Source organism: Leishmania martiniquensis, chromosome 10 (genome assembly GCF_017916325.1).
Source record: "Leishmania martiniquensis isolate LSCM1 chromosome 10, whole genome shotgun sequence".
Lineage (NCBI taxonomy): Eukaryota > Euglenozoa > Kinetoplastea > Trypanosomatida > Trypanosomatidae > Leishmania > Leishmania martiniquensis.
Window position 1 is genome coordinate 23,816 of NC_090145.1, and position 135,051 is coordinate 158,866.

Genomic DNA, 135,051 nt, shown 5'->3' on the forward strand with positions numbered 1-135,051 from the left:
GTGAGGGTAATGCTGGCCATTAATTGCATTTGCAATACGTGGCTGTTCTCTATAATGGGCAAGGATACTGAGAGAGGGAGCACCCTAGTGTGCATGTGCAAAGTGAAAAGCCACCGGCACACACATCGGAAATCAAAGAGTCTGAGATGGTAATATAATGCATGCTTAACATTGAAGCATTCGAGGTTATTCTGCAGAAAACTGAGGCGGTGACAGGTAGTCCTCACGTCACTGTGGCAAACCACTGCAAAACCGAGGTAGCGGAAAAAGGTGCAAATCTTTTTAGTAAAGGGCCTCTGTTCTAAAGGGAGGTGGCGAACCGGGGGGGCTACGCGCTGGGAGGCTCGCTTTGCAAGTGGACAAGCTACGTAGTCTTCAGCTGCACAAGAGATGGAGTGAGTGTGACGGATTTCGCGACGAATTGCATCCTGAACCTTTGCGGCGCTCGAGTGAGGGCGTGTTGCGCGCCAAGATCGCAGGCTGACCTCCCTAACGGGGGCTGTGAGGAAGGGCATTTGTACAGCGCGTGCCTGTTTCGTGCCAACGTGAAGTAGAAAGGTAAAATTAGCTCGTTGAGTGTACCGGCGCTGGCATTTTTCAATAACGTGGCTTTTATATTTCATGTGGAAAAAATGTACATTGCTTTACACCCCCCTGTGTGTGAAGATACGGGGTCTGTTGCGCAAGTGAAGTCAAGCGCTGCTGAATGTCTCAAGGAAGATGTCATTTTTTTTCCCCACAAAATAGTGTGTTCAATGCTATCTTGAGAGGTCCTCCTTATCGGGCTTCGCGTTGCGTGCACGTACCTGGGAAAATGCGCCCATAAGGGCTATGATTGAGAGCCGAGTGCAAAGGAAAGAGCCCTCTTAGAAATACTACTAGGAGGATCGCTTCGCAACTACCGTGCTTCTCGAAGGGCTGTTATTGCTGTAACTCTATCTGAGCTGCTTGAGTGAATTCTTAGTGGTGTGTGTGTGTGAGTCTGTGTAGCACGTGGTCTTGCCGCAACGGCCTGTTTACCGATACTATTTTAGCTCTCATCGTTACACTGGTCGGTAGCGTTGTACTTATAGTAACTGGCGAGAATGCGAGCCTAAGCGACAAAGGCTACGCAAATGACTGGAAACCTTCTATCTCGCTTGTGCAACCCTCGTCTCGCTGAAGGCCGGGTGCGCTGAGGAAGAGGTAATGTTGGCCCAGGAGCATCCTAGTGCTCATTACTATCGCAAGAGTACAGTTTATTCCTGCTTAGAAGTACGCTCCGCGTCACCTCTACGGATGTCTTTTTCCTTTGCTTCAATGTAATACAGAGTTTAACGATAACATTGCTTTGGGAATAGAATGTCTTTGTACTCGTTGCTGCCACAAAACGCATTGTACTTCGATAAAACGGAGGGTGTGCGTTCTAATGAGTCGCTCGTAGCTTTGCTGCAATTTTTCTCAGTCACCACGCTCAGGCTATCATCGATAGGCCACATCTACAGTAATTTGCTCTCACTCCAACCTAAAGCGATGTGGATACTATGTGAGAAACTGTGGCATCGTCTATATGACGGATATCTGCGCAGGCATGTTGCAGCACTGTGGGACGACGGAAAAAGTCTAGTTATAGGTGTCGTTTGGCAGAGAAAGGCTTCCGCGACAGATAATAACGCCTTTTTTTAGCTTGTCGTTAGAGAGAACAAAGAGCCCCTACAGTGCTTGTTACGTCAATGGTCCAGAGAACTCTTTATTTTCGCAATGGAACAGGCTATCATCGCTGCGCAGAAAGGTGCTGTCTAGTGCTTTCAGAGACACTCCACTAATTCTCTGATATTGTTTCCTCTCACGCTTTCTGCCTGCTGCGTATTACGGTTCTGAATGTGGTTGTTTCATTCATCTTGGTTGATAGCAGCTGTCCTGGTGAGTATTAGACTTCTTTCGCTGTCTATGTATTATGAGGAAGTGTATCTGTGTTTAAAGCTCGACTGAAAGCATACACAGGTGTCCTCAAGGGACCTCTGGTAGAACCTCTCAGATGTAGGCGCTCGAGAAAAGAGCTGATATGCCGCTGCTTCTGCATAGTTGGGTGTCTCTTGATGAATGAGTGGAGGGCTTGTAGTGTTCATATTTTCTCTTCTCTAAAGACGGTAGCTCTACATTGTAGCAGTAGCACTGCAAAATGGTCAACCTTGTGGTATGTGGCCTAGTAAGAAAAGGTCGCTGTTGATGGGTTTAGTATACCTTTAAAAGACGGGTTACATGAAGCACCGCTTAGTTTTAGAATGTATACATTTTGCTGAGGGGTGATTTTCTTTGAGGGAAAAAGAAGTTGAAAAGGATGTGTGTGCTTGTGTGTGGTAGTGTGGTCGGACGAAAGGGGCAGCCTTCGTGTACTGGAACCCACAGGTGGGTAGAAATCTCCGAGTATGTGCTGTTGGGTAGTACTGGCGAAAGTTCTGATAATAATCGACGCTGTTTAAGAGAGCTGGGATTTCGAGTACTCCTTGTGTTCAGATCATGTTTCTACCTCATTACAGCTTTCAAAGATGCGTGGCTGAGAACGAGAACAATTATCAGGGAGTCGTGTCGCGTTGATTTCGAGATCTCTCATTGATAGGAAGGTTAATGTTAAAAGCAAAGGGTAGAATATTTAATAGTGAGAGCTTTCTCAGTGATATAGGGAGCAGTTGGTCCCCCTCTAGTTTATCATCTTTCTTTTTCGTGACGATCTTAGCTGAAAATGGCGCTTACGACATCGTGTGTGTATGCACGCGCGATGGGAGGCTGACCATGTTTCAGGGCAGCTCCGTTCGGCCGCGGTGGCTGTGGTGCCTGTGCGACTGGAAGCCGCGGCTCAGGTCTTTTTCCAAATCCCTTGCGAGTTTTTTCTTTCTGTGGATGGCAACGTAGACAATGCGAAACGATTTTCCCGCTCTCTTTAGTGCAGCTTTTTACTGGGTGTGAAGTTCTAGTGTTGTTGATATATTTATGCGTATGTGCCGCGGAAGGGGATGAGGCCTGCGTATACATGCTGATCTTGTCATATGGTGAGGCGTTAGATGCTGTCAGTAGCATTCTTTTTTTGTTGTTGCTATGATAGCCGTTTTAGTCGCTTGTCGTTAGCTCCTCTTTTATAGCAGCAGCATTTTCACGCAGGCAAGTATGCGTGCCACCCCCTGATGAGGCTGAAATCTTGTAGCTACATCGTTTGGGAGCACTCCCACATCTTTCTTTTCAGCAGGCAAGTATCGTCTCAGTACCCGTATTTTTTTTTGCCAAGCAAGGAAAGGGGAAGGTGCAGAGTACTTAGTGATCATTTTCATTACCATTTCCTGCGAAGGAGGTGGCAGTTACTTTTGAAGACATCCATACACAAGGCGCCTGAGTTTGCCAGCCTCCTTGTCGCTTCACCCTTTCTAGGCGTATGGAGGAGGAATATTCGGCCTGTTCTGCTCAAAAAGGGGTGAAACTCAAACGTAGAAGAGGGGCAAAGGCGCATCATGAGGCAACAGAGAGAGAGAGATGGCTTCTCGGATAACATTGCAAGAAACGGTTTCTTGCTGCTAAAGGGCTGTCCTCTTGCTTCTGGCGTTTGGGTCTCTATGTGTGTTTCCGTGTGAGACATTTCATGTCCCGGGTTGTATGTACGACATTTGCTACTCATGGGCAACTGTGTGCGTCTCTCGCACATTATGGGTATGAACTAATGTATGCATTGCTATCTTCACTCTCTCCTCCTACTCTTGGCGCCCTTCTTTTTTGCCGTAACTTTTCCCGCACCTCGGCGAGTAAACCGGGCTAGCTAAGTCTTCTAGCGTGGGAGACGATTGGAGCATTGTAGGAGGCGAATCATCATTTTGTTGTTGGTAACCTCTCTGTTTTTTTGTTTGTTTTCTTTAGCAAAATAAATTATGAACTTGCTTACCAGCATATATTCCGACCCTCTTTATCGCTTTTACTGTGATGTATGCCCTCGGTTTTGTGTGGCTGCCGTGGCCTCACTTGTTGAGGAGGCTGAAAAAATTGCACAGGCATTGCAGGAGTCATCGCCCCTTATAAGCTTTGCGTGCACAGACAAGATTGGCGAGAGCACCTCTCGAAAATTCGCGGCATCTGGAGATGGATCTCGAATTCTGCGAAGCGACTGGTGCTTTAAGCACCAAAAGTCAGTTTTCAGCTGTATCGTCTTGGTATGCTTTCTGGATCGCCTCGACGCGAACACGGCTGCTGCAAAGGTAGCTGAGGAGCTTGTGCGGCGCCTGGGGGCGCCGGCCAAGTCGATTGGCTGCCGTGTAGTGTTTGCTCCTGTCGTGGAGTCAACTGCAGATAGCAAGCAGGAGCTGAAGAGCAACGTCGAAAAGAGCTTGAGATCTTTGCTTGGCAACCGTCTAGCCGGATGCGTGCTACAAACGAGCGAAAATGGCACGTGGAGAGGCAATGCTGCCCTTTTGTGTCTCGTTTCGGAGAGTGCAGTTGCCTATCACAAGGAGGAGGTGCATCGACTCTGTGATCGTAGAGAGATGATTAAAGGCGAGGGCTATCAGCAACTTCTACCGCGGCTGTATTTTAAGATCGGATGGCATTATTTGGTGATGCACGACTTTGCGAACGCAAGGCTGCAAATGTTGCTGGGACTTCGAGCGATCAAAAGCTTTTTTCCTCTTTTCCCTTCCTTCGAAGCTCGCTTATGTGGATCTGTTTTCCTGTGGCACTTGCTGTTTTGCTTTTCTGTGAGTGGTGGCCATCTTAGCAGTTCTTCGGAGGTTTATGAGGAAATACGCTGCTTTATCGATTGGATCAGCCAAGCTTATGGCGGGAGCGTCAAAGAGGAGTGTCGGACTGTTGTCTTGGTTCTCACAAAAGTGATGGAGGCAGAGTGGCTCGAATATCTCGCTCGTAAAACGGAAAATCTAGAGGCGCACCGGTGCTGTGATTATCTTGTGGCGGCTGCGCAGGCCCTTCAGGATTGCGATGCATTTCTGCCGTCTCGTAAGGAAGGCGGCGGCGTCGAGGCACCGCCCCATATTGGCGAGGAGGAGCTTCTGGGCAGTCACGCTTCCGCGCTGTGGAAGTCCTTCGACAAAAGCGCTCTTCGTGGTCGGATCACTCGGCTTCTGGGCGAGGCAAGGACACTGGGCTCGTCTCGTGAGATGGAGGTGGAGTATCTTTCGTTTGTTGCCGGTGACAAGCTGGTGAGCGGCGTTCCCGATACTGGGGCGATCGATCGCATGTTGCTTAGAGCAGGCGGGGCCATTATTTCCCAGTTAGCTCAAGTGGCGTGGGGCGCTGCAAGCTCATGGAGTGTGCTCTCTCCGCGGCTGACGGCTGCTCTCATGCTGCACGGCTGCGTGGACCCTCTGGGACACGCGGAACAGGAAAAGTACTGGCTGCGTATGCACGAGCTGAAGGGTTGCCGCGAGAATGGCCTAGTGTTGGAATACCCGAAAGGAAAACTGCAGGCCCCCTTCACTGCTGTCGCATACTTTGACGAAGTAAAGGCCAAGGTAGTCGGGGACTGGGCTCGAGTAGTCGTGACGCTCTTTTCTACCTCCGCAAGTCCTATGAAGATCGACGTTCATATGCTGACCTTCTCTTCGAGATCAGTTTCTGGAAGGAAAGAAACACATTTACCAGTAAACCTAGCTCAAAGCATTATGTTGTGCGCTGCGAACCCACAAGAGATCCTTGTCAAGGTGCCGCTTTCACACAGCGGAGAGCTTGTATGTGCCAGCTTAGAGGCCGATGTCCATGTTGGAGGGGTCGGCATTGCCACACGCTGGCGCTTCCCCGTCGAGACCACCACCGTTGCCGGTAGACGAGTGACCAGCACGCGCGGGACTTTCTCTGCCAAAATGTCACGTCAGGTGCTGCAGGTTTCAAATCCGCCGACCATTTTCAGTGTGGAATGCCCTGCTCTTCTGCAAGCTGTTGAGGGGGAGTGTGCGGAGTGCGACATCGTCATTTCCTGTGCTGCGCTCGGGGTGCGGAACGGCTACATGACCCTTCCGCACGAGCCGAGGCTGTTCCGGGTCGTCTGTTGGAATAGTGGGAACGAGCCGCTCGTCTCGACGGAGAGCCAGGGCCAGGTGCGTTTAGCAATACCCGACCTAGCGGCCAACGAGTCTGTGCATTTGCTTATGAGTATTGCGTGCATTCGAAGCGCCGAGTTTCGCCTCCCTATCGGCTTTGAATACTCCACAGATCGCTACGGCGGTATCGGTTGCTGTAGAACGCTGCACGTTTCGGTTGACCCGCCGTTCAACGCCGAGCACTTAATGATTGGTGGGAGCCTCTGGGGTGACGGCATGGCGGCAACGTCTGTGCCGTCGACGAGCACGTCGTACTTGCAGCACGACAAGAGCGTGCTCGTGAAGGCGGCCGACATATTCAGCTCTCCGCTCATCACCGACTGGAAGGATGACTGCGCTCTCTATTTTTTTACGAAGGAAGCGACGGCGAAGGAGTTTGTGTTTCAGCTGGGTGACGTCGTCACGCTTAGCTGCACTTTTCGCTGCACGGCAAAGAGGGGTATCACAATCCTCCACGCTGATGTTGTCGTCGGCGACGATGTTGAGGTGCTGCAGTGCTGCTACGGTGAAGAGGGGTCGTTTCTGGAGGAAGGCGAGTGTGTCACAATGGTGACTCGCTTTAGAGCCAAACGTCTTGGACGGTTGAACCCCGGTTTCATACGCGTGTTTTTTGCGTCCCGGTGCTTCGCGACGCGGCTGTACTCGGACGTGTGTATCCCAACTGTCTGTATCGAGGAGGTAGGGGTGCAGGTGTCTGCAAACTATCCGCTGGTTACACCATATGGCTTGCCTCTAGCATTGGATGTCTCTATTTACAACGCGACCGGTGCTTCATTCATTGGCGAACTGCTGCTGGACCCAGAGGTAGACAGTTTTATGTGTGCCGCAACAACGCGCAGGTCGGTTCAAATCGGGCCTTCTGAACGGAATGTGACGCGATACATGCTCACGCCTCTCCGTGCTGGTGAGCTGAGGCTACCTCGCTTCCAGGTCCGGTGTAGTGCGACGTCGCGTCTTATCAGCAGCGCTCATGAGAGACACGTCGTGCATGTCCTTCCTTGCAGTCATCAACAGTAGCGTGGCTTGTTTTTCGGGAACGGGAAGGCCCGGCGTCTCGCTGTTAAGAGACGTGGAGATGGTAACGAAGATGATCGACGACTCGGCGTGTGAGCGCAGTCGCATGTGCTTTTGGCTGCTCTTGTTTTCTATTTTTGGCTCCTGCACGTTTCACCGTGCTCTGAGTTCATGTGCGTCAAGACTGCCGAAAAGGTGGTAACTGCAGTGACCATTTGGCGAAGAAGCGCCTCTTCAAAGGGCCAGGCGCGCGGAGGGATGACGTGTACCCTCGTACATGCTACCCAGCGAACGCTGACATCTTGGCTTGCAAATCCCCCGCCCGCCGCCCTCGAGCTCTGTTATGCGCTGGATCCACCTCGTAAAAGCATTGATGAGCAATCTGTTTCTCCTGTCTTCCTCTTTTGATTTGCGTGTACTACGACGCTACTGCCTGCGCTCGCCTGCTGAAGGACAAGCTCAGTGAGGTGAACACAGCTGACCGGGGTTTGTGCGCAGCTGTTGTGGCTGAGGCTCTGGCTCCTTTCCCCGCCGGGAACCTGCGCTGATTCTGACCATACGTGCCTTTTGTCACAAGTTGTTTTCGTCACATTCCTACCAACGTGCTTTTTTTGTGTAGGCGCAGTTTGGCGCCGTAGCACAAGCGCACCCCTCCTTTTACCGCCTCCATCCTGATCGGAGGGTAGCGCTAAGCGCAAGGGACGAATCGTATTCTCAGGCACGGCCGATTTTGCTGCAAGAAGAATCATGAGCATCAAGAGGCTTATTGGAGAAGCAATCGCCGCAGATGGAGTCGCTCCCGAAGACGTGAGGGAGGCATTGCGCTCTTATTCACTGCTTTCCATCTGTGAGAGCATGCGGGAGTACTTGTGCTCACCAGAGAAGGTGCAGTCCGCGATGCAGTTGCTCGCATCTGTGGCGGTCGGCCGAGCTAGCATCAGCAAGACCGAGGCTCGGCTTCTCTTTGCGTTTTTCGCGGAGAAGCTGGGGCAGCAAGACTCCCAGGCGACGGCCCTGAGTTCGCTAGCGCTGCTCATTTCCGACGTCAGGGGACAACAAGCGTGCGGCGAGGAGTGCTTCAAGATTGTTGGAGCTGCCTTTACACGGCACGTGCGCGTCCAGCAACTGCCGCTAAGCACCCGAAAGCAGTGCTTTTGCATAATGACCTATTTGTTCACCGAGGGCACTGTGGGCCTATGCGATGGCGATACCCTAGCGGCGTTGCTGGAGCTCATCGATGGCGAAAGTGACCCGGAGCTTGTTTTGCAGGCATTTGACCTGCACTTGATAGCGGCAACCCACTCCACAAGCGAGGCCTTCGCCACAGTGGTCGACGACTACTTTGAGAGTGTTTCCAGCTACTTCCCTGTAGTGTTCTCTCAGCCGCCTGGTTGCCCGGTAACGAAGTCAGATTTGCGTAAGAACCTAAAGCGGTGTCTCTGTCTCGCCGTTTACAAGGAACTATGCATTCCGTTCATGCAGAGCAAGATTGCTTCACCGTCTATCGCCGTCAAGGAAGACGTACTCGATGTGCTGCTCACGTGCTTCGACACATACGCCTCGCAGGACTTGGTACCGCACTACCGATCACTCGTGCTTCACATGAAGAGTGAAGTGATGAAGCTGTCCTCCTTCTCCGACGGCGCTTTGAACGGGTCGCTGACGAAATGTCTGCGCATGGGCTGTGAAGTTCTCGGCCGAGTGAGCAAGAAGTGTCATGCCAAAACGCAGGAGGAGGCCCTGGAAATCTTCGGTCCCGTCGTGGAGGGGTTCTTGGCTGCCCTCGCCGCTGACCCGTCCACCTGCTCTGCCTATGCAACCATGGTGGCTCACGTTCTCGCCGGGGCTTGGGATTGCTGCCTCTTCGTCGGCTCGTACCTCTTCTCGATGCTTGCCATGTCCATTGAGGAGGCGGAGCAAGCGCCGAATGCCTATGTCCTGCTGGCTTCTCTTGCAAGCGGCATGCTCGACAGCTTGGATTCGTTTCCTGGTGAATATAACAAAGAACAACTCCGCAGCAGCATCGAGAGGTCTACCCCACTTATGTCGGAGGCCATCACAGTCCTGTCGCAGAAGTGGCGTGCTATGGAGGACAAGAGCTGCATGGACGACTTCACACTTATGTGCGGCTGTGAGTTCCTCGTTTCGGTGATAAAGCTGTCGAGCGCCATTGAGCCTTGGATCCCGGCGGCCGTAAAGTCGGAGGGCGTGGAAACTCTTGTGTGGGTTGCGCTGCATTACTCTGCTGAGGTCTCCGCAAAGGTGTGCCGGCTGCTGTGCGAGTACGCGACTGTCGATGTGACACAGATACAGGGATCACTGGCGCGCCTTCTTCGGAACCCGTCGGCTGCACCTGAGAGGGCACTCACAATTGCATGTGGACTAGCGAGTGCCTCACCGGAGGCGATGCTCCTGATATTTAGCGAGGGCTTCTTGTCAACAGCATGCGAGTGGATGCAAGGAATCGCAGCGGGGAAGCGAGCGGAAGCTCTGCAGAAGGCGCTGAGGCACTTCGGGCCCGCTCTTCAGGGCGATGTTGCTGACCGTATGACGGCGGTGCTGTGCCGCGAGGATGTGCAGCCTGAGTTCTTCGAGTGCGCCTCTCTAGTAGCCGCTGCTTTGAGCGGCGAAACTTGCCGACAGCTCCTCTCTAGAGAGGGGGCGCTGTCCTCTCTTGGAGTCGCGGCAGTAGTGAGCAGCCACACACATCTGCGCGGCACTCAGTACAACTGGGCAAGCATTGCGGAACACTTTGTCGGCCTCACGACGGCAGAGGGCGAAGCATGGCACCGTGTCGGGATGGAGGGTATTACAGGAATGCTTATCAACCAGGTGTTCCCAGAGGAGACATCCGCTCTCGTTACTCGCGTATCACCAAGGGTGCACCTCAATGTGGCGGTGGCAATGCTTTGGGGTAAGCTGCTCTCGAACCGCGCTGACAGTGACGAGGCGGCAGCGTCGCCGCCTGGCGAGCTGGTGTCTTTCTTCCTGCATCCACACCTTGGTGCAGATGCGCCCATCTCGTGCTGTGATCGTGCAGCGGTCCAGGAGGCGTTCTCGTACGTACCGTTCCTGGCCACCCAAACAGACGAACGCCCCTCTCTTTTGGAGCTCCTGCTGGGGTCCGACATCACCCGTTCGGAGCGCACAAATTCTGCGGTGTATGCAGCTCTCCATTGGCTCGTGGAGAAAGAGACAGATGGGCGGGTACAAGCCTGTCTTGTAGACCTCCTGGCGATGGTGCACAAGCTTGCCAGCGGCGACGCCCACAGCGAGTATGCACTGGCTCGCTCACTGCTGTTCAGCATCGAAGCAAAGTGCTGTTGCAATATTACATTGGCCCGTTCCGTGCTTTTCGACAATTCAAATTTGCGGGTGCTGCTCGAGGGCACCGCAGACGTGGCGATGGCTGTGCGGTGCCGCAGCTTGCACCTCACCACGTCTCTCGCCCGCGGAGCCGCGTCGCTGATTAAGAACTGCTCGCAGGAGGAGAAGACCGAGCTGGCGCGTACGCGCGACCGCATCCTGCTTATCACCAAGCGTTCTTTGGGCGATCACAAGCGAAAGGTTCGCCAGGAGGCAGCGGCGTGCCGGCACGAATGGTTCAAGGTGAAGTGAGTCTGACCCTACCCCCAGCAGGCACGAGGGAAAGGCTTCAGGACTGTGACCTGGGTGGCGTGAGGGGCTTGAGAATGGGACGGCTAGTGCAATCCTCGCTTAAACCGCCTCTTACCATATGGCGTCAATCCGTAACCGAGTCTGACACACACACACACATATTCATGGTTTGCTTTCATCTCGCTCTGCTTCACCGTGGGCGGGTGACGCATCATGTCGTATCGGTCATGCGTGCTTCACGCCAGTCTATGCCGTTAGCGCTGCCTTAGAAAGACGGCAGGAGAGGTTCCATCGAGCGCGTGGCTCTGGGTCGCTACGGCCTCGGTGTTTCAAACCAATGGATGTGGTAGTGACTGACGTCAGCGCTTTTTCTGTGCCTTTGTTGGCATATACGCATAACGTGCCTCACTTGCCTTACTGCCAGTGGTGTGTTTTTGAGTGCGGCTAGTGTGGGCATGAGTGATGGGGGAGTAGGGTGCTGGGTTGGGATGACTGCTTTACTGTGATCAGTCCTTGCCGCTGCAATACACGTTGGTCTCTCTCCTCTCTAAGACGGTCTGCGGTGCATGCAGCTCACTTCCCACGCCCATGCCTACCGAGTTGCGTCTCAGTGAGGAGCTTCTGTGGCCGAAGCGATTGCTGAAGAGACCTTCATGAGACTCTGCGCTGCCTCAAGGCAGTCTAGTATCACCCTTTTCTTCCACGCATACAAATTCACTCACATACAGCACGTGGCATTTTCACAGGCAGATAGCCACAGATGCATCACAGAGTTTTGAAGAAAACAGTACACACTGACACACACAAGCCCACTCGCTGCTGGGCGTGGCCAGTACACTGGATTCAATGCGCGCAGTCGTCTTCAGCGATGTTGCGTCAGCAGAGCTGAACGAGTATATCAGGGTCATCGCCTCCACGTCCTATGCTGAGGTAGCGTACGTGGATTTATCTCAAGAGGCTAAGAGGAACCTGACAACGGCATGGCATACGCGCTACGGTGGGGCTTTGTACACACCGGCGCCCGCTCGTGACGAGCTGGATGATGTGAAGGGCACCTTTTTATGCTATCTCACGGAAGAGAAGACTGTCGAGGACGCCGATGTGGTGTACGCGGTTTTCGTAGCGGAGGTGCCAACTCTTGTCCTCACTCCCTCAGTTACCTTGACACCGCTGATGCATGCGGCAAGAGATGCCAGCTTGGCTGCCCGAAAAGAAGCCATCGCATCTTTCTTTTCGGTAGTGCGTTCGCCGTCGACTGCTGAGGTGATCGTCATTGAAGGCGGTGATGGCGCCGGCAAGGAAACGCAGACGGCGCTACTGGTGCAAGGAATTCATGCAGCAGGAGGCGAGGTACACACGCTGGATTTCCCATACGAGAAAGGCCTGTACGGGGGACTTGTGCGGACAATGCTCTCTGGCAAGAAAGGGACTATCAGTGAACTGAACCCGCAGCTTTTCAGCTTACTTTACTCTCTCAACCGGTTTGGTTGTGTTCGTCAGCTGTGCTTTTGGCTGCGACGAGGCAGCTTAGTGGTGCTGGACCGGTACTACACTGCGAATTTTGGACATCAGGCTTCCAAGTTACCTCTAGAAGAGCGGGAGGCATTCATCAGTGACCTGGAGTTCATGGAGGTTGAGTGGCTACGCCTGCCTAGGGCGACGTCGGTCTTGTACTTGGATCTTTTGCCCACCGTGGCTCTCGAGGCGATGAGGCATGACGTGACCCGGAAGCAGCTTGACATTCACGAGTCTGCCGGCGGTGATTACAAGGAAAGAGTTCGCCAAACATACATGTGGTGCTGTGAACATCTGCCAGGGTGGCATCGTATTGTATGCTTCTGCGATGACGGGCGGCGTCTTACACGAGAAGAGGTTCACACAACCATCACGAGCTACTTGCGAAGCGTTGGCTCACGAGCGGTTGGCGCACAATCATGAACTCCTCTTCACGCGCCGTCGGTTCGAGTATATGTTCTGCCCACTCTCTCATAGTCTGTTGCCCTGTAGGCGCTTCCGCGGACGTGGCGGGTGACGCCCGTCGAGCGAGCTCCCTGCGAGTGTGCGTGCGAAGTGATTCATGTCCCATCTTCGACATCTCTCCTGATTTCGCACAGCACTTTGCGAACTTCGTGGATCGCTGGAGGCTCAAAGCACACCTGATTTCACGTCAGTATCGCCTATGCAGTAAGCTGATTTTACGCGTCGTAGTCGCGCTGGATCAACTTCCCCCTGCTGGGTTTTTATTGCTGCCTCTCTGCTCGCCTTCAGGATGACAAGTGTTCAGCTCTCTAGACGCGAGATCATGTTCTTCTACAGGCCCATGCCGCGTGGCACACCCACGCCTCTTGAATATGTGCACGCTCAGGAGAGACTGGCACGCTATCGCTACTACACCCAGGTAGCAGGGCCTCGTTTGTCTAAAGGCGTGCGGGCAAGGTATGTAGACACGCCCCTTCCTCGATGGCACCAAAGGACGTGAAAGAGGATGGAAGCGGTGCCTCATCCCGGCAGCAACGCCGCTGTGAAGTAAGCCCCGCGGCCCCCAAAGGCGAGCATCTTACGCATCCGTTGTCAAGCAGAACTGGCATGATGTATGACATTGAAAAGAGAGCCCCGAAAGCCACCAGAGCAGGAGTGATGGACGAAAAGCAGGCGCGAAGGAAGCGATACCAATCAACAACTTGTTCCAAGCTTGCGACATGTGCGTCGTCTTGCACATTTGACTGAGTTGGCGTCTAAGGCGCAGACGCCTGCAACATGAGGGGGAACGCCTGGAGTTACCTTGTCGAGTCCCCCAGACTCCTGTGCGAGGGTTCATCGCGCCCTATTATAAAATGCAGTGGCTTGATGTGACCGAGGAAGAGGTACGGACTGCAGCCTGGATGAAGGGGGTCCCAGAAGTCTCTGACCCGAAACTGGAGAGCTGCTTTCTCCAAGCTCGTTCGGCATGCACATAGGCTCCCCTGCTAACTTGGCGACAGAAGCCATCATTTGCCATTCTCGAGCAGTACCCTGAACACGGTCCGCTAGGATGGTGGCGCGCAGTCCACCCAGGCTTCTCTGTGGTCTATGGCGCAGCATGCATTCAAAGAAGGGGCAAGGGAGAGTGAGGGGGGGCTCTTGGTCACCTGGCTCGATTCGACAGCAGGAAGCTTGTCCTGAGCGGCCAGGATGTGGCCAAGATGCCATGGAAGCAGGTTAGTGATGTGTGTATGAGTGTGCATGGAGTTGCTGGCGTGGTGGCGATGGAGTAGACACATTGACATAGAAAAAGTGTACTTTCGTGGAGGGGAACACAAGTCATAGAAGACGCTTAAAGAGAAAGGAATCGAAGGAGAGTCACTTTGTGCTGCCTTTCTCGTCTCCCTCGCCTTCCAACCGCGAAGAGGGCTGCGCGCATACGCGCGGTCGCTGGTGGGCGCAGCTGTCATGACTCTTCGAAGGCTATGTGAAACATTAGCGAATCTTCCCCTGGTAAGGATGCTATTCCTCAGCTTCGACCCTGCACCTCAGAAAACGGTGGAATGCGTTTCTGGGGGTGGGAAGCGAGGTAGCCAACGTGTGATGCGTTTCTTCATAGAGACAGGCCCTGCCTCTTCCTTGAAGCTGACCTCTTTTTTCTTCCTGCCGTTCTAAACCTACTCTGCCTACAACACTCTGCCGCATTCTGCCGCACCCACCGCTGTACTGCACGTTACTCGAAAAGAAGCAAGATGACTACCTCAAAGGTTCACTCCCAGCGCAGCAAGAAGCTGCACCAGCTGGCCGCAAAGACGACCAAGGTTAACCGTAACCGCAAGGCACCTCGTCTTTACATGAAGGGCACGCTGGCCGGCTACACCCGTGGTCTGCACGGTCAGACAAAGCAGACCGCGCTGGTACGCGTTGAAAACGTCAACACCCGCGAGGACGCCACGTGGTATGTGGGCAAGCGCATCTGCTACGTCTACCACGGCAAGAAGGTCAAGCGGTGTGTGCGCTGGAGCAAGGCGCCCGCGCGCCGCAGCACCACTCGTGCCCTGTGGGGTCGCGTGACGCGCCCGCACGGTAACGCCGGTATGATGCGCGTGAAGTTCAACGGCGCGTCGGTGCCGGCGTCCGCCATTGGTCGCCGCATCCGTGTGTACCTGTACCCAAGCCACATCTAAGGTGGTGGTCATTCTTTGATTTCTTTTTGCTTTCATTCATTTTCTTTGTGTGTGCGTTCACTGCCAACGAAGACAAAAAAGCGCAAAACATCACTGAAGGGCGGGTGCTGCCGCATGTAATGACAACTTTCGGCTCTCTGTGTGCCACATATGTGCTGAAAGAAAAAAAGACAAGTACCACTGCAGGCACTTCGGCAGTCGCCATCGGTAGCGCTCTGTAGGATCCCCAGCAGGTTTCTTGGAAGCAACAAGCACATTCTGGTCACTCGGTCTCGCTTCGACAAGCACCTCTTCCGCTCGTTCTCTGCGTTATATCCATTTCGACTTTCCTCTTTCTTTTCCTCACGCGTGCGTCGTCTTCCTCCTTCTGAGGATGGCGAAACTGGAAAAAAAGAAGCGGCGCCCGAGCCTTACCGCCATATGGATAGGTACTCGTGAAAATTGCGGCCGTGCCTAGACTTACTACTCGCCTGCGCGTTGTAGGGCGTTGCGTAGAAGAGAGCTGTATGACGGAGGTGATTAACCCCGTGACCTAATCGTGTCGCCCTCGTGGACCAAGCTGTAGGGGGGGGATGTTGAAGGAGTGTGACTTCTTCTCGGATTCCTATGGCTGCATCATCACCAAGTCTATAGGGTACCAGGCCCCGTTCCCTCTTGTGCGGCTAAGCAACGGGCGGTCGACGAAGTCCCCTGGCGGGACGTGCGTGCAAGGAGCATGTTTCGTTTCCATCGGAGTTGATCACCCCGCTTCACGGGGTCGTCTTCTCGCTGTGGAGATGTCGGCGTCTGCCTCGAGCGTTTCGTTTTTGCAGCTGCTCTCGTGTTCGTGCCCACCGTTGGCTCTCGAGCCGGAAGTCGAGTACGTATCGAAGATCGAAAGTTCGGAGGCAGCGACTGCAGTGGTGACTCGCGGTAGAGGAGATCGATGGGGTACTTCTGTGTATTTACAGGGTGAGGACACGCAAGGCGTGCCTTGCACTCGGCGGGCACACTTTTGCGGCACCTACTCCGCTTCTCTCTTCGGCTCCGCACTTTGGGTGGCCGAGGCGGCTAAATGCGAGTCTGGTGCCCACGCGGTGCACCACTATTCACTCGCGGCAGCCCTTGCAGGTGAAGTGTCTTCCTCGACGCTTGTGAGCGCTGACCTAGGCCAGCCGCTTGACGTCATAGCCCTTTCTGAGCAAAGTGCTCTTGTTCTGGGAGCCAACGGTGCCGCAATGACTGATCGACGACAGCGCGGCTCTGACATCCTCTTTTTTTCTCCCTTGTTGAATGGTGGCGCGACAGGTGATAGGCAGCTGCTCACCTTTGGTGAAGACCACACGCTGCGGTGTTACGATCTGCGAGACGTATCTGCTCCCCTGAGCGAGGCAACATCGGCCTCTTACCTGCGCGTCAAGTCAGAGATGGGCACAAGGGCCTCACTCTTGGTGGCATCTGACATGACAGGCGTCTTCGACGTACTAAATGCCACCACCATAGCTTCCTTACAGCATTCTGGTGACACCGTTCTAGACGCGGCTGTCTTGCCTAGCGGACAGAGTGGAATACGCGTGTGCACTAGCACCGGAAGTGGGATGATGTACGACTGGACGGTAGCGTGATGCTGGTGTGCTCATCACGTGCCTGGATCTCGTCTCGTGCTCGAGGTGGCGCTGATGGATTTCTGCTCGCGGCGCGCTCTCGGCGCTCTTGATGGTGGCGATCAGCGGCGACAGGAGTCAGCTTCCAATCCTGTGTGTGCATTGAAGGACACCGATTCGCTCTCTCTGCGCCTCCTCCTCCTGGCACTCATGCTTTCGACTGAGTGCCTAATGAGTGGCGTGCGTAACAAAGGGGGAGGGCAGAAAGGGAGACGACTTTACACACCCGCACAGAGAAGGGCACTGCCGGTGCTGTGCAAACACTTGAAGCATTCTTGCTACACACACATTGCGTAACCTGCGCATGTGGACCTTGCATTAAACATCTTTTTTTTTCTGCTAGCTTGCTGCCTTCTCCGTTTCCCTGACTTTCGTGCCGGGGAGCACCTCGTTGCGGTGTCGAGGGCCAGTACGCACTCTCTGAGAGGAAAGTAGGCAGCGTCTCTCCGTGCCAAATACCGAAGCACCTCTCATAGTGAAAGGGCCAACCATTCATGAAACAGGCTGGTAGGAGAGGTATCGCTGCTGACGTCGGCGGTGAGGCGCTGGATTGTGCTGTCTCGAAACCATCTGAGACAATGAGCACGCTTGTACCGCAGGCATGACGGGCAAGGCGTCAGCGTGGCTCGAGCGCATCTCGCCTGGCACCTGCTGCTGACCGATGTGAGGAGCCTCTACCACCATAAGGCATGCATCACCTGGCAACCGATATACTGGGAGCTGGTGTGAGGCCACATACGAGGCGTGACCGGGTAGAGCTCGGGCCCGCAGCCGTGCTCAGGTAATCAAGTGGGCAGGTTGCTGTAACGCGTGCCCATGCCTACTCGGCCCCAGACGATAGGACGTGTGTCAGGCGCTGTAGGAGGCTTAATTCGTGTATGGCATGACTGACCCGCCGGAGAAAGAAAATGTGATGCTGCATCTTACTGGTGTAGTATGCGGAGTGTTCTGGGAGAAGGACGGGCCGAGAGTGGCTCAGCGTACAAAACGCCTGCGGTGTAGGTGTGCATTTGAGTGGCAGACTCGTGGAGTGATCCTCGCATCTGAGGTGGCGGCATCGTAGAGGGAGGCCAACGAGGAAAGGCAGGGAGAGAGGAATATTGTGATGCTGAAAAGAAGAGGAGGAGACGCTACCTCGAAATCTTATTTTCTGCGATCAAAAAAGCTTTCTCTGACACTCAATGCCGAGTCAGGGTTGAACGCTGCAGAGGGGACTACTGTTTGACACACCTTCGGCCATTTTTATCGCACTTGTTTTGCTTTCTCTACCTGTCCTCGCTAGCTTATCGTACCTCCATCCCTTCTATATTTCCGCAGGCATTCCGTCACGTTTGGAACTCGACCAGTCGCACAAGTTGACCCGATGGGCGACACCATTGATGCGCCTATTCATTGGGCCCGCGTTTCTATGTAAGTGCGCAAGTGCAGCGCGCTGTACCTACGGCCGTGCTTTAGGAGTGGGCACCTCCCGCTCCCTCCTCATGCCCATTATACACACATTCAACCATGCACCATGATGCCAACGTGGCGGTCCCTCTTTCATGCGTGTGCATGTTTTTCTCTGGGGCATCTGTGCGTCTCGTCACACAGGAACTCACATACATATCAGGACAAAAAAGAGACTCGTTTTCCTCATCTTTCTTTGCGCAGCATAGGACGAAAGTGGGGAAAAAGAAAAGCAGTCTCCGCTGTGGAGCTCCCGGCGTGATCAGTGGCCCCATTCCGTATCTGTTATGTAAGCGCTCTTCTCCCTTCGTTATATATATATATGTGTGTGTGTGTGCTTCATATTGGGTCGCGTTTCAGTGCAACTGGGCAGCCCGTGGCCTTAGGACTCTTTTCTCTTTTTTCTTTTGTGACTGGTGGAGTTCTTTTTTGTTGCTGTTCTGTTCATTTGATCGTTTCCGCACTCTCATCTTTTGGCCAATATATTCTCCGCTCTCGCTCGCTCTTTTTCATGAAGGCTTTGCATGCATTGCTCCTCCGTCAGACTTCTGCTTTTGGTTTCATACTCCAGTCTCTTCTGTGCGGGTTCGGTACGCAGTAATCGAGTTGCCATGCGTGGGTGTGTGTGCGCGCGTGTGATTGGGAGGGAGGCATTCCCGTCCTTGCTGGAAGGTGCACACTAGTGAGCGCACATCAGCGCCTATGCCGCTATGTGCCAGCGGCACACTCACGCATGCCTGTGAAAAAAAAGTGTACATCACAAAGATGATATCGCGAGCCTTTCCTCTCTCTATGGGCCCCAGCGCATGCTATTTTGCCCTTCTTCCTCTGACGCTGACCCACCTTATTGAAAGTCGCCTTCTCATTTTTTTCTTAGCTCGAGCTTGTTTGTGCATGTGTGCAGCTGTGTACGCCCTCGTTCTCTTTCGGGCCTCTTTTTCCCTCTTCGGGTCGTTTTCGGATACCGAGAAGAGGAAACGAGTGCGCCGGGAAGCGGACGCAGATATACGTAGACAGACATCTATCCTTTTACTCGGTGCCATTAGCTTCAGAGGCGTCCAGGTGTCTTCGACCGCGTCAGCAATCCTACGCGATGAATAACGGTGATGCCAAGTTAGCAAGCGCGATACGTCTAGCAAGGGAAAAGAGAAGGAGGGTGGATCATGCCACATCGTTCTCCTTTTCGTTAGCGTCTTTATTTGTTTCTTAGACGTTTCTGTACACACACACACACATGTCTATGTAGATGCGTGTGCGTGACACCTTTTCACGCGCTGCTTGAGTGTGCGCACAAATCGATTATCGGAGTAGATGGTGAAGGAGAAAATCTCGCCCCTGCTGGTCGCAGCAGATGCAGGCACACGAGCGCTCGAGGCAGCGGTGACAGCGGCCGCGCGTACGCTTAGAGTGTCTCTGTTCTTTATTCTCCGTGCTTTCCGCATCCCTGTCTCTCATATATGTCAACTGCTGCGCCCTCGCCCGACCCTCCACGTTTTTCCCTTTCTCGCTTTTCAGGCTGGTCTGCGTCGACAGTCGAAGTAGAAAAGCAACTGAAAAGCGTAAGGTGGAGAGGGGTCTTGGTGAGGCCCTTGTGCTCACCTTTCTACCCCTCCCCCCACAAGATCCTTACCTTTTCGTTTTGTCTTCTCATTCTACGCTGTGTAAGGACTGATCCCCTCCTACTTTGTAGAAGCGCACATTAGCACCATTGAAGATAAATCGGTGCTTGGTACTGTCTACTCGCCTGCGGCGTGTGTAGGTGTGCGCATGTGTGTGTGAGACTGTCTCTCTCTCTCTATGTGTCTCTTTCTCGATTCGCTTCTCCCATTACCGACGCGGCCCAACAGCCACAGCTGCAAAAGGACAGCGGAATGTGCGAGTTGTCCAAACACCACCCAACAGAAAAAAGACGTTGCTTGTGCAAAAATAAACATGGAAGTTAACAGCTGCTTTCTTGCTCGAGGCGAGCATCCTGTGCCCCGTTGAGCTTCCCTCCCACTAGATCGGCTGTAGCAGATGCTGGCGCGTCGAGGCGAGAAGTATGTATTTGCCGTGTATCAATAAGGAAGTACGCCTTATGATTGCTGAAGCATTGCAAGTGCACTGAGCTTGGGCTGCGTGAAGGTGAGTAGAGCGCAGGACGCGCGCGCACACACATACACCCACTTCAAAGGGCTATGTAAGCACAAAGGCTTGTGTTTGTGTAGGTGCGGGCGACTCTGGCCACCGCCTCCCTGCCCCCTTCCCCTTTCATACGCCGAGTACGCTCTGCCTTTGTCTGCAAGGCTGCTATTTTTTTTTTAACGCTGGGTCGTACGCGTCGTTCTTCCGCTCTTTCTCCTTTCCTTCCTGCCTTTTCTACGTTATTAGGTGCCCACGTGTGTACGCCTGCATTGCTGTCCACGACAAGCCCCACTTGCACTCGAAGAGTCGCTCGCCGCCGAGCTCAAGCCTCCTATGTTTGCTTCATGCGCCTCTGCCCTTCCAGCCGGCTGCACCCTAGGGCGCTTTTCATAGTGGCTGAGAAAGATGTTCAAAAATATGCTGGTGAGGTCATCGACGCTCCGTTTCCCGTTGGGAAAGGCAATGGTGACGCGCCACGAGCGCGAAAGGTGTAGCGAGGGCTTCATTGACCGTCTCGCCGCGCCTGCCGGGAAGTCTTGCGTCGTGGTGTGCAAGGAAGGTGCCTCAAAGGTGCTCCTGAACGGCGACGCTGCGAGCTGGCTGCACCCCGTCCTGCCGCGCGGTACGAACCTGTTTTTGAAGGCCCCCCTCACTCAAGCGGTGTACATTGGAGAGTGCATGGTGCGACCGTGCTGCGTATTTGTAGTCGGCGAGAAAGAGGTGCACTGCGAGTACGTGCGACATTGTGATTGGGTATCAACGGTGACCGTTTTGTCGTCGTTGAGTCCGGCAGACCAGTCGCTGCTGAGCCTTGCCTTGTCGATGAAGCAGTGGGCTGCCACGACGCTATTCTGCGCACGGTGCGGCGGCGCGATGCACTCATTGGACTACGGCATGACGCGTGACTGCACGATGTGCAAACATCGCGTCTACGCGACTGTGGCGCCTGCGATTATTGTCGCCGTGCTGGACGGCAAGGGTAACGTCATCATGTCGGAACGTCGCAAGTCTGGCCCAGCGCTGTCAGCCGAAGGCAACAGGACTCGCTTGACCATACTGGCAGGCTTTGTGGCGCAAGGGGAGTCGATGGAGGAAGCGGTGCTGCGCGAGGTGATGGAGGAGACAGGGGCGAGGGTGACAAGTTTGCGTTACGTTGGGTCCCAGCCGTGGCCGTTCCCTTTCCAGCTCATGGCGTGCTACTACGCAGTCGCTGACGACAGCCCGCACCTCGTTGCGGAAGAGAGTGAACTGGTGCAGGTGCGCTGGGTGTCGAGGGAGGAGGTGCGCGAGGCGCTGGCGGGGAACCACGGTGAGTTTGTTACCTCCCCGCCGTGCACTGCCACCTATGTTCTCCTGGAGGAGTGGGCGAGCGGACGGGTTGATGACTGGGGCAAACCAATTGGGCACCTCTGAGGGGCACGCGGAATGATGGCAATCAGCGTGGTGCGAGAAAAAAAAGATCGTCAGAAGGGAAAGTGGACTCGCACACACACAGAGAGGGGAGAGTCGCTGAAGCTCGTTTCTATGATGTGGCGGGCTTTCCTGTACGCCATTGAGTCTGCTCTCTTTGTGACGTGGTGTCGCCATTCACTCCCATATCTCATTTTGTGTGTGTTTATGCTGCTGCTGCTGGTCGCACCCGCTGCTGTAAGGGAGGGGAGAGTAGCCAGGAAGAGTGTGGCGTTCCTGCCAAGATAACATCGTACGAATTCAGCATGCTTGCTTCTTTCAGTGCCTCTCTACGTGTGCATGTGCGCCTTCCTCATGGCGGAACCGGCAACATTTTTTTTTGTTCTTTTTTGCGTTCCGCGGCGGATGTGTCGATGTCGACGAGCACGCAGATGGGCTGCAGTACGACTCGTATTGCTGCCTACAGGTGCAGGGTGAGTATCTGAGTCCACCAATCTTTTGCCTTACCGTTGCCGCACGCACCTCAACGCCTCACCAGAGAGGGCACTCACCTGGGCCGCCTATTTGCATCGCATGCTGTCATGTGATGCGGATCGGCATCGACTTTACTGATTAGCGCGGCCGGCTCGTGGCTCTCTTCTCGCTCCCTTCCTCCGCTGCGGAGGCGTATGCCCAAGTACGGAAGAGAAGTGCAACAGCTGACCGTGGCGACATTTCCTCGCGCGGTCTCTCCCATTCTCCTGATTGGACACAGGCCATCTTCTATGCAGCGTGAGAGTGTTCGACGCAGGTCCGGAATCATGAAAAAGCTGAGGGGGTGGGAAAGCCGAAATAGCTGAACGAAATACCTGACGGCACCATCAGGTACATCCTCAGTGGTAGGCACGAGGAGCAATCGCGCCCTACAGGGCAGGCAGAGGTGGGCGGCACCCCACCGGCTGGGAATGGAGGGTCGAGCTACGTTCGAGGCATCCTGTTAGACGCCTGCGCCAGCTCGTGTTATGCCGGTGGCGGCGAGCAGCGACCGCAGGGATGCCTAAGGTGACTCCCCTCTTGAGAGCGCTCACCGGCACCCACATTGCTACTGCCGTGTCGGCGCCCCGCCAAGCTACGCTTTTTTATGCTGCTGGATCGTCCGGTGGCGCGGTATTCGAGGCTTCAACGTTTGCCGTTGCTTCGTTGCCAGAGTCTAAATGGGTGGACCCTACGCCTGCAATCGTACGTGAGACGAGCATGTTGCCTCTGTACACTCCGCCAGAGACTCCTGCGGAGATACGCCGTCAGGGCGGTACGGAGCTGTCAGCGACGCTAGTGCCAGGTCGTGTCAGCACGGGCTCTGCTACTGCCGGATTGTGTGTGTGTGCGTGTGTGCTTCTCCTTTCACATTTATGGTTGTGGCTACGGTGACTGGGCCTCCGAAGCCCTTGGCTGGGTCTCTCAGTGATTTTGTGGCTCCTTTGCCCCCTTTCCTCTCCACTCTAGCTTCCGTCAAGATCGAAGTGATGGCTGTGCGCCACAGCCACAGCCAGGGTTGCGCACCCCCTTCTGTGCTTCGGTTTCATGAGCACTGCGCTCGCCGTCTTCCGCTTCTCTTTATTTTTTTCTTTGTGTCTTCCCCCTCCCCCCACCTTTGTGTCTGCAAATGGGGTGCGGGTGCTGCGCCGTCGAAAAGTGTCGCGCTCATACATCTCCAACTCCTCTTCGCCCTTCACTTCCATCTTTTACTGCGCCGCTGAGCCTCGCCTTGTGGTGTTTGTTGTGTGTCGAACCGATGGCGGTCCGGCACAGCCCCACACCTCTCCCATCGCTTATCGGCGTAACGGCATCGTTTTTCTCGCATCGAAGCAAAACAGAAAGAGACAAAAGAGTAAAAGACGGCCTCGGCTCTCTCTTTGTGCGCTGTGACTTATGCGTAGGTATGCTTCGCCAACGGCACGTCGAGGAACTTTCAGCCAAATGGAGTGCTCCTTGCGACTGCTATCCAACTCCCCCTCTTTTCACTCTCTTTTCATCTATCTCCGAGGAGGGCGCGGTCCTGCTCGATAGGCCATGTGTATTCACACATACGCGCGTGCCCACGTATTAACGCTCTCCTGTCATCGTGCGCCGCCGAACAGTTGCATCGCGCCCGCGAAATTTCAGCAGGGGATCTGTGTATGCGCATGCGTTTCAGCTGGAAAGACCTCTACACTTGCCGATCTGTGGTTTCTGTGTGTGCGTGTGTGTGCCTATCGCGCCCTTCTCCCTCCTCTCATGAGATTCCTCGGTAGCCTCACCGACTCCTTCACTTGCGAACGTGGGAAAGATGATTCAGCTGGGAAATCTTTACATTCCGTGGTCGGTCTTCACGCTCGCGGAGCTGCGTGCTGGCCTTTGCCAAATCGTGCTCCTTATTCTTTGGGGCGCCCTGCTGGGTCCACTTCTCCGCCGCGGCGTTGCTGGGGGTGTCTTCTTAGCCGGCTACACAGCTGGCATGTTCTTCTTCCAACGGCGCCTCGCCTCCGGCTTTCCAGTGCGTTTCTTTTCCCTACGTGCGTGGCGGTCTTCACCGGAGAACTTTAGAAAGACGTCGTTGTTCCTCAAGAATCTCAAGCGGAAGACGACACCTGTCGCCGGTGTTTCCGCGGAGGGCTTCAGCGCGCGCCCAGTTGCGGTGATGACTGGGGGAGAGCGTGGAATCGGCGAACAGGTCGCGGGCCAGCTTCTGCGCGAGGGCGTCGATGTCATCTTGTGCTGCCCATTCGAAGCTGAAGCACTGCGCACAATCTCGAAGCTGGAGGCGTGCATTCCAGACTCGCGGATACGCTTCGTGAAGCTGAATCTCAATGATGAGGAAAGTGTGCGTCAAAGCGCGGAGGCAGTGCTCTCCATGACGCCGCGGATCGACCTACTCATCAACAACGCCGGCCTGGCTAACCCGCTGTCGTACAAGCTGAATAAGCGTGGTTACGAGGTGGTACTGTCGATTAACTTTCTTGGGCACGTGCTCTTTACGGAGCTTTTACTGGAGCGGGTGAAGGCAAGTGGCCCCTCGCGCATTGTCAATGTGGCATCGCTCCTGCACCTCAACGCGTGCGTGCCAGGCCCCTGCAACACAGCACTCGATGCCATGGCCGCCAACTGCGACCCCGCGTCACCTTACCACACGCATAACTACAGTCTGTCCAAGTTGCTTCTTGTGTGCTACACCCGCGATTTGGCACGGCGTCTCCACGGAACGGACACCGTGGCGGCAGTACTGCACCCTGGTGTGGTGCTCACGGACATCTACGCTTTTGGCACCGTCTTGTTGAGGATCTTCTTGCGGACAGTCTTCAAGTTTCCAGGTGAGGGTGCCGAGGTGGTCCTTTACTGCGCCTTGGCGGGCAATATTCGCAGCGGGTCCTTCTACGCGGATTGCACGGAGTACGACAGCCTTCTCTCTCCGCTTGCTGTCGATGATGCGCACAACGCACGCCTAAGGCGCGTGCTGCTGCGCTACTTCGGGCTAGACGGCTCCGAGCCGACCGGTAAACTGCTGCCGGGGGTTGTACAGTCGACACCCTAGTGGGGCTGCATGTGAATCTTCGACTCAGTGGATCTGGCGGCCGTGATGTGCGCATTGGAGGCGCTCCATTCAAGCTTTCGCAGTCTGCCCTCCACTTCTCACCACACTGAGCAGAGAAGTGTGTATTGGCGTGGGATGGCGAGAACACACAAAAGAAATGCGCCGTATGAACCTTTTGCTGATCGGACTTGCAGTCATTACGGTGCGTGAGGATTGAGGCGATGACAAACCTAACGTGGTGCTTTCCTCCTACCCTGCTTCTGTCTCGCTTCTTTTATTCCCCTCCCCCTCCTCATTTTACCTTGCCCCGGTGAAACCCATGTGCATATACGTACTCGCCTACTACTACCACCACCACGCCCTATTGAGTTGCTGAGTATTCTTTTTTTTTTATTCTTTTTTTGTGTGTGTTCGGTGCTCTCGTGATTTTTGGCCATGGCCCTGAATGGACTCTTCCATCGCTTCCCAGACCAAGCTATGCTCACCTCATCACTTCTATCCTCTCTCTGTCCGCGGGACGGGAGGGACCGCCGTTGTGGATGGGTAAAGATGGGGTGTCAATGGGCGACCGAACAAGGACGGGCGCAGCTTGTTGTCATACCTGTCTTTCTCTCGCCCTGAAAGCGTACTGGGCGTGGGCATGGACACTGAGCAGCTAACCTTGGTCGACGCTGGGAAGCAGTACACGCACACACACACACACACACAGACAAAAAAGTACACGTGCGCGTGAGGTCACTTACCGACGCAAAGGGAGCTAGAAATGCCATGGACAGAGTGTGCCGCATGGCCTCGTCGGCAATGAGCGCACGGTAGCGAATTCGAGCGTAGAGGGCTTACTTTTCGGCGACGTATTGCGCCGTTCCCTCGCTTTCCTGCGTGATGTGTCACTTAGCTCTCGACAAAGCAGCCGCATGCGCCCGCTCGATTCTCGGCTGTGCAGATATTCTTTTGTGTCTTCCGTCTCTCCCTCTCTCTCGCCCACTGCCTCCATTACCTGCAATCAACCTGCTCGGCTGTGCGCTCTTACGGAGGGAGGGGGAGTGGACGGAGATGCGGTGGCCACACTGTGCTTACTGTTCTGTTCTCACCCATATCTCACGCTGCGTGGGCACTGCCCTTCGGGAACGGAATCCGATTCATCACCGAAAAATATATTCATAGGCACACAACAAACTCACACAACCTTTCATCACCTCCCTTTGTTTTTCTCTTTATCCCTAAATCATGTCTCGCGCGATCGATCATCTTGTGGCGGAGTACCTTGCTGAGGAGCACCCGAAGGTGGCGAAGGCGCTGCGGAAGGATGTGCCGTCGACAGCGCCACCGTCTTGGTTTCCATTCGGCAAGAAAAGCCTGCAGGAGATTGTAATGACGTATCGTACGCCAAAGACTCCCAGCGCGGCGGTGGAGAACGGCACCCGCTCGGACGGTGGGCAGGATGTGCAGCACCCGATGCAAAAGGCTGCGAGGACGCTGTCACCGAAGCCGCCGCAGCAGCTGGCCGACAAGAGAGCGCCGATCGCCGACAGTGACAGTGATGACGAGTCGGCGAGGAAGCCGGTGGCCAAGAAGACATCTCCGAAGCTCACTCCAAAGAAGACGGCTGTGGAGAGTAGCAGCGACGACGAGCCTGTGCGAAGGAACTCGACGGGGGGTAAAGCGCTGGCGCGGAAGGCGGCGAAAGTGGAGCCGGCGGGTGCGGTGCGCCGCCCGCCTCATCACCTCAACGAGGACGGCACCTTCCGTCGTTTTCAGCGCATTGACCCAATGAAGGTGACATTCGAAGCCGATGCCTTGCGGGACAACCGCCCCGGTGAGGAGCACCTCGTGCTGCGTCAGAACCAGGAGATGATGCGAACCAAGGGTAAGGGCTTCAACAAGCTGAAGCAGAAGAACAAGGGCAAGTTCTACGGCGCTGGCGTCGACCTTAGCGTGCGCGCCTACCAATTCCCCGACAGCGATGACGATTAGGGGGTTGTTCGCAAGTGGCGTTCGGTGCACGAGAAAGACGCGGACAAGTGAGGAAAGAGCCGAGAGGGGTGGGTGGGGTGTGACGCTGCTGCTTGGACAGTGCCGCTCACGCGTGCTGTCGTGACGCTGCTCTGTCTGCCTGCATGCAGAGCGTGGAAGTATCGAGGGAGCAAGTGCGCATGTGCGTTTGGCCAGCTCTGCCCCTCGTGCTCTCGGTCTTCTTCACCTGTGTAAGGACGGCTTCGTCTTCAGCTTCGCTGCCCCACACCGTCCCCGTGTCTTTTACCACTGCTTGACAACTGCACCAGCCCTCTAACTGGAGCGCGTCCACCGCTTTTCTCTCTTTGCCCCCCGCCCCGCCCCGCCTCGATTAACTTGCCCCCGAATGCCGGTAATCCTCTTCCAGTGTGAGGGGCAAACATACAAAAGGATGAAAGCACGAACGAGCGCTGCTGCTGAGGGTGTCGCCGCTGGTGGTACAGTGGCAAGGTGGAGCAGTCGTGGCGCTGCGTCTGCGCTTGGACGCGTGCGGCCGGCTGCTGAATAGGCCGATCCTCACGAATGTATCTCTGCCTTGCCCCCCGGCAGACAGCGGCTGCACGGGACATGAATGCTCACCTTCCCATCTGATGTGCTCGTGGGGCACTGTGGACGTCTCCTCAGGCATTGCCTGTTACTTGTCTGCTTTTGCGAGCTTTTGGTGGTCTGCTTGGCGTACCACGGACACGCCCAGCCACGAGGCACACCGCCATGCTGCGTCGACGTACTTCTGCTATTGGAGCTTCTTCCTCCCGCACCTTTTCTCCTTCGCTGGCCGAGTCACCCTACCTCTGCGCACCCTTTTGCTGCGTGTCTTCAACGATGTGTCGCCCGCTGTCTTTACACCCACACACCACTGCCCGCACGCACGTCCCGACCCTCTCTGCTTCCTCGCCTCTTGCAGCCTCTGCCCAACCTGACAGCTTGACGCTCTAGTGGCCGCGGCGACCAAGTCATTGCGTCTCCCCGCTTTCCACGCGCATCCGCCCGCCAACGTGGACGGATTATCCGTCTTCTGCGGGTGCCCGCGCATACGCGCGTACAAGCGCAAGTGGATTATGGCGATGGAAGGGATGGGTACGGTGGACGGCTCGACGCCGGCGACAGCGGCGCCTCTGCTGCTGCCCAGCAGTGCACCGCAAGGTGTGCAGGTACAGAAAACAGCGACGCTCAACGGCCACAAAGATCGTGTCTGGTGCGTGCGCTGGTGCCCCACGGCCCCTGTGCTCGCCTCGTGCTCGGGTGACGCCACTGTGAAGCTTTGGGGCCGAAGAGGGTCTGTTGAAAAGGGTAGCGAGGTGTGGGTGTGCATCAGCTCTTTGGAGGGCGAGCATAGCCGCACCGTTCGCCACATCAGCTGGAGTCCTAGCGGTGAGTACATTTCCTGCGCGTCCTTTGATCACACAGCTACTGTCTGGCGGCGCAAAGGCGACGACCATGAGTACGGCTTCGAGATCGAGGGCGTTCTGGACGGGCACGAGAGCGAAGTGAAGTGTGTCGAGTGGGCGACTGACAGCATGCTCGTCACGAGCTCGCGCGATCACACGGCGTGGATTTGGGAGCGCGTGGGTGAAGGCGAATACGAATGCGGAGGTGTCTTGACGGGACACGTGCAGGACGTGAAGCACTGCCAGTTTGTGCTGCCTCAAAACGATGGCGATGTACCACTGGTCGTGACGTGCGGGTACGACGACACGATCAAGGTGTGGGCGGAAGGGCACTATCAGGATGACTGGCAGTGTGTGCAGACGATGACGGCGCATGAGGCGACCGTCTGGGCCACAGCCCTCCAGAAGCTCGAGTTGCCTATGGAGTTGGTCAGATCATCGCACGCCGATCGGGCCCCCCTGCCCCAGCCACTGCTTTGCAGCTGCTCCGACGATCTATCCATCATCTTCTGGATGCGAAATGCCGAGGGGAAGTTCGTGGAAGCGGCGCGCTACTCGGGCTTTGCGGAGCGCTCAATATTTGACGTCGATTGGGCACCCCAAAACGCACCAGTGGTGGCGTGCGCCAGCGGTGACAACAGCTTTTCGCTGTTGGGTGTCTACGAGGATGCAGCTGGTGTGCACACCTGTACGCTGGCGCGCGTCGCAGATGCTCACTTGGCCGATGTCAACAGCGTGGGTTTCGCTTTTCAAGGGACCCTCACAGCGTGTAACACGGAGGGTGGAAAGACAGGCGTGCTGCTGGCCACAGGCGGCGATGACAACGTGATCCACGTGTGGACGGTGTCCGCGGAGATTGCGTGAGTAAGCCGAAGATAACAGCGAAGAAAAACAAGAAGCGGGAAAGAGAAACGCACTCGGAATCGAGAGAGAGAGAACGACAAGAGAAGAGCTGTGTGCCGTCGGTGCGGGCTCCGCATGTGACTGCCTCTCTGCATCTTCCTGCTATCTTTCCTAGACTTCTGGTTGCCGCAGCAGCTCCTCTCATGCCATGCGCAAATGAAGCGCAACTCGCGTGCGCCGGCGTGACGATCACTGTGCTGTACTGCTTTTCTGTGGCGTATATCTCTCCTCATATCGTTTTCCCCCTTTTCTCTGCCCTTTACCCTTCGCACGCATCGGCATGAGCACTTGTGACAGCCGCCCACGGCGTTTACGTGCCAACTTCGACTGCTTCACGCAAGTGACAAGAAGCGCGGCTTTCCGTCGCCATCTTCCACATCTGCCTTCCACTCACTCTCTCTTTTTTTTAGGCTTCACTCCTTCAGGTGAGGCTTCACGTCACGCGACATCTTCGCCACTCACATTTGCCAAACTGCCACCGTCCTGGGTAGCAGCTTTGGCGCCCTTTGTCTGCCACTGAAAACAATTCTTCCGTTTCCTGTAACTCTTCCCCCCCCCACCTTGTGCTGTTCTATCTACAAGCCATCGCTGTCTACTCCTCACTGTCGCAACCCGCTGCCCTCCGCCTTGCCTCCATCGCATGCTCGCCCACAAACGTTCACAAGCAGCTATCCTTTCCATCATCGACGTTCCCCATCACCGTACCGCTCTATCACTCTTCCGTCACTTGAGTCGCTCCTTTTCGCTTCATAGACACAGTTGGCTTTACGACATTTATTATTTCACCTTCCTCCTCCTCCACCCCATCTGCCGCTCTGGTGTCTGTCCGACTTACCGTCTCGCTTCACCCCATTAGTATTATACGCGGCCTCCCCACGCGCAGACACCACACACTGACACAGACAAACACCGACGTACACGCACACACGCGCGTCCTTTCAGCCACACGCGAATCAACTCTTTCCTCATAGATCTCTGTATCAGAGCGCCATCAAGTCTTTCTATACATCGCTGTCCTGCTTCACGTTGACTGTGCACGTTTGCACGAAGAGGCACGCGCGAGAGCAGAGTCGCCGCTCCCCAATTATTAAGCACTGCAAGTGAACTTGTCGGCCTACGGACTCCGCTCCTGCGCTGCTCTCCAGGGAGTACATTCTGTGCTTCGGCACCATCCAGCACAGAAATTCAGCTTCCATCCCTTCACAACTTGCATAGACACCCGCACGCAAGGGCGTCCATCAAAAATGTTCTGTGCTTCTCCGCTGGCGGACTGTACCCGCGACACCATCCAGGCCATGAACCAGTTGAGCGTCCTTTCGCACATCGTCTCGGCGACAAAGTCCGTCAAGATGAAGCAGCACAACCCGTACGCCAGTAAGCTGCTTGCCCCGGAGGATTCCGTGGAGTTCAACAGCATGCTCAACTCCCCACTCTCCGCCCGCCAGTCCCCGCTGAACTGGGAGGCGCGGGCATTCGACCCGTCGGTAATGTACAGCAATGTCAGCACGCCGTATTTGACGCAGTCTCTTGGCAGCGTGTCGATGGACCCGCAGGTGCGGCGGCCCCTCTTCGGCGACAGCCCGGGTGTTCTCATGGGCAATTCCCCCTCGGACACGCCCGCGGAGGTTGCCGCCGGCCGCGCGCAGGTTCCCATGGCTACGGTGACGCAAAGTTCTGTGACGGCGTCGCCGAAAAAGGCCCTGGGGAAGGTGTACGTTGGCGGCCGCCCCGTTGTGGTGCCGCGGTATGACAACGAGGTGACGGTGCAGATGCGCCACAGCGAGGCCACCTTTGTCATACCCGACATCCTCAGCCTCATGGCGTTGGAAGACGAGACGCGGGACTTGGTGGGGCTGCCGGTCATTGTCGAGGGCGACCGAGGTGAGGACTTTGGCGTGATTAGCGGCATGGCCAAGGCAGAGGCTGCGGCGGTGATAGCCGCGCCCTCACCGAAGACGGAGGAAGAGGCAGCCGCCAAGGCGCCCCCCACTGGCGTCGCTAAGCCTCTCCTCAAAGTGCTCCGGGTCGCCTCCTCATTGGAGCTGCAGAATAGCGAGGCATTGCTACAGCGTGAGGCCGAGGCCCTTGAGTACTGCCAGGCTTGCCTGAAGGAAGTGCAGCTGTCGGTACCCATCGCGATCGAAGGCGTCGTCTTCCAGTTCGACCGCAAGAAGCTGACCGTCCGCTATACGAGCGACGCCTACGTCGACTTCAACGATCTCACTCGCATGCTGCACAAGAAGTATAACTGCCGCATCTGGATGGACCAGCTGAACCGCGACACCGTTCACAGCACGGAGAAACGCGGCCGCCGTGGCGAGCACAATGGGAGGAAGAGCAACCCGCACCACAAGGGTGCACTACGGCGCCGTGAGCACTAGTGAGAGGTCACGCCGATGAGAAGCAGGAGGGGGGTTAACGGTGTAGGTTGTCAGTGGCTCATGCGAAAAAGCAATGCAGTTCGCGTCGGCGCAGCGATGCGCGAGTCTCTTCCCCTTTGCGTGTCTCACATGCAGCGCTGTGACGCCCCGGCATCTTGATGCATTCTCCTTCCTGCGCTCACTTCCCCCGGTGGGGCGCACGCCTCGATTGCTGTGCGGCCTGTTCGATCCGCGGAAGGCAATCAACGCAAGCCGAAGTCTCCCCCATCGCTTACCGCTGTCGTTATTGTCGTCAGCGGCAAGGGTGTCGACGGCGCCGGGTGTATCTCGCGTTTCGTTCTCTGTTTTTTTCTTCTCCTCCGTGGGTGTTGTTCTGTGCTGCTCTGCTCTTTTTGCTTTCCGCACCGTCTCTTACCCTCTTTTCCTCTCCTGCGCTCTTCCGTCTCTATACACCGCTGCTGACCCTTCCCGACCTTTATCCCTCGCGCGCCCCCACTTTCTCCCCTTCTTCTCATTCTGTTTAGCCTTCTGCTGATTTCATGTGCGGAAGGGGTCGTCGTTTTAATTCTAACATGCGCACTCTCTTCCTCCCTCTTTGCCTTCGACAGTAGACCTGTTTTGCGCTCTCTTTCTCTCTCTCGCCCCCACTGACAAGCTCTCTGTGTGCGCATGCCTCCCCCGCACTCATTGTTCGCCTCCCTTCTTGTGGATGTCTAAGACGCTTGCTTGCGTGCGAACATATTGCTCTATGCTGTGTGTGTGTGTGTTGATGCTACGGACGGTGGCGTACCTTGCTGAATCTCCCTCTCCTTCCTCTTCTGCGCGCATGTAGCCACGAGAAAGAGCTCGCAAACAGCACACTTCTATTTCGGCCGTTGTCTTTCCGTTTTCGCCTTCGCTTTTTTTTTTCTCGTCGTGTGTGTCTGTGCACGCGCCATCCCTTTTCACCCGCTTCTTTTTCTTCCACTTTATTCCTGTTATGGGGGTGGAATCAGAGAAGCGCGCAAGTCAATGTGCTTCACTTGCGTTCGTTTGCGGCCCGCGTGCACAGTTGAATGCGTATCACTGGTGAGCCTGCGCTGGCTCTGGGGTGGCAGTTGGGCGAGGGAGCGTCTTTACTCATATCCGCCCAAAGCGCGCACGGCACATCTGTGTGCGTCTCTTTCCCTCTGAGCGGCCTCACCTGCATGCGCGCGCACACACGTGCACCTTTGCTGTTGGTATTTTTTGTTGTTCGAACTGTTTCCTTTGTCTGTGCATGTGACGCGCCTGAACACCTCAAATGCTCTCAGCGCTTGCGTGCGTGTTTCCTGCGTCTGTGCCTTTCATAGATCTGTGCTTTTCCTCCCTCCTTCCCCTGCTTCCCCCCACCTCGCCACGACCACTCATCATAGTCGTCTCATTAATTCATTTCTGTCATGTGCCATCGCTTCCCCCCTCTCCGCTCTATGTTACGCTCATGTCGCAGTCGTTACACCCTTTTCTTCCTCTTTGAGGGGAATACCGCGTCAAGTCTATGCTCCCTGCCACCCCAGTCTTTTCCTGTTCACAGGCTTTCTCCTTAGAAGTGACCGCGACGTGCAACATCAACGACGGAGGGCGCTAGGAATGCTTACGAGGCACACTGAGCCACTGCAGATGTGAAGCTCCTGTCCACGCCACAGCCCCTCAACTTATGCACAGACAGAAACACACACACACTCACATGCACAATTCATAGAATAGCGCCGATAGCGTTTTTTTTTGTGTGTGCCGCTTTTCTGTTTTTCTTTTTTTTTTCGGTCCGCTGGAGCTCAACTTTTCCATGCATCTTTTTCTTTGGCAGGGACCGATGGAGGATGCTTCCCCTCTTCCTGCACTGCTTTTATCTGTGCACTGGTACAGTACAGCCTCGCAGTGCGCCTCTTTCCTGGCGCACGGTCCCTTTCTCTCTCCATGCGTTGACGCCGCTTCGACGAATCGCTCCTGCCTTTTTTTGTAAGGTTTCCCTTTCAGCCCCTTCTCTTCACTCTCTGTCTCTCTCTCCTCCTCCTTTTGCCGGTCACGCGTGTGCGTCAGTGGGCTGATGGACGGGTGCGCCTCTTCGGCTCTCTTTGATGTTATTTTTTGCTCTGGTTTCCCCTTTAGACGTTGGAGTGCGCGTGTGCATGTCTACCTGTGTGCGTGCTGTACCCTCGCCAGTGTGCAGCACGAACCTCATTCATGGCGATAGCGAGACGCACCCAGAAATATGCGCGCATACACCCTCGCACTCACACAGAGGAAAAAATCAGAGAGAGGGATAAGTTGTCAATCAACGCTCGCTTGTGGCTCACTCGTCTCTCTCGCTCACAATTGCCTCGTTGCGTTACGAAGGCTAACGCCCCCATCAGATGTACAGGTATATGATACAGAAAACTGCGCGAACATGCATTCACTCGCACGGACCAGCACAGGAGGACACACAGGCGCTCAGTCACTCAGGCGTCGCCCTCCCTCTCCACGCGCACTGACAAAGACGTCGTGGCGCGTCACGTCTGCCTCCTCGCCCCTTGCGCGTACGCAGTCGCCGGTGCTCTTAACATGACGACGCCATGTATATTACTGTTTCTCTTTCTTATTTCAGGGATCTCGCTTCTACCCGTTGACAGCTGTAATCGCTATCACCATGCGCGCAACGTGAACCTAACGCATGCCTCGAGCAACGCAGCTGCTGTGCCTGAGCGCGTTTGTCCGTTGGATCGCTGACTGCGCGCTCTCTCGCTCTCTTTGGGCCTATCGGACTGTCCCTTACGCCCCCCTCTTCCCCACCCCTTTGCCCTTGTTTCCTGCGTGGACGTGCATTCGTCTGGGTGCGTACGGGCCTCCCGCCTCGAGTGAGGCGAGGTACCGCGAGTGGTTCTCTTCAACGTTTGTAGCACCCTTCGTGCAACGGAGGCGATGCCCCGAGCGAGCCTCTCTTCGCCTTGCTCCTTTCCTCCCCCGCACACACCCGTACGTGGACAGGCACGCGCCTCCACATCTCTGAAGCGAAGGCGGAAGTGGGAGGGCCCCGCCTGGGCGGAAAGGACGCAGACAAGAAAGTATGGTGCCACGAACAAAAGATTTACACGTACAGCATGGGCCTAATGCGTGCGTCTTTCCCCACTCTCCTGTTCTCTCTTTCACCTTCCTTTTTTGTGTCCTGCTCTCGGTTCGGTACTTATGCAGGAGAGACCCTCGCACTAACGCACGCACATCACCCCTTCTTATACACGGCAGCGTGGGTGTGGGTGTGCATGTACGGGCGGGCTGGTCTGGTCCTTGTTGAAGTCTCGGGCCCTGCATGAAACGACACCTTTTTTTTCTCTCTCGCCTTCTGTCTCTCCCCCTCCTTCCTCAAGCCTGATGGATCTTGTTCATCAGACGTCGCCTCCTTCCACTGGGCACCGCTCTGGTCTCCGGAATCTCTCTCTCTATACGTTTCTGCGTGTTCATCTCTCCTCCCCCTCTCTGCGTATTTCTCTCACGGAGTCTCGCTGCGCTCGCATGTTAGTTTTGAACGTTCTCCGCCATCTATTTCTCGTTTCGCGTATCACTGTGTCTGTTTCACCCGCCTCTTTTTTCTTTTTTTTCGTGTTGTTGTATTATGCATGTCTTCTCGACCCGGCGAATGTGCGCACGCGCACCTGTCCTGCGCGAACAGAGTTGCCCCTGCCGCTCTTGCTGTGCAAGATCTGTGTCCTTCCGGGGGCAGCCCCGCTTCTTTTTCAGCCCCAGCCTTGCTCTTCCTTCAGGGCACAAAGATGCGACTCCTCTTTGCCGAGAAATATACGCACACATACGCTCCCTCTGCAGGGATCGCAGGCACTCTTAGCCCGTGCAGGTACGCGTGCCTGCGATACTGAGAACGAGCGCAGCTTCTCATAGTGCACTCTCGCTTTGCGTTAGATTATGACTTGTAGCACACACTCCCTTTCTATTGTTTCCTCTCTCGTTTTGTGTTACCGCTCCCCTCCTCCTCCCTCCCCACCCTCTCTCTCTCTTTACTCGCTGCGTCCTTCCCACCGTTTGAAGCACAAGGGAAGGTGGGGGAGGGGGGGCACCGCTACAGCGTCCAAAAAGGTAACAATAAGATATCGTCCTCGAAAAGCCGCTTTTTTCTTCTCGGGTCTCTTTTTTTTGTTCTTCCCGTTACTGAAAGTCAACTGTGCTCTCTCTCTGCCTTTTCGTGTGCAGCGACTTGCCATATGCATTGCCCGATGTATCATACGTTCTTGCGTACGAGCATTCTTTTCCCACTGGTGCGCTACCGACTGACTGTTGCTCTCACCGCTTTTGTTGGCGGCGTTGTGTTGCTGAGATTTCCGCGGTGCCGGTGTGCTGTTACAGTTGTGCTTCATTTCGTGAGGTGTTTGCGCCTGTGATTGTGTGTTTTGTCTGAGTGCGGTGGGCTTATCCGCGTAGGAATGCCGCCCTTCCTTCCCTGCCTGTTTGCTGTTCTCCTCTTTCTCCTCGTCCTTGCCTGTTAGTGCTCCCCTTGTGACAACTTTTCTGCCTGTGAGCTTGCCAAGCCTCTCCTTCACTTACCCTTTCTTCCTTCTTTTTGCCTTCTTTACCACTCTTCTATGAGTGTTGGGTAGCAGCACGGAGGCCACAGACACTTAAACGTAGCCACAAGCCCCGAGTAATGCCTAAGCGTGTATGCCCGTGCGCGTGTGCTTGCGTCACGCGGCTGGTAGCGCAGGCAGGCCGATGACCAACAGAGAAGGGGAAAAGGAAAAGAGTAACGAACGCTGCCGCGCGTGCGAGGCATCCGCCGAGCTCGGGTGGTGCCGACTGCGACGCTCTCTTTGCGAAACCGTGTGCACGCTCGAGAGGCTGAGAGGCTACACGGTGTACGCATTCACGCGGTCGATTTGGTCGCGGTACCGCAAGGCGACCAGCCCCCAGGAAACAAATAGTTTCGGCTGCCGACTGCACATGCACCTCGCCTCGCAGTGCGTATCTTCCTGCGAAGGAGAGCGGCAGACTAAACGGCACGTGTGAGCGTCACGTATGTGTGTGTGTGTGTGCTCAAATGCTGAGTGGGCGCTTTTTGTCGTCCGCCAGGATTAGGTGAAGGCACGTGCAGCTATGCCTCCATAAACACCTGTCTGTCTTCCTGACCACCTCCTCTCGCACCCTTCACGATATTACTCGCACGCTCCTACACCACACTTATATGCAGAAACAGGGGTGCACCAATCGCGTCAGTGGGCAGCGCATATATCTTCTTCGCCCTCTTCCGTCTTAAGCGGCTTTCTCTCTTTCTCTCTTTGTGTTTCTCCTCGCGTTTCTTTTTTTTTGTGTGTGTGTGTCTGTGCGTGTGGCTGTTGCTTCATTCATTCGTACGCGTTTGTGCGTGCGCGAGACCGTCTGCGCCTGTGTGTCTGTGCGTGTGTGTACGTCACTGCTCTCTCGCGGTGTTTCCCATCTGCCCGCGTTTTCGTTTGCTCGACTGCATTCCTCTCCTCGTGTTTGCGCTTCGGCGGGGTCTTCGCTGCCTCTCCCTTCGCCTATTGACAAACATACACACACAGATCTGACGCCGTTACGCTTCGTGGTCGCCGCGGCCGCTGGTTACTTCTTTGAGGACGTGCCTACTCGCTGCCAAGTGTAGTTGTGAAAAAGGCTCATACGCGGGGCGTGAGCAACACGAGCTCTTCCAGTCCTCTTGCCTGGAGTCGTTCATCATTCAGAGTGCGCATCAGAGGCGCACGCCTCTCACGCCCCCTCCCCTTTCTTTGTTTCTCTAGTTGGGGAGGGACACGTGGACACCACAGTTGGTCGCACAGACACGTCCGCTTACGGTAGTCTTAGCGATGCCTCGCGAGACGCACGTGCTGCGCTTTAAGGTGGTCACGGTGGAGTGCTCGGCGCTGCCAAATGGCCAGCAGTACACCATCATGTACCACCGCGGCGAGACCAACCGCTCCACTCCATGCTACACCGCTCAGGGAGGGGTCATCAACTTCGCCACGATGCCGGAGGGTACAGCCGTGGTACACTTCAAGGCGGGCCACGGCGGCGGCCGCTTCGCTCCCAAATATGTCCGCTTCATGGTGGAGGAGTATACGCGTGGTATGCCGCGTCGGCTGGTCGGGGAGACGGAGGTGGACTGCACCCAGGTGCTTAAAGACTTCGGCTCGTCCGGCTCAGGCATCCTCACCGTCATCTTCCGTCTCTACGGCACTACCGCGAAAATGAAGGTTGCGCTGCTCGTGTACCCCGAGCACGCCCCCCCGCTGTCGTTCGACGGGCTGATCGACCCGAGCGAAGTGTCTGCACCGCCGCGGCCGCAGACAGTGAAGGTGATGAGCCGTGGCGAGGCCATGATGATACTGATGGGGCTGGAGACGCTGCTGGAGCGGCGACGCGCGATGGAGGCGGAGGGGAAGATTTTGCCGCAGTCTCGCGAGGAGAAGAAGCTGGCGGAGCTTGAGAAGCGCCGGAAGGCCCTCGTTGGCTCGGAGGGACTCGCGACAGAGGTGATCGAGGCTCGGTGTGAGGAGGTGGTAGCCGTGCAGTTCACCGCGCTCGCGCGAAAGCATCGCAACAACTTTATTGGACAAACCGCCGCGTACCTCCGCGAGATGGCCATAAACAGTGGCGAAGACTTCATCGGCGACGTCGGCGGCAGCAACACCAACACAGCGTTGGAGCAGCTGAACCGAGTGAACAGCAGCATCGAGGATGTGCAAGAGCAGCTGAAGAAGCTAGAGGACGAGCAGGTGGCGCTCGGCCGCATACAACTCAAGGTAGACGTGACGGCGGAGCTGTGTGCTAACCTTGACAAGGTGGCTGCGCTTCAGCAGAAGATGCAGCTGCTTCAGCAATCCCGAACAGCGCTAACGGAGGCCGTGAGGAAGCAGTCGGCGAAGAAGGACACACCGCTCGCTCGGGAGGTCGCTGCCATCAATGCTCGCATCGCGGCGCTGAATGCGGAGCAGCAGCAGATGGCGCCCAAGATACAGCACATGGTATCCGTGGCCGCTTCGCACGTGGTGAACTGGGCTCGCAGCAAGAACCCGCCGGTGCCGGACGTGACGAGCCACGCAGGAGCCTCCCAGGCCGCCGGCCGCAACGGCCGCAGCGTCGTCGACGACCTCTTCAGCGACGTCGGCAAGCCGCATCAGTCGAAGGAGTTGTCCATGCTGGATGACGCGCAGCGAAAGCAGGTTGTGGAGGCGCTCAAGGGACTTCAGGCCAGCGCCCCACCACAAACTAACCACTCACCCACCTCGGCGTCCTCGAGCTCCGGCCATCGAACCCCGCGCGACCTCTTTGCCGACTCGGGTCTGCCCACCATGGGGGACTTCAGCAGCACCAAGGAGAAAAAAGGCGACGCAGCGGCGAAGCCGGCTCACGAAGACCCTCTCAAGCCCACTGGTCTCGGAATAGACATGTTCTCAGCGAAGCCGGCGCCGACCGTTGCCTCTAACGCCCAAGCGGGCTTGCCCTCAATGAGCGATTTCATGCGATCTTCGGCGTCGACGAGGCAGCAAGAACCGCAGCCCATGTTCGACGTTGGCGCCATCTTGCAGGCGGGCACGGCCTCCCCGCAGATGGGTGATGGCGGCTTTGTGCTGGAGCCTCAGGGGCCCGACGCGCCGGCTGCGAGCTTCTCTGCCGTAGCACCCTCTGCTGGCGCGAGTGCGTACAACAAGAAAGATGACCCATACTATGACGAGATGGACGACTTTACCGTGCCGCCAGATGCCAATGAGGCCCAAAACTACGGCACCGTAGAGATCACTGGCGGCTTTCCTGGGTTCGGAGACGACGGGTTCTCGCCAGTGCGCGCGAGGACCGCTGCCAGCCCGGTCCCAGGCAATGAAGCGTTGCGCCCAACTTTTGACTTTGGCCCAAGTGGCGGCGATGACGAGCTGAGTAAGATAGAGGGCAGAGTGATGCCAGCTCCGACCTTCTCCTTCGGCGGTGGGGCTGTGGAAGCGCAGGCGACGAACAACCCCCGTGACAACTCTGACAACCCGTATAGCGGCATTAGCAATCTTCCTACGTACAACTTCGGCAGCTGAAGTGGGTCATCAGAGGGTATATTCGTCGATGGGGGGCTGCTGGTCGATGAATACATAAGTACGCCTTGCCTGCGCTCTCACCGTGAACGGTGTCTGTGGTGTCACGTGCATGTGCAGTGCTTTCAACACTTTTTGTTTCCCTCCGGGTGACCTCTCTATTTCTTCGGCTGGTGCCTGGAGTCGCTCTTGCGTCTCTGAGTCTCCTTGCTCGCATGCTGTGGAGTCTCCTCCTCTGCGTGTGTGGAGTGGTATTCCAAGTCGTTGCTGTGAGGGCGTCCTTTCAGTAACCGCCGTTACCGAGACCGCCCCTGGCGAGCTTGGCCCTCTCTCACAGAGACGGTCATTGTACGTCGAGGCCACACTTCCTCCGTTGCAGAAGCCCTTCCATACAGGCAGGCGGTCGCACAACCACGCACATGCACCTCGCTCCCTCGCGTTTGTTTCTTGTGCGAAGATCCGACAAGACTTCTTGTGCTCTCTCTATTGTGTGTGGCTTGGTGGGTCACTTAGATTCACGCGATCTGGATCGACCGAGGATGCTCCCTCCACCGTTCTCAGTGGATTGGCGCCTTTACTAGCGAGGCGGGGCCTAGCGGTGATCCCCGTGGCTACAGCGCTCACGACGACGATGGTGGGGCGAGCAAGCTGATGAGCCGTGGCCTGTGACTCTTTGGTCCCCCTCTTTTTTCCTTTTCGCCTCTCTGTGCATCTTCTTATCGTCTCGCTCCACCTCAAGGGAGGGCCACGGGGACTTCAGTTTTTCTGTTCTATTGTGTGTGTGTGTGCGCTGCCATGCTGTCTCGGGTTGCTGTCGGCTTTTTAGGTTTCATCTCCCCTCTCCCGCTCGTCTCTACTCTCTCCTCTTGTCCTCATACCATCGACTGTTTCGTTTTATTATTTTTGGTCTTCATCTTCCCCTCCATGGAGTCTGTGACAGCGTTGGTGTGTGTGTGTGTGTGTGTGTGCGTAACGGGTGTGCCCCTCAGCACACGGATTGCATCGGACGCCGCTCGAGGCATGTGCCATATGTGCGCACGGAGGTTGACTGAACGAAGGAAGAAAAAGGCGATTCATATGCAGAGAAGCAACGGCGTCACGACGGAGGACGTGGCGAAGGGGAGGGGGTGGTGGTAGCCTACCACCGCCTTCTTCTCTGCCTTCCTCTTTCTAGAAGTTTGCCTTCGCCACCGCCGCGCCTTTCATGCTTGACGCCTACGTTTGCCTGCGAGGGAGAGCGGGAAAGCAGCGGGCGAAAACGGCGTTGGGCAAGCCAACTTGAGAAGGTCTTTCTCTTCTGGTGAGCGTGCATCTGTGGCCATGCGCGCTGAGGGACCCGCGTACTGCTGAGCCAGGGCTGCTGCTGCTGCTGCTGCTCTCGCTCTCTCTCTATTCCCTTGCATGTCCTTCCTGCCCAGGCCCTCATCGCTTGGCGCTCATCGGTGGGTCTTGGGCACTCGGGTCCCACTTCTCTCTTCCGTTGGCGTTGGTGGTTCTTTCTTTCTGTTTGTATGCTTAGTCTTGCTCTGCGCGCTCTTCATGGCCCATCATGCAGGCCGCTGTCTCTGCGCCGCTGCATCTGTGTGCTTCTCACTCTCTCTCTAACGCGCCGTGCAGCGACGAAGGTGAGGAGAGAAGAGGCTCCGTCAAAGCTCTCCTCCCGCGCTCTCTCCGTGGCTCGTCGCGTGCGTGTGTGCCGCGCGCAAAAGAAAGCAGCGTTTGGTGCCCAAACTTGTGCACGAAGACATCCACCTACAGACACATTGGCGCAAGATGCGGACGCATGCTCGCCTGTGCTTTCATACGGCTCTGAGCACTAACTGGCCTGCTTTCACGTGCGGTGCGCGTCGCACACAACGCTGCGGCTTTGTCGACACAACTATCACTGATGACGCTGTGGTCTCGACCATGACAAGCCCCAAGGGGTCGCCGCCGGGCTCGACTGCCGAAGGGAATCCGACGCCGAGTGGCGTCGGCTCCTCGTACATGCACCCGGTAGATGTGGGCAACGCTTCTTTCACGCTGTACGGAGAGATCCCCAAGAACGCCAGCGACGGCGCTAGCCGAATCCTCTCCTCGTCGAGTCTGCACAGCTACGACCCGGCCATCCTCTTCAGCGATCTACGACTTCAAGGGGCGCACTACAAGCTGCTCAACTTCTCCAGCGGCCTCGGCGGGGGCGGCGCAAGTGATTCGCCGCTGACAGCCAATGGAGCGGCGGCAGAAGCCCGAGCCGCCGAGGATGAAGAAAACGACGCCGTCATGCGCTCCGGGTGCAACAGGCAAGGCGCGGCAGGGGCGGCTGCGATGGCTGCGGCGATATTTGACTCGCGCCGCGTGGCAGACGGGATCGCCATGGTGCCGGGCCACCCGCTGCCGGTCGTCTTTCCACGATCAGATGGGCCGCCGCCGCCGCTGCACTCCAAGAAACTTGCCTCTGGAGGTGCACATCAGGCATGCACCGGGATGCGGGGACGTCAGACGATGTACGGCAGTGACGAGGACGCTGCTTTGCTGATGCGCGGTGAGCTCATGGAGAGTGAGCGGCACGCCGAGTCGTACAGCCTGCAGCAGAGCATTGTTTGGCGAGTGCAGGTGCTCGATGAGCGGCACAGGCCCACCCCCATAAAGCTATTCGAGCATTTTCGCGAGGCGCTTGATGTGCTGCCGGCACGGGTAATGCAGGGGCTGAGCGAATCGGGGCTCACGTGCCCGACGCTACTCCAGTCGGCTGCAATTCCGCCACTTCTGTGCGGGCGCGATGTCGTCGGCGTCGCCCCCGGTGGGAGCGGCGCGACAGTTGCTTATACCGTGCCCTCCATAGCCGTGCTTGTGAAAGTCAAGGCGGCAGAGGAGCAGGAGCGGCTGTCCAGGGTAGTGCTGGAGGGCGCCGACTCGGCATTAATGTCACCAGCGTTGTACGCTGCCCGGTCATCATCGTCTGGCGACACCGTGGCGCACCCCATCGTCGTCGTTCTGTGTACCACTCGCCCAGCAGTGCTGCGGACAGCTGCGATGTACAGCAGCCTCGCTGGCGAGGATGTTCGACTTGTGACAGCGTACCGATTAGCGGACGGGGGCGATGGGGACGACCAGCGGAACGTCATTCGCAAGGAGAGCGGGTGCGACGTGATTGTAGCCACACCGACTTGCTTGATGGCGTTAATGCGCGAGGGTTATGTCGATCTTGATCGCGTACACATGCTGGTGGTGGATGAGGCGAACCATTTCGCTGAGGCGAACTCTGCCCCAGACGGCCTCTCAGTGATGCAGCGCGTCGAGGACATCATGCATGCCGTGAAGGAGAACGGGGTGACGCATCAGTTTTCTTTGTGGTGCGCGGAGACGGGACCAGCTGTGGAGGCGCTCGTGCGCAAGTACATGTCGCCGCTGACGCTGAGGGTGATGGTGACGCGTGAGGAGCACACGAGCACGAATGTGCGCCAGATCCTGTACCCGCTCCCAAGCCGTGATGTCCGCATCAAGGCCATCCAGCAGCTGTACGATCAGTGCATCATCTTGAAGCGGGATCAGGTGGTGGTGTACTGCGCGGATCGCGCAACCGCAGAGGATGTGGTGAGGGAACTGATCAAGGGGCTTTCCGCCCCGTCGTCGTTGGTGCGGTGTGTGCATGGCGGTCTGCATTCTCACAAGCGGGGCCAAGTCCTCAAGGCCTTCCAGCAAGGGGACATACGCATTTTGGTAGCCACAGATGTGGTGACGAAACAGCTTCGTGTCGAGGAGCCGGTGCACGTCATCCATTACGACCTGCCTGACGCCACGGGGGTTTACATGCAGCGGGTGAACCAGGCGGGGCGCTCCGGTTGCCAAGGGACTTCGCACGCCTTCCTCACCCGAGGCGATGCTCGCGCTCTCAATATCGCCAGGCTCGTCGAGAAGGAGACAGGTCACGCACTGAGCGACGACATTCGCAAGATGATCGCTGAGATGGAGGCCGAAGGTGGCAAGGACACTTGGGCATCCCCGGTGGGGCGCGGCCGGCACCAGGCTGCCTCGAATACAAAATGGCGCGTGCGCGGGCAGTGGAAGACACGGCAGCCAGCGGAGTCCTGTGATCGCGCGTCGGAGTTGGGCAAGAGGCCTGTGGGCTTGGCAAGATGAGGTGACCAGAAGGGTATCGCTGCCGCTCATGACGTGGTGGCCCTTGCCCGCCAGAGATAACGTGGAAAAGGGTGCACGAGCGGAGAACTTTGACACACAAACAGACACACGCGCACACCCTCGTCCTCTTTCTCCTCGAGGAAGCGCAGTTCAATACAGGGACTGTAGGAAGAGAGGAAAGCGACGGGGTCGACGGATGGGCCCGGCGTCCACGTAGGTAGAAGAGGCTGATGCAGGTGTGCTGCCGGTGCTGCGACTGCTGCGATAAGGCTCGTGCTCTGTGCTCCCCTCGACACCCCAGCACGTCTAGGGGCTGCTGTGCTGGTGGACGTTATGGTCGACTGCTTTTCTTTTTTGTTTGATGGATAAACGCTTCACGGACCACCGACGATCGTGGTCGATCACGTGCTTAGAGGACTCCACACGAGCGTTTCTCTACTCTCACCATCGACTCTTACTGGGAACGGTGGAGGAGAGAGGCCTCAGAGAGGGATCGCGCCTTTGCCTGGCCGAGAGTTGCTGTTCCTGTCGAACGGGGCTAAGCACATGGCCTCGGCGCGCCCACGCTGAAGTTCTGGGTCTAGCGCATTCTTTACGAGCAGTGGGGCGCCTTGTGCGTGTGCACCTCGGTGTCATTCTTCTTCTCGTAGCGGCGTTTCGATCAGCGTACTCGCGCACTGCATGCTCACCACGCTCTCAGCTTTCCGTCCCTGACTTGCCCAACTCTTTCCTGCGCTGCGCTGCATGCGTTGGGGTGGGTCGTTTCCGCTCCAGCACCGTCACATCATCTTCCACTCTCACACACACCACCACACACGCATAAAAAAGCGACGAAGGGAAAGACGGGAAAAGGCAACTGAAAAAAAAAGAAACGGAGCAACGACAAGAAAGAAAAGTTGAACGTAACACCTCATAATAACAGACAAGAAAACGCGTGTTGCGTCTCTCTCCGGCTCCTCTCACCCTCTGCTCTTCGTTCCGTTTTTCTTTCCCGTCATTTTTTTCTTTTCAGCCCATCTGTTCCTTGCCCGTATCCCACCCACCACCAGCCCCTCTGCAACCCCCCCAAGACGCCAAGGACTCTCACGACACGCCTCCGCATCAACTTAACACCACTCATATGCAGGAGAGATACAGGACTTAGAGGCGCACTACTGCAGTACACATCCTCCCACACTCTGCTGCCTCGAAGCAGCTCCAGCAGCTTACATACAGCGTCACCAACCGCCACAACCGAAGCGAAAAAAAAGAAAGCGCATAGCCAAACAGCGCGTATTGAGGGAAGAGGAAGCAGTGCGTATTGCACGGACAGACAGAGCCGTAGCACCCATCGACGCGTTACCCGCTCCTCCACATCCCCTTTCCCCGAGCCCGCTGCCTGTCCGTGTTCGCTGTCGTAATTTTCTTTCATCTTCTCCATTTTTGTATTTTTCACTTTAGTGCGTCGCTGTCTCCCGTCGACAGAATCGCCTTGAGGCCTGTTTGTCTGTCTGTGTGCCTGCCTGCCTGTGTGTGTGTGCGTGTGAAGCTCTCTCCTTTTTTTTGCGCCCATTTATCTCGCTCCCGCCCTTTTCCTCTTTTCCCACTCGTGCTTCACCCTTTAACGAGTAAACCGTAGCTTCTACACAGGACCGCGTCTCGGGGCGCCTGCTGACCGCCAAAGCTTTTTCTCTACCCCCCTCTCATCGTATGATTGACGCCGACGGAATCCAAGAAGGACTTTGCAAGCCGATCGGCGCAGACACACACAAAAAAGAAAAGTGGGGCCAGGTGACAGCGTTGACGAGGCCGGGAGGACACGCGCCCTCAGCCTCAGAATCCATAGATAGAGGAAGGGGTAACGGCAATCACTTTGGACTTGCGGAGGAAACGACATCATCGTCATTGCAGACGACAGGGCAAGAGGAAATAAAGGAAGCCTCGCACTGAACCGTCTCCGTTCCTCTCTCCTTCCTTACCACCGAGCCCGTTTTTTTTTCTTTGGGCACCTCCGTCGTTTTCTGTGCATTGTGCTCTTCTTCCCCCCCTTCCGTTGTGGTGGTGGTGCTCTCGGTCACACAAAAGTTGCCATCACCCTTCTCTGTCTCTCGCGACAACTTCACCCCTTTGCGGTCTCGTGCCCCGCCTGTCCGCCCTTTTTCCTCCCCCCTCCCCTCCCTTCTCTTCTGAGCTCACCTTCTCCCCCTCTTTCCTCTTTCGAAACGTTTGCATTAGACGCCTCTATTCATCCGCAGCCGCAGCCGCCCGTGAAATTTGAGCGTTTTTATTTTAATTTTTTTGTTTCCATACACTTTTCTTTGTGTAAGGAAAACACATCAGCGGTTTAGGCGCTCTTTTCTCTGCTCCTTTTTTGTGGCTTCTGCTGTTCGTCCCCTCATTCCCTCTCCGTCTTTTTTTCTTGTTTCGGCGCAGCTGCCTTTCACTTTTCTTTTCGTTGTTTCTCACTTCCCTTCTTCGCCCAAGCCTACACCTCCCCTATTCCTCCTACGCCTCCTCTCTCGGAACAGTGGTGGCGCTTCCGTCAACAGAGAGGGATTTCCGAAAAAAAAGGAGAGACCTGCGAGGGATCGAGACGGACACACACGCTTCGGCGCGGGAGAGAAGGTAAAGGGAGCGGACGCCTCTGAATTGAACGACCGCAGCGGGGGAAGCACACGCCCGAAGAAGAGGAAAGAGAAGCTGGCGAATTCGCTTGGGCGAGACCCCACCCTCACCCCGCCGCCCTCCCTTTCTTTCACAAAGAAAAAAAAGGAGGAGAGAGGGCGAAGGCACACGCATCTATCTGGGATCGCACGCGTCCCGCCGGCGCCGCGCCGAATAGTATTATTCCTCGAGTGCGTGTTGTGCATTTTTTTCTTCTTCATCTTGCGCTGATACACACGCGTCTCTTCTTACACGCTTTCTTGGGCTTCTTTTTTCTTTGGCTGTGGCGTGGGTTGGGCTGTACTGCGTGGAACTTTGCCCTCGCCTTTTTCTTCTTCAGCTTCGGTGTAGCTTGGGCCCCGCGCGTGTGTGCTTGTGCCTTGCTGTCCATTGCTGTTGCAAATACTCCTCCGTCCCGTTGCACCGGTTCGCCTTTCCCAGACGCCTCACCTCTCCAGCCCCGGCCATATTTTTCTTGACGAGCGTCTCGTGCGGTTGCGGTGCCTTTCAGTTTTGTCTTATCGTCTCGGTTACACTGCACGTACTCGTCGCACGCCTCTCTCTCTCCCTCTATTTCTAAGTGTGTGCGTGGAACACACAGCGACCATTCAGTGGCGGGGCTTCACGGTGCACAGCATTGCCGCTGCAAAACGCGAGCGCTGCGCGCTCTAGCGGAGAAGGCGGCGGAATGAGCAGCTTGAACATGCGCGGCATGAAGTACACCAATGGCGTGGTATCGGGCCCCTTCACTAGCGACGACGTCATATCCACAAGCGCTGATTCCACGCAAATCCACGACCCCGCCTCCGCAGCGCTCGGCCCGCACGCCACCTTGTTCCACGCGCTGGCTGCGGTGGGGGAGGGGGAGGAGGAGGGCGAAGACGGGGAGAACAGCAACGACGTGCTTTTGCGTCTGCTGAACGAAGTCAGGGCTGTCGAAAGTGACGGCGATGACGACGCAGTCGAGGTAATAGACAAGGGCTCCGACGAGAACGCTGCTGGCGTGCTCGCTCTCCGCCACGCCGAAGAGCCTGCAAAAGTGTACATGCCACCCTACGCTGGGGCCCACCGCGGCGGTGCAGCCATGATTGTCGGCGGCTTCACGGTCGAGGGTAACGCCTCGTACTTGCCTGCCGCCAGCCTTCCCCCTCCACCGCCGCCGCCGGCGTATAGCACTCCAGGTATGGCTCCGCGCAGTCCCTACGCGAGCTGTTACTCGGGTATTCCGCACCTTTCCGTGACTCCCGGCCCGAAGCCGCCGCCGCCGTCGTTCGCGGAAGCCATGGCGACGGCGCACGGTACCCCTGCCTCTCTGGTCGGTCTTGCGGTACCGTCACAGGACTGTCCTCCAGTGCTCGCCAACTACGTACCACCTATGCCAGCAGCACCACAGGAAACCGTGCTGCTGCGCAACAGCAACGGCGTCTTTTTGCTTCAGCCCATCTCCAAGCCGACACCGCCGTACACCCCACCGGCTGGCAGCACGTCTCCCCCGGTATCTCCACTGCCGCGTTACTCGCTGCCGCCAGCCGCAGCGTCCACACTGAACACGTCTGCCGCCAACTTTTTGGGCAAGTCCGTTGCGCAGGCAGGTACGCGAGCTTCCAGCGTCACGGAGCACCCGCATTACGTGCCGTTTGGACCTGCCGGAGGCAGCCCGTTCTTAGGCACCGCGGTCCCCTACGCGCATGGCATAGGCTCAGTGCGCGGAACCCCCTCAATGCCGATTGCTCCGCCGCCGTACGTGGGTGGAGCACCTTGACAACTAGCTGGGCGCGGAGCGAACCAGCAGAGTGATGAGGGGAAGACACATCGTGCGCGTGACAGCTTCCTCACCGCTGAGACGTGAAGCGGTGATGCGTGCTAAGGAGTATGTACTATGCAGATGAGGTCTGCATGCACACCGCCCGCAGCCACCCACCCACGCACCCAAGCTTACACTCAACAGCTCGCCAACACACACGCGCATGGGTACGCACTTCCTTCGAGAGGTGTCGGCTGCCTGTTGCCCCCCTTTTTTCCTCGTTTCGTTGGGCTTTATCACAGTGGCGTTCTGTTGAGACGGTGCTAAGCTCCGATCGGTCGCCCGTCCGTCTTCTCTCATTGTCGCTGCTTTTTTTAATGTGCTCTTTCTGTTTCGTCTCCAACCTAACCGTCTCTCCGCCGCGTCTGCTCTGCACATATATTTTGTGTGTGCCCTTTTTCTTTTCCAGTCTGTAGGTGTGGCGGCGACGGACTCCTAAGCTGAGCATCCCAACACCTGTCGATACGTTTGTGTGTTCGTGTGCTCTCTCCTCCCCTTCTCTCTTTTTTCTCCCTTTCTGTTGATTTTTGGAGAGTATAAAAGGGCAATCCACACACGCACACGCACACGACACCGCCTCGCTTGCTCAATTCGCGCTCCAGAGGACGCGGGCGAATACTAGCGAAGTCAGGAAGAAGAGAAAGTCACTCTAAAGAAAAGCGAATGGATAGAGCACGGGCGCTGCGCAACCTCCGTGGGACGCATACATGCCCCCCCCACACACACACAGAGACACATGAACGTACCAGCCACTCGAAGGCACCTCGGCAGGCTGCCGCTCGCCTGAACTCTTCATTGTTTTTCCTCTATGTGGCTCCTCCGCCCTTTTTTGTGTGCGTGCCTGTGGTTTTTGCCCTCTTCCTGTTCACGTGCGCTTGCGGCTATGCGCGCATCACTTCCCGTCATCTCTGCGGTCGTCTCTCTCTCTCAGCTACAGGGCGCCACAGGGGCCCATGTATGTATAACATCGTGTGTGGCTGTGCGCGCGCTGGCTTGGGCCCTCTCTTTTTCGCTTCTCTGCTCATGTGCGCTGGCCGCCCACTCCGTGCGTTACTGTTCTCTTCTATTTTCAGCTGCCATAATCCTTAGATCCTCTTTCTTTCTTGCGTGTGTGCGCACGGACGGCAGTATGAGCGTGCGCTCGGTGGAGTAGGTTGTGTGTGCGTGTGTGTGTGTGTGTGTGAAAGTGGAGTGACGGACGAATGGAGGGAGGTGATGGGTATGAGCGAAAGAAACATAAAACGGTGACGATAAGGGTCCAAAAGAGGTTTTCACGAGCTGTGCACTGACTACTCTGCGCCACGTGTGCACGTGTTTGCCCCTCTCTGCCGGGGAGCATCACGGCGTGGAACAGTCGCGACGTGGATGGTGAGTACAGGGAAGCACATCGACGAACAGAATGGCGCCCACGCGAGGCACTCACACTCGCGCACGCTGCGCCGTCATTCCGCTGCCGCTTACTGCAATGCCAGCTCTTCTCGTGTGAGCGCCTATGCTTGTGTGTAGCGGCTGGCGCTGGGTCGTGGGTACCCTGACCTCTTCGTCGCTGATTCGATTTCTGTCCCCAGCATGAGACACGGGCTGGCCCGCCGAGCCCGATCGGCACTCTGCCGAATGGGGAGGCGCGCTTCCTATTTGGCCACCTTTCCCCCCCCACCCTGACATTGGCCTTTTCCTTTGTCGCCCTGTAATTCATGGCGAGTGTATGTGCGTGTGTGCGCGCGCCTGACCTGTGCGGTCAAGGCCGGGCGCACGGGGGGGGCGGAGGATAATATGACTCCCTCTGAGTGTGCCTGCCTCCCTCCTGCGTTGGCCCTTTTTTTCTTTTCCATGAGCGGCATTAAACGAATCTCTGTTTGATTTTCAGCGTTTTTCTTTTTTCTCTTGCGCATTTGTTTGTTGCCTTCTGATTTCGTGGAAGGCGAAGGGGCGAGACTGTGTCTGTGTGAGGGCATCTGTTGCTCCAGGCGTGGTTGTGCGTTCATCTTCGCTTTGTGTCGATGGCGAGGGCGACATGGAGGTGCGAGTCTTTTTGTGAACGTAAGAGTCGACACGCAGTTGCAGCCCCTTTGGTTTTTTTTCTTTGCTTGCTTTTCTCATACCTCGACTTCCCACCCAAACAGCTCTCTGTGACTCCCTCGTCTTCCTCTTGGGGCCCGCGCTCGTGAGTTCGCCGTGCTCTAAGTCTGCCTACCATCGCTGTTTCGAATCCTCTACGCTCTGTTATATTTCGTTCCGTTTTGGAAGTCTCGCACGAATCCCCAGAAAAAAACTGAAGGTGAAGCGAGAAAAAAAATTGGCACGCAGCGCACCCCAGACATTCGCCGAGGCTGCGCAACAGTAAAAAAAAAGCTGCCTTCCTACGCACAGGGACCAAAGGACAACGGCCTTGCCCCGCTATGGAAGGGCTTGTATGGCATCCGCCGCTTCAGGTTGGCTTCACCTCCTCCCCCCCGCTACGCTGGGGGCAGAGGGTGGTGTGGAGGTGGTTGTGGCGGACAGACACGGTTGTGAGGAGAGAGAGCCACTCGATAGCAAGGGTGTAGGTACTGCGCACCACCGTGTGCACGATAGCTGCAGACGGCGTTGGCTGCGTCGGCCATACCTTTTGTTTCTCTTCGCTGTTGCGTTGCCGGTGCAAGGGGCTCATGCGCTGCGGTTCCCCCGTCTGCCCTTTTCCACCTGCGCAAGGCACTGCTGCGCGTTGCTCCATTGGACTCTTCTATCTATCACCTTCTCCCTTCTCTGCCCCTTCCTCTCTCTCCCCCTCAACCTTGCTTTTACGCACCTCGCCGGCTCCCTCTCTCCCTCTCGCACGTGCAACCCACCTCTCACCCCTACACACACTTCAACACACACACACACACACGCTCAGAGCAGCGGTACACAGCCAATACGCAAACACACGTAAGATCACCACATCCACAAGGAAAGACGGAGAAAAAAATCGCTCTCTTCAAGTCGGTGTGTGCGTTTCTGACTCTCTCTAGTACTCTCCCAATTTTTTTATTGAGGTTACCGTCTCTGTACGCCCCCCTCCCCACCCCTTTACACACACAGAACTGGACTGATCAGCCCATCGACCGACGAAACCGCGCACTTCCACAGCGCCACGCTGCTGTGCCTCCCTTTTTGTGCGCGCTTCTCTTTTTTCAAAACTCGCACGCATCACTCCCTTTCTTCATTTATTATTGCTGGACCCTCTCCGCGTATCCACAACAGCAGAGTCAGGGTGAATCGTCTCTCTCTCTATCCCGTCCTCGTGAAGCATTGCTACTACGCTGCCCGTGAGTGCGTGTGTGTGCGCGGTCCTTTGACAACCCATTTTTTCGTTATATTTCTTTTCATCTCGCGATTGCCTATCCGCACGCTCCGTGAACGCGACCCCTTCACCACCTCACCTCCCCCTCCGGCTTCCCTCCTACGCCTCCTCTTTCTGCTAGTTTCTCACCCCCGTCACAGACGTCTTCACATACCCGCCGAGACTCTGCACGTCCTCTTCTCCTCCACCTGCTCGTCGTTGGACAAAGCAAGGCGGAAGAGGGAAACAAAAAGGGCGACCGTCGTACCGCCGTGTCTTCGCCTACCGACCCGCTGTTTCCGTCGCCTCGACACGCACGCACGTGTACCTCTGCGCGTATGAGAGGGAACGCTGTCGCTGCCGTGAACGCTCGGCCTTTCGTAGAATTGGACAAGGAAAACGCCAAGTCATACACGCAGCAAGAAAAAAAAATAAGGTGACATTAGCGCAGAGTGACAAAGCTTTGCCACCATTGTGGCCTCACGGAAACGAGGCTCACCGGCTTAGCTGAGGAGGCGGGAAAAAAAAAGCCGTGACGAAAGCACCAGCAGCAGCAGGACGGCGTCCACCACTCAACATTCTGCCTGACACACGTAACCGCTTGACGGCGACGATCATGGACTCGCATAAGCGTCAGGTATCTCCGCTAATAGCGCCATCATCGGTGCACTCGCGTACCTACTCGAAGACAACCGTCACCAGCGCCAATGTTGTGAGCGTCAGTGATGCAACCCTGCCACTAACCCCCGCCGGTACCAGCACAACTGAGCGCCACTTCCTTCATGGAACACACACACCCCGTCGCCGCGCATCCATCCTGGAGAGGCAGCAGCTCACCCCGCGAGGCTCTTTGCAGTGGCCGTCGACGCACCGCTCCTTCTCCAGCACCGCCGCGACGCGTGACAGCTCGCGGCATTCGCAGGTGACCGAGCGCATAAACGTTACGGGGGCGAATTTTTCTGCTCCCTTGAGCCAGCAGGTCCCTGCGCCCAGCAGTCCTTCTCACACGCCCATGTCGTCGCGTGGTGAGCACAGTGGCCACCGCTCCTCCGCTATCAGCGGTGCCGGCGATCGGCCGGGTCACAGCCTCAGTCGCTACCCGACGGCGCCGCCGCTGGTAGAGTTTGGCGACTCACCATCCTTCAGTCGGTACAGCGCCGCTCACAGCGTATGCACGACGACGCTGGGCACGCCGCGCGATGGCCCCGCCGCGGCCTCCTCCCATGGTCCTGCGGCGTCTCCGTCTGTGACTATGGACGACAGCAATGCTATGATCTCGAGCCCTCCCCCTTTGTATGACTTTGAGGCGGAGGCGCACCAGCTAACGCGCGAGCAGCTCGAGGAGCGAGTGGAGCAGATGCGGGCGACCAATGTGGTGCTACGAACCTCGGTGCTTCGACTGCGTGAGTCCCTGGCGACTCTACAGGAGGGCATGCGCGCGAACTACGTTGACCTCGAGCGGCGGCAGGAGAACATTGCGAACGTGCTACTGCGGCGCCTGGAATCGACGAAGCGCCGTCGCAGCAAGCTGGTTGCCCACCTACGTGCCGTGGAGGCTGAGAAAGCCGCTCAGGAGAAGAAGCTGCGCAACATCACGCACAGCATCGACGACCTGTCGAAGCATCTGAAGCAGGAGGAGCAAGAAATCGCGAACCGTCTTCAGCACCGTTTGGAGCGGCTGCACGCTCAGCGAGAGCAGCTCGACCATGCCCTGGAGGAGCAGACGAGTTCGTTACAGCAGCTGGAGCAGCTCGTGCAGGAGGTGGAGGAGATGGACCATAGCGACGCCACACCGGCAAGCGTCAGCTGCCCGGGCACTCACATCCCAACAGCGACGCCCGTGCTCCCCGCCTCCCTTGCGAGCGGCTTCATAGCGGCTACCAGCAGCATTCTGGCCCCGGTGCACGAGCGGAGCAGCAGCCGCGTGAGTGTGGCGAGCTCCACCACGGCGGAGGTTGCCTACGACCCTACTGCAATGATCCGCTACTTGGAGGAGGAGATTGTGGCAGCGGAGGGCCTGCGCGCGGAGGCACTGTCCAAGGCAGAGAAATACGTTGCCACGCGCGAGCGGCTTGAGCGGCGACTGGAGCGTGAGAAAGAGCAGCGGGCCGAGCAGCATTCTCGCACCCAGGAACTTCGTCAGCAGCTGCAGAATGCGAGCACGGCTGTGAATGAAAGGGAGACGGCGTATGCGCTCGCAATAGAAAGGGAAGTTGAGCGGCACCTAAACAGTTCGCGCTTCGGCGGCGATCTCATCTCAAGCGCCAGTAGCACGTGCGCCACCCCCCAGCTGCGCACCTTGAGCTCAATGGCTAGCCGAGGCAACTCCACGTCGCCTGGTGCCAGTCGGCCGTGGCCCGGGTCTGCTGTGCAGGACCTCGACGGCCGCCAGCACGAATCGTTTATGTTGCCGAGCAGCAACGCTTGCGGGGGTATGAGGGCCTGTTCCTCACTAGGGGATGCTGCAGCAGCAGCCGTGCCTGCGCTGGAGGCACCAGCCTCTCTGTCCTCTTTCGTCCCATTGAACACGCCAGCTAGTCGCGATGAGACAACGGTATCCTCTGAGGGCACCCCGCACACGCGGCTGCTTGCCCAGGACACCTCTCGTATGACCGCCCCACGTCCGGTGACGTCCCCAGATAGCACACCGCGAGCCGCCTTGCCCATGTCCGCAGCAGAAGGCTCCGCGTTTTAGTACCCTCACCTCACCCCATCTCGGCTCCATCTACACCTCCATTATAGTGTGCGCGTTCGCCTATATGCTACCACGGGGCGGGGGGGCTTTGGTGAGGAGGTGGCGCATGGCTTGCGAAGGTATAGGAAGATCCGATGCGTACTGCTCTCTTCGACTACGCGACGCTGCGCCCCCCCCTCCCCCCTGCCTCCTCATTACCAGAAAGTAGGGGCGAAGGGTTCATCCTGGGCTTTGTCATGACATGTGGGCAGCGCACGTACGCCCGCATGGGGCTTTCTCCAGAGGCTTTGCGATAGAGAGCAGTCAGAGATACATAAGGGTCACCCGTCCTTCATCGATCGAGGTCTGCTGCCTTGTATTTGCAGGGGGTTATGTAGAAGCTATTCTGCACCACTTGTGCGGATGCAGCCATGCTTTCTCGATGCCACTCGTGTGTGTGTGTGCGTGCGTGGGCGCGTGGCCTTCAGTTTCTGCCACGGATGCTGGCGATTTGGTCTACCTGACCCACTCGCGTGCCCCTCCCCCCTCCCCCTTTTTCTCCCTTTCTCTCTTCTCGGCGGGCACGCACACCTGCATGTCTTCGACGCTCGCTCAGCAGGTGTATTGTGTGACTGCCCACCCCTCGTACTTTTCGCATCCTCCACCCTCCCAATACGCTGAGAACCCCCTTTTCTCTTTGCCCGAAGATGTTGCTGATCATCACTGCCATTGCGTTCTTTTTTCTTAGGGAAGCAGGCGAGACCGTTGTCGATGTGACCTATGCGTATGCGTATGTGTGTGTGTGTGTGTGTAACTGGATTGGTGTTACACTGTATGCTGCCTGCGCATGCTGCCGACGGGGCATGCTACCATCTGTCCTCCTGCCACTGTGCAGCCTTCTCACCAGCTGTCCCCCTCTCCTCCCTTCTCATCCCTCTTCTCATCCCTGTTCGGCTCATCTCTTTGGCGTGTGCAGTCTGCGTCTCGTGGAACCGCGCCGCCCCCGCCCCCCCGGGGTAGGTAGGTAGGTGAAAGAGAGCAGGAGGAGTGGGCAATGTGGGAAACGCGTGAAGAAGTGGCCGGCGGTCGCGGTGGTGGGCGACACGAGTGCGCAGCCGACCCAAAATGAATCCGCGGAAGCGCAGTGGTGGAAATGGAGACGGAAGGAAGAAGCCAAGGCGCCTGCAGTTGCTCTCTCACTTCCTTCGTATCGCGGCATCGGCTGCTGTTTTGGTGGAAAGGACATCAGCCAGTGATGAGGAGCACGCGAGACACAGGCTTGCGTGTGATCGAGAGAAGGGGAGTGTGAGGCTCCCGTTCTGCGCCACGGCTCTGATCCAGGTGGGCGCCGGCTCTCTTCGGCTGGGGGAAAAGGGTCTGTGATACTGCGATGCTCCGGCCTCTCTCACAAACGCCGTGGCTTTCGAGCATTAGCTGCCTCGCTCTTACTTTCCATCTTGACGGTCTTCCCTCCTGCACTCTCCTCTCATCGAGCTTGATGTCTGCCGTAATGCACACGAGTGCTCTTACCGCGCCTCCTTCTGATCCCGCCGCGGCGTCTGAGCGAACTTCGGTGCTCTCTTGCCGTGATGTCTTCTCCCGTCTGTCCCGTTCGTGGCTGACCCTACGTGCGTCCGACTCACCGCCTTTCAGCACACACACACACACCCATGCACGTGCTCCCCTCGCCTGCATCACCTGACGGCGGACTCAGACACGGCGTGCACGCCTACGCCTCGATGGCATTGCCTCTCTGTCTCTCCCGCTGATTTCCTCCATGCCCTTCTATCCGTGCTGGTGCTCTCTCCAGGCAGGGTATGGGTGCGCCCGCTCTCTGCGATGCTCTTTCCCCCTTCATGCTCCCCTCGTCGTCGGCCCTGCACCGCCTGACCAGCAGACGTCTTTGCCAATGGGGTGGGGAAGCAGTATCGAATCGCCCCTTTCTGGTTCGAGCGAGCACACCCATCCCTCTCTCGTTCTCGGTGCGTGTGCGTGGGAGGGGTCAGAGGCTCATCGCAGACCGGGCCCCCCGCTTCGCACTGGAGAGGACACAGGTGGAAAGAAGATTTGGCGCGTCTCTCTCTCTCTCTGACTCTTGGTGCCTCCTCGGCAGCTGCACCCAATGCTTCGGCGTGCCTTTGCTGTATCGCTCAGTGGCGACGTCGGTAGCGCAGTACGGCCGCTTCCCTCCCTTTTCTGTTGCGAAACGCTTTCCGTTTTGTGCACTCTGACCACAGCCTCTCCACCTCTTCCATCGCGTTACTGCTTCAGCGTAGTCGCCGCTGCCGCCGCCCTCTTCCCTTCCCCAAAGGCGCTGGCGCTCTTGCTTGCACGCTCTCCCGTTTTCGGCCACTTTCTTCCTCGACAATGGCCGCCGAACAATCAACACGGCACGCACGCCCACCCCCTCTCCCCGTGCGCCACTCAACAAAGAGGGGGGAGGCACAGAAGCCACACTCGCGTCACATTCACCCCAAACAGAGGCCGCTTCTTGAGATCCTCCTTCGCCGCCTTTGGTCTCTCCTGTTCCCTTTTCGCTCCCCGCAATGCCGATGACCGGGGGAGGGGAGAGGGGCAGTTGAGTGTGTGCGGTATCGCCAGGGGCCCGACGCTCAACTCTCTCTCTCTGTGAGTGTGGTTGTGTGTGTGTGTGTGCTGTGGGGGGTGGGGATGGTGGTGGCGCCAAGCAGCCCCTCCCCTGCCACTGCAGAGCCACTTGTGGCGGCGACGCAGGGCTGTGTGCGCACAGCGTAGGGAAGTCAGAGCGATGCACCGCAGCAGATGTTGGCGGCCAGGGCGTGGATGGCGCGGTGCTGGAGCGACGCGCGACTGTGTGCGCACATCTGTACCGCCCGTATGGCGTGCGGCACCTGAGCGTGACGCGGGCGCGTCTCTGCCGGGCCGTGCTCAGCTCAGTGGCGCGAAGGTGCCTGAGCCGCCCCTCCGAGAGGGATGCGCCGGGCGGCGGCCACCATCATGGGTGCGGTCGTGCGCTGACCTTCGAGGCGGTGGTGGGTAAGGGCTCGCGCGGGGGGAGGGCGAGCATCGAGGACGGAGCCGGCGCATTGCTGTGACGCGACTCCTAGCGCTGCTTCGCACCACCGCGAGGCGACACGGGCCTGTATGTGTGTGACGGACGCGGCGGCGGGCGGGGCTGCACTTCATGCTCTGTACGCTGCAGAAGAGAGGGACGTTGGGGAAAAAAGGGACCTCTCTAACGTCTCGGACCCTGCGAAAGTCTGGGCGCTTCAATATGTGTTTCTTCCCCTCACTACACGCGCGCGCGTGCCACTTCACTCGGCCCCTCGTCCCCCTCTCCCCTTCAATCGGTCTCTTGCGCGCTGCGCTTTCTCTTTCACTGCGGGAAATGCAAAACAAATCTCGACCTTGTGTGGTGGTGTGGACTCGCGAGTGTCTATCGGATCGCGTCTCAGTGGCTGGTGCTGCTGCTGCTCTTTTTTGGTTCATATAGTCCGACAGCGCTCTGCTTCGCTACCGTCTGTGACTCTCTTCGTCTGCGACAGTGTGACTGTGCGTGCGAGGCCGTGCCCTCTTTTCAGCGTTTTTTTTCGTCGAAAGTTTCTCTTTCGCAGTGCGATACACAAACAGCGGAGGATTCCCGATGACGGCCATCGGTGGCGCCAGGCGTGGCAAGCTGCCGAGCAAGATGACCCTGATTGTCATTGGCGTCTTTGCCGCCGTGATGGCGATCGTCTTCCTCACCGCGTACGAAGTTGGTGTTAGCACCGCCAACCCACGCCTGTCGCATTACGTGCAGCTCACAGAGATCGCTGTGAGGAAGAGCGAGGCAACACTGGCGAGGTGCCATCAGACCAATGACGATTTGCTAAAGGGTGGCGAAATAAGGACCGCGCGGGTGATCTCGGAGATGGAGCGGCAGAAAGAGGAGCTGAAGAACATACTCGCGCTGGAGCGTGAGCGTGTCGCGTCGGCGCGTAGTCTGTTGCTGGTGTGCGAGGACGAGCTAGCGAAAGGACTCAAGGAGCTTTTCGGCGTCGCCGACCAGAACGTTACGGCGCGACTTGAGTGGTTGCGGGCGAGGCGGACCCATCTGGAGGCCGAACATGCGAGGCTCACCGATGGCCCGTTTGGTGTGATGGAGCTGCGCCGAAGCAGCGACATTCGCGCGCTGCAGGCGGCTCTCTTTCACGAGATGCGCGCTCACCAGAAGGGAGAGGGTGACTTTGCGGGGAGGGGCGATGCGTGCGCGCAGTCATCGTTCAAATACTCCGTTGTGTTCGATATCGGCAGTACAGGGAATCGCGTGCATGTTTACAAGTACGCAGTGGACCCTCTTGCGCAGATCACCGCTGCGGCGCCTGGCGGGCTCAGCCAAGTCGACCTCGTCGAAGAGCTGTTTGAGCTGAATCACAAAGCGCTTAGTCAGCTCGAGAATCCCGTGGAGGAGGCCCCGGAGGTCTTATGGGAGCTGTATATAAAGGCGAAGAACTTTGTGCCGGCGGAGCTGCATGGATGCACGCCGGTGGAATTCAAGGCTACCGCGGGGCTGCGCATGCTGAGCCGTGAACGAGCCGCCGAGATTCTTGCCGGAATTCGTGCGCGCTACCGAAACGAAACGTTCTGGTTGCGCGGCAGCGCGCCGGTCCGCATTTTGGAAGCCCGAGAAGAGGGCCCGCTGGCGTGGCTGACGGTAAACTTTTTACTGGGCGCCTTCGCGAACGACGCGGCAGAGACTTCTACAGCGGCCATAATTGACCTCGGTGGCGGCTCCACGCAAATTGTGTTTGAGCCTGCGGAGCACACGTTTCACCAGATGCACACAGACCTGCGCTACTCAGCGAGCGTGGGCAGCCGGACGGTGAGAGCGTATCAGCATAGCTACGAAGGGTATGGCCTGCACGCGGCTACCACAGCGCTGCTTCTCGTGATCGAAGGCGGGCACCAATATAGGCCAGACGGCAGCAACGGCACCGCGACCACGACCAGTACAACGAGGCCGATCGTGACGACGACGGCCGCGGACGGCGGCCTGGACGACGCACCACCTCATTTCGCGCCTGGGGAGAAGATGGGCGCCAATAAGGACGAACAAGGTGACACCGCCCCCAGCACAGCGCCGCCGACGACGACCCTACCTCCGCCACGACCGCCGCCGGGGAACGCGGAAGTCATGGAGGCGTTTCCGTGCTTCGCTGTCGGCTACGAGGATCCGACGGGTGTGAGAAATATCAAGAAGAATGACGCCGGGGAGCCGGTAACGCACCCCAACTTTCAGGCATGCGTCAGCCTTTTCCGCGATCGGTTGCTGAAGCCGGCGGCGCTGGCGTGTGAGGCGGTGACCTGCGGTATCGCTGGCGTCTTCCAACCGCCGCTGGCCGCCTTCGCCGGCGACATCTATGCGTTTTCGTTTGTCTTTGATCTGCTGGACTTGGCGAACCGCTCCTTACTGCCAGAGGGAGGTGTTGTGTCGAGCGAAAAGTTCGAGGTGAGGCTGACGGACATGGAGAAGATCGGGGAGGCTCACTGTTCCTCCCTTACTCTCGACCGTATCGGTGCAGCCACTGCAAGGGACAGACTCGGTAGTCTGAAGCCGGAGTACGAGTGCATGTACTACTCCTACATGTACGCGCTGCTCCGCCACGGGTACGAGGTGCCGGAGGAACGCGTGCTGCATGTGGCCAAGAGAATCCGCGGCTACGAGGCCGCCTGGTCCCTCGGAGCCTCACTTGTCTCCCTCATGTAAGTTGCCTTTCTGCGATAGCCGTGCGGGGGGGCGGGGGAAGGGCACTGCTGACGCGCAGTGCTGCCGTGCATTGCGAAATAACGGCCGGTGTGAAGATCGCCACGTGCGTGCATATTTAAAGCCTCCCTGTGTGTGTGTGTGTGGCAGTGCTCTCTCTCCTTTGCGCCAACTTCTTATCGCCAACTGAAAGATTACCCGTCGTTCTTCTCGCTCAGGTCTGCGCATGTCGCCGATGTCGTTTGCAGGGCGAAACATGCTCGGGGCTGTGCTCTCGATCATGCGCATACACCGACACGTGATGCATGTAAAAAGTGTCTGTGGAGGCTCGGATTCGGTTGGGGGTCAAGGGTCTCCACCCTTTTTTTTGCATCTCTCACGCGACCCCTCCGCGACGAAGTCGCTTCTTCCGTTTCTTCACTCGCACTTTTCGTGCGCGAACGACCAGAGCGACAGAGAGGTGGGGTGCGGTCGTGTAATGCTCAGGACGTGGAGAGACATGTCACAGTGCTCTCCGCGCTTTCAGCGACATGCGTCGTGCAGCGTTCATCTCTTCTCATACCGCACTGTGCTCTTCTCCTCATTGGGAGATGCAGAAGAGTCAAGTCATGGTCAGCGCTTGCTTTTCGTCTCTCACCACGGCACAGGTCTTTGTAGGGTGACGGAGAAGGTGCCGGGAGGGGAAGGGACTGCTGCGTCACGGTACCCGTCCGTGAGGAGTGCGACGAAAGGATGACGTGAGCGCAACAGAACACTTGTTGAAAGCCCCACCAGCGCCCGAGAGAGAGATGGGCATCGAGGGGCGCAACTGGAGGGCATTCCTGTTCGGTATACTCTTCCTACAAGGACAGGACACTCGCCAGCTCGGGTAGCTTGGGAACGTGTGCGGACGTGCGTCACGTATGCCTGCGATCATCGATTGGCTCTCGTCTCCTTTTTTGTTCCGTTTTTTTTTTCCGACGCTATCGCTGATGTCGTGTCTGTCTGCAGAGTGTTGCCGTCCTTTCTCATCATCATAGCGGCTTGCGAACACAATCAGCCACCACAATCAGGCACACATCACATGCGCGACGTGACGGCGTGTCATCTGCAGCGACGAGAGGGGCTGCTGTGCCACAGGAGGGGCTTTGTGCCTCGCACGGCGCTCTCGATCTTTCCTCCTCCTTCTCTGTATTCTTCCTCCACGACTGTTGCCTGCCCGCCCCCACCCGCTAACAGGGGGGGGGCGCAGCGGTCTCCATGCCCGCGGGTGTTGCTGTGTGAGAGGAGAGCCGTCGCCACTCTCCCACGTAACAGCACTCTGTCCTCATCCCCTCTCTCTTGCACTCATCTTCCTCACCCTCTCTCGCATGCTCGTGTGATGTGTCAGCCGCGACCCACACGCGCATACCTTCACGACGGTCGTTTTCCACAGGTGCTCTTGTGTGCACGCGTGTGTGTATGCGCTCGTATCAGCGTTTCGGTTTTCTCAAGTTTTCTGCTCGGTGTGGCTGCTCGTCTGAGTCGTGGCTCCTCTGTGGGCGGCGTGCCTCGTGTCACTGTGCCAGCAGGCGCCCACCCCCTCCCAACACATCAACACCGGGAAGCAGCAGGCGACCCTGCACAGGGTGGCATCTCACCATACGTGTACTACGGCACGTCTTTTCTGCGCCCTATTTCTCACATTGCGCAGCGCGGGAGCAAATCATTCTCTTCCTTCGCACATTGCGTAGGCAACAGGATCGACAGTCCGTGAGAATGGTGTACCCAACACACCCTCCGCACTCGTCACTGGTGAGGGCGGACAACGCTGAGGCGGAGTTGGAGCAGGCGCTGAAGGACGGTGCCGACACGCTCTACTTCGGCCATCATTTCGACTGCGCCGATGTACCCCCCGGCATCGCTGCGCTGCGTGAGCAACTGGAGATCCTGCACCTCGACAACAACTACCGTTTCACGAGCATATCGTCCCGTGTGACGGCGTTGACGAACCTGCGCTGGCTGAACGCGAGCTACTGCTCCCTACGTAGCGTGGACTCCTCCATCGGCCGCCTGTCGAAACTGGAGCGGCTGACGCTGAACAACAATATGCTGACTTGGCTGCCACTGGAGATGTGGCAGCTTAGGGTGCTGGAGGAGTTGCACATTGGTAACAACAAGCTCCGCGTGCTACCGGGAGGCCTCCTCTTCCTCCCTCGCCTTCGTGACTTGACACTGGAGAACAACCCTTTCTACACGCGTGAGGAGGTGGAGGGGGCGGCTGCAGCGACCTACATCCCGGCGCAGCTCGTCATCGACTGTAGTGCCTGCCGCATCAGCTCCCGTCACTATCGGGTGCTGACCACTTTCCATTCGATTCTGAGCCACCGCGACATTCCCTTCGTGCACTTTGTCTGCTCCGACGCGTGTGCCGGGCACCTGAGCAGCCGCCTCGAGATGTATGACCAGTCTCAACGAGAGAACAAAAACAACGAGCGACGCCCGACACACGCCACCTTTGATGGGTGAAGGTGAGGGGAGCGATCTTCGTTGAAGCGCTTAAGCGTGGCGGTGCATTCGCCGAGTGGCATACGTTTTAGTTTCACACGGATACGCCCACGGTTGGGAAGAGCGGAGTCGGCATAAGTGTGCGGCCGCCCTCGCTCACGACTCTTTCTCTCTCACGCTCTCTCTTTCTCTTTCTCTTTCGCTCCCTTCGCACTGCCTCTCCGTCGAGCCGCCGCCTTCGCCCGCTTTTTTTTCTTCGCAGCAGCGCTTTCTTCGCCCGTATGTCTTCTCAAACGCTGCTGCGCTATTCGCCTCGCCCTCTTTCGCTTTGTGTCGGGTCGGTCGCTCGTTGAACGGCCCCGCGTCACTCTTTCCTCCCCGATGTTAGTGGCGCTTTGTTTTTCGTGCGAGGGCGCCGTCGCTGGTGGTGTCCACATGCCGCCTATCCATTTTTTGGTGCCGTCCCATCACTTCCCCCTTCCCCCCATCCCCGCCTTCTTCTTTTATTATTTTCGGTCCTCCGTTGTATAGGTATGCCCGCCGTCAGGTGGGCAACTTCCGTGAGAAGATGGCGAGCCATCTGCGTATGCGTGGGCACGTGGCGATGTGCCGCTGATGTCCCTCCACCCCTATAAGGGCGATGCTCTCTCACTGTCCTCTCGCCGTGCCGGTCTGCCAGTTGGCGGTGCTTCTCCTATTGGCGTCAACACACCGCCCCGCCGCAGCCGACGCCTTTTCGCTCGTGCACGCTTTCACGCTCCTTATCGCTGCCGCCTGACCCCTCCCCCACCTGTCATGAGCGCCGCCTCTGCCGTTCTGCTCATGAGTGCGCGCCTGCTGTCCCTCGTCGCTACTTTCTTTTTTTTTCTTCTTGCGCCCGTCGGGGGCGGCTGGGGTGCGTCCCTCGCATGGCTCCTCCCCCTCTCCCCTCCTTCCCCCCTCCCACTCACCCTCCACACCACATTAGACGCGAAGGCAATCGATCACGCAGAGAGCGACAGGCGGGACGAGGCACCCTTCTCGGGCAATTTTCGGCTTGACACGCGAGGCGTGTATTTTGTGAGGCTTCAGAGAACAGTCAAGGGGAGATGCGGGAAGCCGGCGCAGGCAATGGCGATCTTTGAGGGAGAAGGGCTGAAGGAGAGGGGGCGGGGTGGTAATAGCGGTGTGTGTGTGTGGAGGGGGGGCGCACTGCTGTGGAAACCGACGGAGAGGGCGGAGACGGCGCAGAGCCCAGCGCGAATCGAAACTATGTAAAGCATTGTCAGGTATAACACCCCAGCAGCCGCTCTTACAGGCTACGATTATATATTTTTTTCTTCTTCCGCTCCCTTTAGGGGTATCCTTGGCTTTCTCAACGGCATTTTTGTCGACTACACACACCTGATGGCGCGGTCCGGCCTGCTCCGCATGCAGTGGCCACCGAGAAGAAACTGTGGCGCGGCAGACATCATCACTTCCTCACGTGCACTGTGACGGTTGAATGGGACGGCAAAGCAATGACGGAAAAGAGAGAGAGCTGTTACACAACACACACACACAAACATACATGTCTCCACGACCGCTCCCAAGTTGCAAAATTTGTCGCGGTAGCGTCGTCTCTCCCTGGCAGCTCGAGATCGCGTGCCCCTCCCCCCCTCTTCGATGAGAGTGCCCAGGGTGTGGTGGTGCTGCTGCCTTGTACATCAAGCTCGGGGGAGGGGGTCAGGCTGGCCAGCCACAGTGCGTTTTTTTTCTTCTCTTTTTGGGGCCACCGCGATGCTCTACCACCGCCTGCGCTTGGGCAGGTGTGGGCGGAGTCCGACATTTTCTTCTTGGGCCGAATCACATTTTCTGCTTCAGTCACAAGAGCGGCCTGCGCATGAGATCGTCTCCCGTGCGGGGCTTCGGGGGGGACGCATGGGCACTTTTGCTCTCTCCCATCAAGACGGCTCGGTGCCTTCCTTCTTCTCACCCTGGGAGAGGGTGAGCGATGCAATGACCGCACGCGGCCTCGCGCTCGCCGCAACTTCGTCTCTCCGTAGCGTCGACCCCCATCACCCGCTGCACGCTCCTCCTCCGTCTTCTTTTTGTTGTGTGTTTCCCTGCCGTGTGACTAGCGCAGGTCACGGTGCAGCGGCGCTTTTTTTCTTCTCGCTTCTTCTTCATCGGTCGACTTGCCCATATGTGCTCTCATCTCACGGAGCACGTCCTCTTCACCGCTCTCCGCGAGTACGCCTCGAGGTTGGAGGTGCAGTACATGATCGAGGAGGAGGTAAAGAAGTTTCAGGAGAAGGTGCTGCCGCGGCTCTTGTCGGAGGCCTTGGCGACTGCGTCTCATGCGGCAGCGGCGGAACCGACGGCAGGCGGTCTCACAGCCGGGGCGGTGACTCGAAGAGCCTCCTCGCCATCGCCATCGCCATCCGCCTCCGCGGCGCCGTCGCACACTTCCACCACCCTCAATAGCGAGTGGGTTCAGACGTTTGTCAGGGCCCATGCTGATGACGTCATTGGGCGCCAGCTGCCTCTGTTGATCTCGCAGGAGGTGCAGCGACAGCTGCGCAGCGTCAACGAGAGAGCGCAGGCGGCGTCTAACGAAGCCGCTCCATCGCCGTCACCTGGATCTCCGCCGCGCGGCGAGGCAGCGGGTGCTCGAGCGCGTCCAGATTTGCCGACACTCCCGCTTTCTCCTCCGCGCCTGCCTCTGGCACCTCCGCGCGAAAGGACGGCTGGATTGGCAGAGATGTGTCCCGGCAACCTTCGAAGTGGCGAGACGAGGGAAATTACCTTGGCGGCCTCTACTATCCATGACGAAGGCCGCCGGCAGCGCGAGCAGATTCTCAACGCCATCGCAGATATAGAGCATCAACTGAAAGCCACGCAACGTGATCTCAACGGGGTGGTGCAGCAGCAGCAACTGTCCCGGCGCCGGCTCGAGTACCTTTTCGAGTCGCTGCAAGGGGTGGGCTTGTCGCCGACGAGTGAGAGTGAGCCGTTGTCGCTGTGCGCGGCGCTGGAGCAGGCGCTGGACGATCGGCAGGCAGACGCTGTGAGAGCGCGACTCGCAACCGTGCTGCAGGGCCTGCTGCGACATTGGACGGAGGCGCGCCTTGGGAGAGGGGTGGGTGCTCACGACCAAGATGCCTCCACACTCGGTAGCTCGCCGTTGCCGGCGCCGCAGGCCGACCGGCTGCCGTATGCTCCTCTTGCTTCCGCTAAATCCTACGTGATGCCCCGTTGTAGTCACTACACACCGCCGCAGCGGCTGGATCACTCCCCTTCACGCCTGCATGGCGACTCGCCGTCCCCAGTTCGCATTGCCGCTGACGCAGCTGGCGCACCCCCGGCGCAGCCTCAGCATATGCCAGGAAGGGCCCCAGCAGACTTGGCCCTCATGTCTGAGCGCAGCCTAGCGTGCGCCCTCTACGGCGATGCGGGTGCCTCTCCATCGAGGGCGAAACGCTCCAGCAAAACGCGGGGCACTGTAGCATCGCTCGCAGTCGCCCAAGCTGCTCCCTCACCAGCACTGCCATCAGCACCAGAACCGCCGGCGTTCAGGACGGCCAGCGCAACATCGCCCTCCTCTTCACCTTCTGCCGCCCAGCATTCTCGTGCTCAGCCCGACGCCGATGAGACAGCTTCTCGGCTGGCGTCTCCGCCACAGGAATATATCGACTCGAGCTTGCGTGAGAGGGCTGGTAGGGGCACGCACGCATCGTCATCGATGCGCATGGCAGACGTGTGTGTCGCGACGTCGACCGCTGCTGTCTCTCCTGCCAGCTGCACGTATCGTTCCAACGCTCGTCCTCGCAGCGTTGCCCACCACGACGTGCCATCGTCCTCCATCATGGCTGCCTCTCCATCGAGAGGGAGCGCCTCTTCTCGCATGGCGTCACGCGCCGTGGTGCTCGGGATAGAGGCCGTGAATGTTCCCTCCGGCGCGCTGCCCGGTGCACTAAGCAGTCACGGGGCAGTGCGCGTGCAGTCTGTTGCCCCACTACAGTTAGCGGAGCGCGCCGGCATGTGCGGCGGCGACGTTCTGCTTTCGGTAGATCATCACCCCGTTGGCAGCTGCGAGGAACTGAGGGATGTGCTGGCAGCCGTTCCGGCGACGCAGCTGTCTATCGCTGTGGAGCTCTACAGGCAGACGATTCATCAGGTCATCTCCATGAAGCTTCAGTTGTAGCGCTACACATGCACATTTCCTGTAGACGCATACGCACGTGGGTGTTGGAGGTGGGGGAGGGCCTGTGGTTGTCCATCAACGCAACAGACCAGCATTGCAGCCTCCGTCGGCCACGGGCAGAGGGAGTGGGGGGGAGGACATTCTAAGCGTGTAGGGCTTTCCTTGCCCGCATGGATACTTTTCCGGCTGTTCCCCCCCTCCAGTGGTGCCTTTTCACCCTCTCCGTGCTGCCTCCCTGCGCGCGCGAAAACGCAGGTATGTGTGCCTCTGCCTGAGCACACCGCATTCGGTGCCGGCCAGCGCAGCGTCACCTTGCCGCCGTCCCTCCCCCTGTCTCTTTACGGAGAGTCAGCGCCGTCACACACGAGACTGTAAGCGAAGGCAAGCGAAAAAGAGGATACATGGACTATCATGGGCAAGGCCCACAGCATGGCGGCGGCAGCAGTGCGTCACCAGCCATCCAATGGAGGTGTGACAGCACCTGTAACGCACCATCCGCGCTACCTGATGCGATCGCTTCTCCCCTCGGCCATCCTTTGTTTTTCTTGTTTACTGCTCCCGCATGGCGGAGTAGGCGTGGTCATGGCTCTGGTCATCGGCACCTCCGCATCGCTGCTGATGCCCCTCTCTCTTCACTCCCTCGCCCCCCTCTCTCTCCGCAACTCATGCTGTTCTCATCTCATACCTTTGCACGACTCCTCCTCGTGTTGTTCTCTGTGTTACCTCCGCTCGCTGCTAAGATGCCATCCACTGCGGCATTTTTGTTTCCGGCTGTGGCCTTCCGCCGCTGTGGTGCGCCTTTGAGCCTTCAATCGTTGCCGTCTTCTCTTCGTCGCGCGGCGGTGTGCGCTCTGTGGCCCCTCGCGAGTGCGGCCGTCGCCGTGGACGTTTGCGCGTATTTTGCGTATCCGCGTGACTCTCTCGCCTCGCCATGCCAGCCAAGAGGAAAGAAGTAAAGGTGGAGGAGCCGCTCTTCGTGGACGAGGAGGGCAGCTACGTGCACGAGGTGGAGGGCGCCAGGTACAGGGGGGGAATACGGCGCTACGCACGTCCGGGAGGCGCCGACGGGAGCGGCACGGCCGTCTCACCGGCAAAGAACACCCGCACGCGGTCTGTTTCGTCGCCAGGCAAGGGAGGGGCAGCACCAACGCAGCCGCCGCCTGGCGGTGCAGCGCCGGGTGTGACAGCAGCCCACGACGCACTGGTATTTCGTCATGGCCGTGGCGTGTACACGTGCCCGTCCTTCACGTACGCAGGGGACTGGGCTGAGGATGAGATGCACGGCCGTGGTCAGCTCGCGTTCCTCGAGTCCGGCAACGTCTACGAGGGCGACTTTTACCACGGCTGCTTTTCTGGGCAGGGGACGTACCGGTGGCGCAACGGAGCGGTGTACTGCGGGCAGTGGCGGCTGAATCGCATGCACGGCGAGGGCATCTATACAGACGTCCAGGGACACGTATGGAAGGGGCGGTACTACAATGGCACGGGACCGGGGCTCGTTCGCCTCTACCCCTCACTGGAGCGTGTGGCTGGCCCTGACGCGTCATCTCCTGAGCCTACCGCCGTGACTGTGGCCGCCGCTGCGGCGCGCTCCTGAGGAGCAACTCAGCTCCGAAAGACCTGTCGCCTTGTGCGACATGGAGCGTGAGGGCGGCCACTCGAGCCGTCTACCCTGCACGGGGGGGGGGAAGACACGAGCTGTGGCGCTTTTTATCCCTTTCCTCGTCTCGTTCTCGCTCTCACCTCACCAAACGGGGCTGTGCTGAGTGAGTCGCCAACCGGGCAGCGACAGTGTGAGGGGACCGGCGTGGGCGAGTGCGCAGGCGCGTGTGTGTAGAGCTTTGCCTGCGGCTTTCTGTTTCACCTGTCTTCTCTCTTCCACGCAAGGACGATGTACAATACGTGAAGCGATGGAGGCATGCGCTCGCACCCCATCACGACGACGACGACGACCACCACCAGCAGCACTGCAAGAAACAGCGAAGTCGGGCACAGCGGAGCCGAAATCGGGCGAGCACCCTCACTGTGAGGGCTTCTTTGAATTTTCTTTGTGCTTGTGCATCAATCTCGATATGCAGCGGCAAATCTTCACTCCCCCTCCCCCCTCCGCGTGCCCAATACACACAGAGAGCGAGAGAGGGGCACAGGCGTACGAGGACGTTTCGTCATAGCGTTACGGCCATTTCTCGCCGCTCCCTCTCCTCTCTGTTGCTGCAGCGCCTCTGACAGATCCGTGCACGGGTGCGTGGAAAGCGAAAAAAAGGGAGGAATCGTGGTGACTCGGCGCACGGAGGCCCGGACTTGGGCCGCAGTCTTTTCCTTCAAGTCCTTCTCTGTCTCCAATACGCACTCTCGGGCTGTTGCTGTGTCCAGCATATGCGCGTGCACTCTCCAAACCGGCTGCCCCCTCTCTCTCTCTGCTCCTCCCCCCTCTGAGCACTCTCACGACCTCGGCCCTCTTCTCTCCGTCACACTTCATTCCTCATGAGCTGCACTGAATGAATCGCAGAAGGACTTCCCCCTCCCTTTTTTTCACACGTAGCAGAGACCAACGCTGGCTAGCGATACGCCCATAAAAGAAAAACGGAAGGCAAACACACACCGCAAGCATACATAAATATATATATATAGACGTAGCGTCCTTCAAGCATCTGCTTCCTAACGTTGACCTCTCGCTGCCTTTTCAGAGCCGATTGCGCGGATCAGGGAGAGCCACACACTCATCCCCTTCGCACCTCTCTCTCTCTGTCCCATGCTGGGTAATTCTATCCTGTCGCTTACCCTTCTTTGACACCACCGCCACTCCACGCCTCCGCGCCCCCCGGGGGGATTCCCGACATCCTATACGCAAGCATCGATAACGTACATCACACAACGCGTGCACGCCGCTGCGGCATCATCGCTGAAGTTTTCACGTCTCTTTCTCTCCCTCTCTTTCCACTCCCTTTGCGAGTACATCTCCCCTCTGACACAGTCTAGGCGGGTGCAGGTGCTGATAGGCGCGTCTCTATCCACCACAGGTGGGGCTGCAAAAAAAAAGAGAAACCAAAAATCTTTCTTATTTTGGCCACAATTTGGATCGACATTCGACTGCGTACGGACTCCTCTTCAGCCTTTTGTTCTGCTCTCTCGCCCCCCTCCATCCCTCTTTTTTTTTTTCGACTTTTTTTTTGCGGATTGCGCAGATTGCGTGACGAAGACGGCTGCGGTCTTCCTTTGGTGACAGCCCTACCTGCCGCGACTCTCGCTCACAGCACCCCATTCACGCACTCACACGACTCCCTTCTCCCAACACACACACACATTAGCGTTACTCTTTCACGTGCTTCTGTATTTTCGTCTTTGCTCCTGATTGTGTTCTCGTCTCCTTAACCTCACTGCTCGCTTACCCAACTCCCTCCCTCTCTTCCTCTCTTTGAGTGTGTCAGCGTGTCCGTAGTCGCGCGCGTTTGTGCACGCTGCAACCGTTTTTCTCTCACCACTGTCACGCAGAGTACCTCTCCTCTCTCCCTCCCCCTTCACCCATTCTGACCCGATCCTCTCCCCCCTCCTCCCTCTATCCCCCTGCACCACGAACAAAGAAATGCAGGCCAAAGGTGAAGCTGCGATGCGCGATTTGATCGCGGAGCTGCACGCCATGCAGTCTCCCTACGCAGTCCAGCGCTTCATTAGTAGCGGCAGCTATGGCGCGGTGTGCGCCGGTGTCGACAGCGAGGGGATGCCGGTCGCCATCAAGCGCGTGTTCAACACCGTCTCGGATGGCCGCACGGTGAATATTCTGTCGGACTCCTTCCTGTGTAAGCGTGTGCTGCGCGAGATTCGCCTACTCAACCACTTTCACCACCCCAACATCCTAGGGTTGCGTGACATCTTTGTGCGCTTCGAGGAGCCAGCGATGCACAAGCTTTACCTGGTAACAGAACTGATGCGGACAGACCTGGCGCAGGTGATCCACGATCAGCGTATTGCCATCTCGCCGCAGCATATCCAATATTTCATGTACCACATCCTGCTTGGCCTGCACGTGCTGCACGAAGCTGGCGTGGTGCACCGTGACTTGCACCCCGGCAACATCCTGCTAGCGGACAACAACGACATCACAATCTGCGACTTCAACCTCGCGCGTGAGGACACGGAGGATGCGAACAAAACGCACTACGTTACGCACCGCTGGTACCGCGCGCCGGAGCTGGTCATGCAGTTCAAGGGCTTCACCAAGCTGGTGGATGTGTGGTCGGCGGGCTGCGTGATGGCGGAAATGTTCAATCGCAAGGCACTGTTCCGGGGCTCCACCTTCTACAACCAGCTGAACAAGATTGTTGAGGTGGTCGGCACGCCCAAGATGGAGGACGTGGTCATGTTCAGCTCCCCCAGCGCCCGCGATTATCTAAGGAACTCGCTGTCAAACATTCCTGCCCGAGCCTGGGCGGCTGTCGTGCCCACGGCGGAGCCGGTGGCGCTCGACCTCATTGCAAAGATGCTCGAGTTCAATCCCCAACGGCGCATCAACGCGGAGCAGGCGCTCCGCCACCCGTACTTCGAGTCGCTGTTCGACCCGCTAGACCTTACCGAGGGCCTGAGCGAGCGGTTCCATTTCGACGAGTCTGTGACGGATGTGTGGGAGATGCACAAAATGTTCAATGCGGAGGTGGAACGCTTCAACAATCTGCGACAGAGGCGCGAGGAGGTGGCGCGGGAGCGTGCCGTGGCGGCGCAACAGCAGGGCGACCAGGTGCTGGGCGCTGATCATATGCCTCGAACACACAGCCTCATGGAAGTGGCGGGTAGTGCACCGGCCGCGCCATGATAGAGCCTTGACACCAAGCGCCACGGCAAGATGGAGTCCGTGCCCGTCCCCGAGTGCTCGTGAGAGCGCATGCACGATATTATGGGTTGCAGGAGCGAAAAGGCGATCGTTGCTTCAGCGGCACGCAAAAAAAAGAGATGGTAGTGGGTGTGGTGTGGCGGCGCAAAGTGCCACACAGCCAGCTCAGAGGGAGCTCGAACCAAGACGGAGTGACAGCGGAAGGCACGGCAGCAGCGCCAACCATGCAAGAGAGGCAAAGAAACGGCCTTGAATAGAGAGCTCGCACTGGTTCGTGTGTGTCGCCTCCATTTTTTTTTCTTGCGGCAATTCCTGCGCGTCTGGGCGTTGGCGCAAGATCAGAATGTCGGGGTCGTGTGCGCACATATGTGTGTGTGAGTGTGCCCCACTGCGCTGCTCACGCTTGCTGTGAGAGAGCGCGAAGGAGTAGACTGGAGAGGGGGCGGCGTCCATCAAGCAACATCAAAGGCGTATGTATGGCTGCTGAGACCCATCTCTGCGCCTCCCCATACTGCCTCTTCTCCCTCTCGTCCGGCATGTCCGCGCCCGTCTCCGTGCAGCAGAAATAGAGGTGAGCGTGAACAAGTCGCTTGCGTGCATTTTTTTCTTTGGTGCTGCGCCGTGTCTGCATCCTTGTGCGTGTGTGTACGGTGGGCCCACCCTTAACTGCGACCACACACATATATATATGTATGCATGCATATATATATATACGTATAGAGAGAGAGATGGGTGAAAGGGAACCTTTTGTATGGCGCCCTCCCCCCTCTGCCGTCGCCTCCCTCGTTGCCTCGTCACTTATACGGTCTCACTTCTGATCTCTCACCAAATATAAAGAAAAAAAAACGTTTTTTCCTCCTTTTTGCTCGACTTGTGCTTTCTGTCGTCGGCCGTGTCCTCCCCCTCCTCCTCCTTCCCCGCGATCAACCCCGACCCCGGTCAACGCATGAGAGGTTCTGTTGTGCAGGGGAGCCACGCATACGAAGCCGTGCACTCATGAGTGCTCGTATACACAAATAGAGGGAAAGGCGCGTCTGTTGTGTACACCCACTGTGAGCCGTCGGCGACGGTCGTGCAAGCACCATCTTCTTCTTTTCCTTCCACGGCCACCATTGCCACTGACATCGCCGCCGCCCTCTCCTCCTTCGAAAGTGGCGCTCGCGGCGCTGTTTTGTTGCTGTGTCTTGGGGCCGCACATTGAGTGCTCATGTGCGTTTCCTCTTTGGACCTCTTCACGTGCGCTTCTTCGATTTTGGCTGTCGCGCCGTCCCGTCTCGCCTCCGCCTCTCATGCCGGTCTCTCTCTCTCTCCCCATCTCGCTTGCCGACCTCCAACCGAGGCTCCCTGCGTAACTCTGTGCGGGTGAGCAAGCAGCAACGGCAAACAAACGACAGAAAAAAAAGAACGTATGGTAAGCAGCAAAGAAAAGGAAAGGGGTCGTCGATTGCTTTCCATCAGTGCCTCCGCGCATCTCTCTTTCCACTGGCGCATCGACATGGCCGAACCCCTCACTTTTCCCTCCCCCGCGAAGGAGACGAGAGGTAAACATGCATGACCAGATGTGCGCGGCTACGTGGAACGTGCAGTGAGGTGTGCGGACACCTGCACGCCCCTTTACCCGCAGTCATTCAGAGGTTTATGCGTATCAACTGCGCAAGCTGCAGACCTGAGGTTGTAAACCACGTACTGTCTCCACTGCTGGCGCTTACTCGTCCAGATGCAGGCATGCTCGCCGGCAGAAGTACGACGGATCGCGGGAGAGGAGAATGCCTCTCCCCCTTACCACCACCGCGTTGTGGACTGGCGCACGCAATCAAAATAGGAAGTGGCGAGATCATCTCTTCTGTATGGAGCTGCACTGCTCATAGCCGTGCATACGTATCACATGCGCTTCATCTCGCACCGTCGCGCATTTCCTCGTCCCTTTTTTGATGATAGTGCGCGCATATGATTCTTTGAGGCGTGCGTGTGTGTGTGTGTGTGCTGTGGGGGGTGGGGATGGTGGTGGCGCCAAGCAGCCCCTCCCCTGCCACTGCAGAGCCACTTGTGGCGGCGACGCAGGGCTGTGTGCGCACAGCGTAGGGAAGTCAGAGCGATGCACCGCAGCAGATGTTGGCGGCCAGGGCGTGGATGGCGCGGTGCTGGAGCGACGCGCGACTGTGTGCGCACATCTGTACCGCCCGTATGGCGTGCGGCACCTGAGCGTGACGCGGGCGCGTCTCTGCCGGGCCGTGCTCAGCTCAGTGGCGCGAAGGTGCCTGAGCCGCCCCTCCGAGAGGGATGCGCCGGGCGGCGGCCACCATCATGGGTGCGGTCGTGCGCTGACCTTCGAGGCGGTGGTGGGTAAGGGCTCGCGCGGGGGGAGGGCGAGCATCGAGGACGGAGCCGGCGCATTGCTGTGACGCGACTCCTAGCGCTGCTTCGCACCACCGCGAGGCGACACGGGCCTGTATGTGTGTGACGGACGCGGCGGCGGGCGGGGCTGCACTTCATGCTCTGTACGCTGCAGAGATGTTGACTAATGGCTTATCTGCCTGCTTCAGGACCTTCACAATCCTCAGCGTTGTGTTGGCGGCGCTCATAGCCTGCCTCCCACTACCTGAGCCTTTCCCCCTTTTTTGGTGTGCTACCCTCGACGGATGCGCGTGCTGGCTTTATCGTCTCGTCGAAGATAGTCTCGTGAACCCCCGGGAGAGGCCCCTTTTTGTCCCCACACCCTGCCCCTGCCCCTGGACCCCCGCCTCGCCTTTGGCCTCCGCGCGCTCGCAGCTCCCTCTCTCTGTCGCACCTGCGCACCTGCAAAGGATCGGGTGGCCGTCAGCGGAGAGGGCGGAAACCTGCTGAAGTAACACCCAAGCAAAGCAAGAAGAACAGCTCACCAACGCACCGTGCCCCGTGGGGCAGCAGCTGCTCCGCGGTAGCACTTGTCTCATCGTGCTAGGATAGCAGCTGGATGCCGCCTGTCGCCACCCGTCCCCGGCGCGGAACTGCGGACGTATTGCTGCATGCCTTTACGGGACGGGCGCTGCATAGTGCTCTGTCTCTCTCTCTCTGCAGCGCTTCGGCTCATTATCGTCTGCGCTTCATTCGCGGGCCCCTCTTCACTCCCTGCTGTCCCATCACGTTCTACTTGCTAACCAAGCCCATCTCCATCTCCTCTTTCACGTAGCTGCACAGAACGTTTTGCCTCCGTCGCCCACGCGTACAGCTCTGCTTCGCACAGGCGCACAATCGAGCACCAAAAAGAAGCGAGGAGAGCAGGGGAACGGGAAAGCAACACGTTCGCGTCGCGGAACCGCACGGCGAGACACTCACGACTTCCTTGCCCGCTCACCGCCGCCTCCGCTGTCGTCTCTCACACCCCCTTCCCCCTTACCCCCGCCCTCTCCCTCTCCCCATCCCCTTCCTCTCCATCCGTCCAGCGTGTCACGAACTTAAACGTCCACCGAGAACCTTACGCGAGTCAGCCATGTCGAAAACGCTCTACACCCTGTATGAGGCGCCGACGGGCTACGCCATCTTCAAGATTCGCGCGACGGAGGAGATCGGCGCCGCCGATTTCGCGCTGCAGAAAGAGCTGCAGGACTTCAGCACCTTCTCGCCGTGGGTGAAGCTCGTATCTTTTGCGCCGTTCGAGTCCCCTGAGAACGCGCTTGAGGACGCTGTGTGCATCTCGGAGAACCTGATCAGCACCTTCCTCAACAACTTCCTTACCACCGCCTTCGCTAAGAAGGTGGCCAAAGACGAAGCCAACTGGGAGCTCGGTGTGCAGGACCCGAAGCTGGGCAGCGCCATCCACGACGAGCTCAACATTCCGGTCCTGTGCAACGAAAGCGTAGCCGAGATTAGCCGCTGCATCCGCCTCCACGCCGAGAAGCTGCTGCCGGAGCACAGCGAGGGCGATGTTCCGCGCGCACAGTGCGGCCTCGGCCATGCGTTCTCACGTAACAAGGTGAAGTTTAACGTGCACCGCAGCGATAACATGATCATCCAGGCCTCGGCACTGATGGAGCACATGGATAAGGGCGTGAACCTGCTGGGCATGCGGGTGAAGGAGTGGTACGGCTGGCACTTCCCCGAGCTCGCCAAGGAGGTGCCGGAGCCGCTCAAGTATGCCAGGGTGGCGCTGCTCATCGGCAACCGCAGCGCGCTCGAGGCGGCGCCGGAGGAGGATGTGAAGGCGAGGCTAGGCGACATCCTGGAGGGCGATGAAGCACTCGCGGCGCGCGTGTACGAGAAGGCTGTGACGTCGATGGGCGGTGACATGGCGGAGGTGGATTGGGATTGCATTCGCACCTTTGCGAAGCGCGTCGCCTCCCTGGGTCAGTACCGTGGGGCGCTGGCGCAGTACCTCGTGGATAAGATGATGCTGGTGGCGCCCAACCTGACGCAGCTGATGGGGCAGACCATCGGCGCCAAGCTCATCTCGAAGGCCGGCTCACTCACAAACCTCGCCAAGTCGCCTGCGAGCACCATTCAGATCCTGGGGGCGGAGAAGGCGCTGTTTCGCGCCCTGAAGAAGAAGAAGGGCAACACCCCCAAGTACGGCCTCATTTTTCACTCTTCCTTCATCCAGCGTGCAGCGAAGGAGCACCGTGGTAAGATCTCACGCTACCTTGCCAACAAGGCCGCGCTCGCATGCCGCATCGACTGCTTCATGGACGCCCCACCGACAGTCTTTGGTGAGAAGCTGCGCGATCAGGTCGAGGCGCGTCTGAGCTTCTTTGACACAGGCAACAAGCCTCCGAGCAACAAGGCAGCGATGGCTGAGGCTCTGGAGCAGTACCAGCGCATTCTTCGCAAGCGCGACCGCAAGCAGGCAGAGGAGGACGCTGAAGAGGCTCCGAAGACCAAAAAGAGCCGCAGGGTCGTGGCTTCCTCGGAGTCCGACTAAGCCGGGGCTTCGCGCACCAGTGTTGATAAGCGTGATGCGCGCTTTAGCGTCGATCTCGCGTTCCGTCTGTGACTTCAGTCGTGAATCTCTCAGTTGCTGTCGCTTTCGTGGATGTGTGTGATGAGGAGGCTGCCATCGGCGTCCGGTGCCCGAAGCGCTGCGCCCTTTGGACGGCGGCCGAATGCGTTTGCTCGCATGCCTGCCCTTGTGTGTGTGTGTGTGTAGATGCCAGCCTTTCTCTGTTGTGCGGAGGGCCATTGTCTCCCTCCCTCTTTGGACGGCTCATGGGTGTTGAGTGCATTGACACTTCGGTTGTCTTCGCCACGCTTTTGTATCTTTTTTTTTCGTCCTCTCGGCTCCGGAGCACATAAATTGTTTCGTCTCTATTTTCGCGCTAAGTCAACCCCACGCGCTAGCGCGTGGGTATCTCGAAGACACCCATCTGCGCATGAACGCTGCACACACACACCCCTCTCCCCCTCCCTCCCTTCCTCGGGGTGGGTGTGTGGGTGGGGATGTCGGCGCAGGGACGGCGCTCGTGTGCGGAGGTGTGATGTGTTCCGACGACGCTGATAAGTAATAGGCCTGCAGGACGGAGTAACACAAAAGGGAAAGAGAGAAAGAGGCCGATTACGCCACCTCACATCGGCGTCTGCTCGCACGAAAGCGCCTGTGTGTGTGGCTGTGTGTGGGTGCGTCAGCGTCTGTCTGGGCGGCTGGTTTCGCAGAAGCGCACGCCCGTCAGGTGCCGCTACCCCTTTTCTCTCTCCCTCTCAAACTTCGTCATTAAAAAAAGAAGAGCATTAACCCATTTCCTCTTTCCTCTCGCCCTTGTTAGCGAAGTGGGTTCGCGTTGCACGCAGCGTATCGCACGCTTGATGACGGGTGGGGAGGGGGGCTGTTGGGGGCAGTGGGCGCTGGCGGAAGCGACAGCGATACACGTTCGTCACGGCGAACGTGATGTGCTTGTGGCGCCCCCCTCTCTCCTGATTTATCCCTTCGCTCTTAATTTCTGGTCGAGTGCCCTTTTTCTAGCGTCTCACTGTTAGTGATCCGTGACCTCTGACAGGAGCGACGCCGCCGGCAAGCGCCTAGTGCATTCTATGAGCTCTTCCCCCCAGCCCCCGCTGCACTCAAACCCAGCGCCTTCCCCATGCACACGTGTTTAGGCGACCGTACTTGACGGACTTCCCCATACGACTGCCTCTCTGTGTCCCCCCACTTTGCCTCTCCTTCACTCGTTCCCCCACCCCCATTCCCCGTGAACAGACGCATACACATCATCATACACGGTTGCACAGCACCTCTGCGGTGTCCCACATTGAAAATATATTTGCGTGTGTGTGTGTGCAAGGAGTTGTGCCAGTCTGCTTGTCGGAACACCTGCTCCCCTCCACCGAAAAGGCGCTCACAAAGACGCTGGGCCTCCTCACTCATACCCCCAACGGCGGCAGAGCGCATACGCTCTGCTTCTGAAAGAGAGGAGGAGGGCGCTTGTGTGCAGCGGATGCGCGACACCCCCTCTGCTCTTTCTCCTGAGACACTTGCGCCACCGCTTGGCGATGTGGCGCACTTCGTATGCTCTCAGACTGACGTCGCTCGACGACACGAATGGCGCTACGGCAAACGCTCCGACGGAGCAGTTGAGTGATGTCTACTTGTGCGCGTCTTCACCCCCAGTGATCGAGGAGTGGGCGGGATGGCCTTACGCGCCATATGTGGTCGCTGGCGGCATGCGGCACTACATCAACCAGCGCGGCCCCCTCCCGTGGCCTGCTTCGTCGACGTCGCCGGTGCTGCTCGCCGGCGGCACGAATATGCAAAGTACTGGAGAGGCGTTCCCATCACCGGAGTCATCAGCGGTGCCGCCTGGCGTCATCCCCCTCAGCGCGCTCTGCCGCGCGTACGAGGCAGCAGACGAGCGCAGCGGGAGCGCCTTCCTGCAGGTTTACCCCACTGGGGCTCACGGTTTGCTGTCTCCAGAGGCCAAGGCGATGCTAGCCGGGTGCACCATGTTCGTGCTGCGGTCGAGACTGTCGCACCTGCTACGCCTCCTCCCACATGGGCACTGCAATGAAGGTGAAGATGACTTGGACATGAGCGCGGTGGCGGTGCTGAGTCAGTATTGCTGTGCATCCAGGGCTGTGCCAGCGCCGTCGCCGAGCGCGTTGCGGTCTGCACGTGGCATGAACAACGATGGTGGTCACGCGCGCGGTCAACGGTGGGTGATTACATGGGCGGTGGAGCTTGTTGCGTGCGTGGCCGCGTCCTTGAAGGCCGCTGGAATGCCACTGCGCGTGAGCGACTGTGGTCAAGTCATCAGGACTTCGCTGCACTTCGGCCTCGGCGCAAAGCTGCAGCGCGATGCGGCTGCTGAGGATGATGGGAGCGCTATGGCATCCTCTACAGCACACACGCCAGCCACGGGGAGGTGCCCCTGCTACGCTGCGCTGTCCGTGCAGCTCATTGAGTGCGCACTCGCACCCTCGCATCCGCTTGACGTCTGCCAAGCTGTCGATCTCACGAGGTTTATGTACGTCAGTCACGTTCACCCTGCGCAAGCGCACGCGGAAGACGGCACAGAGGCGTACCAGCGGCTTATTGGGTTAGCAAGTCGAGTCAGCGACCCACTGCAGCTGCCATCGGCACAAGGTGCTTGGGAGGAGGCACTGCAGTCGTATCAGTCAAGCGCCGTCAGTGCGCAAAGGGGGGTGCTGTTTGTGCTGACGCACGATGTGTCGGCGCAGTCGGGGCCGGCCGCTCTTCTTCCCTTAACTGCGCGCGAAGAGCGAAGCCGCGCTCACGCCGCTGAGAAGCTGCACACCCTTGTGCTGCCACCGGCATTGCGTGACTACATCTTCGCTTCTCTCCGTGTGCGGAGTGCGCCAGCGTACTTCAACCACGTCCTTCTATGCCACGCCTGGTCTTCTGATGACGCGGCTGCCGAGGCCCACGCACGCCGCTGGGCAGACAGGCTCGCAAACGATGAGGCTCTGGCGCCTGCACGCGTTGCCGTGGAGTGGAGGGCGTCTCTGCGCGACGCAGCGCCATATGACTGTGTGTTTGTGACCTCCAACGTCGGTGCAGGCCAGACACTGGCACCGACGCCGCTGCAGTGGGTTCTTTACACTGCCCGCCGTCAGCTCGTCATTGCAGTCGCCAACCGGTCGCAGACTGTGCTGACAGGGCGGCGACTGGGACTCGGCCGCGCGGCTGCAGCGGCGACCAACGGGACTAATCTCTTTTCGATATCTGCGCTTCGGGCATTGGCAGAGCAGTGTGTCAAAGCACTCCCCATCGCTCGTGGCCTGCTGGGCTGGCACTGTCCCTGGCCGGTACCGTCGTGTGTGCAGAGCACGACCAGCGGCGCTGCAGTCCCGTCCGCCGCTGCGGTAGAGGAGGTCTTGTGGGCGCTGCGTATGCTGGGCAAGCTACGGTGGAGAGCAGCGCTGTTGTACGAGGCAGCTGGGGACTTGGCCGAGCAGCACCGACAGCTGCGAGCCTTGCGAGACGACGTGCAGCGCTGGTCGTCGCGTCGACGCGCGCGAGCCCTGGCGGCGGATGGTGTCACCCTAGCATCTGGGAATGCTGCCTGCACGTCCACCCTGGAGGACATTGTGTGCCACGTAGACGATGGCGACTGGAGCGTGCTGATCAAGGAGCTATCGAGCATGTTACCGCCTGCGTAGCAGTGCCGGCGCATTATCGTGGCGGCATGCGCTTTCGCACACCTGTGCAATGACGACGGCACCTCCCGCAACGTCTTTGCCTGCTTCCATTTATCGACGCAGCGAAGCCTGCAGTTACCACGGCACTCATCGCCTACATGAGGTGAGCAGTACATGATCACCTCACCCATGACCCGCCTTTCCTCTCCCTCTGTCTCCTCTGTTCCTCCCCCCTCTCGTCCACTTCGGCGGTTTTTGCCTGCAACGCCCACCACCGCGCTGGTGGGCTTCTGCACATGTGCTACGCACATGCTGCGGATGCTCCGCCTCGTCTTCCCGCAGCATCGCCTCTCTGTACTCCACCGCTCTCCCGCTCTGCTTTCTGTTTTTCCCCCTTTTTGCTGCGGCCCTCACCACGGGTGCTCTCGTTTAGCTCCGCCCAATACCCCACTGGCCCACTCGCCCTCGCCTGCCGTCATCTCCCCCCTCTCCCCTAACAGACACACACACAAACACACTCTGTTCCTCGGCAGACATAAGGACCTGTCTATTACTCACTCGCCCCCCTCCTTTCCGACGCCACAAGTGTCTCCATCAGCACGACTACTGCCATCGAGCTCAAAGATAACTCGCAGTAACCGTGGCAGCAAAGGGAAGCCGCATCTGCAGGCGCCCTTACGGACACTTCTACTCCCCCCCACCCCTCAGCGAGCTTTCCCTCTCTCGTTGAAGGCCTTTTCCCTTCCCCATTCTTGGATTCGCTGCGCTTCACTCGGCCCTTTTCGTTTTCCTCTCTTCACATCGGACGATCGCTTCTCGCGGCTTGCGATGACCCGAAAACGGGCTGCGGCCGCACTCCTTGTGGCGGTGTTGGTGATGCTGATCGCAGCGAGTGCCGCGGCGCAGACGGGCCAGACGTGTGGTGTCACACCAAACCCGTTGGCCAACGTCGACTACAGCGACGCAGCGGTGCGGGCCTGCGTTGTTTCCCGGTGCATGACGACGCTGAGTATCGCGCCCACCTTGACGACAAATGGGTATTGCGACGGGGTGGCCACCCTGGAGTCATCTGTGCCGTGTGCGACGTTGGAAAAGGGCTACAACGCATATTACGCGTGCCTCGTGCGTGCGCTAAATGGCACGACGATGCCCGGCCTCGGCGCTTTCGGCACGGAGGCCCAAAAACTTTTCGCCACCCCTGGCTTCCCGTACCACCTCTCTCCTCTCAGCTGCTACGCGTGCAACCACTTTCGCCTAACCGTGTTCCCGGTGCTGGGAAGCAGCTGCTCGAACTGGACCTGCGCCTCTGTCTCCTCTCAGAGCCCGTCTGCGGCAGCTTATGGCCAGCCTGATGAGGGCTACAACTACCGCCTGTGCAGCACGGGCTGCATCACGGGCATCATGATGATCCCATTTGTGGTCCTCACGTGCGCCATCTTCTTCGCATGTGGTTGCTGCTGGCCGTCGCCGTCGCTGAAGACGACCTACAAGGCAGCGCTCCAGGAGGAAGAGGCGAAGAACATCCAGCGCTCTGAAGATGACGACGGCCCGCAATATCGGGCGGTCTTCGACTACGATATTGCTCACGAGCCGGCGCCGGTCCGATATCAGGGGCGCCACCCCGAAGTGGCCGAGGATCGCTCGCCGAGCGAGCAAGTATCTGCGGTGCGCAGACACACATAGCCCGCGTGGCCACCCTTCTGGGCCGAACCTGAAGCTCGCGCGTGCGTGTGCGAGAAAGAGTTACAGGAAAGAACGAGGCCAGGTGGCTCACAGAAAGCAGGAGAGGCAGTCGGCGTTGCGAAATGCGCCGAGGTCCGCCTTCCCTTCCCCCACCCCCATATACGCCCAGCAGAGAGCACCGCCAGAGCGGCTCCACGCATACTGGTAAGTAGCAAGCACGCATGCTCACCGAGGTGTGGGTGGCTTAATTGGAGGGGGGTGTCCGCACCGATCAGTCGCCTCGCCCCCTTTAGTTCTTGACATCACACAGACACAGATGCTAGTGGCCTCGCCGACACAGGCTGCACGTTGGTGTGCGCATGCAGATCTTCGTCTGCGCGTACGTGCGCGGCTTCGATAACCTCGCATCCATCCTGTGTCGCTGTCCCCGTTGCTCTCTTACTATCCCGCGTCCTTCGCGGCGTGGGTGTCTCCTCCTCTTCCTTCACGGATGCCGATTCGACCGTTATGTGTGCCTCTTCTTGCTTCTCCGATTTATCTTCTGCCCTCGACCACCCATCGCCCGCCACCCTCCTCCGGCACATGCACACACATACATATATGTGTATTTATGTACATGTATGTGTGTATTTATATATTTATATTCTTTACTTTCATCTGTCTCTCTCTCTGTCTGTCTCTGTGTGTGTGTGTGTACGCGTGCTGCTCGCGTTTGTTGCGTTCTTAACAACCGATTCTTTTTCTTTTTTTTTTCATCAGCCCACGCGAGTCGCTTCTTCATCCCTCCGTCCCTTCTCGCTGCATTCGCTCATTGTCTGCGCGCCTGTGTGCGTTGGCGCGTGTGCGGTACCGCATACCTCATACAAATCATTGTCGTCTGCGCTGTGACCGTGTCTCCTCTTCCCTTTTTTTCTTCGCTCTTGTCATGCTCGCTGAGAGCTTCTTTGGTGCATGCCTACGCCACCATTACCACCCGCGGCTCACCAAACATGTGTGTACGAACAACTGTGCATGATGGGCGACCGCCGACATGCGATCTGCCATCGTAGAGAGGTGCTGTCTTGTCGACGATACGCTGCCCCCCTCCCTTCCCTCGCGTGAACCAGTGGAGAGCGAAGGCGAAGAAACAAACATGGACGGGACGAGGAGAGGGGCGATAAGCAGTTTGTGCTCGGCGGCTCTCCTGCGCGATGACCACTGCAAGGCTATGCGTACTGCGCTGGTGTCATGAAGGAGGAGAGCCGACGACGCCCCGCATCAGCTTTACGCGCCTTTCTGCTCGATGTCATCGAATTAATGAAACCATTGAAAGTGACTAGCGAATTGCATCGAAGAGACGCTGCAGCAGCGGCACTATGCTGGCAAGTAAGGGTCGCACACTGGTGTGCACCTCTTCCCCTCCACCCACGCCTCTCTCGCGCGCCTTACCGCGCATACGGACCTCCTCAGCACCTCTGCCGCTCCCCCCTCCCTCTACCTCCCTGCACGATTGACTTGAATCGTTGGGCGCGGCTTCTTCCGCTCAAACAGCTTTGCGCGTGGCACCCTCGCCCCCCCTCCCCTCCGTACTGCACACACATCCTCCGGCACACCGCCCCCCCGCCAATACCCCTTTCATTGCACCGGCGCCTTTTTTCCGCACTCTTCTTGGAGCCTCTCGGCGCCGTGCAGGAGTGAGCACGCGTACAAATCCGCTCCCCACATCCCGAGCATCACCACTCCGCGCAACGCGCACCTCCCTGTCCATCTCTCTTCTTCGAACGGGTGCATTTCGACAAGGAGCGACGGCATCAGATCGGCTCATCGGCTCTTCACCTCCTCCGCGGGAGAACGAGGGAGTGACGGTCACCACAATCGCGTGGACGGAATCGCCGCGCGCCCAGAGCAAGTAGTGGTCATCTCTGAACACCATCTCTGCGTTTAAGCTTCATCTACGTCATCGTCGTCGTCATCCTCGTCGTTTACGGGTGCTCGTTGGCAGCCCTTTCCGCCCCCCCTCTCTCTCTCTTTCCCTTTGTTTGCGCGCTTAGCACCACCACTTGCCATACAGTGACCGTCGCACCCGTATAGGCAGTCCCCCCCCCCTACCCAACCCCCATCCGTTCTCCCTCATCGAGCCGCTACGTTTCGAAGCGCCATTGCTGCACACCACACGAACCGTTACCCCGTGTACGTCCATCTTAGCCTCACTTGCAGTAGTGCCTTCATCCCGTCGCGTTGCTGGTGTGTCTCTATCCTTCATTGTCATTCGCCCCCGCTCCCCTCCTCTTTCACCGTTTCGGCTCTGTTCGCCAGGGCGTGCGCGGGCTCCGTTTTCCTTGACATTGGTCCCCTGTGCTTTTCTTGTGCGCGTGTGCGCGTGCCTTTCGCTTCGCCGCTCTGCGCGCGCGCGTTCCGGCCTGTCTGCACGTGTCTTGCCATAGCGTCAACTCAGTATCCTCTGGCATCATTGATCACGTTGCTCTTCCTCCTCTCGCGCGCCTCGCTGCATCTACGTTTATTTCTTTTTTTTTCTCTTCTGTCGTCGTCGTCGTCGTGAGGCCACCGCAAGCCCGTGCTGGTGGAAAGCGGCCCGCACTTCTGAACTGTGCCGCCATCATGTCTGACGGAAGAAGCCAATCGGGGCGGTTGGGCGAACGCTTGGAGGAGGAGGGTGTAGCGACTGGCCAGGCAGTGGACTCGCGGCCACCCACGGCGCCAGCGCCATCAAACAACCCTATTGCCCCCGTGACGGAGGACGACTTGAAGCGTGACTTCGACAGTGAGCTGCTCGACGTGGCTCATGACAAGTCACTCAGCAGAAAGGAGCGCGCGGCAAAGAAGAAAGAGCTGTTGCAGCGTCAGGCTGTCGTGGACAAGGAGCGTGAGCGCCGCACCATCGCTGCGCTGGAGGCGGCGCTGCCACGACCAGAGTGGTACTCGAGTGACAACGAGGACGAATCCGTTCAGTCGGAAGGGGAGTCGGACAATGCCAGTGAGCTCAAGATGCAGCCGGAGGGCGGTGCTGGGCTGGCGTTCCGCGTTGTCTACACCGTACTTAGTGCGGTGGCCTTTGTCTTCCACCTGGCGAGCTCCTGCCCGATCCCGTGGATGCGCAGCAAGTCGGGCCGCCAGTATGGCTTGTGGCGCGCGACGGGCGGCGGTCAGCCAGACCTCGACGTCAAAAACATTCACGACTGCTCGTACGAGATGCAGTACTGGCAGGCCGCAGCTGCCACGTCCGTCTTGGCCACGGTCGCGTCGTTCGGTGCCATGATCGGCGGCGCGCTGCTGTGCGTGAATAAGGGCCACATGGGCGCCTCCTTCATCCTCAGCTTCTACAGCATGACGTTCGCGCTGGTCTCGTGGGCGCTCGTGGCGGCGCTCTTCCATTACTTTCGCTGCGGCAAGGGTTCCTTTGCCAGCGGCGTGGCTCGCCTCGACGCCGGCTTCGCGCTCACCCTGATGGGGTGGATGATGCACATGGCCGCTCTTGTCGTGCTCGGTGTACATTTTTTTACATACTGGACGCGCTCTATTCACGGCGGCAAGACGCGCGCGATACGCTTCATCTACTTGGCTACCGGCATCGTGACGATGTTGTTCTACTGTGTGGGCCAGGCGTTCACTATGTGGGGCAAGACGTTCCCCGGCGTCAAGGCGTCCGTCTCATTGTGGCACGTGCAGATCTTCGATCGCGAGACGCACCTGTCTACCTTCCTGAGCCGTCAGACATACATGTGTACCACCATCACTCACCGCATGAAGGTTGTGGCTGCGTTCATGATCATGAGCATCATCTGGCTCTTCTTCGCCGTTGTCCTGGGCACTGGGGCGTGCTACAACTCGAAGTACATTAAAAGCTCTATCTTCTTTGGCTACGCCTCTTCCATCTTTACCCTCGTTGCGTGGATTACGCTGCTGGCGACGTGGCGCGAACGCCTCTGCACGGGTGCCACGCCGCGCGGCCAGTCGTACTGGACGGATATGGAGTACAATGGCATCCCATCCGGGATCCCGAATGCACAAATCGACTTCGACGGCTACAGCCTGCGCGAGGGCTTTGGCTTGATTGTGTCAGGCTGGGCAATCAACACGCTGGCTATCATCTTCAATAGCGTCCTGTATGACCTGTAACGATGTGTGCCGGATGCCTACGAATCTCCGCCGGCTTGCCGCTACTCTCCCTCGGAGACCCACGCATGTGCATCAGTACGAGGCCACCACAAAGGCAATGACACCGATGGGATGAGAGGGCGGCCAGCAGTAAGTTCTTTCCGCAGGTTATCAGATTGCCCAAGCGCCTGTGTGCTGAAGAGACGAACAAAAACAAAGCTGCTTCCCCCAGTCATCGCTACATTGCATGGCAGCGGGATCGAAGGTGTCCCTGCGTGGTGGTCTGCTCGCGTGCGCGTGGGCTTGCCGTTGGCCTTCTCGTGCGTTTCTGTGGATTCGTTCCTGTCAATGCTCACCCTTAAGCCGTCGATGTCGGCGCGTAATCGTCTTTGCTTCGCGCCTCTCTCCTTCCTATTGTTGTGGCCCTCTGAACTCCGTCGCGGTATGTGTGTGCGAGTCAGGGGGGAAGGAAAGTACGCGCGCACTTCGCTGCTCATTTTCTGAGGTGTGCGAGGGCCTTGTAGACATGAAAGTGGCTTGAGGGAGGAGGGCGGAGGGAGGGAGTGGTCAGAGGGGGTGGGGGTGGGGGTGCGGTAGCGGAAGACAGAGAGAGAGGTCGGGTGTGAGGGGGGAGGGCATAGCCCACCTTCCCTTCGCATTACATTCCTAATGCCAACGCCACCAAGCGGCGATCCCTTTTAGATCGCACGCGCAGATGCCGAATGCTCCCTGCCCCCCTCCTTTTTTCTGTCTCTCTCTCTCGGCGCCCTTTCGCATGACATAATTTTTTGTTGTTGTTGTATGTATGTGTGCTCTCGCGTCGCTCGTTTTCACGATCGACCCCGTGAGTCGCCTGAAGAGAGTGGCAGAGCGACCGCAACTTTCCATGGGCGCTCACCCATTGCCTTTCCACGCCCATGTCTCGTGCTCATCATACGCGTTGTCCCGCCCGCCCTTCGCTGCGTGCTTTGGTCGTCCTCTGCATAGCGACTCCACCGCTCTCCCTTCGACACCGCCACGCGGATCGTAGCGCCCCCCCTGTGCCATCCGCTTATCTGAAGAGGTGCGTTGGGCTCCCCTCTTCGTGCCCTCTCGCGTTGTGCAGGTTGGCGTCTCGATGCCGCGTTGACCGAGTGCGACGCTGTGTGCTGAGGGCTGGAAGTGGGGGGGAGGAGGAGGAGGGAGGCTCCGTGACTTTTGAGTGGGTGGTAGGGGGAAGGGGGATGCGGCGGGGGCCCTCCCCACCCAACGCGCCTTTAGGCTCTTTGTGCTAACGTATTCGTTTCCATTTCATCTTCAGCTGCGTTGCTGCGGTGGTTCGCCGTGCCCTCGGGCGACCTCACGGAGTGACTGCGCACGGGTGTCGGAACGCATCTCTGTTTGTCTGCTGTGCAGCACCCCTACACACCTGTGACCACGGAGGTTGCAGGTGCCCTCACCTGCGCTCATCCGCGGAGGTGCACCGGAGGCCATCCCTACCTGCCTGAGGACCGCAATCTCCTGTGTGAGAAAGGCAGGGGTGATGGACGTAAGAGAGGAAGGCGCCATCGTTACTGACTGCGCCTGCGACTTGCCCGTAGCGTTCACCCCTCGCCCCTCCAGTGAGCACTACGATGCTCCAATCCGCTCCTCGCCGTCCCCTTACAGCAACTGCCCATCAGCCCATCCTCCTTGCCCTAACTCGCTTCCATGTTTCCTCTCTCTGATACCCGTCCCTTGTGTCCCTCCCTCCCGCCCATCTCCCCCACCCTCCTCTCTCTCCAACACGCCTTTACCCACGCCTGTGGCGCAGCAGCACCTTCGCTCCCTCTCTTTCACCCTCCGTGCGCGTGCGTCACATCACTGTACGACTCGACATACCCACACACTCTCTCACACACACACACCTCCCCTCTCTCCCTCTCGCCCTCTACAAACCTCTTCCAGAGGTACCCTTGCCCCTCCTCTCCCCACCTTCTCATTCAGTCACGCAGACGCACACAGGTATCATTCACTTCTTGCAGAATACAACAACAGCAGAATAAAAAGAATGGCGACAGAGCGACCAAAGAAGAGGAGCGCTGATAGCGTTCCGAGGAATAAGCCGCCGGTAGCGCATCGCGAGGATGAGGACGACCACGCAAGCCTGAGCTCTTCGCAGGCTGACGAAAAGGCTCTTGAGGAGGCTGCCGGTGTGGACCTGCGTGCGGTGCCTGAGGAGCGCTCCGGCTATAAAGTCATGATCGCCTGGATCATCTTCTCGTTTGTGAGCTTTGCCTTCATGCTGACGGCGTCCTTCCCGGTGCCGTGGCTGAGAGACGGCCAGGGCCGCAAGTGGACCCTTTGGAGCGATGCGAATGGGACTCCGTGGCGAAGGCTCAAGTGCGACCACAGACGTCAAATGTTCCAGGCGATGGAGGCGTTCACGATTGTCGGCTGCGTGCTGAGCCTTGGTAGTCTCATCGCCGGTGTTCTGCAGATAAAAAGTTGCGGACACCTTGGCGTGACGATGCTGCTCGGCGTCTTGGCCGCGATGGTCGAGCTGGTGGACTGGGCGTTCCTCGTGAACCAGTACCACAAGTACAGCTGCGCTGGTGAAGTGGTATACGCGCACGTGAATCGCCTCGACGCTGGCTTCGGCCTTGTCTTCATCTCGTTCACCCTAATGCTTTTCGGACTCCTCGCGCTGGGGTACTGGATATCCGGGACCTTCAGCCTGTCGGAGCTGCAGCGGCCCAAGTTCAGCAACTCTGCCCTCACAAGCGCCTTCTTCAGTGGCTGCGTGCTGTTGATCGCGACGGTGGGGACGGCTCAGAACATGTGGGAACACTACGACACGACGACGTCACTGAAGATCACGTACTGGGGCGTCGAGATATACCACCGCAACGTAAGCCTATCGGAGAACTGGCCCCTGAGCGCGTACAACTGCCCGCAGTTCACCTTGCAGATGCGCGTTGGTGCCGCCTTTTCAATAATCAGCGATGTGCTTCTCTTCTTCACGTTCCTCTTCTCTGTTGCGTCCGTGTACAGCCGCCCGTGCAAGTGGGTCGCGGTGGGCCTTGGCGCCGCCTCCTGGGTCTTTCTGCTGGTGTGCTGGGCGATCACCGTTGCCGCCCGTTATAGAAAGTTCTGCCCGACGGGCGTGGTGCCGCCGAGCACGGCCATCTACGGTGCTCCGCTCGACACCGTGGAGCAGCAGGTGAACTTCACGGGCTTTGTGATCACGGATGGCCTCGGCATGATCATTTCTGCCTGGTGCATCACGACGCTGAACATCATGTACCTCGCAGTGAAGGGCTGAAGCGGCGGCGAGGGGGACGAACATAGGGGGGGGGTGAAGACGAGAAGAAACAAGATGTGCTGTAGGCCTGTGCGTAAGCGTGAAAGCTCTGTGAGTACCTCAGGAGTGATGGCTGCCGAGGTAATGCACCATGGACACACTCTGTTGTGCATTTTGCGTGCAGCTTTGTTGTTGTTGGCGCTCGCATACGTTCTTTTTCCCTCGACGCTCTTCTCCTGTTCCGCATCACCACCACCACCACGGCCATCCCCCCCCCCACACACACACATAGGCCACTGAATCGTTGTAAGACGATGAGTCAGAGTGGTAACGTCCTTATACTTGTGTGATTGTGCATGCCTCTCGGTCGATTGACTGTCGTGACGTGTGATACGGTGCTTAACTTCGTTTGCATCTCTATATTTATATTTTTGTCTGAGAGGGCGTGCGCTAACTGAGGTCCCCTAACGGCTCTTATCGGCAGGCGGAAGGGAATATATATATTTATTTGTGAGCGCAACTCTTCTTTCTCTCTCGCTATGCCTCATCCCTCCCCTCCCCTTCCCTCTTCTCTGGGTGATGGGTGGGCGGCGGTGCATCGCGTGCTCTTGACGACAGCGTGGGGCCGGGGACTCAGGAGAAGAGGGCTAGCATGTGAATGACGATGACGTACGCGAGTTGCATGAGGGGGAGGGGAGGGGAAGACGCCGGTGTCAGCGCGTGTGTGTATGTGTCGAGACGCGGGGGGTCGTCCGTCTCCCCTAGAGCTCTTTCGCTTTCTTTTTCTCTTCTCGTCCGCCTACGCCTCTGTGCGTACTTCGCGTCTGCGGGCGGCGCCTTTTCGCTCTGCTTCTCCTTCCCTCTTTTTTTCCCGCTTTCACGGCGAGCTGCATCCGCCACCGCCCTCCCCTTCTTTTTTCTGTTTGTTTTTGCTTTCAAACCTGCTGGTTGTGGGAAGCGCGCGCGCAGGGAGGGGAGAGGAGGGGCATGCGCAGGCTGGCTCACGTAGCGCATGCTTCCATACCCCCACCCCCTCCCCCTCTCTTGTGCTTTTCCTTCCGTTCTCACTTGGACGGCGTGTGCATGTGTCTCCCTCTCACGGTTGGCGTCACAACACCGTCATGAGAGGAGGCGTAGCGGAACGGCGCCCCATGCATACGTTCGCACACACGTAAGCACACCTCGGGGTGGCATGCTAGTGCGCTTGACTCGTAGGGCATTTTAAAGCCAAAGGAGAAGCAGTCGGACGAATGTGTGACCTAATCGGAATGAAAACAAACGACTCACCTCCTCCCCTCAGAGTCCCCCTTCCCCCACCCCGACTCACACAACAACAAAAAAAAAGGAGCTCTCTACACAACCGATCAAGTTGGTGTGCAAAGAACGTCCCCGGCCGTTCGAGGTGCCACTCGTGCAGACCTCACGTACCGCTCCTCTTCTCATCTTTCTGTCGTTTCGCTCTGTTCAGCTTCCGCTCCAAAACCGTGAGAAATCAGTGAGGCACGAAATGAAGAAAAAAAAACGTCTCCAACCTCCTGCGCGCGCCAGAGAAAGAGAGAGTGCGGTGGAGGCTCAAACATAACTGTGCCATGTGAGGCAGAGAGGCGGCTCAGTGCAGTCGGCGGGCAAGGAGCTGCGCAGGTGCCCCTTCTCCCCACGCTCTGCCTCTTCGCTCCTTTTTCATTTCAGCCCGCTCAACGTTATGGAGAGAGCGCGCGCGCTTTCGCTCTGTGTGCTCCACACTGAGTGAGGCGCCAAGGCAGGTAAATTTTCCTTTAAGGCGTTGTCCTGCTGCAGGGACCCCCTTCCCCCCTCCTCTCTCTTACCACCAACACCCGCCGGAACTCCGCCAGGCTACCACCCGCTCCTCCATTTTTGCCTCTCTCACACAGCCAGCGGGAACACCACCGCCGCCTTCTTTGTGCTTCTTTCGTTACTGTGCGGTCTGCCCCGTCGCCGGCCTGTACCCGCTTCGTCGCCGTTCCACTCCCTCATTCGCGCATCTCCCCCCTCTTCTCTCCTCCCCCCCACCCGAGCACGCGTCACCTGGCGCACGAGCGGGCTTCTGTACAGATGGTTCACTGGAGGGCGCTGCGCCACGCCTCACTCTCGCCCCCGAAGCGAGCTCGACCCTACACATCTCCGCTGTGCCGATGACATCGCTCACGGGCGCTACGACCTCCGTCTCACCCTTCACGGAGGAAAATGCTATTGTGGTGGACAAGTGGCTCTATGACGTCTGCGGGGAGGAAGACCTCCAGTTTCCCTCGCATCGGCGCCAGCAGTTCGCCAGCTACATGGAGCGTCTACGGCGTGTGGTGAAGATGAAGCAGTTCGTCACCGGAACCTTCGACTACCCGTCACGCTCAGGCACGCGGGAAGTGCTCGTACTACAGAGGATGCTGGAGGCACTGGCGTCGCGCGAGCAGGCGGTTGCACGGGAGACGGTGCAGGTGCAGAACAACGCGCGCCAGGTGCACCGCGTGCTAGACGAAATGATGATCGATGCTTCAGCCGCCGTAGAGGAAGAGAGGCCGCACATCGTCAGCGAAGCTGCCGCGGCAGCATTGGCGGGGGCAGCGGGCTATGTTACGGCCCCCTCTGTCGCGCGAGGCCAATCGCACGTGTCGTCCCCTCAGAGTCAGGGCTACGTGTCTCTCGACTCCGACGCCAAAGCTGGTGGCGCTGCTGCTGCTGCGACGAGGCCTGCAGCGGCCCCGAAGCCGCTGCATACAAGTGAGGGGGCCGTTGGTGAGAGGGGTGACACCTCAGCGACGACCGACAGCGTTTCATCTCTTCTGCAGGCGGCCGATGGAGCGGACTACGCGAAGAGGAGGGCCCTCTCCTTCCGCTATGTATCAGAGATGCGGAGCAAGACGCAGGACATGTCACGGCAGCGGGCAGAGGTGGAGCAGCGACACGCACGCCTGCTAGCGGACAGGAAGCAGCTTGAGAAGGAGTATGAGGCGCTGCGGACAACGGAGGAGTTGGTCGTGGCCCGCCATCAGGAGGCTGAGTCTCACAAGAACGAGGAGACGCTACGACTGGGCGAGGAGGCGGCCATGTACGCAGCGGAGGAGGCATCATTCGACAGTTCATGGGCGGAGTGCTTTGCGGTGCTCGGCGAGGAGTCGCAAGCCCCGTGCAGCACAGGTGAGATGCAGCGCAGTTCAGAGCCGCCGCGCCTGTCGAACGAGGCGTCGCCATTGACCTCGTCGGCGCAGCATATGTCATCACTCTCACCGCCCTCGTACCATAGCTCTGCTGCGCAATCGCTCTCAGCCCCCTCATCGTCCACGCGCTCTCTCTGCGGTGAAGGCCCCGGTGATGCGGCTGCCGCGCCACGTCCTGACACAATATCACCGAAAGCGGCAGCGCAGAATGAGGAGGATAGCGCCAGCGCCCCTTCCAGCTCCCTTTCTGGAAGGGCCCGTGGGGGTGGAGTGAGCGGCTCCGCACTGGAGCCTCGTGCGACGCCCATGCAGCGAGGGGCCCTCGAGGTGCTGCGTCACCGGCTCTCTGAGATTGGCGCCCGCACCAAAAACCACCGTCGCCATCTGATAAGTGAGGTGCAGATGCATCTTGTGAAGTTTCGCCAGTCCCAGCAGCGACTCAAGGAGTGGCAGGATATGGTGGCGCAGCTGGGCCGCACGCATCACCAGCTGCGCGGCCAGGTCGACGTCATTCACACCGTCTTGTCCGACACTGCAGCCCGACTAGAGAAGGACAGCTTGACAGCCCAACGCGCAGGCTATGGCGAGCAACTGCTAAGGCTCAACGCCCTGCTGAAGGAGCGGTCGTACGAGATGCTGGAGTACTACATGGGCAACAGCGAGGACGTGGCGATGAACACCCTCTTTGACGCGAGCGCGGACGAGGAGCTGCGGGCGCTGCAGCGACCCCCGCCTTCCTCAGTGTCAGAGGGAGGCGAGCTGACTCCTGCTCGGTCCCCCGGCCCAGCGTCTGCGTGCACTTCCACTACGCCGATGCGCCGAAGCACCGAGGTCATTGCTTATCGTCCCCGCGACAACACCCTGTCGCCGTCAGCGTGCTCGCGCACGCCTGTGCGCGAGGCAGCAAGCAACGGATCCACAGTTGCAGCTGCACCTAGCAGCAGTATCAGGAGTCGCAGTAGCGCTGACACGCCGCACTTCCATCGCAGCCGCTATGAGCTGGTTCGCCATCTGCAGCGCTGGGAGTCCGCGCTGCTGGCGGAGCGGCTGGCCATCTTGAAGGCTGCACACATGATGCCCGGCCCCTACAATGGGACAGAGGCTAACACAAAGCAGGTGGACGGTTTCAGTCCCACACACGCCTACCAAGAGCTGCGTGCGCTGCTACTGCAGCCGAAGAACCCGGCTGCCCCGTCTGCGTAAGCCTTTTTTTTTTGCTAGTGCCTCGTCCTTTTAAGCGCTCCGGTCTGGGTATCTCATCTTCTTCAACGCTGGCTGGGGAAGAGGGGGGGCACACATGCACACGCGCTGCTACAGTCGCGCAGAAAAAAAATGGTCATATCGGTGAAATTGGATGGTCACCGGCAGTGCCTGTGCCGAAAGCGCTGATGCTCGCGATGATGCTGCCTTGCAACCGTAACAAGTGCTGGTGGGCGTGTTGGTGAGTGCGTGTGCGTGTGTATGACTCGATGGGCGTCTTCCCCCGCTTGTGACGGTGTGCTAGTGAAAAGTTTGGGTGAGTGCGATACTGAGGTGAAAGAGAAGCAGGGGAGTGGAAGGGTGAAGGAAAAGGGGGCAGAGAGCGGGACTGGGTGGGGTGGGGCGGGAAGTTGCCCTCGTCCCTCTCACACGCACCCTCACGCTCTCTTTCTCTCCCTCCGTTGTTCGCGCTTCTGTCATGGGCGCGCGAAAGAGGCGAAGGGCGAAGGAAAGGGATGCGGTGTAGGGGAGAGGTACGCGAGCCCCCCTCCACACACACACACATACACACACTGCCCTTCCCCCTCCCACCCGCACTGTCCTCTATCTTCTCTGCTTGACTCCCCCACTCACCGCACCCCCGTTGCCTCCACTTTGAGTGTGTGTGTGTGTGATTTCCTCTCCCTGACACACGCACCGAGCACAAAACATACCACAAGCATACATACATATATATATATACGTCTTCGCAGCCACCATGCTTACGGCGCAGCTGTGTGGCTCTCGCGCCGCCACAGCCATGACAAGGTCTTGCCAACGTTTTCTGCGTCGACGGCGACAGCGGTCGGCCTGCCCTATGGCCTCCTCTGCCGTCGTTGAGACCGCCCTCGCGACGCAACGGGCGTGCAAAGGCGATTACGGCTTCAATGTGTTTCACAACTCAAACCCACAGCACGGCGGCAGCTATGCCCGACACGAGCGGCGCATGCGCGAGGACGAAGTGGAGGATTTCTTGAAGTCCGTCAAACACTGGCGGCCTGTCTACGAGGACGTGGCCGACGGCGACCTCGCGGGTGCCGCGCGGGTCGTGGAGCCCGGCGATGGCGCCGCGGCGAACGCGTCGTCTCCGCCGGCCTTCGCCTCTGCCACGGAGCCGCCGACGCCGTCGCCCTCGCGCATGGGCGAGGAGGCCATCATGCGGGTCTTTCACTTTGAGACGTTTCGTGAGGCATACCTGTTCATGGGGCGACTGTGGGCCTTCTGCTATGGCACGGACAAATACCCGCACGTCACGTGGGAGGGGACGGCCATCACCGTCTACCTCTACTCGCCATCCTTTCGGGGCCTCAGCAAGCGAGAGGCGCGCGTGGCGGCGTTCTTGAATGACCAGTACAACATGACCCGGAAGAGCAAGTGGCAGCAGCGGCGTATCGTGGAGGGTATTGTGCGGAGGGCGACGGTGGAGGAGCTTCTTGGCGAGGAGGTGGCGGCGCACCTTGTGCACCGGCAGACCCTACGCTCAGCACCACTGCAGGAGATGAAAGATGGACTGCGCAGCTGGCGCAGCGCCATTGGGTCACCGCTGCGCCGCCCCAGCAGCAGCGGCAATGATGGAGAAGGCGGCGCCACAGGAGCGTGAGACAGGTGGCAAAGAGGAACGATGGGTGGCACTCTCTGCGTAGAGGGCTCTGTGCGTTCGACTACCTTTCTGCAGCCCCATCGCCGCTGGGTGCATGCCGCACCCGCTTGCCTCTCTTTCGGCATACTCCGCGTGCCGCCTTTCCTCTCTTGGCTCGCGGCTCCTCTGCGCGTCTTGTGTTTTTTTTGGGCCGCTCGTAGTCCACCAGAAGCGCGCTGGTGTACCACCAAGAGTCACACGAGTGAGACGTGAAGAGCGTGGAGGCTCGCGCACCCGCTGAGCCCGTGCTCTTTGCCTGTCTGCTTGTCTGCCTGCCTGTCTGTCTGTCTGTGTGTGTGTGTTTGTGTGTCTGTGCTCCGTAGTGCTTATCCTCGTCCGGGTATCAGCTGTCTCTGCTGTTTTCCACCCTTACTCACACTCTCATGAATGTTCGTATCTCTTGCCGTTTCCTGTGCGGTGCGCTTACTGTTGTGTGTGCTCTCTCTCTTCGCGTCTGTGTGTTGGTGTGTGTGCTCCATTGCCCAACACACACGAACACGGGCCAGTGACGGCATCGTAGCTTTGGAGGAACACACCTCACTTGACCTTGTATACACACTCGCCTCGCCCTGCCTTACCTCTGCCCCTTTGTAACACACCCGCACCAATTCAAAGACGAAGCACATGCGGTGAGCCGTATCTGCACAAAAACCTTCGCCACACACGTGCTATACCTCTTACTGCCAGGTTCTCCGTCACCGGACGTTCACCGATCGAGAGAGAGCGAGAGCACACACACACACGCACACAGGGTGTGTAAAACAATAAAAAAGTCGAGAGAAGGCAGCGGCGATCCGAAAGAGAAAGCACCATGCCAAGGCCAAACTTCAACGATGTCATTCACAGCCGCCCCTTTCCCCTCACACTGACGGTCCTGAACATTCTCGGCTCCTTCGCCTGCGGCACCTATACGCTCTTCCTGTTTATTACGCACAGATACCATGACATTCGCACCTTCGCCGCGCTCCTCTACCTGCTGGGGTTTTCGATAGTGATCCCCTCGGCGGAGTTGGGATTGATGAACCACCCGCTTCTAGCAGGCGTTGCCCGTTTTATCGTCGCACCTATCGGCCGCGCCTTCCTGTGCATCTTCATGGGCGGTGTGATCCTCGGCAATGGCATCGGCGGCTGGATTGTGGGCATTTACCTCTTGGCCATCGGCGTTCTCAACATCAGTGCGGCGTGCATCCTGAAGACTTAGGCACGCGACACTCGTGTCGCCGGTCTCAGCGGCGGTAGCGGCCTCGCCCAAAAAGGGGGTTAGAGGATTCAGAGGGGGCGGGGGCGGAGCCGCGGGTGATGCATGGGGAGCGGAGCGACTTCATGGGCGCTCGGCTGTAAGGCCATTTCTTTCGCCCTGCATGGCCAGCATCCATTCCTGCACGCTTTCTCCTGCCGCCGACAGTCGACGCACCACGCACACAGATCGAACTCATTGCCCCTTTTTTGCTGTCTGCGTTCTTTTTTTTCTTTGTTTGGCCCCTTCAGGCTGCCGTGGCTTCTTTGGCTCTCTCCCCCCTTCGCCACATCCCCACGCCTCTTTCCCTCCCTCGACTTTGTGATTGTGTGTGTTGATGAAAGGCACTGCACCCCCTTTTCGGTGTGGCTCTCTGCCTCACGTGTCTCTTCCGGCTGGCCTCGAGAGGGGAAGGCGAGGGGCTGGGACACGCGTTGAAGGGAGAAGTCGCGGCTTCTTGATGTTCCTCTGCAGAGTACCGGCGGGTTGTTCGTCGTTCCACCTTCATGTGCCCCCCCTCCCACCCACTTCCTCACGCTCTCCCCCTGCGGCAATGTCTATGTCGCCCCGGCGAGTAGCAGCAGCGGACTGGGGGCGCGTCTGCAGATGTATCCGCGGGGCGTGAGAGGCCGAAAGCCCGTTAGACGGCTACGCCTTGGGCGTCTGCTTGGGTGGATCGAGCGGCAGACAGGCGGGGGCGGGAAAAGAGGCCAGTGGAACTGACGGTAGTGATCGAGGGGCTTCATCCGTCTCCCTGCCCCCTTGCGCTCGGTTGGTGCCCCACGCTGCTGCCAGTGCTGCCGCTGGAGAAGTGCCGACGCCACGTTTTAATGGCGGCGATTTCATCTCTGTTTAGGTGCGCGTCTGGTTGTGTAAGTGTATGTGTGTGCGCCGTACACAACGACAAACAATTGAGCGAGCCCTCGCTCACAAGGGAAAGCATACGGAGCACAATGAGTGCCGACCCTATACTGTGCGCCATGCCCAACGGGGCGTATCAGGGCCCGTCCGCAGGAGAGGCAGCAACAGGATTGGCCCCTCCGCTCTCTCCCTGCCCTGTATGTATACATACCTATATGTCTATGCGTATGTGTGCTGTCCCCCCTCATCACATAGACGTGTGTGCTCATGTGCGGACGCGTGCTGCCATTGAACCTTCTTCGCTTCGACTGTGTACTTCTCTCTCCCCCTCTCCACCATCACCCACACACACGTCGTCCGTAACAATACACACACACACACACAGAGACAGACAGACGCAGACGCGCCTCCGTGCACAGCGGCAACATCGTTCCAGCGCACGCATCGCTGTTCTTTTTGCGTTAACCGCAGAAGCGGCAACGGCTGTTGGAGTGCGATAGAATGCCTTCCTCTTATGCTTCAGGCGCCCCCTCCGATGCGCCCGACAACGAGGGGGCGCACGCTGCGCGTTGCACGCGGTCCCCATCCTCCCGGTCTTCCTCCGCCAGTGGAAGTCAACGCAGGAGCCACAGTTTGCCGTCTGCGTCGACACGGTCGGGGAGCCCCGTCATCGTTGGCGCCACGTCATCAGCTCGCACAGAAGGCACTAAGAGGTCTCGGCGTAAGAAAGCGCGGCAGGAAACGGACGCCGTCAGGGCGGCGACGACATCAAACGCGCAGTCACCGCAACCGCGCGACCCCCACCTGCTAGGCCATGCGGCTGCCGCGCCAAGCCTGTTGGGGCAGGCTTTCTCCGAAGTGGAGCTGCAGTTCCAGCTTGAGCAAGACCGTGCGCAGCGATCCACGCTTACCCCGCGCGACATCGCCAACCTCATCCTCTGGAGCGTGCCGACACCCGTCCCCATCATCGAGTCGCCACGCATTTTCTTTATCAAGAACAAATCGCGCGTACGTAACACCGTCGTAGTCTATGTGAACGGCTGGTCGTATGATGAGATGCTGTGCACCGGCGTTGGTCTCCCGCGAGCGCGTGGTGAGGCGCACTGTGGCAGCGTTCCCCGTGGGGAAGGAACTGTATCACACTTGACAGCTGGGGAGGCCAGCACGACGGCGCACGCTGCGGAGAGCACCACAGCAGTGACCAATGCGAGGGGGGCCGATCAGGGCGATCCGGCTGCGCACTGGGTCAAAGAGCTTTGCGGCGCGATGCTGAGCCCGGTGCGCGAGGGTCGATGCTGGGCGCGCTCGGGCCGAGGAGCGGGCTGTACTGGCGGAGTGCAGTACTGCCCGCTCTTTATTCCAAGTACCCGCAACGAGCTAGAGAAGGACCTGTGGTGGCGCAACGACGCCCCGCGCCGACCGGGGACCTCTTCGGCCGCCACATCCGCATCACCGGACCACTGCCGCCCACGAGGCCGTCGCATCGGCGGGGTCGGGGAGGCGATGGATGCCGACCGCACGAACCCCGCCGTCGAGGATGCCCGTGGCGTCGGCTCCATGTTCCAGCAAGCGATGCAGGTCCATGCGAAGGGTTCAGGCTCCGGCGACGGCGCGGCCTCTGCGGAGAGCTCGCCTACGGCCGCCTCACCGCGGGCGCCGGCCTCACCCACCTTGTCGTCGGCCACCTTCCAGCAGCATGCGCACCTCTGGAAGAATACAACTCTTCTCCGGCAGTACGCCTTGCACCTTCCGGAGCACACGGCTCAGCTGCAGGAGTTGGGCTTCACCCTCGCGCCTCCAGAGGAGTTGACGGACGCCGCCGCCGCAGAGGGCAGGGACGCCGGGGCGGATGAAGAGGCGACGGCCCCGCAGAACCACGGCAGAGAAGAGGGAGCGGAAGAGGCGGTATGGCTCAGTTTCGCAGCGCCTGCCACTGCTGAAGCAACGAGCGGCATCGCATCGGCAACGGTAGCGGCGAAGGTTGTCGCCTTCGACTGCGAAATGGTACAGGTAGAGGGCGGTGAGAGTGCGCTGGCTCGCGCGACGGTGCTAGATGTACTCACGGGCGGCGTTGCACTGGACATGCTTGTCAAGCCGCGTCAGCGCGTTACGGACTACCGAACTCGCTTCAGCGGCATTGACGCGGCGACGCTTGATTCGGTCTCGAACACCCTTGCAGAGTGTCAGCACGCGCTACGGCGCATCATCGACACAGAAACCTTCGTCGTCGGGCACAGCCTGGAGAACGACTTCAAGGCCTGCAAGTTCATTCCTAACTGCTACGTGCTCGACACCACGTGGCTGTTCCCACATCCGGCGGGGCTGCCGTACAAGAACGCCTTGCGTTTCCTTGCACAGCGCTACCTCCAACGGCGCATCCAGCAAGGCTCGCACGACAGCGCCATCGACGCCCTGGTGAGCGCCGAGCTGACGCAGCTGAAGCTAATAAACGGCCCTTCTTTCGGCTTACGACCGCGCGTGAGCGTTTTGGGCCTCATCGCCGAAGCGGCTGGCAGTGGTGTCGATAACGTCAGCGGAGGGAACGGGCTGAAAAGGCGAGCTGGGGCAGGGCCGACTATTCAGCTTCACCTCTTCGATGACGCCGTCAGCCTCAGCTCTCTCCTACCCGCCCCCCAGAGGAGCAGCGCTGCCTCTACGACGCACGGAGCGGCCAGTGGCGACACGGAGTCGAGCGCACCTCCCGCATCTTCTGCCAACTCCGGTCGTATTGATGCCGTGCCCGTGCGCCACGACGAGGACGGGATGCGCAAAGCTGTGCGTGCGCTGCGGCGCCGTGCGAGTCAGCTGGCCTGCGAAGCCGCCGCGGCTGTCAACGGCGCTAATGAAAGCGGTATGGAAACGGAGACGCAGAGCTTTGCTCTGTTCTGGGTTCAGCTGACGCAGACAAGGGTGTGTGTGGTTCAGCCGCCAACGCCGCCCCCTGCCGTGGAAGCAGAAGCGAAGAGCGCGAATGCCGGGAGCCCAGCGCGCGCTGGCGACCCTGGCAGCTGTGACACGAGCTCGGCTTACACGTCGGAGCCTTTCCGCACGGTCCACGACACGAACCGACGTGTGCTGCGCATCATCGAGGCGTGCCCAGATGAGACGCTCATCGTCGTGCTGACGGGCCGCTGCGATGGGGAAGCTGGAGGAAACCACTTCTCGCGAGCGCAGGGCACCTGCTTTGCATTCGTCAAGGACGGCAGCGCCCCTGGCCCGCGCGCAGAGGAACTGGCTAAGGTGACGGACGAGAACAGCGCGAGCGCACTGCTGCGTGCGTTGGCCGCACCCAATGCCCCTCATGACACGCCGCTGCAGTGCCCGAGTGCTCCGGCGACGGCTGCAGCACCGCATGATGTGGAGAGCAAAACTGCTATGGATAGCACACTTCCCGCCTGCCAGCAGCAGTAAGCCGTGGCGGCCGAGGTAGGATAACCTCTCATGTGCATCAGCCTTTTCGGGGCGACTGCCGCCCTGTGCCGAGCTCCATTTTTCATGCTCACTCCCACGCCCGCTGCCCCGCCCCGCCCCCCCCCCACGCCCTCGGCTCTCTCTCCTCCTCATCAAGCAGTGGAACACGTGAGGCCATGGGTGGCGGCTGAGCATCTCCTGCCTCCTCGCGGTGAAAGAGAGGGGACAGCAGTAACATTAAAAGCAGGTGAGAAAAAAAAGAGATTTCGCGCGGCAGGGAAGGAGAGGGGTCTCACTCAGCACACTGCGCGCTTAGCCGTTCCTCCCTCCATCTCCTTGCCTGCCTTTCACCGGTTTCGGATGAAGCGCGCGCTACCGAGGTCGGCGGCGTATCTGAACGCCTGCTGATGTGCCGGTATGAGCCCCTCCATCCCCGAATTGGAGCCCTCTCTGCGACCCTGTTGATTCTCACTGGTGCCGGCGGCATCTGCTCGGCTCACTGAAGACTTTTTGAGGGGAGAGGGGCAGTTGAGTGTGTGCGGTATCGCCAGGGGCCCGACGCTCAACTCTCTCTCTCTGTGAGTGTGGTTGTGTGTGTGTGTGTGTGTGTGTGCTGTGGGGGGTGGGGATGGTGGTGGCGCCAAGCAGCCCCTCCCCTGCCACTGCAGAGCCACTTGTGGCGGCGACGCAGGGCTGTGTGCGCACAGCGTAGGGAAGTCAGAGCGATGCACCGCAGCAGATGTTGGCGGCCAGGGCGTGGATGGCGCGGTGCTGGAGCGACGCGCGACTGTGTGCGCACATCTGTACCGCCCGTATGGCGTGCGGCACCTGAGCGTGACGCGGGCGCGTCTCTGCCGGGCCGTGCTCAGCTCAGTGGCGCGAAGGTGCCTGAGCCGCCCCTCCGAGAGGGATGCGCCGGGCGGCGGCCACCATCATGGGTGCGGTCGTGCGCTGACCTTCGAGGCGGTGGTGGGTAAGGGCTCGCGCGGGGGGAGGGCGAGCATCGAGGACGGAGCCGGCGCATTGCTGTGACGCGACTCCTAGCGCTGCTTCGCACCACCGCGAGGCGACACGGGCCTGTATGTGTGTGACGGACGCGGCGGCGGGCGGGGCTGCACTTCATGCTCTGTGCGCTGCAGAAGAGAGGGACGTTGATCGTAAATAATTTCTTCGGTTTTCTGCTGTCCGCTCTGTGGTGGGCATCCCACGCTGTCATTGCTCATCGTGGTGGTGGTGCCGCACACCGCCACCACCACCGTTTTCTCTCTCCCTGTGTAAGTGTATGAGAGGGTGGTGTCGTGGAATGCAGTCACACACACACACAGAAGAGATAACACAGCTTCCTGCAGAGTCGTCGACCCGCTGTCAGACATCGAGACGGGTTTCGCGGTGAAGACGCAGTTTGCTGTCCCGTCGTCACTCCGTTCGTGACAGTCGCCGCACTTCTTGTGCATCACTGCTCGCCTCTGTACACCCCTTCGCGTGTCTTGGCGGTGGTGGAAAGGCCGGCGGGGGCTGCCGATGCATTCGTCCTCCCTATTCTCCTGTCACCCCCTCCCTCTCATCCCTCACGCCTCTTGTCTTCGGTGACGTGCCAAGGGCCTCAGCCCTTGCTCTCGCTGGCCCGTCTTCCGCTCTATCCCTCCTTCCAAGATCACCGTCATTATTCGCGCTGTCCCTGCTCCACGGATTCACATCTACGTGCCATGCTGGAGAGTCTGCAACCGCGCGAATGTGCCGCACCGTCGACCGCCCCTGTCGCAATTAGCTACGACGCCAGTGTTCATGCTCGCAACGCATGCGCGCCTTCGTCGGGCGGGAAGAAAATCGCGGCAGGAAGTCCGTTGTCTCTGCCAGCGAGTGCCTCTTCCGTCTGCTGGACGGCGGTGAATGGCAGCAAGAGCTCGATCGGCGCCGGCAGCGATGCTGCTGATGGCCGTGGCCCCGCTTCGCCCTCCTTTGAGGGAGCACCCGCCCACATCCACCGCCAAGCGGTGAGGGCGACACGAGACACCGGAGACTTCCCGCCAGCCGTGGCGATCGCAACGATGGCGGTGCCGCACAGCGAAAGGGATGTAGCAGAGCACGTGCTGTACGATGGACTGCCACAGGTCGGTCCCGCCTCGCGCCGGGCGCGCCAGCAGCAGAGCGAGGCACATGACCGCTTTCGGCACCGCGTTCGCGAGCGCACGGAGACGGCGCACGCGTTGGTGCTGTCCGCAAACTCACTGTCGCTCTCTGTCATATCCTCACAGCTGCGCATGTACCGCTGGCGTGTGACGCAGGCACAGACGCTGACCGAGGCCACCACCATCGTGCAGGACTTGGTGATTCACGCCGTAAAGAACGGCTACTGCGTGCGCCGCCGCGCGCCGCCGCAGCCGAGGCAGAGCCGCTACGCACATGGGCGTGGACGTGCGGCGCTGAAGCGAAGAGCACAAGCGGAGCTGGAGAGGCTGTCTGGAGTCAAGCCCGCCGCAGAAGACAACACTGGCGCGGCCGCGGATGACATGCAGAGGGGCTTACGAGCAGCCGCTGCTACACGAACGCCTGATGACGGGGGTGCCTCTGACGACCATCCGGCAGAAGGGGAAGAAGAAGATGCGGAGCTGGACGACAGCGACGCGGAGAGTGCTCTACCGCCGCCCCCGCCCGACGCGCTGCCGCGGCTAGTTCTCGTAGACGCTTTCACCCACGAGGACCTCGGAGACATTGCTCGTCACGTGCGCTTCGTTGACAAGGAGAAGGGGTTGGAGTTGCTGCTTGTGCTGCTGCTTCCCAGTGACACTGGGGCGATGACAGCGTCGATGCAGGGGGCCGGCTGCGTCGTAAGGCCAACACACCATATAAGCATGGAAGATGCCTACGCGGCTGGCTACGATCTTGTGTTGGCTCACAGCATGGACCATCTGCTTGCCGACTTCCTCACGAGCTCGTTCATGTCATCGCTGGGGCGGTGGCACAACGACGTCCGCTCCAAGGCGGCAGTGGGCAACTACATGAGCCTGCGCAGCGTGCTGCTAGGTGGACTGGGCACGGACGCCCTTCAGCGAATCGTGTGGGATGAGCAGGTCGACGACGCCGGGGTGCTGGAGGTGCTTGGAGCGCAATCGATCTCGACGCAGGGCGCAGCCCAACGTTACAGCGAGGCTGCCCGTAATCTGTGCCAGCAGCAGGGAGTCGCCGGCGCGGCTGAGGCTCATGCCAAGCATGTCAGAAGTGCAGCGGGTAACCCGAGCCGCCACGGCTCTGCCGAATCAGGCACCGGCCTTGCACAGAGTCCGTGCGAGTCGATTTCACTCGGAGTGCCGCGGCTGCGCAGTCGCCCCGTGAGTGTGGCACGCTACGGTGTTCGGCTGCCAGCACATCAGTGCGCATCGCATGGGCTTCTTTCCGACTTCACCACCGGAAACGATGTCTTGTCGAATGTGATGGAGGTGGGAAATGGCCAATACGCAAACCGCCGCCGCCGTTACAGCCAGATCGGCGGGGTGAGCGGCTCGGAGGAGCTCCAACAGGGCGCACATGACGCTGAGGGCCTCGAAGGCGACGCGGGCCGCCATCCGCGCCTCTTGCAAGGGGCGCTGGAGAACGAACTGGGACGTTTGCTAGCGGAGACTGAAAGCAAGCAGGTGTGCATCGACTCCCTGCAGGAGGAGCTGGAGCGGCTGCATCGCACGGTGGCCGTCCTCCGACGACACCATCCCGGCGCTCCTGGCACGGCCGGTGACGGCGCCAACGCGAACACTCTGCCGGAGCGCCCCGGCAGCGGATCGACCGTCCACCTTAGCAAGCAGCAGCAGATATTTATTCTCAAGGAGCGGCTGGAGATGGCGAACGACCGAATCGCTGCCCTGCTGAAGGGCGGGCGGCTCAGCGGGGCGCCGTTGTCCCCCCATCGGCATGGCAAATTGGGGGGCAGAGACGTCGGCGCTCGCCGACGAGGGGATGGCGGCGCGGTCGGTTCCCCCAAGGATTCAGGAACGGCAGGGAGTCTGCGCAGAGGTCTCTCTTGGCTCACCAAAGTGACGGTGCAGGAGGCGGAGCAGATGGCTGCGCTGGACTCCGACGCCAACTTCTCGCTCACTCAGCTGGAACTTCACAGTCAGGAAGTGAGCGCCACTGCCAACAATGGCGTCAGTCAAGCAGCCGCGGGCCGAAGGCAGCGCAGAGAGCGCGAGGCGGCGGACGAGCTCATTCATTCGCTCCAGCTGGAGCTCAAGGAGCTGCAGGGTCGCATGGATGACGCCCGCTTCCGTGGCGACACGGCGGAGACGGAGACCTCTGACGGGCTGCAGGCGCGCATGGCAGGCCGCTTGCAGTCTGCGCTGGAGGTGCTGGAGATGCAGAAAGCGCATATCCGGCATATGGAGGAGCTGAGGCAGATGGATCAGCTGCTGCTGAAGGCGAACCTCAACCCTGAAGCCGTAAAGGGCCGGCGGAGGAAGGGTGCCGGATATGGCGCGAGCCGTGCGACGGGTATCGCTTGCGACGCTGACGAGGTGGACAACAGAGACAGGGGCAGCAGCTCCAGCGCGGGCGAGGACGAGGGCGGCGCTCTCGCAAGCACGCGTGGCGGTGCTCGGGGTCGTCGGGCGCGGCCGTCGCGCTCCACGGGCAAGAGGGCAGCCAAGTCTCGTGGTGGGGCGGGCCCTGTGGCGGCTGGCAGGAAAGGAGCCGCTGGCAGTGGTACGGGGGTCGGAGCGCCGAGGCGCAGCGCCAAGATAGACGCCGATGATGACGATGGCGGTATCGACAGCGCGGAGGAGGAGGAAGAGGAAGTGGAGACGGCCGCCGCGCAGCGCACCGAGGCCGCCGTGAAGGCTGCCGTGCATGACGCCGTGGCCTCTCTGCAGCGGGTGCACCAACGGCAACTTGCTGCTCTCCTCCAGACGTGCCGGGCGCAACTTTCCCGGGTCGCACTGAAGCTGCAGAAGCCCTCGACCATTGCGTATGTGGCACTGCTGCAGGAGGAGCTCGCCCGCGCCCAGCGCGACCAGCGCGGCGCGTGGATGCGTCTCCGCTTCACGCTCAGCAACCTTGACCCTGGCCAGTACGACGCGACACTCGCCCAGCAAACGGCAGCATCGGCGGCATTGGGGGCGCCTCTCGGTGCCATGACGGTCACGACAGCCCGAGACCCCGGCGCGACGGGCAGGGCGGCGGCTGCCCATGCAGGCGATGGTGCGGATATGGTTCCGCCAGGGGCGGTGACAGACTCGAGTGTGCGACGCATGGCTGCTGACATCGCGCGCGAGTACGCCGCGTACGGCTTGCGCATCGCCTACACGGCTGGCGAGCTCCAACGTGTGGAGCGGGGCATGGCGGCATCGCCAGGGCAGGCGCACGAGGCCGCAGCCGCCCCTGCAGTGCCTTCCATCGCGGAGACTCCGCCGCACCAGCTTCTCACGGCTTGCCAGGCAGCCAAGGCTCGAGTCCAAGAAACAGTCGACACGTGCGCGCCAGTGCAGGAGTACCTCGAGGCTGTGCAGGCGGAGCTCGTCACCGAGCAGCAGCTTCACCCCTGGTGTGATGTGAACAGCGTGGCGCTCTTTGGTGCCATGCACACGGCTCCGCCACCATTGTCCCCCATAACAGCGGCTTCACGGTCTCCTCCGCAGACACCATCGACCTCCTCCATGGCGCTTGTGCCGTCCACGCTCCACCTGAGTGCGTCCGAGCCCGACGCTAGCAGCAGTCAAGACAGCAACCGAAACGATGCTCATTCCCCTGCGGCATCTTCGAACCACGACCAGGTGGTGCTGCTTGCGGACGTGGACGCGAGCATGCGTGATATCGCAGATGTGTATGCCACGCTGTTGCGTGCTCAGACCCCGCGTATCGGCGGACCGGCTACGAGCATTTCTATCGCCACCAGCGGCAACAGAAACCGCTGCGAAGCCGTCTCCCCGACCCGCGCCAGGGCGCAAGACAACCCGAACAGACGTCGGCAGCCCTTCGCCGCGCCAAGGCAGGCAGCACCCGCTGCGTCGCAGGAAAAGCCACCGGACCAATCTGCAACCACGGCAGTCGACGGCTCCCCGGATGTGTCGAACGCGCTTCCACCCCTTCACTGTTGTGCTGGAGTGACGTTGGGGGAGGCGTTGGATAAGCTGCCCGTTCAGCCACGCGACGTCGCCTGCTATCAAGGCCAGCTAAGCCGCATCTACGTGTCCGAGGGCTTCTATAGCCCCGCGCAACAGCGACTGTACGAACTCATCCTCCGTGCCTACCGCCAGCATCGCATTCACCCGATGCACATGGCAGCGGTGGAGTGCGCGGTGAGTTTACCGCTACCGGGCCATCGTCGCAGTGATGCTTGGATCGCGAAGGAGGACTTGAGTGAGCCTTCCGACTCGGCCAGCGAGGCGCTGCTGGACGCGATGTTTGCGCAAGCAGGCGCCGCGCACGCGCAGCATCGCGAGGTGGTTGCGCTGCTGGAGCTCCTTGCCCCTACGATGACGCGAGCAATACGTGCCCTCACAAAGGAGCTGCAGCAGGCACAACCTCTTCTCGATCTCGAGGATAACAGCGCCGTCTTTCTTGGAGCGTTCAGTAGAATGGGCCCCCCGTGCGCCTCACCGGCATTCTTGTCTGCTGTGGATGCAGCAGTGCTTGGGTACATCGTCGATGAGCTTCGGTGGCGGCACGCTCAAGAACCAAGCAAGGGCTTCCCTCATTCCGCGGCGCTTTTGGCAGGCGGCGCCACGCCTCGCGAGTCGGTAGCGGCGCTCATGCTAGCGCGCCGCCGCGCCCGTGGCCACAGCAGCGGCGCTTCCGCAGCGGACGGTGGCGCCGCCTCTGAAGATGCTCGCGCGATCGCACACTACACAGCGTTCTGCACGGCGTGTGAGCGGGCCTCTTGGGACGCTCGCTCGAACCGAGGCTCATCTTCACCCAAGTCGGGTGATTCTCTGTCATCCGAGGCAGAAGATTTGTTTCACCTGACTGACGTCCCGCCTATGCCGAGCAACGCGAGCGTTGGCGATGGCGCCGATGCCGGTCTCACGGTCGCCCGCGAGCTGGCGGCGCTCTTTCGCAGGTATCATCCGCAGGACACTGATGGGGCCGTAGCGGTGCTGGAGGACATCTACTTCGGTGCTGGGGACTTCCACAGCGACTCCAATGCGGAGGCGATGCGCAGTCTCCGGCGAGAGCTTGAGTACCTGCAAGGGGTAAAGCAACAGCGCATGTGGGAACTCATGATGCGATTTAAGTTGCATAAAGAGCGTTGCAGTCACAACGCTGGCAACGACAGCGGCTCGGTGTCAAGTGTCCATGCCGCCACCGCTCGCGATGATGGTGGTCGCTCTCCGCTGCCCCCGATCGACCCCGAACGCCTCCGCTTCGAAGTGAAATCTGGCAAGGCGGCGTGGTACGGCATGGAGGCTGCGAAGCGGGTGCACGACATCTTACGCCGCCGCGCGCGTCCGGATCAAATCATTGTCGGCGGCGGTCCGCACGGCGGCAGTGTCGGTATCGAACTCAGTCGCCGCACCGCGCAGCCGGGGACCAGCAAGACCGGAAGCAGCAGGTTCGACTTGGGTAGCAGTCCAGGGGCCGCCTCCGACGGCGGCGCGCCGAGCCCAGAGGACGAGGGCTATGCGTGCGCCTCTGATGACGAGGAGGCGTCGTACGCCGCCGGACCATATGCGTCGCACCAGGAGTCCGGTCGCCGGGCTGGGCCGACTCCCGGGTCGACAGTGCGCCTGCCCCCGCTGCGTCAGAATAGGCTGTTGCACACGCAGCACCGTGGCACCACCGGCGCTAGCGATGCTGCCGCGCATCGGGCAGATGAAGCGCTCCGCGGCAGTTCATACGGCCAGAGCGACGGTCTCTCTGGCCGCGGCGGCAACGCTGCGCGGATGGAGGGCATAGGGTACTTATCCCCCCGCGACTCCCTGAGCTTGAACGCCTACGGGCGCGTAACTACCAGCGGCGCGTACAACTACTCGTTCACCGACCAACCTTTCTACACTGCTGAAGACCTTACCCATCAAGTGCTGGCGTACCGAGAGGCGCTGGCGCACGCTGCCGGCCGCGCCCTGCCAATGCAGTTCGCCACCTACGCCAGCGGGGCGCCATACTGCTTGCCGCTTTCGGCATCGTCCGCGCCATCGAGGCAGGTCGGCTCCCCTGCCAACGGCCACGACGACGCACAACGCCACCGGCCCGCTTCGCCGGTTCTGATGCCGGAGGTGACGTCGTGGGTGTACGGCGTCCCTGAGGGGTACGCCTCGTCGCTTCTGCAGCAGCAGACCATCGACTCGCAGCAGCCACCAGACATGCTCCTCTTCATGCCCCGCTGCGAGCGCTCTGAGCTCGCCGAGGTCGAGAGGCGCCAGCGCGCGCGTGTGAGGTCGGCGGGGGTGACCCCGGCCTTCTCGCGCCGCCGCGCCTTTCTTAGTGGGGCAGCGAGCGCGGCCTTCCCCTTTTCCACACCCGCAGCGCTCGCAGCGCAGCGACTACACGCGTTGCTGAGTGTGTCCATGGCCGACCCGTCCGTTGCCACTGCTGCCGCCGCCGCGACTGCCACCACGGCTGGGGGCCGCTCCTCGCTTCCTACCCCGCAAGGCTGCGCCTATCCTCTGCAACCGCGGCGAAAAAGTGGTGCATCGGCAAGGCAGCGGCCTTGCCTCGCTCGTCCTTCGACCGAGCCGGCGCTGGTCAGCGTCATTGCCACAAGCGCCGGTGTCGACGACACGGTGCCCTCATCGCCGCCCGACCAACGATCAGCAGGGGAGGGCGAAGCACCGCAGCCACAGCGCCCTTCCCTCTCTTTTGCAGAAAAGGACCCGAACTCCCTTGAGGCGACGCTGAGCCCTAAGAGAGGCGCCTCCTCGTGAAGGAAACGCAAAGGAGGCAGACGCTGCGGTGGTGGGGAGGGGGGAGAGTGACTGGTGCCTGCGTACGCGTGCACGACGGTGCGAAGGTGTACGCAGGCGCGCCATCTTCCCCCCCCCCCACTGCGTCTCTTCTCACGATGTGGCAGCTCACTTCATCCAATTACACACACACACAATTCGATGTACAGCACAGAGACCCTTATCTTGTTCATCGTCTCTCACTCACTCTCTTCTTCCCAGTTTGTAAAGGCGTCTTCCCGTCTAGTAGTCGCTTGCTTGCTCGTTTCCATTTCACGTACGCCATATCAGTCTCTCCGCGGCCGCGTGTCTCTGTGTCTACTTGGCCAGGTGTGCATATTGGTAGCGTGTGATCTGGCGGTTGATGGCCGTGGATGCGTGCGCTCCTCTAGACGTTGGGCCTCCATCACGCACTGCCACGGGGTCGCCTGCTTCTGCCTTCTCCGCTTCTCCTTCGACTTCCCTGTGCGCGTGCGCTATCGCGCTCTGTCTCTCTCTCTCTCTCCTGACTCTCCGCGTCCGCTCTACGCGTGCTTGCGCGTTACGTGTGCGCCGAGTGTGGCTGAGGTTAGGAGGGAGGGAGTGGTGGAGGGCGACGCTGATGCCGCACGGGCACCAGGGGTGCATTCGCGCGGCCATGCAAGTGAGCCATCGTGCCAACAACACAAATGGAAAAAGGGGGAGCAGAACGCCTCTCCAGCAACGCATCGCATCCAGTCGCGGCACCATAAATGAATAGGGAAGGAGGGGGAGCGCGCTCCTCGAGCGCTCTCTCGTAGATCTTCAACCCTTCTCCACTACCTCATTTTCGTGCGACGAACTTTCGCGTACGCGGGCCCACGAAGGAGGCGACCGTCACACGTAGGAGAAAAGAAACGGGCGGCGGTCGTGTGTGCGTGCGTCAGTGCTGCGGCTCCCATCGATACGGCGGTCGGCAACCACAACAAAATGCCGGCAAGAAACACGAGGTCGGTGTGCGTCTGCGTGTGTGGGTGCGTGCGCCATGCCGTCGTACGCAACTATGTGCGCCCCTTCTCTGCCATACTCCCGTCATCCCCCCTCCCACTTCTCCTCGCTTTCCACCACGTTGCGCACCGACCTCGTTCTCGGTCCACACCGGCCCTCCTTGTCGTCACTGCACACGCGCATACGCATTCCTTTCATCACCGGCATGGACGCCATCCGCGACATCCGAAATCTTTCATAAACATGCACGGCAGCAACATTTCAACAACACACGAACAGCCCCCTACTCCTCCTCCTCTGCCCTCTCTCTCCCGCTTCTGCACGTCCTCGTTATCGGCACATAGACAGCATACGCACCAACAGACGTCTCATCCCCCCTCTCTCTCGCTCTCTCGCTCTCTCGCTCTCAGCCCTTACTGTCTCTCTGTGTGTGTTCGACAGGGTAGCTTTCATCTCTCTCATCCTTAACTGCAGAGAGCAATCGGCCGTCTCATCCTCCCCTGCGCGCCTCGACTGCTTTCCGCTCACCAACACGCATACGCACTCGAGTCCGTCGCGCCACCACCTCACACCACACCACACCACCTCACACACCACACACCCCTTCCCTCTCATACATCTTAGAGGCTTTTCATCCGCTTTTCTTTGCGTTTCGTCTGACACCCCGTCCCTCTCTCGCTCTCTGTGTGCGCTCGTGCCGAATGCTCCGTCGAATTTCCGCTGCATCGGCGTGCTCGCTCGCCGCCACCCGCGCCTTTTCCGGCACAAGTGTCTGCCTGCAGAAGCGCATTAAGGTGAGGAATGAGGTGGTGGACATGGACGGCGACGAGATGACGCGCATAATCTGGTCGCTCATCAAGGAAAAACTCATTCTGCCCTACGTGGATCTCCCGATCAACTACTTCGACCTCAGCGTGACGCACCGTGACGCAACCAACGACAAGGTCACTATTGACGCCGCCGAGGCGATCAAGAGGTGCCACGTTGGCATTAAATGCGCTACCATCACCCCTGACGAGGCCCGTGTGAAGGAGTTCAACCTCAAGCAGATGTGGAAGAGCCCGAACGGCACCATTCGCAACATCCTCGGTGGCACGGTGTTTCGCGAGCCGATCATCATTTCCAATATCCCGCGCATCGTCACGCAGTGGAAGGAGCCCATCGTGGTTGGCCGCCACGCCTTTGGGGATCAGTACAGGGCGACCGACGCTGTTTTCAAGCCGGGAACGCTGCGGTTGGTGCACACGCCCGCCGACGGCAGCGAGCCGACGACGCTGGAGGTGTTTGACTTCAAGAGCGAGGGGGTCGGCATGGCCATGTACAACACAAAGGAAAGCATCGAGGGCTTCGCGACCAGCTGCTTCCAGTATGCGTTGATGCGCAAGTACCCGCTGGTGTTGACAACCAAGAACACCATTCTGAAGAGGTACGACGGCATGTTCCTGCAGACCTTCCAGCGCCTGTACGAGGAGAAGTACAGGGCCGATTTCGAGAAGGTCGGCATCACGTACTGCCACCGCCTCATAGATGATCAGGTCGCGCAGATGATCAAGGGCGAGGGCGGCTTCGTGTGGGCGTGCAAGAACTACGACGGGGACGTCCAAAGTGACATTGTCGCGCAGGGCTTTGGCTCGCTGGGCCTCATGACATCGGTGCTCATGTGCCCTGATGGCAAGACGATTGAGGCTGAGGCTGCACACGGCACGGTAACGCGCCACTACCGCCAGCATCAGCAAGGCAAGGAGACGAGCACGAACTCCGTCGCCTCCATCTACGCCTGGACGCGCGGCCTTGCACATCGCGGCAAGCTGGACGGCAACAGCGAGCTGGTCCAATTCGCGGAGACGCTGGAGAAGGTCGTCATCAAGACGATCGAGAATGGCCACATGACGAAGGACCTCGCCCTCTGCGTCCACGGCCCCAGTGGCGTCAAGCGTGAACAGTACGAGACAACGGAGGGGTTCCTCGATAGCGTCGAAGCCGCCCTGAAGAAGGCAATGCACGCGTGAGGAGACGGCAGCGTAGCGGCGGGAGCGGCTTGCACGAAGCCGTTAGAGGTGTTAGGGGCGACAGGCTTTGGTGGGAGGAGCAGGGGAAGGGAGAGAGCACTTTCGCCAGCGCTCTGCTGCCCCATCGCTGACGCCTTATCTGGTGTGCGTGAGCCCTGGTGGCTCTTGCAGGCAGCCTGCAATGTAAATGCGGTGCCAGCTTCTTTCGCATCCATCCCTACGCCTATATCTACCTCTTAGTGCCTTGCTCGCACCCGGACACACATGTCTCTAGCCGTGCTCTTTCGAGCTCTCGTTGTCCGCCCTCCCCAGTCCATTGGTGCTGGTGTCGCTGTTTACGCTACTCTCCTCACCGTCCGCCTCGCATGTGTTATCGACTTCGCCCGCGGCCCGTGCTGGCAAGCATGCCCTAGACAGGCAGAGACGGCGGAGCAGGAGCGGTGGGCGAGGTAGAGCAGCGAAGGGGGCGTGTACGAGACGTGGACGGTGACCAACTGTTAGCGATGCGAGGTCATGACGGTGCAGACTGCGACAGCCTGAGCGACTCTTGCTCTGTGTGTCTGTGTTTCGACCTCACTCGTGAGGCGGCGGCAAAGGGTGTGAGCGCCTTCGAACACACACACACACACAAAAAAGGAGGCGAGAGATGGCAGCTGACGCGCAATCAGAGTTAAACTTTGTTTGCTGTGAGTGCTGTTGTTTGTTTGCCATTTTTTTTTTGAAATCTGTCTGTGTGTTTCTGTGTCGATGTGTCTCTCTATGTTTTTCACGTGGAAGTGCCATGTATGGAGACGGGCGCAACTCGTGGCTAACGCTCGTCCTCTACGGCGATCGGCGCCTTTCATTTTTTTCTCTCTGCCCCCCCCTCTCTTTGCCTGTCTGTCTCTGTTGTCTGTGTGTGTCTGTGAGATGCTCAGCGGTGAGGCGAAAGCAAACATGGCGGTTACGGCGTCAGCGCGCGGTCACAGAATCGCAGCCGTGAAGACGTCGGGGAACGGATGAGGGGAAAGAGGATGACCGTTGTGAAGGGATGGGAGAGCGCGTTCGGCAGGCTCGCGGACAGTCAGTCTCTGGGAAGGTAACACTTCCCACTCCCTCCTCCCCTCATTGAGCCGGCGCGACCTCTCGGGTATATGCACCGCTCTCCCCTTTTCCTCCCTTGACGGCTTGCCCGATGCAATGCACACACCTGTGGCGCGGCACGGTCTCCAACCTTTCTCCGCACCCCCACGACACACAACGCGCCGGCTACGCGACAGAGAGCTGTGCGAGCATGACTTGCTTCACCGGCTATCACTTCTAACAAGAAAGGGGCAATCACAGCCCAGCACGTCAGCCTTCGCGCATACGCAAGCAGTGAGAGTCGGTCACAGACCCATTCGAATGCCGTCCGGCACTTCCGCGTTGTGAGGGGAGATGTATGGCGGGCTCTACTCACAGCACGCAGGGGGTCGTGGCGGCGAAGGGCAGAGGTGCCTCGGCAGGGGGGGCCTCGCAGCGCTGAGGCCACCCGAAAGGAGGCCTCAAGGTGGAGCTGCTGCGCACCTTACGGCGAAGGCAACCGATGCGGGCCTGGGCCGATTGCAAAGGTACCCGCGAGTGCAAGAGATGATGAAGGCTAAAGCACATTCGAAGATAAGGCAACGGCAGCGCACCTAAGGACGCAACGCTCCAAGAGACGAGGGAGGATTTCATGCGTCTCACCTGGCAGAGGGCTGCTCGACTCCCACGGCGGTGATGCTGGGTCAGTGTCCCCTCTTCGCCGGCAGCCTGCGCGATTCGAGCGACGCAGGTATGTGCAGGATCGTCTACGGTAGCACTCGTGACGCCATCGAACCGCAGAATTGCTCTGTGGTCAGCCTCTGAGGCGTGACCCTCGCTTGTACCCCAAAATTCGCGCGTCCGGGGACTCGAGCACCTGTCCAGGGTACCGGACGATCCCAGCGGCTCCGGCTCCAGGGCTGCCGCTGTAGCCATGCAATGGATGCGCCGGTAAGGCCGATGGGGCGGAACTTGAGCGTCTCGGTTGTTGTGTCCAAACACGCGGCGGGGCAGAGTACGCGCATAAGCCTGCCATTGCGCGCAGATAAGACGAAGCTCATCAGCCTCAGGGATTAACCGCGAGGGTCAGCATTCAAAGGTCTGGGGAGAGTAGAGCCAGGGGCGTACACCCTAATGGCGCGGCCCGAAAGGGGCGTGTATACCACGAGTCGGGTGGCCCTCACGGCTGCCGATCCGCCGCCAGAAGTCGATGGGGTGGTGGTGCGAACACGCTGTAAGCCGATCTCAATGCCTTCTACTAGACCGCCCCGCTATCATACGAGGCGCGCGGCAGCTTTGCCTTGCGAGTACGCCGTCGGCGGCACAGACATGGGGCTTTCCCCGACGGCGCCGGCTGGAGCTCGGCTGCACGGCAAGCGATCACGCACACAGCTGTGGACATTCGCCCCCATCTGCACTGCCAATTACGGTATACACTATTCGATCGGCATCCTCATCGCGTTGCCGGCCGCTTGAATGGGTCAGGTAGGGCGACTTGCTGCCGTGCCGTCCAGTGGGGTGGTGATGAGGGTTCGGGCCGTACACTTGCAGGCATCTCCCCTCCCTCCCTCGCGGGACTCTCTTGGCTACACCTCCGGCCACAGTCGTCGTCGCCGCCTCCTTCCTCTGGTCCCCACCTCTGCATCTGGGCCGCTCTCTCGTCACACTGTGCTTCCTCCGTACTGCTGTCGGTGTACACACACCGATGCTGCCTGGGCCGTATCTCTCCGTCTTACCCTCACCTGACTGGATCTGCGCACAGCAGCCCCTCCCCCCTCCTCCCCTTCCTACCCTCCCCTCCCTCCCCCTTCTTCAAGCCGACGCGGCTCCCGCCACGCTCCCTCGCCGTCATCATGGGGGTGGTCACTGCAAAACATGCGCCGTGAGAGGAAGGGCGATTAGCAGAGGTGACAGAAATGTGGTGCGTTGATGAGAGGAGCGCCCGTTGAGAGAAATGGCGAATCGACGAAGAAATGAGGCAGCACAGGGGGCGGTATAATCTGCGGAAGAGATGCACTCGCGCGCGGCCGCCTGGGAGGCGGGCTAACAGGAGGGAGAGAGCGATAGGTTTGGAGGGTGAAGGAGGCACAAAGTTAACAGGACCCCGATCAGGTCTGTCTTTTTCCGCTCCACACCTGCACCTATGCACATGCCGGTACACACACACACACACACAGACATTCTCCGGGTGCTGCTGCTGCAGGTGAAGGGCAGGAATCAGTCCTCGCCATTTCAGCTCATGCTGTAATGGATGGACGTCCACGAAAAAAAGGGATGATGGCATGCCCGAAGCGGTGGACTGTGCACTCTCGGTAATGAACCATTGCTGTGACTGCTGCCTTCGCTGAGGTGTTGGCTGGGGTGGGTGTCGGTTCCGCTTTTCTTCGCTCTGCTCCTCCCGCACCACCAACGCCCTCGCTCTTCAACTGCGCGTGCGCGCTCTCCCTCTCTCTCTCCCCCCCGAAGGGAGGTCACTCCCCGCACCCTTTACCGTTAACGGACTCGTGCGCAGACGCGCACAGAACGTGCTGTACACGTGCTCCTACTCTGTTGACACGCACCCACCAAGCCCATTGACCGCCGGTGCTCTGCAGCGTCAAGCGGCTTGACGGTCGCTCTTGCCCGACTTGACATCCTTCTCCTCCTCTCCCAATCCTTTGCCCTCCACTCCTACCCGACATCCCGGCCTTCCAGAGAGAGCCCAACACGTGGAGGCGAGAAAGGAGACAGCAACAGTGGGGGCACAGATACAGAGCGTGCCTGAAGCAGTCCCCTCAGCGTGTAGATCAACCGCGGGGATCGTGGCCTCGACCGCGGGCTCTTTTTGCACGCGCCTACGTACGCGTGTGCATCTGTGAGTGAAACATTGACCGAAACGGAGAAGCCGCCGCCACGCTGTCCTGCGCACACTCCGATTCCGTACGCCGGTCACTACGCGAGCGTAGTGTGTGCACACGGAAGCCACCAACGAGCATCTTTGCCGCTACAGCAGTGATCGAAACGTTGGCACCACCAACGCCCTCCTCTCTGCTCGTGCGCACACGCGTACCATCACACTCAGAGGGTGAGCCCCGCCAGTCAAGCGTCGCTGCCCGCTCACCTCCGCAAAAAAATATATATAGATAGATAGAATCGTACGAGACCTGCCACGGGGAGGGAGGCGGGGGAGAGGAAGAAGCTGAGGGGGTGGGGAACAGAAGAAAGGAAACGATCGCTCGAACCTCCAGCGCCGGCCCCATCCAGAGAGGTCCTGCCATGGCCGCCAACGCCCAAGAGCTGGTGCGCCAGCTCACGGAGAACCCAGAGGTGCTGGAAAGTATGCAGAACATGATCGCGCTGCTGCGTGCGAATCCTCCGCAGGGCTCAGGTAGCAGCAGTTTTGGCAATCGCCGCAACGCGGCGACGGCAACACAGCAGCGCGCCCGCCCACCGCGCGGCGAATATGACGCTGGCATCGAATACAGTCGTCACGAGCCCGTGAATGCGCGGAAGCTGTACCACAGCGATGGCGCTGGCCGCAGCGCCGTCTCGCCGTGCGCGTCGTCTTTGACCCAGGAGGCCCACTCTTTCTACAGTAGCGAAGGTGTTGGTGCACAGAACCTCCTCCGTGGCCACAACAGCGCCGCCGTCGCTGGTGCATCGTCACCGATGCCGACCCTCGCCGACACAGGGGTCCGCGACACGCCTCGAGTGGTGACGGCAGCCTCACGACGTGCGCTACGCTGCTCCTCGCGCCCCTCGGTGTCGCAGGCGCATCTCTGCCCGACAGCGTCCGATGAAGAGTCGATATCCGCCGCTGCCAAGTTAACGGAAGCGCAGCGGCGCATCACAGCTCTGGAGAAGGAGCTGCAGCGCGCCACGCAGCGTGTGGAGCAGCTGTCCGACGTGGTGCAGCGGCAGAAGGACGAGCTGCAGGCCGCGCAGGACCGGCACGCGTTGGAGATGGAGGAGGCGCGACACGCCTACGATGCGGTGCTTCACCGCAAAGACCAGGTGCAGGAAGAGGCGCTGCGCCAGCTGCTCAAGTCCCGCCAGCTGATGGTGTCGGCAGCGAAGTACGAGGCCGTCGTGGCAGCTAAGAGGTCGCAGGCTCAGCAACAGGCAAAGGAGAACCACACCGGCGTTGACGATAGGGACGCATGCGCTAAGGTGGTGACCGGCATACAGGCCACCTGCTACGCCAACGAACGCGACAGCCACCCCGGTCTGGCGCTAAGCCAGACACCAGTGAACGCGCAGCAATCCTTGGCGCTCGGCCACGGTGTGGGCGCGACGGCGAAGCGCAGCAGTACTTTGAAGCGCGAGCGCCAGACTGACGATGAGGGCTTCGTGGACGACGTGGACGTGACTACGGACGAGTACGCGACGGTGCCGGCGAGATACGGGGCCGCAGCTCAGCAGCGCGCACCAGTGAGGCGCACCGCGCCAGACGCGTGGCCTCTGCAGAGCAGCGCTGATCGCGCCACGCAAGGGCGAAGGGGCGCTGCTGCGACCAAGGCGGAAACATCTCCGGCGTACATCACCACCCCGACGCCGGTTGGCAAGACGTCCACGGCCCTTGTGGATACCAGAACGCAGTCACGCAGCGCACGCAAGAGGCGCACCCCTCGCACGCCGAGTTTAACCAACGCTGACCGCCTCGCTGTATCCGGGGCGGTGAGCAGCGCCCGGTCGCAACAGCGCCTGCCGGGGACAGTCTCCCTCAAGATTGAAAGTCCCACTCCGGTTGTGAGCACGGCAGGGACAGCTGGTCGCTCTCTCACGAGCAGCCACACGCCGCCACCGCCGTACACCAGCGCTGGTGTGCACACGGTGTTGGAAGCAGTCTCCAAGCATCAGCACCTTCAGCAGCCCCATCCGTCTACGAGACCGCCGCTGACGCAGCGTGCAGCGGGTCGCCTGCCTCCGGCACCACACCCTACCCTGCCTGCCCCAACGGCGGTACCCAACACACGCAGTGGAACGTCTTCCATCGCCTCTGGCGGCCCGACGCGGTCACCATCTCCTGTAAATCCGAAGCGCGGCGCGACACTGCCACGCCGCTTCATTTTCACAGGTCTTAAGGACAATGAGCCCGAGCGGCTGGCGACTGCCATAGCCGCCTTGGGAGACGACGCTGCGGCACTCGCGAGCGACCTCGATGAACCGCCGCCGAGCAGTACAACGCACATTGTGCTACGCGGAACGCCGCGTAGCGTCAAGGCCCTCTGCGGGGTGGTGTCGGGCAAGTGGCTTGTTTCTCCGGAGTACGTGTACAACAGCCAGCACAGCGGCTTCTGGTTAGATGAGCTCGAGGAAGGCGGTCTCCGCATCTTCCCACCGCCGCTGAAATGCCAACGTTTCCTGTTGACGGTGGAACATCCCAGCATTCGTGCGAAGCTGGCGCAGGTGATTGAGTACGGCGGAGGTGAGGTTGTGCCCAACGGCGTTGACAAACGTGGCACCAGCACCGGCGACCTCGTGGCGCAAGGCGTCATTGTAATCACCTCCGGCGACGATCTCTTGCGATATGCGACGCAGGACCGCGTCTAGCATTCACCTCTACGAGAGTGTGTTGACTGGACCCTTTTCGCTGGCTGCCAGCACTGTGTGCGTCTGTCTGACTTGACATCATTCGGCATAGAGTCGTCGCTGGGGCCGTTGCGACAACCGATGTCGCCGCCGTGTGTGGCCTCCGCCCTTTTTTCGCTTTGCTTGGCCAGTGCGAAGAGGAGAGCGAGATGGAAGGGGCGGGGGGAAGAGGAGAGAGAGGTCGGTAGGGCTGGGCAGAGGGAGGGTACCGTGTGCGTCGGCCCTCCTCCCTCTTCCCGGCCCCGCCCCTCCCCTTTAACTCGGTCTCCCTCTCTCTCTCTTGATGCGTGTGTGTGTATGTGGTAGGGAGGGGCGGGGTGGGAGCTTTTTTTTCTTTTTGAGGGCGAATGGGCGCGTCTTCCTGTGCGGCGTGTGGCGGTTTCGTGATGGGGCGCGCTCCCTTCGCGTGTCTGCGTGGCTGTTTATTGCGTCCTTCCCCCTCTCCCTCCACACACAAACTTTCTGTTTCTATGGCTTCTCTCTCTTTCGTTAGATATGCCCTCCCCCCTCCCCCCGTTTTCCCCAAAGATCTCCCCTTTCCCTGAGGAATGCCGCCCCCCGCCCCCTCCCTCTCTCCCAACACACACGCAGCAAAAAAACGAACCGGACCAAAGACGCACGCGTCATCATCGAAAAGGGGGGAAATAAGAGTTGGCGGCGGGCAAGTGGAGGAGGGAAGGGACGTCGAGTCGCCAAGCGGCGCAGGCAGCACCGACGGTGCGTCGTCAGGACACCAAGGGGAGAAGGCAGGGGCGGGCAAAGGCGGCAAAGCATGCCGGGTGGTGCCCGCTGTGCCTCCTCCCTTCCCATGCCTTCTCCCCCCGACCCCCGGGCTTTTTTTTCGGCTTTCCGCTCCCGCCTTGACTGGGGCTTGCATGTAAGCGCAGGGACGGTCGCCGATGCTCGCGCAAGCTATCGTTCTGACCCTGCCTTCCACCCATCGGGGGCAGTGTACGAGGGCGTTCCTCTCGCTAGCGCCGCTGGGTGCTTTTCCCGACGAGCTGCCTCCTCCTGTGATGCCCGACTGCTGCGTACCACTCCTATCGCCCTCAACCGTCCCTCTCCTCTCCTCCCCTCTCCTCTCGCACCTTACTGCCCCCTTCCTCTCTCCTCTCTCCGCTCCGTGGCACAGAGCCGTCGCCGTATTCGTTGTTCGGTGTTACCGCTGCGGTTTTCGTGGTGAATTTTTCTCTGTTGCTGACGCCCGTGCTGTGGATCCGATTTCTCACATTTTTTTTCGCGCGTGTGTGTGCGAGGGTGGGCCCTTCTCTGTTTGTTTGAATACTAATCGCTGCCTCTGTGAGTCTCGCTCTGTGTTTGTGTGTGCGTGGCGTCCCCTTCTCCCTGCCCACAAAGGCACACGCACACCTGGGCGTATAAGCCCACCTTTCCGTTACGCCACACACGCGCACAACACTCCTCAACGGTGCGCGCTTACGTGGACGTATATCACATTGCTGCTGCACCGTTGCAGCAGGCCCGTCTACTCGTGCGCACATCTCACCACGTTTGACACTACCCCCTTCGCGCTCCTTGGCTCCTCCGCGTCGTCAGCATTACTCCCCCTTCATCTGTGAACTCTACCGAACCCCTCCCACCCTCCCGCGCACCCCAGTCTGTCTGATATTTCTCTCCCCCCATCCCACCCATCCACTCCCCTCCTCCCCTCCCCGACACACACACACACAACGCACAGACAGAGAGGGAGGGAGGGAGAGATCCGCTGTCCCTCGATGCCGTTGGCGCCCACGCCGAGTCCGCCTCGTACATTCGCTTTGCCCTCGTGAGCGTTGCCTTATTCTCCACTTTTTTTCCCTCTTGTCGCCGTCGCGCCTCCCCCTCCCCCTCCCCTCTTTTTTCCTCTGTGACCCCTCGGTCGGGCTGTGGTCGGCTCTGAATGTGGCCTGCCCAGGGAAGCTTCTCCTCCCTCTATCCCACGTTTGATCCTCTTCCTCGCGCGTCGGCGCGAATCGCCACGGCGTTACACGCGCGCCTGTGGTGATCGAAACGGGCTACTGCCGGTCCGCGTTAGCCACCATCTACGCCCCCGCATAATTTCGCTCAAGCCACTAGAACACATCGACCGAAACTCGTTCACGTACACGTACAGAAGCGCTGCCGGGCCGCTTCTCACAGGGAGGAGGCAGTGAATCCACAGCCACTGAATAGCCAAGCCGTTAGTCTACGCAGGACGCACTATGAACCAGGGGTTCAACCCGTATTACGGCCAAGGCGCCACGCAAGGGGGCGCGTACGGCGGCAGTGCGGGCTACTACGGCGGTGCAGGTGCGACCGAGGCTCTCACGGCAGTGGCTGGCGGCGCGTACGGAGGCTATGGCGCGCAAGCTCAGCCCCAAGAGCAACAGCCACAGCAAGCTTCATCCTACCCTGCTGCTCAGGCGACGTCAGCCGGTTCGTGGGGCAACTCCTATCCGAACCTCAATCAGTACAATAGCGGTGCGGCCACCGCCGCGCCAACGTCGTCGCAAGGCTATTACGGAGGTGGCGCACCAGGCACAGTCGCCAGCACTTTCCCAGTGGGATACGACGGATACGAGCAGGGGGTCGCGGCGGCCGCCAGCAACAGCGGCGGCGCTGTCGCTGACGTGGGCAACGGCGGCTACCCTGGCGTGGCGTCCATGAGCGCCTACAACTCGCAGACGGCGCCGCCGCCGCCGAATTACCCACAACAGCCGCAGCCTCGAGGTGGGTACTACGGCAACGCCAACGCATGCCAGGTAAACAGTGCACCTGCGGCCGCCCCCGCCGCCGCACCGGCGCCGGCGGCCCTCAACGCAACCGACGAAAACGGGCTGCGGTGGACGTGGTCGTGCTTTCCAACAACGTCCAAGACGAAGACGAAGGAAAATCCCTCCGCGGCGACGCTGGCAACGCCGGAGATGGTCATCCCGATGAGTTGCATGTACACGCCGCTGTATCCCATCGAGGCAAGCCAACTCGTACTTGGCGCAGCGCTTGAGGAGCTGTGCTGCACAAACTGCGGCGCCTTTTGCAATGTCCACAATCAGCGGGAGACGAACAGGTATTGGGTGTGCCTGTCGTGCAAGCGCCGCAACTCGTTCCACGGCAACACCACCGTCACAGAGCAGCACCCCGCGCTCATGTACGAGACGGTCGAGTACGTGCTCACCCGCCCACCGGCGGCGGTGGGGGCGCCGCCGTCATCGGTGGCTTTTATCTTTGTAGTTGACACGTGCATCCCATCGGGTGAGATGGCGTCGCTGCGTGCAAGTCTGCTGGAGTCGCTCCAGCACTTGCCGCGCAGTGCCCTCGTGGGCCTCATCTCGTTCGGCGCCACCGTCTCCGTGTGGGAACTGGGCGCTAAATTCGGTGCGGCTGTCCGCAAGTGCTACCTGCTGCGCGGCAACACGGCGAACCCAGTCGAGTCGCTGCAGGGCATGCTCCAGGTCTCGGAGAGTCACCCCGTTCGAGGGCGGCTGCTGGCACCGTTGTGCGATGTGGAGGCAGTTTTTACCTCCCTCATCGAGGAGCTCGAGGAGGACGGCGCCGCCGTACCGTCGTCCAAGCGGCCGCTGCGGGCCACCTCAACGGCGTTGGAGGCAGCCACGTATCTGATGGAAGCCCTCGCGCCACCGCAGGTGGCAGGACAGCCGCAGTACGTGCAATACGGCAAGAGCGTGAAAGCCGGTTCGGCGACTGCAGGGCACACCAAGATGGGCAAGGTTCTCCTCTTCACGGGAGGCCCATGCACGCGCGGCCCCGGTGCCGTCATCAGCACCGACAAGGCAGACATGATGCGCTTCCATCGAGACATCATCGAAGGCGACACGCCGTATTACGAGGCGGCCTTCAACTTCTACAAGGCGCTCGAGCCGCGTCTGATCGCCACAAACGCCTGTCTGGACGTCTTTGCGCAGTCTCTTGATCAGGTCGGGGTCATGGAGATGCGCCGCTGCATCGACCACACGGGCGGGACACTTATCGTCGAGGACGAGACGACGGACATTATGTTTGTCGAGTCGCTGAAGCGCTACTGGCAGCGCTGCGACTTGAGGGCTGGGGCGGGGGACGCAGCGGCGGCGGCGGCGGCGGGAGGCACGTCTTATGCGGGCGCGGACGACAGTTGCAGAAGGGAGGACCACCGTGCGAACTGCGGGTTCGCGGTGCATATAGAGGTGAACACGTCCGTCGGCACGTTGCTGCGCGGCGCTCTCGGTCCGTGCAACGTGGACGTGGAAGCAAATAAGCGTGGGCCCACGCGTCTAACGTCGCCACTGGAGGTTGGCGTTGGTGGCACGACTCGGTGGCGTGTCAGCTACCTCGACAAGGACATGACGCTGTCCTTCTTGTTTGACACGGCCACCGCCAACAGCGAGCAGGGTGGCATAGAGAGCGCGCATGAGAAGCGCTTCATCCAGTTCGTCACGCGCTACACCACGCCGCGCGGGGAGCACCGGGTGCGCGTGACGAGCGTTCTGCAGCCTATTGCCCCACCAACTGCCCCGCCGGACTACTACACACAAGCTGGCGCCTTTGATCAGACATGCGCAGCAACAATCGTGGCGCGCATGGCGGTGAGCATACTGGAGAAGCATCCAGGCAAATGGGATGACGCCAAACGGTGGCTGGACACGCTGCTAGTGCGCTTCGTGCGCCGCTACTCCACCTTCTCCCCTGGGCAACCGAACACGCTGCGGCTCGATCCGTGCCTCTCCCTCTTCCCATCTTTCATGTACAACCTGCGACGCTCTGAGTACTTCATGGTGCTCAACATTTCGCCCGATGAGACGACCTTCAAGCGCCACTGGCTGCTGCGCGAGTCTGTGGACAACTGCATGCTCATGATCCAGCCCACGCTGAACTCGTACGACATGGAAAATCCGTTCGCGACGCCCATGCAGCTCGACAGCAGCAGTCTGCGCCACGATAACATTGTGCTGATGGACGCGTACTTTAACGTTCATATCATGTGGGGCAGTGTCATCTACCAATGGATCGAGGCAGCGTACCACGAGAACCCGGAATACGCTGGCTTTGCCGAGCTGCTGGAGGCGGCGGAGCGCGATGCGCAGGAAATCTTGGCGAGCCGATACCCCTACCCACGCTTCTCGCGCACCGACGCCGACGGCTCCGAGGCGCGCCATGTCAAGACGCGTGTGAACCCGGCCACGAACTACCACAACTCGGGCATGCAGTACGGTGTGGGCCCCAACGGGGCGATGGAACAGGCTGACGTGATCTACACAGATGACGCGTCCATCATGACGTTCATGACGTCGCTCAAGAAAGCAGTGGTGGCCGCTGACGGCACGACGAAAGCGTAGCGCGCCGCTCTTCCAGTGCCGTGACGTCTGCACGGTGCGCGTACCTCCACCGATGACGCGCAGGGGTAGTCGAGCGCGTCGTGAGTTTCCTGTGTGTCTCCTCTTTCTACGCCGTTCTTCCTCAGCGCCCCACCCCCACCCCCTTTTTTCTTCGTCCTCCCTTCCGGTCTCCCTTGGGTGCTTCCTCCCTCAAACTGTGTGTGTGTGTCTCTCTCTGACTGTCACCATTCATGGCCCTGCCAGATGGGCATGAATGCCTATCTCCTTCGCTCGGGAATGTGTATTTATCTAACCGGGGACGTGTTAGCCTGTCTTTCTGTTGCCTTGTGAATCGCGTGTACGGTATCCATGGACGGGCATCTCTTTCGCCCCTCCCTCCCTCCCCGCTGACGCACGCGCGTGTGTGTTGTCTTACCGTCCCCCCTCGCCGCCAGGTGATTTCCCCGCACCTTTTTGTATCTGTCAGTCTGTGTGTGTGTGTGTGTGTGTGCCTGTCTGTGTGTCTGCCTCTCCTCTCTCTCTGTGTGTGTGCACCCCGGCGGAGGTGGTGGTGAACGATGACTGTCTGTGCCACCCTATCGCTCAGCTGACCGCATAGATCTACATCTATATATCTATGCATGTATCCCCACTTCCCCCTCCTCTACCGTCGCGTGCGCTGTCTCCCCACACCTGGCCGGCCTGTGCTCCCTCTTGTCTCCATACCTTTCCGCTCAGGCATGTGTGAGTCACGTCCTCTTGGAACCGAATTGGAGAAGGCAAAAATACCGACCGAGGGCGACCGACCGACCTTCCTCCCATACCCCCAACGCACACACACACACATACACTCTTCCCCTCCGCCTCCCTTCCTCTCCCCTTCCGGCTCACCGACGACAACTGAGCCTAAAACGTAAATGAACGGGTCGAAAGACGTCCATGGTTCTATCTGAGCACATGGCTGAACGTTACTCCGAATGGGGGGGTCCAGACAGACTGCCAGCGCTGCGTGCGCCACTCTTTCACATGCGCAGACAAGCGCACACGCACGCAGAGAGAGAGCGAAAGCACACCCTCATGTCGCCTTCCTCGAGGGAGTGAGGTACGCTGTCGTCATGCGCCACCTCTGTGTTCAAGTGTGCCTTCCCCTCTCCCCCCTTCGCATCCTCCTCCCATGCACCACTCCACACACACATACACACAAACACACAACTGTCTGGCTTTTTTCTTGGGCCCTCTCCTCGCCTTTCTCCTCTCTTCCCGCAATTCGCTACGCGTCTCTTTCCCTGCCTTTTTTGCGCGTAGTGTTACCCTCCCCCTTTTGCTCACTCACCTGATCAGTCGCGCTTGCTCGCTCTCTGTCTGTATGCCTCCCTCTCCCTCCCTCTCTCTCTCGATGCTCCCTGACCACTGACCATTGCGACATCGCAGCCCGCACGAAACCTGAAGTTTTCTCTCCTCTTCTTTTTCAGCAGCCACCCGCGCGCAAGGCTGTGTGCGCCATTAGTACCGCTTGTGAAGGGTGCATCGCGCTTGCACATTGAGGGGAGAAGAGGAGGGGACGCATCGAAGACTATACGCAGCCATCAGCTATCGCAGCAGCTGAATCAGTCCTTATCGGTGTCTCCGCCTCTTCCGTCGCCTGCGCGCTCGCCTCCTCCTCTCCCACGCCGACAAAAACAAAAGGAGCACCAAACACACACGGAAAGCAGTCCTCAGTCCCTCAACCACACGCACCCCCCTCCCGTACACACACGCACGCACGCACACACACAGAGACGCGATTCCCTATTTGCTACTGCTCCCATATATATATATGTAATTCTTTTATATTTTATTTGCCTTCATCGTGTGTGCGCATCCCTGCGCCTTCAACTGTCGCCAGAGTCCACACCCATCTCTACCATGTCCATCAGCAGCTCCGTCACCTACGCACTCCTGTGCGTCTACTACGCTTGCCGGACCACGCTTCTTTTCATGGTAGAGATGCTCCTGTTCCTGCCCTCCTACTATCTTGTAGAGCGGCACGACACACCGAGCGTATGGCTGGGACGACGCGGAGAGGCTCAGGTGCAGCCGGTGCTTTCCTCAGCCTACCAATACCAGAAAGCGGAGGAGCGCGACACGTCAAATAACAGCGACAGCGTGGACATGGCGAAATCAGGAGCTCGCGCGCAGTCGCTGGATGGCAGCACCCGGGAAACGGAAGACAGCCGCGGCCTCCTCTCTCGTAAGGCTGTCGGCCGCATCCGGTCTCTTCGCACAGCGAAGGAGTCGTCGTCGTGGTGGTGGCCACAAGTGCCGCGCGCTGTTAGCCCCTTCTTCGCTACACGCTTGCCTGATACACCGCACTCGCGCCAGCAGCGACAGCGCGGGGGTCTCTCACCAAGTTCGTATGGTCGCCCGCCGGCTTCAGGGCTGAAAGGCTGGCACGATGAGGACGGAAGGGATGCGGAGGACATGAACGGCTCCCAGGGATCGTGGTCGAACTACACGGTGGACGCAACACCGATCGGGTCCACGGTCTTGCGCCCCCTCTCTTTGCATACAGTAGACGTAGCTGTGTGGCGCGACGGCAGCCCAGGGGGTGAGCCGGCACCCATCAGCCTCCAGAGCAGCCCGATGCAGCGCACTCAGCGCTTTCTGGTGCCACGAGCTCTTCATCAGCGCCCCAGCGGCGGCGGCTTTGACGAAGAGGACGCTGTTTACGCCAGCTTTAATGAGCCGCTTAGCGCCACTGTAAGCGATGCCGCGGATGGCGGCGATCAGCAGCCCTGCGTGACGGACACCTTCTTCGATGGTGTGGCGGTGAGCGTGTCAGTTTCACTTCCACCTCAACGGGAGCCTCAACAGGGTAGTCTGGCTGCAGCACGCCAGAACGCTGGCATCATCGCCGAGGCGGAAGGCCTGTTGGCTCGATGGGGTGGCCGGCAGTGTGGGGTTGCTTCGCAGAGAGCCACAGCCCGGGCCGCATCCGCGCAGGCGTTGACCGCTGCGGCGCGAGAGCGCCTGTGCACCACAGTGCCGATGTGGTGCACAGTCGTCTTCCGCTCTCCCGCGCCACCATCGGACACCATCAAATGTGTGGAGAGCGCATCGACATCGTTTCGGGGCCAGTACGGCTTTCTGCCGCCCTGGTACGCCGTTCACGCCCGCGCGCAGTTGCTTTTAGCGCTGGCGGACCCGCTGCTGCGCATTGCGGCGGAGCTACTGTGCTGCCGAGGTTGGAGAACGCTGGCGGCGTTGTCTACGCCGCTGGGAGAAGAACTGAATGATCTGGCCAGTATCGCTACAGGCTCGGCGACAACTGCGTCGCCCGAAGAGGAGGTTCGCCATCAGCGCACCCGCGCACCCCTGCCAGAAGGGTGGTCGGAGCGCGAGTCGTGGCAGGACGTCGCCGCCTTCCTTCTAAGGCCTCTTCTCATGTGTGCTCGCCTCCTCTGCAGCCTCGTCTACACGATCGTTCGCCCACATAGCGCCATGGCGCCGCTTCACTGCTGGACTTGCACGGCCGCACCACCCACCTCGCACGGCACCGCTGTCGACGGCGGTGGGTGGTGTCCGTTCCGCCGCCTTGAGGGTGCCATGCAAGCCTGCATTGATCGGTACACCACAGACACGTATCACACGTTCGAGCCAGTGCACGCCGACACGACGGCGGCGACGGCGACAGCTCCATCGATGCCGGTGATAACCCGCGCTAAGGGCAGTATTTCTCTTTCCGCGCACGGTCCTTCTCAGCCAACGACAGCCAGACCGAAGGTGGCGGCAATGGCCCGAGCGCAGGCGCACATGGCGGGCTTGCCAATTCCTATTTCCTCCACCTCAGCACCGGAACCGGTGTGCCAGCAGTCAGTGGGCGTGTACTGGCTGCATGGCCGCCGGCCACCGATGTGGTCTGCTCCTCCAGCTGCTGATCTGCGCAATATGTCCATATCGCAGCCCCCCTTTCCTGCTCCGGTGGTGGTGCTGCTACTCTGCCCATCTCTCCTGCAAGGAAACGGGCTGTATCCGCATACCGTAATGCGACTCAGCCACATGTGCCAGCTGCTGACCCTCGCCGGTACTTGGCAGACATCGTTCTTCACAGGCGAAGCAGCGGCTCCCCTCGACGATGCGAGGGCCGACCAGGCGCTTCTCAGTTCGCGTCGCGCTGCGACGTTGAGTCGGACGACGCAGCATGGCGATGGCTCGATGGAGAGGGAGGAGGCCCTGCCGACCTTCAAGGCCGGTGTAGAGGAAATGGCGTACACCCCTGCGATGCACAGCACCACCAGCCGCTCTCGCGCAAGTGAAGAGAGCAGCGAGGCCGAAGTCAACGACACACCAATGCCGCAGGGAACCTCGTCGTCGCCGATATCGGCAGCACGACCGGCGACAAGGCCCGCCGCACAGTGGTACGCGGCTGTTCCTGTTGTCGAACTTCGGGTGCCTGCTGCCTCACCAGAGCGCGCCGACGACATATCAATGCCCTCGCTGACGCTGCGAGATTTGCGACACGTTGTGAAGCGGTTGCGGGAAAACCTGGAGGTGTGTCAGCCTCCAGGAACAGAGGAATCGGGGCCTTTCACGTCTACTACAGCCGTCTATTCGGCTCCTCCCGATTCGTATAGTCGACCGCCGTCGGAGGGGGCCGCTGCTACGGCGCCCGCGGCCCCTCGCTCACGACGGCCAGTGTATATTGTGGGGGTCGGCTGGTCGGAAGCATCGAGTCCACTTTTAGAGCTGGCGATAACACAGCAGCAGACGCCAACCGGCAAGGGCAGCCGCCCCGATGGCGAGAGCGAGGAGGGCACTGGGGCACGTCCCCCAGCGCGACTTGACGGGGTCGTGTGCTTCTCGCACACTCTTTCTTCGGCCTTTCAGCTTCTTCCGGAGCAGCACGCTGAAGCGTTGGCGCTGAAGCGAAAGGAGCGCAGTACGTCATCGTTGGCGAAGGTAGCTCGGCGCGCATCACATATTAGCAATAACAGCTCCGGCAGCGGCAACGACTTGAGCGCCATCGCCGCCTCTATCAGCGCGGCGTCGCCAGCGTCGGTGACGCTGCCCGCCGCGCCGCACATGCCGCGCATCTTATCCCAGCTCACCACCGGACCGGCGCGGCTGCTGTGCCTGCTGACACGGATGCAGCTCATCGCCGATGCACTGCTCGCCCATCGGCAGCATCAGGAGCAGTCGCAAGGCGGGGTAGCTCTGGCAGGCAGCGGGAGGATCTTGAGAACCGCAAAGGTGTGTCAGGGCGCGATGGACACGCCAGCGCGGCCCGACTACAAAGCCCGCAAGTGTGCGAGCGCGCCGCCGTCGCAGGTGGGCTCCACGGCGTTGCCTTGCATCTCCTTCTATCAGATCCTCCACCTCTTTCGTGAGGCTCGCGAGGAGGTGAACCAAGCGCAGCGCGGCCTCGACAGAGCGACCATTACGTGGACGCACCAGCAGCAGCAGCGCTTGCAGGCTCGATTGGCGCAGCGAAGCGCCGCCCTCGACTGTCTCTCCCCCGCGAGTACGGGCAGCCTCTGTGGCGTCCTGCCAAAGGTCACAGACAGCGATTTCAGTCTCGGCATGCCGCGCGACACGACAACAGCGCCGCACTCGCAGCCGGCATGCAGGCAGGCGCCCCTGATACCGTCTTCTTTTTCGTTCTCTGGGGCCGCCTTCATGCCCAGCACCAGAGCAAAGGCGCTGCCGCAGCACGGCCTTTCTGCAACACCACTCTTTCGATACGTGCGTGCAGCTTCATCACCGGAGTCATTTGTGGCTTTGGGAAATGCGGCGGCTGCGGCGGTGCCCACGGTGCCAAGTATGCGCGTGGGTGATCGGCGCGATGCGGAGAGAGAGGCAAACGTGCTGACCACGCGGACCTTCAGTGCTGTTGGTGGCGGCGCTCGTGTGCCGTTCTCGAGCCCCGACCAAGATGCATCGCCGTCGTCCGTGCGTCATGACTTCTTACGGGAGCCGTCGACGCTATCGTGGCTGCCCCACCTCGAGACCGTCACGGACTGGGAAGAGCTGGCCAAGTCACCAATCATGGCGGGGGTGCAGCAGCAGCGTCTCGAGGCGGCATGCAAAACGGCAGATGACCTGCCCCCACCACCCTCCGTGGACCCTCCGGCGCCGCTCGGCGGTGGCAGGATGCAGGCCACCCCAGCGTCCGCGTCTCTCCCTGTCGTCAGCGGTGCTCGCGGTGGAAGCCGACGTCATCTTCTATCCGCTCCAGGAACAGAGGCGGAGACGGGGCGATACGGAGCAAGCGGCTCCCTTTCCGCCTCCCCATCTTTCCCGGCCGGAAACACGCGGCGGTGCACCTGGTCGCAGATGTCTACCGATGATGTAATAGCCTCCTGTACGCTGCAGGTGGTATCCCCCACGGTCAGGCAAGCAGCTCGCCTGCCTGGGAGCGGGGCTTCGGGAGTCGCGCAAGCTGCAGTCGCGCTCCGCGGCACTCCTTCTGCGAACAACAGAGGACAAGCCGCGCCGACCTTGGAGCGTGAACGGCTCGCCAGCGAAGAATTCAACAGCTTCTTTGCGACGCCGGCATCTTCGCCGTTGCTCTTTGTTCCCGCACCCGACGGTGGCGCCAGCAGCGTGTGTGTGGTGGGGGCAGAGAGGGAACGGGGCAACGCCGCGCTTGCTAGTGCGACATCCACTTCTACGGAGGCAGGGCTGCACGCGCCGGAGAAGTCAGCGATATCGTCCGTGCCGATGCCGCCGCCACAGCTGCAGCAGCCCATACCGTACCCGCCACCCTCGCGGACTCCGGCACTCTCCTCGCAAGCTGCGGCGCTGGTGGAGTTGCGTGTGCGCTCCGCTCAGCATGCAGCTCTCATTCAGCGCATCCGAGTTCCCACGCTGCTCGTGCACTCTCGCGATGACCCGGTCGCCCCGACGTCGACGGTGCCCTTTCCGCTGCTGCAGGCGAACCCGTGGATAACGACGGTGCTGACGCGACGCGGCAGCCACGCTGTCTTCATGGAGAGCGTCTCAGAGGTGTGGCGGCGGCCACGGCTGGTGGTGACGGAGTGGATGCGCCCAGCAGGGATGAAGGTTCCTTCCTCTGACTCCGCCGTGGCGGAGAACAAGATCCACCTGTCAGGCAGCGGCGGTGTTTCTGGCGCGAGGGAGGCGTTCCACGACAGGCCCCTGCTGGCGCCTCTACGCCTCACGAAGGAGAAGGCACCGCCTCCCCAGCCAGTGCCATCGGCCGTGGCCACGATCCCTCGGTCGCCCGCACTGATTGCCGCCGCGAGTGTGCCGAATCCGTCCCTTCCTCCTCAAACAAAGGCAGCTTTCGTTCTCCGTGACGGTAACAGCCGCTCTAGTACCAGCATCAGCAATTCTTGCAGCACCGATGACTTCAACGACGACGATGACAGTGAAGCTGGCGTCCTTGTTGAGCTGATCCCTGTGAGAGACGCAGCTGCTGATTTCAAGCGGCAGAGAAGCAAGCCGCAGTGCACGGCGTCCTTCAGACACGCGCAGCAGCAGCAGCAGCACCAGCGTGCGGCCGCTGCGGCCACGTCTCGGTGGCAGGTGCGGATCGATGGCACAACATGGCTCGAGCGACTTCTTTTTGAGTACGTCGAAAAGGTCATCCTATGCCAGCCGGCCACGTCCTACCCGGTCCGCTGACGAAGGCGCAGACGGTGCTGCCGGTGTTGCCGTTATGGTGTGTACATGCGAACGGGCTGAAGAGGGGGAGGAGGGGGAGGTCCATGGTGTGACAGGCTCCCCCCACCCCACCCCTCCTTCTCGCCCTGACCCAGATTCTGCTCCCTCTCTCACTGGTCTGGGTCCCTTTCGCTCTCCCAGGGAAACAGTAATCCGCTCTTGCACTGCTGTATGTACGCGGAGGCCCCCCCTCCCCCGCCCTATCTCCCCCTCATGTATGCTGCGCAAGTTTACCCCGCTGTACGGTGGGTTCCTCTCGATAGAAGTGAGGCGAGAAGTGGAAGGGACTGCAGCAGAGAAGACCGAAGAAAATTGTGTCCACGGCTTCGCATCCATCTCCTCAACAGGCCTCCTCGACCCTTCCAGTCGCTCCGCTGTTCCCACGCTTGTTCGCACTTCATCACAACTGCGAATACCTCGTGCAGCGCCCTTCTTCATTTTTTTTGCTTCCCACACGTGCTCATCGGCACACATACATGCACACACATAGTCACACCCACGTACACGCTTACATGCATCTCAGAGGCTCACCGGCACAACCTTATCAGCAGCCAGGGGGCCGGTGATGCTCAGGGTGCATGTGCGTAAGGGAGCGCATGCCTATTTGCGTGCTTCTGTGTGTGTGGCATGCCCTCATCCACGCCCCGCCATAAAGCCCTTGTCGCCGTATGCCCCTCGTCCCGTCTGCTTAGCATGGAGCTGCTTTCTTTCCCCATGCTCAACCGCTACGTAAAGGACATGTGGCGGTGCAATACCGCTCCCCTTGCAGCTGACTGTCCCCTTCCCATTTTTTTTTCCCGCCCGCGGCTCTGAGGCTGTACTGGCACGCATGCCTGCCTGCACTAGTGCCAGTGCCAGCAGCTGCACATGCGTCCACCCATGTACGCGCCCGTCGATCGATCGTGGGCCTTGGCAAACGTCGCCAAACGTACATCGTGTCTGTGCAACGGCTTCCTGCGCAAGGCGCTCGAGCTTGCCCTTTCTGTGGGCGTGAGGATTCCCTATGCTGCGCATGCCAAAGCCCCCCCCGCCTCTTCCCCCGCCCCATGCACCCCCCCTCCCACACACACACACACTTACACACGCCCTGTCGCTCCTCTTGCTAGCCAATTACCACGGATAAACTGCAAAAGAGAAGGAAGCATAGAGGCGGACGGTATGTCGTCCGCCGTCACTGTGCATCCCTTGGTGCTTCTCAGCATCGTGGACCACATAACCCGTGCAAGTCTTCAGCAGCAGCTGCAAAAACAGGAGAAGGCGCCTGCTGTCGCTGCCCCCTCACCCCTCACCCCAGTTTTCATGCCCACTGCAGGCTTGCTGATGGGGACCACGAAAGTGTCCGCCCCCGCTGACGTCAGGACACGCGATCACGCGGGGGGCACGCGAGGCATCACCACGTCTCTCTCCGCTTCCTTTGAGCTGCCGCTACGCTTACGTCCACCCGACGGTGTACTGGCAGATGTGGCACCTTCTGGAGACGCCGCTTTTCTTCAACGCGTGCTTAGCGACGAGACGGACTGGCTGGCTGCCCAGAAGCACCGTGAGCAGCTTAGCGCGGTGATGCCCGAGATGGATATAGTGGGGTGCTACGTGGTGTGTGCCGGCTCGCGCTGGACGAGCACGCGGCACCAGGAGGGCGACGATCACGTTGACGGCGCCCCGTTGTCGATTGGAGGTGCTGCCAAAAAGGCGAAAGGAGAGTCGGCGGTGATTGCCGACGACGGCATCGTGGCGATCGCGAAATGTGTTGAGCGACTGCTGCGCCGTCATGCATTGTTGCCATCGATGGCGGTGGGGCTTGCTTTACTGATCGTGTACGACGAGGAGGTGACAAGCGCTGCCGGCGAAGTGAACTCCGCCGCACCCGGCCTGCGGAAGTTCCCCGCGGCTGGACGGCTGCCGTTCGACTGTCTCTTCGTCCCAAGCACCACTGTCCGCGACCAACTGCGAACGGAGGAGGTGGCGGTGTGCCCTACGGATATGGAATGGATTGCCTTGGCGAACGAAACTGTGACACCGGCCCACCATCAGAGTGTGGAAGCCGCCCCTCCTCTATCTATACCGCCAAGCCTGTTGCGACGTCTTTGCAACGCTGCCTATTCGACCTCTGTAGGTGCCGCCCGGGCTGCAAGAGAGCTAACGCACACGCAAGCGCCATTGATGGCGTCCTCACAGAATTCTCGTGCCGCTGAGGAGCTCGTTGGGAGTCTTCGGCTGATAATGCGACTACTATCCATGCTGACGGCATCGCCAACAAACCCAATCGTGACAACGCCTGAGGACGTTGAGCTGCTGAGAACTGTGGCGACATGCCTGCGCAATGTGCCGGACAGCAGTCCATCCCCGTCGCATGGAGAGCAAACAACCCTGTGTGCGCTACCAACGGAAGAGGTGCTTCGCGCGGTGCTTGCCGTAGAGGTGCAGTGCGCGTTGCGCTTGTGTTCCCTGCGTAAAGCCCAGCCGCAGGTGCTGAGGAGGAGCCCCTCTGCAACGGCTGCTCTTCATCCCTAAGCGTGTTCGCTCTGGACAGCCCCATTCGCTGCTGCCACCCGAGCGTGAGGGTGGTGGTGGTGGTTGCTGCACGGGTGTCCCAAGAGCAGCAGCGCCAAGACAGCCCTGGCAAGGGCATGCGTGGCAGCTGCTGAAACAGACAGAAAAGAAAGCGCCATTTCCTCTACAGTCGCGCGCCTGCTCTCTGTGCATACAGGCGGGGGAAGGAAAGAGGGCGATGCACGCCCGCATACGACAGGCGAGGGCAGATGAAAGGACAAGATAAGAAAAGAAAAACACCGCCGGCGAGGGAGGGAGGAGTACGAGGTAGGCGTAAGAGGGCCGCTATCGGCTCCCTTCTCACGTACAGTTTTCTTTTTTTGTTGTTTGCGTGTGTGTGTGTGTCTCGCCCTCTTGATACTGTTGGGAGGGAGGGGGGCGGAGGGGGGGAGTTGGGCTCACGCTGTTGGCTCGGCGTTTGCGAAGCGTTCCCATTGAGGGAGGGAGGGAGGGGCGGTCTCTGGTCGCTTGTGT

At 59.5% G+C, this 135,051-nt stretch overlaps 33 protein-coding genes across 33 annotated transcripts; all 33 read left to right on the plus strand.

Moving 5' to 3' along the window:
• Positions 1–3,893: 3,893 nt before the first annotated feature.
• Positions 3,894–7,088, plus strand: LSCM1_07004 (uncharacterized protein; the record flags this gene model as incomplete). Its single annotated transcript, XM_067324397.1, has 1 exon — positions 3,894–7,088. One exon carries the CDS (start codon positions 3,894–3,896, stop codon positions 7,086–7,088), a length of 3,195 nt encoding a protein of 1,064 aa, XP_067180601.1.
• Positions 7,089–7,832: 744 nt separating this feature from the next.
• LSCM1_07005 (uncharacterized protein) lies at positions 7,833–10,703 on the plus strand (the record flags this gene model as incomplete). Its single annotated transcript, XM_067324398.1, has 1 exon — positions 7,833–10,703. The coding sequence occupies one exon, from the start codon at positions 7,833–7,835 to the stop codon at positions 10,701–10,703; it is 2,871 nt and encodes a 956-aa protein (XP_067180602.1).
• Positions 10,704–11,549: 846 nt separating this feature from the next.
• Positions 11,550–12,641, plus strand: LSCM1_07006 (uncharacterized protein; the record flags this gene model as incomplete). The annotated part of the gene is made up of 1 exon (XM_067324399.1): positions 11,550–12,641. One exon carries the CDS (start codon positions 11,550–11,552, stop codon positions 12,639–12,641), a length of 1,092 nt encoding a protein of 363 aa, XP_067180603.1.
• A 1,775-nt stretch (positions 12,642–14,416) lies between these two features.
• Positions 14,417–14,851, plus strand: LSCM1_07007 (uncharacterized protein; the record flags this gene model as incomplete). The annotated part of the gene is made up of 1 exon (XM_067324400.1): positions 14,417–14,851. One exon carries the CDS (start codon positions 14,417–14,419, stop codon positions 14,849–14,851), a length of 435 nt encoding a protein of 144 aa, XP_067180604.1.
• A 572-nt stretch (positions 14,852–15,423) lies between these two features.
• LSCM1_07008 (uncharacterized protein) lies at positions 15,424–16,455 on the plus strand (the record flags this gene model as incomplete). The annotated part of the gene is made up of 1 exon (XM_067324401.1): positions 15,424–16,455. The coding sequence occupies one exon, from the start codon at positions 15,424–15,426 to the stop codon at positions 16,453–16,455; it is 1,032 nt and encodes a 343-aa protein (XP_067180605.1).
• A 4,071-nt stretch (positions 16,456–20,526) lies between these two features.
• Positions 20,527–21,477, plus strand: LSCM1_07009 (uncharacterized protein; the record flags this gene model as incomplete). The annotated part of the gene is made up of 1 exon (XM_067324402.1): positions 20,527–21,477. One exon carries the CDS (start codon positions 20,527–20,529, stop codon positions 21,475–21,477), a length of 951 nt encoding a protein of 316 aa, XP_067180606.1.
• Positions 21,478–23,779: 2,302 nt separating this feature from the next.
• Positions 23,780–25,021, plus strand: LSCM1_07010 (uncharacterized protein; the record flags this gene model as incomplete). Its single annotated transcript, XM_067324403.1, has 1 exon — positions 23,780–25,021. One exon carries the CDS (start codon positions 23,780–23,782, stop codon positions 25,019–25,021), a length of 1,242 nt encoding a protein of 413 aa, XP_067180607.1.
• Positions 25,022–26,248: 1,227 nt separating this feature from the next.
• On the plus strand, positions 26,249–26,995 carry LSCM1_07011 (uncharacterized protein; the record flags this gene model as incomplete). Its single annotated transcript, XM_067324404.1, has 1 exon — positions 26,249–26,995. The coding sequence occupies one exon, from the start codon at positions 26,249–26,251 to the stop codon at positions 26,993–26,995; it is 747 nt and encodes a 248-aa protein (XP_067180608.1).
• Positions 26,996–28,092: 1,097 nt separating this feature from the next.
• On the plus strand, positions 28,093–29,286 carry LSCM1_07012 (uncharacterized protein; the record flags this gene model as incomplete). The annotated part of the gene is made up of 1 exon (XM_067324405.1): positions 28,093–29,286. One exon carries the CDS (start codon positions 28,093–28,095, stop codon positions 29,284–29,286), a length of 1,194 nt encoding a protein of 397 aa, XP_067180609.1.
• A 1,283-nt stretch (positions 29,287–30,569) lies between these two features.
• Positions 30,570–31,706, plus strand: LSCM1_07013 (uncharacterized protein; the record flags this gene model as incomplete). The annotated part of the gene is made up of 1 exon (XM_067324406.1): positions 30,570–31,706. One exon carries the CDS (start codon positions 30,570–30,572, stop codon positions 31,704–31,706), a length of 1,137 nt encoding a protein of 378 aa, XP_067180610.1.
• A 5,822-nt stretch (positions 31,707–37,528) lies between these two features.
• On the plus strand, positions 37,529–39,745 carry LSCM1_07014 (uncharacterized protein; the record flags this gene model as incomplete). The annotated part of the gene is made up of 1 exon (XM_067324407.1): positions 37,529–39,745. The coding sequence occupies one exon, from the start codon at positions 37,529–37,531 to the stop codon at positions 39,743–39,745; it is 2,217 nt and encodes a 738-aa protein (XP_067180611.1).
• A 1,770-nt stretch (positions 39,746–41,515) lies between these two features.
• Positions 41,516–43,864, plus strand: LSCM1_07015 (uncharacterized protein; the record flags this gene model as incomplete). The annotated part of the gene is made up of 1 exon (XM_067324408.1): positions 41,516–43,864. The coding sequence occupies one exon, from the start codon at positions 41,516–41,518 to the stop codon at positions 43,862–43,864; it is 2,349 nt and encodes a 782-aa protein (XP_067180612.1).
• A 3,331-nt stretch (positions 43,865–47,195) lies between these two features.
• On the plus strand, positions 47,196–48,269 carry LSCM1_07016 (uncharacterized protein; the record flags this gene model as incomplete). The annotated part of the gene is made up of 1 exon (XM_067324409.1): positions 47,196–48,269. One exon carries the CDS (start codon positions 47,196–47,198, stop codon positions 48,267–48,269), a length of 1,074 nt encoding a protein of 357 aa, XP_067180613.1.
• Positions 48,270–52,228: 3,959 nt separating this feature from the next.
• LSCM1_07017 (uncharacterized protein) lies at positions 52,229–54,307 on the plus strand (the record flags this gene model as incomplete). The annotated part of the gene is made up of 1 exon (XM_067324410.1): positions 52,229–54,307. The coding sequence occupies one exon, from the start codon at positions 52,229–52,231 to the stop codon at positions 54,305–54,307; it is 2,079 nt and encodes a 692-aa protein (XP_067180614.1).
• A 3,601-nt stretch (positions 54,308–57,908) lies between these two features.
• Positions 57,909–60,011, plus strand: LSCM1_07018 (uncharacterized protein; the record flags this gene model as incomplete). The annotated part of the gene is made up of 1 exon (XM_067324411.1): positions 57,909–60,011. The coding sequence occupies one exon, from the start codon at positions 57,909–57,911 to the stop codon at positions 60,009–60,011; it is 2,103 nt and encodes a 700-aa protein (XP_067180615.1).
• A 1,734-nt stretch (positions 60,012–61,745) lies between these two features.
• Positions 61,746–62,495, plus strand: LSCM1_07019 (uncharacterized protein; the record flags this gene model as incomplete). The annotated part of the gene is made up of 1 exon (XM_067324412.1): positions 61,746–62,495. The coding sequence occupies one exon, from the start codon at positions 61,746–61,748 to the stop codon at positions 62,493–62,495; it is 750 nt and encodes a 249-aa protein (XP_067180616.1).
• Positions 62,496–64,638: 2,143 nt separating this feature from the next.
• On the plus strand, positions 64,639–66,639 carry LSCM1_07020 (uncharacterized protein; the record flags this gene model as incomplete). Its single annotated transcript, XM_067324413.1, has 1 exon — positions 64,639–66,639. The coding sequence occupies one exon, from the start codon at positions 64,639–64,641 to the stop codon at positions 66,637–66,639; it is 2,001 nt and encodes a 666-aa protein (XP_067180617.1).
• A 3,583-nt stretch (positions 66,640–70,222) lies between these two features.
• LSCM1_07022 (uncharacterized protein) lies at positions 70,223–71,446 on the plus strand (the record flags this gene model as incomplete). The annotated part of the gene is made up of 1 exon (XM_067324414.1): positions 70,223–71,446. The coding sequence occupies one exon, from the start codon at positions 70,223–70,225 to the stop codon at positions 71,444–71,446; it is 1,224 nt and encodes a 407-aa protein (XP_067180618.1).
• A 3,487-nt stretch (positions 71,447–74,933) lies between these two features.
• LSCM1_07023 (uncharacterized protein) lies at positions 74,934–76,358 on the plus strand (the record flags this gene model as incomplete). The annotated part of the gene is made up of 1 exon (XM_067324415.1): positions 74,934–76,358. The coding sequence occupies one exon, from the start codon at positions 74,934–74,936 to the stop codon at positions 76,356–76,358; it is 1,425 nt and encodes a 474-aa protein (XP_067180619.1).
• Positions 76,359–77,920: 1,562 nt separating this feature from the next.
• LSCM1_07024 (uncharacterized protein) lies at positions 77,921–80,047 on the plus strand (the record flags this gene model as incomplete). Its single annotated transcript, XM_067324416.1, has 1 exon — positions 77,921–80,047. One exon carries the CDS (start codon positions 77,921–77,923, stop codon positions 80,045–80,047), a length of 2,127 nt encoding a protein of 708 aa, XP_067180620.1.
• Positions 80,048–80,854: 807 nt separating this feature from the next.
• On the plus strand, positions 80,855–81,709 carry LSCM1_07025 (uncharacterized protein; the record flags this gene model as incomplete). The annotated part of the gene is made up of 1 exon (XM_067324417.1): positions 80,855–81,709. One exon carries the CDS (start codon positions 80,855–80,857, stop codon positions 81,707–81,709), a length of 855 nt encoding a protein of 284 aa, XP_067180621.1.
• A 2,598-nt stretch (positions 81,710–84,307) lies between these two features.
• Positions 84,308–85,825, plus strand: LSCM1_07026 (uncharacterized protein; the record flags this gene model as incomplete). Its single annotated transcript, XM_067324418.1, has 1 exon — positions 84,308–85,825. One exon carries the CDS (start codon positions 84,308–84,310, stop codon positions 85,823–85,825), a length of 1,518 nt encoding a protein of 505 aa, XP_067180622.1.
• A 2,008-nt stretch (positions 85,826–87,833) lies between these two features.
• LSCM1_07027 (uncharacterized protein) lies at positions 87,834–89,087 on the plus strand (the record flags this gene model as incomplete). The annotated part of the gene is made up of 1 exon (XM_067324419.1): positions 87,834–89,087. One exon carries the CDS (start codon positions 87,834–87,836, stop codon positions 89,085–89,087), a length of 1,254 nt encoding a protein of 417 aa, XP_067180623.1.
• A 2,132-nt stretch (positions 89,088–91,219) lies between these two features.
• LSCM1_07028 (uncharacterized protein) lies at positions 91,220–93,442 on the plus strand (the record flags this gene model as incomplete). The annotated part of the gene is made up of 1 exon (XM_067324420.1): positions 91,220–93,442. The coding sequence occupies one exon, from the start codon at positions 91,220–91,222 to the stop codon at positions 93,440–93,442; it is 2,223 nt and encodes a 740-aa protein (XP_067180624.1).
• Positions 93,443–94,196: 754 nt separating this feature from the next.
• LSCM1_07029 (uncharacterized protein) lies at positions 94,197–95,078 on the plus strand (the record flags this gene model as incomplete). Its single annotated transcript, XM_067324421.1, has 1 exon — positions 94,197–95,078. The coding sequence occupies one exon, from the start codon at positions 94,197–94,199 to the stop codon at positions 95,076–95,078; it is 882 nt and encodes a 293-aa protein (XP_067180625.1).
• Positions 95,079–95,928: 850 nt separating this feature from the next.
• LSCM1_07030 (uncharacterized protein) lies at positions 95,929–96,318 on the plus strand (the record flags this gene model as incomplete). Its single annotated transcript, XM_067324422.1, has 1 exon — positions 95,929–96,318. The coding sequence occupies one exon, from the start codon at positions 95,929–95,931 to the stop codon at positions 96,316–96,318; it is 390 nt and encodes a 129-aa protein (XP_067180626.1).
• Positions 96,319–97,716: 1,398 nt separating this feature from the next.
• On the plus strand, positions 97,717–100,626 carry LSCM1_07031 (uncharacterized protein; the record flags this gene model as incomplete). Its single annotated transcript, XM_067324423.1, has 1 exon — positions 97,717–100,626. One exon carries the CDS (start codon positions 97,717–97,719, stop codon positions 100,624–100,626), a length of 2,910 nt encoding a protein of 969 aa, XP_067180627.1.
• Positions 100,627–102,332: 1,706 nt separating this feature from the next.
• Positions 102,333–109,472, plus strand: LSCM1_07032 (uncharacterized protein; the record flags this gene model as incomplete). The annotated part of the gene is made up of 1 exon (XM_067324424.1): positions 102,333–109,472. One exon carries the CDS (start codon positions 102,333–102,335, stop codon positions 109,470–109,472), a length of 7,140 nt encoding a protein of 2,379 aa, XP_067180628.1.
• A 1,685-nt stretch (positions 109,473–111,157) lies between these two features.
• LSCM1_07033 (uncharacterized protein) lies at positions 111,158–112,465 on the plus strand (the record flags this gene model as incomplete). Its single annotated transcript, XM_067324425.1, has 1 exon — positions 111,158–112,465. The coding sequence occupies one exon, from the start codon at positions 111,158–111,160 to the stop codon at positions 112,463–112,465; it is 1,308 nt and encodes a 435-aa protein (XP_067180629.1).
• A 4,296-nt stretch (positions 112,466–116,761) lies between these two features.
• LSCM1_07034 (uncharacterized protein) lies at positions 116,762–119,038 on the plus strand (the record flags this gene model as incomplete). The annotated part of the gene is made up of 1 exon (XM_067324426.1): positions 116,762–119,038. One exon carries the CDS (start codon positions 116,762–116,764, stop codon positions 119,036–119,038), a length of 2,277 nt encoding a protein of 758 aa, XP_067180630.1.
• Positions 119,039–121,275: 2,237 nt separating this feature from the next.
• On the plus strand, positions 121,276–124,383 carry LSCM1_07035 (uncharacterized protein; the record flags this gene model as incomplete). The annotated part of the gene is made up of 1 exon (XM_067324427.1): positions 121,276–124,383. One exon carries the CDS (start codon positions 121,276–121,278, stop codon positions 124,381–124,383), a length of 3,108 nt encoding a protein of 1,035 aa, XP_067180631.1.
• A 1,884-nt stretch (positions 124,384–126,267) lies between these two features.
• On the plus strand, positions 126,268–131,988 carry LSCM1_07036 (uncharacterized protein; the record flags this gene model as incomplete). Its single annotated transcript, XM_067324428.1, has 1 exon — positions 126,268–131,988. The coding sequence occupies one exon, from the start codon at positions 126,268–126,270 to the stop codon at positions 131,986–131,988; it is 5,721 nt and encodes a 1,906-aa protein (XP_067180632.1).
• A 1,197-nt stretch (positions 131,989–133,185) lies between these two features.
• Positions 133,186–134,538, plus strand: LSCM1_07037 (uncharacterized protein; the record flags this gene model as incomplete). The annotated part of the gene is made up of 1 exon (XM_067324429.1): positions 133,186–134,538. The coding sequence occupies one exon, from the start codon at positions 133,186–133,188 to the stop codon at positions 134,536–134,538; it is 1,353 nt and encodes a 450-aa protein (XP_067180633.1).
• Between the last annotated feature and the right edge of the window lie 513 nt (positions 134,539–135,051).